A 144,179-nucleotide genomic window follows, 5' to 3' on the forward strand; every position below is an offset into this window, starting at 1 on the left:
GTCAAAATTTTCTATTTCGGTTATTTGCTTCTGCTTTTGCTAACAGATTTTCTGATTTTGGTTTTTTGCTGTTGCTTTTGCTTCGAGTGTTCATAGTTTTCGAAGCAGAAGCACCAGCACACAGCAAAACTGTCGACAGTTCTCGCAGTTTTAAAACGCTGTATATGGCTATATAATACATACCGTTGCAAAATTTATTTAGATTTTCTTTCTTACTGTTTGTTTTTTGTTCAAACATTCATTGTTTACATTTTGGCTGTGAATCGCACATGTTTTCCGGTGAATAAAAAATTTTTAGTGAAATTTTGGAAAATATTATACGCTAAAATAGATGGCTAAATTATCAGCTCCATCCCCCAGAGTAATGGTTTATGACGGATGTCTCCAGTGTGAATCGGGCATTAAAAATTTTACATTCTGTTTCAGCTGTTCTCCGTGAGTGTGTCATGGAAATATTCTCTAAACGGTTGAAAAAATATTGATATGAAGCATTAGTTATCGGTTACTATCGATTACACTTAAGAATTTTACAACATATCCTCACGAAGCTAGAATTAGCACTGCGCTAGCACAATTAATTTCGGGCTTCCTATCACGCCAACAAAACGTAATATATAAAAAAATTTTGCGGAGCTTTTATTATGGAAAATAGTGAACAGTGCGTGTACAAAATTCAGAAGCGGACTACAAGGTTTAATATTGATATCGACAATTTCCATGTCGCTTTGCCACAAAAGTTATTAAATATTTTTGATTTCGCTTTACTAACGAAATTATTCAAAGCGTGGAAACGGAATCATCATGTGAATGTAGAAAAATCTACTTTTAGACTTTCTAATAATCGTTCAATCAGTTGTTTTGTATTTATGATAACAATAATTTTTTTCACTAATTATGTGAATGTTGCATTTTGTATGGAATCGAACTCTGAAGCCTACGTCATGCCGTTTACGTTAACGGAGACAGAAGAAGATCTGCGATTACCTTCTCTCCCATATGTGTCGTCATCGCAAATTCAAACAAGGCAAGTTCCGACTATTGAGTACCAAATTGGAATCTCTGAACCTACATACATAAAAATATTGTATTTTTGATAAGCACATACAGGTTAAATATGTATGTATATATGTACATACATATGCCTTAATAAGCAACAATATTTTCCAACTTTACATATACAGTCCTTGTAAAATATATTCCACCATTTGCCAATGAATATGGTGTATTTATTTGTGTATTACCACACTTAGTTTGTGTCATGAAAATATGTAATGTTATGCAAATACAGTGGCGGCCACGAATTTATGACGTTTTTATACCCTTGCAGTGGGTGAGGCAGGGCTGCAGAGGAAAAATCAGGGCCCGCGGGTAACCTTGAGTGGTAACCGTGGTAACCTTGGTAACCGTGAGGTGTTTGTAACGTACAGAAGTAGACGTTTCCGACCTCGTAAATTATATGTACATATGTAAGTATGTACAGATATGTATGTCCGTCCATCTGTGCAAATCAACTTCACTCCGCCATCTTGAGAGCTATCGGGATGCATATCGTGTATATATGTATGTATGTATGTACGAATATATGTTTATGTATATGTTGAATGTATGTTGATTAGAACTTTAAATGATTGCACTTCACAAAACTGATTTACGTACGTATTGATGTAGATATGTACATACAGTGACGAACAATATTTTTGGCACAGCAAGCTTTTTGAACTTTATGGCCACAATGTGACGCTTGGAATGAAAATAAATCGCAAAAAAGTATATTATACAGGGAGATTAAAGTATTCATTATAAACAAAGAACTTATTTCAAAAACTTAAACATAGTATTACTAAAAAACAAAAAACTAAAAAATACGACATATTTGAATGAACAAAATGATTGGCACGCTAGGCTTTCTACATTAATTTATTTACATTTTTTTTTTTTTGAAATATGGTTATCCCGTTATTTAAAATTGGCCAAATTAGAATTTCGAAATATATAATTGTGTTTAAATTGGGATTGTTTTGTTGTTTGCTGCCATATGCCATCGAAACAAAAGGAAACCACCGTAGCATAGCAGAGGAAAATAATCCTGCATTTGAATAATCAGGGTAAATCGTATCCGGAAATAGGCGAAATCATGGAAAGAAGCCGCTTCACAATCAGGTGCATCGTACAGCTCTCTTTTTTTTATCCCTTGCAGAGGGTATTATAAAATTGGTCAGATGTTTGTAACGCACAGAAGGAGACGTTTCCGACCCCATAAAGTATATATATTCTTGATAAACATGAGAAGCTGAGTTGATATAGCCATGTCCGTCCGTCGGTGCGTATGCGTTTTACTCAGCCATCTTAGGACCTATCGCGATGAATTTTTTTTTTTTACCCGGGTGAGATAAAGGATAAAAATTGTCAGGATCGGACCACTATATCATCTAAAAGAAACATTTTTATAAAAAGGCACTTGCGATTTGGAAGGAATGAGATGACCAGGATGACTTCAATCCAGATGCTTTAATAATATTTTGTTTGTATATTGATGAATTAAGTTGCAGGGAAAGACATTTCAAAAAGTAAAAATGTTAGTGCCATGGACTGCAAGGGTATATAAACTTCGGCATAGCCGACAATAGCTTCTTTGATATTTCATTTCAAAATTAGGACACAAATTAACAATTTGTCCCAGTTACTTATTTTGTTTGATTTTTTTCTAATTTTGCCCTAAGCTTTTTTCCAAGTTAATGGTCTGAAATATATTTATAAATTTAATATCCTAATCGGTTTAGTTGGTATAGATAGTAAGGTAGTGTCCCACTTACTTATTTCGCGCACCTTATAAGCGACTGTAAAATTTTATAAAGATCGGGTGACTATGACATATAGCTCCTATAGGAACGATCGGTTAAAAACAGTGACTTTTGTCAATAACTTTGTTATATGCCATGCTAAGATTGTAGGCTGTGCAAAAGCAAACATTAGACTTTTTATAAAAAATAATTAAACATGCATGTAACAGTGGACTTTACTTAATAACTTCGTTATTTTCTGAGCTGTTGTCGCGAAATTTAATGTTGATAATTCTATTACACCTGTTAACGACTGTACCAATGATCAAGACCCGATAACTACACTTTTACACTACACTTTTATAAGACACCGAAAAAGAGGATTAGTTTACATTGTGCCAAAATTCAAGAGACCCAGGGATCAAGAGAACTTGTTTAGTATTTTTCAATTATAAAAGAAAAAAAAAAAAAACAAAATAAGAAAAAATTTGTATATCGAATTTTCAAAAATCTTTAATGTTTGTCCGTTTGACACGGTATGTGCGACATGCTGCCCTTGGTAAACTGAACTGCATCGTCAAAAAAAAAAAAAATTTTTTTTTTTTTATACCCTTGCAAAAAGGGTATATTAATTTTGGTCAGAAGTGTGCAACGCATAGAACGAAGCATCTCCGACCATACAAAGTATACATATTCTTGATCAGCATGACGAGACGAGTTCAAATAGCCATGTCCGTCCGTCCGTCCGTCTGGATCAGCGCAAACTCCTCCTAGACCGTAAGAGCTACAGAGCTGAAATTTCGCACATAGGCTTGTATATACTGCAGGGGTTGTATATCTCGGATTCAGCCGGATCGGAGCACTATATCATATAGCTCCCATACAAACCCCAAAGTCACGAACAGTGACTTTTCTCAATAACTTCGTTTTTTGCGCTATTATCGTGAAACTTAATATTAGAGAGATTATTACGCCTATAAACTACTACTCGGAAGACTATATCATATAGCTCCCTTAGGAACGATCGGTCGAAAACAGTGACAGTGACTAATAGGTAAGGAAAGAGTTACCAAAAAGTTGCAAGGGTATACAAACTTTGACGCGGTCGAAGTTAGCCCCGGCCTTCTGGTTATGTTTTAATTTAGATTTTTAGATAACTTTTCTCATAAAATCAAATTTATTCAGGATTTTTCAAATATAATCAGGATTTTTCATTACACTTAAATCTAAAAGTAGTTCCAAATTGCACAAATTACAATATTGTAACTGATAATTAATAACTAATAACTGATAACAAATTGCACAAGTTACAATATTGTAACTGCTTTTAGATTTAAGTGTAATGAAAAAGCATGAATATATTTGATTTTATGAAAAAAGTTATCTGTATTCTCTTCAGTATTAAATAAAGTTCAAGACAAGAGGCATGTAATAAAGTAAAAAATTATTTAACATAGCGTCGTGTTCTAACTTTTTTCACTTTGAATGTGTACGAACGTCTGTAGCTACACCGCTACCATGCTCATCAAGAATACGCTTTATAGGAAACGTTTGTTTCTGTGCGTTATTAACATCAGACCAATTTTATAATCTGCAGGGTATAAAAACGTCACATTTCCTGCCGTTTTAGTCTGGATGATTTTGTATTTTTTTGCCAATCATAGAGACCAAATGCATATCAATTATCAATAGCTAAGAATAACCATTAATTTTAAATACTTAAAGTCGCCAAAATGTATGTAACAGGCAGAACGAAGGTTTTCCGACCTCATGAAATATATTCTTGATCAGCATCAACTGCGAGCAACTGATTTCGACATGTCAGTCCGTCCGGCTGTATGAACACCTAAATGTTGGAAAGTATAACAAATATAGCAAATTTAGTTGTATGTAGTAGGGACAGCTATCAAGCTTGTTTTAAATTTCCGCCCATCAATCAGACAAAAAAAAAAAATTTTCTCAAATTTTTCTTTTTCACAGACAACAAATTTGTACTGTATACTTTATTATTACGCACGCAGATATTGGTATTATAAAATTTTGGCCATGCCCCCTTCCGCCTCCATAATTTAGAAAACCCCAATTGCCTCCTGCAATTGTTTGATAATGAGATAATAAAATTTTTATAATGAATTGGAACAAAATACATATACAGACATTTTTTTAGTGTAGACTACACTATACAAACGGAGAATAATTAATTTGAATAATAATTTATAAAAAAAAAAGTTGCGGCAGAAAATTAAGACAAACATTTTTTGACCATAAGTTCTGATTTCATTATAATTTTATATAATATTAGTAAAAAGGTACATACTTTTACCTGGTTGTCCCTTTTTGCACAAGCAGCGGTATTAGAAATTCGTTCGGCTATTTTGCTAAAACAAACAGGTTTGTTTTAGTAGGGCAAGGAAGTCTATTTAATTTTGTTTTCTACATCCAAAACAGTTTCACTTTTAACTCAATTGGTTTATTACACAAAAATGTAAAAATAAGGATACAAATATCCTTTTTTTATTTAGAGCATAGACAATAGTAATTAACATATATTAAATCATGATCTCTTAATTAAACCAAAGAGTATGTAAAGTATTTTCGTTAGAAAGCTTTTTCTATGGCTCTCTCTATACCTACTGTCAAGTTGAGAACCCAAAAATACAATTGTTGGTTATTGTATTCAGATAATGCACCGTAAGAATGGTCTTCATAGTTTAATCCGTTTAATTCACAGGTGCATTTAAACAAAGAGAAGTCCGTTTTTTGGGGGGCATTTATTTAAGACGTTTTTTCCAAAATCTTAAATATTAAAGATAGACGTTTGAAATCTTCGTAGAAGTTGTAGATCTAGCAAAACTAAGATAAACTGCATACAATTTTTGAATTTAGCCCCAACTTTCGATTTGGAGCCAATTGTAAATCTGTATTTTGTGTGAAAAAAAGAAAGTGAATTGAATTTCCTGTCAAATGACATATTTTTGATTCAAATCGGATAAAAATTAGATAGTTTTCATCGCCTATCATCGCCAAGGGACATTTTATGTATGTAGAGATATTTATAGTGTGTACAAAAGTATGTCTATCACAAAATTTAAATCACACAAAATCAATAAAAATTATATAATTATTTTGCTGACTCACTAAATAAACGAGCGAAGTCAACGAAAAATCAATACATGTATATATATACTTCTGCATGCATAGATATGTACATGTTTTTCTTATTTACGTTACATGTGTACAACTGTGATATCGCCAACGAAGACCTAAACATACAATCTAAAGTAAAAAAAGAAGAAAATTCTAGCGTTGTCCGACGAAATCCAGTTTTGTTCGGATCAAACACCGACACATCGATAAAAATGTATTGTTGTCAGCAGGCGCTCTTTTCTTTCTGTTTTTAAATATTTTTTTTGTCGACATATGTATGTACACTTATGATAAAAATAATAAGTACACCGCGTTAAAATTTAGCTTTATCGACTGTAATTAAACACAACTTTTTTCTATTAATTAAACATTAATCACCAAAATTTAATGTTTCTTAATTGAACATTAATTTATAAAAATACCTAAAGAAAGGTGCATTTAGGATTTTGTAATTAATGTAATAGAAAAAAATTGTGCTAATCTAAAGTCCATAAAGTTAAATAATAAGGGGTGTACCTTTTATTTTTATAATGAGTGTATGTACATAGAATGAACACAGTGAAATGAATAATAATATAGGGCGATGAAAAAAACTGCAGTGCAATATCACCTTCAATGTTTATTCTAATAGCTTGAAAAAAAAAAATAATCTGACCGGATTTAACTTGTCAAGAACAATTATTTGAAATGTGTACAACATATTCCACTCATTATATTTGCCCGTATGTACCTCTTCTTTGCAATATTTTTCTTAAGTTTAAATGCCGAATTAGCGAGCAAAATAATAGAGGTTGTGTTGCAAAAACACACATTTTTAAAACTACAAATTTAAATGACCGCTTTAAAATAATTTCATTGAAAAACTTAAATGTACTAAGAAACATTCAATTTACGTAGCAGAAATGTAGTTAACGCAGTTTCTGTAGCCTTGCCTCTGTATGTGGGATGCGTAGTCACTGTCGGCAGCGTTTAAGTTGAACCGATACTTATACTGTTTAAAACATGTTTTTTATTTATTCGATGCTATGAAATTTGGAAAAATCATGTTCTAAAAACTATTATCTCAGTAAATTTCATAACAACAATCGAACTCCATCACCTGTTCTTCGATTTAGCAGCATGCTCTTGATTTTCATGGTTAACTACTTAAATGTCAAGTGTCATTTCAATAGCCTTCAAATTTCCGACGTAACGTACATACGCAACTCAGCTGCTCATGCTGATCACGAATACATATGTATACTTTATGGTGTCGGGAAAGACTGCTAGGGTATACAAATAAAAAAAAGAATCAATTTAGTGATAATGTTTAGAGTGTATAATTGGTCATAAAGTATATATTTCCTTGATCAGCATGCAAATTTGAGTCGATATAGCCGCGTCCGTCTGTCGGTACACTTTACTATTTTATTACCTAAGTTAGATGAATCATGAAAAACATCCAAATCGGACGACTATATCATAAGTCAGCTTACGAACGATGATTGTTTGTAACAACGTCATAAGAAAATATTTGGTTATTAACCCTTGCAAAAAGGGTATTTTAATTTTGTTTGGAAGTGTGCAACGAAGGAAGCATCTCCGACCATATAAAGTATATATATTTTGTACTCTTTATTGAAAATTTTTTTTTTCTACCTCGTGCTACTAATATCCAGCAAAATACCAAATTTTACCCAAATCGGTCTAATATTTTAACAAAAGGCCAGAGTTGGCCGTTGACTGGTGGGGGCGCTAGGGTGCTCGTTTGCTGAAGTGAGCAAGATACTAAGATACAGTTTGTGATTTAATTCTTTGCAAAATGAAAAAAGAAACACAAATTTAAGTTAAACATGGAAAATTTAAGAAAACGCATATTTTGGGAGTTTTTTTTATACCCTTGCAGAGGGTATTGTAAAATTGGTCAGATTTTTGTAATGCACAGAAGGAGACGTTTCCGACCCCATAAAGTATATATGATCAACATGAGAAGCTGAGTTGATAAAGTCATGTCCGTCCGTTACTCAGCCATCTTAAGAGCTATCGCGATGAAACTTTTTTGGTCCTTTTATTACCCGGGTGAGATAAAGTATGAAAACTGAATCAGGATCGGACCACTATATAATATAGCTCTAGAAGAAACATTTTTATAAAAATTGGAGTATCGCCATGAAATTTACTACTATAGATATAAAAACTTAGATTCCAAAATTTCAATCCAATCGGATAAATAGAACACAGTCAATATAAATCGGTTCAATCGCTGCCGGTAGCGCTGCTTGCTGCCTACTACGTCATCATCAAATCAACAGAGCACATGCATACACACTATGTGTGTATGCGTGGGTTGCTTTGCTAAGGGAATGAGGGAAAAAGAAGAACAAATTGTAGTATGAAGAGTAAAATTCTTTTGTTTGTATATTGATGAATTAACTTGCAGAAAACAAATTTTCAACATGTAAAATTATTATTGTCAAGGACTGCAAGGGTATATAAACTTCCAAATTTAACTTCTTTAATATTTTTATTACCTATTATTAAAGAGTAATTCAGCTTTAAGTACGGAATACTACGACTTGAATGCCTTTATATTCTCTATGTCGCGACGTCTCAGAGGAGTAGTGGATGCTAAGGCATACAAAATATTAGCCAAATATTAGCTTGATCTTCGAGAAATTTTCTTTTATAATGTAATGTTTGCATTTTGCAAACAATTAATAGACATCTTATTTGCTGTTTTTTTTTTTTTTTGTTTCTATGAATTGTTTATGTTTTTGTTTCTTTTTTCACTTTTTTTGTTTACTATTTACTTTAGAATAGACTGAAAAAAAATATTATAAAGGACCAAACATGAAAATAAGTGCCTTTTATAATAAATAAACTTCAATTTGTGAGCCTTTTTTCACGACAATAGCTCAGAAAATAACGAAGTTATTGAGAAAAGTCACTGTTCGTGACTTTGGCGTTTGTATGGGAACTATATTATATAGTGGTCCGATCCGGCTGAATCCGAGATATACAACCCCTGCAGTATATACAAGCCTACATTAGAGATTAATATTAGAGAGTTTATTACGCCTATAAACGACTGTGCCAAATTTGATCAAGATCGGATGACTATATCATATAGCACCCATAGGAACGATCGGTCGAAAACAGTGACTTTTGTAAACAACTTCGTTACTTTTAACGCGATTGCTTTCAAATTAAATATTTGTTAGTTTAATATATCTGTTAATGACTGTGCCAAATTTGATCAAGATCGGGCGACTACATCATATAGCTCCCATAGGAACGATCGGTGGAAAACAGTGACTTTTGTAAATAACTTTCTTACTTTTAATGCGATTGCTTTCAAATTAAACATTTGTTAGTTTGATATATCTGTTAATGACTGTGCCAAATTTGATCAAGATCGGGCGACTACATCATATAGCTCCCATGGGAACGATCAGTAGAAAACAGTGACTATGATCAATATCTTCGTTATTTCCTATGCTAAGATTGTAGGCCATTCTTTCGCAAACATAAGCGTTTTTAGATGAAACGTTCTTCCATATTGATGGCTAATAGTTAAGGAAAGAGTTAGCAAAAAAGTTGCAAGGGTATACAAACTTTGACGCGGTCGAAGTTAGCCCCGGCCCTCTGGTTTCTTTCTTAATAGGACACGCTTGACCAATCTCTATTTGTCACATCAATTTTCCCTATAAAGTTATTAGGTTCTTTGGGGAGAGTTTTATGGATGAATTCTAAAGCTCATTCAGTGAGATTTTGTAGACCACTCAAAATCGAATTGCTTAACATATTTTAGGAGAAAACAATAGATTGAAGGACAAAATTGAAAACTTGAAACCGTACTTATTCAATAATAGCCATGTTCGTCTGTCCGTTCAAATCAACTTCCCACAGCCATCTTAATGGCTATCGGAATGAAACTTGATATTTGAGCTACTTATAGCCCGGAGCAGAAAAATCGTCAGGATCGGACCACTATATCATACAGTTCTAGAAGAAACATAGATGAAGAAATTGGAGTATCTATATAAAATTTACTCATATGATAGTTTTGGATATAAAACATCAGATCCCACACAAGTTACAGTCAATATAAATCGACAGCTGCAGCTAGCCTACTAGCTACTAGCTTCTTTGAATTTGATTTTGATTTTTGTTGGTTATTCTATCTAGATGATGACCCGTAATTATTGTCATGTCAGCTTTCGACGTTCTTTCTGGTCAAATGTGTAGCCCAGTCTTTTCAAATTCTTTAAGATTACAATTAGACATGTGTATTCTTTGGAGAAGTTGTAGGTAATCTAGGATAAACTGGATACCAAAAATGGTCATCTTAGCCCCAGCATTTGTTTTGGGGCCAGTCGAAATTTTTAAGTTTTTGTATGTAATTTTTGAGGTCTGTAGGTTCCTATCGTTCCTATGGGAGCTAAGTATATGATATTGTGGCCTGATCTTAAATAAATTTAGCAGTCAGTGATAGCAGTGTAAAACTAAAAAAGATATTATGACATTTGCTTGAAAAGTAAAAAAATATTGACTGAAGTCACTGTATTCGACCGATAATAGGGGCACTCCTTATAATTTAATTTTATTTACTTTAAATTAGCATAACTTTTTTTCTATTACCTTAATCACCAAAATTTAAATGCACCTTTCCTTATTGAACATTTGTTTATTGTTTACCTTAAATTGGGAAAGAAGAATAATTTTATTCAAAAGTAACAGCAAAAAAATGAAATTTCAGAATTTCGTGCTTGATGAAAATAAACATGACCGTCCGTCCGTCTGTCAGTATAAACACGTAGATCTCACAGATTATAAAAGCTTGAGTCACCAAATTTTGTACGTGGATTCGTGTAATAGCTCAGGTGGTAAAGTTTATTTCAAATTTTTGTCACACCCCCTCCGCTTACGAAATTCCAACAAATGCGATTTTCTTAAAGACTATAATAGATACATACATCAAATTTGGTTTGAATAATCCTTTAGTAAGCGCAGACATTTGTTGTTTAAAATTTCAAAGAAGTCAAATTCGGCTATGCCGAAGTTTATATAGCCCTGCAGTCCTTGACAATAATAATTTTTCATGTTCAAAATTTGTTTTCTGCAACTCAATTCATCAATATACAAACAAAAGAATTTTACTCTTCATACTACAATTTGTTCTTCTTCTTCTCTCATTCTGTGTGTGTATGCATGTGCTCTGTTGATTTGATGATGACGTAGTAGGCAGCAAGCAGCGCTGCCGGCAGCGATCGAACCGATTTATATTGACTGTAACTTGTGTTCTATTTATCCGATCGGATTGAAATTTTGGGATCTCTTGTTTTATATGCAATATTATCAAATTAGGAAATACTCCAATTATTATGAAATTTTTTTGAAAATGTTTCTTCTAGAGCCATATGATAAAGTGGTCCGATCCTGACAATTTTCGTACTTGATCTGCTCCAGATAATAAAAAGCACACAAAACCAGAGGGCCGGGGCTAACTTCGACCGCGTCAAAGTTTGTATACCCTTGCAACTTTTTTGGTAACTCTTTCCTTAACTATTAGCCATCAATATGGAAGAACGTTTTATCTAAAAACGCTTATGTTTGCGAAAGAATGGCCTACAATCTTAGCATAGGAGATAACTAAGATATTGATCAATGTCACTGTTTTCCACCGATCACTCCTATGGGAGCTAGTTCTGATTAGTTCTGATTTTCTCGGTTCCTAAATAACTTAATGGAATAATTCTTTGTGTAATTTGTTGGGTATTGTGTTCAGATTACGAACCGTAAGAATGGTCTTCATAGTTTAATCCGTTTTTTTTTTTTCACAGATGCATTTGAACAAAGAGAAGTCTGTTTTTTGGGGGGGCATTTATTTAAGACGTTTTTCCCAAAATCTTAAATATTAAAGATAGACGTTTGAAATCTTCGTAGAAGTTGTAGATCTAGCAAAACTAATATAAACTGCATACAAAAATTATTGAATTTAGCCCCAACTTTCGATTTGGAGCCAATTGAAAATCTGAATTTTGTATGGAAATTTTTGGTCCTTTGGGCGAGGCTATTTTACAACACAAGTTTGTACTAAAGTACTATTTTCCTTGAACTACGAAAGAAAGTGAATTGAATTTCCCGTCGAATGACATATTTTTTTATTAAAATCGGATAAAAATTAGATAGTTTTCATCGCCAATCTAACAAGGGGAACTTCAGGGATGCGAATCACCGATTTGGATGAATTTTGGATATGTTATAGAATACCCCGTCATTTGAAGCTGTGTTCCTGAAAAATCGCGTTTAAAGTTATAGCTTCGGTCACTTATAGATAAATCGCCGAGTGGTCTTCAAGCAGCACGGTGGTGTAAGGGGTAGAGTTCCTGGCTAAAAGTCAAGAAATGCTGGTTCAACCCCCTCCTGGAACTAGTTAGTTTGGTTTTTTCATTCTTTTTTTTACATTTTAATAATTATTTTTTCTAATAGCAGAATAGGATAATAATAATGATTTTTGAATGGATTCATTTATTATGCCTTTGCAAAAACAAAAATTTAGAAATATAGACAATTTCTGCCTCTACATTTTTTGTTGTGATATAAATCATAAAAACATGAAATATGTATGTACATACATTTATTCAAGACTATGAACATGTTAAAAAAATGATTTTGTGCAAAAATATACCAACTTTAGATTAATGTGAAAGAAACAACCAGAATAATAATTTTGGAAAAACACTCTCTTATCGGTCAACTTCAAAGCGAACCATGCATACTTGAGCATTTCCTTCTTATTAGGGATGACAAATGGAACTGTACCAGGAATTAGACTTTAATGCAGTCTTCTCTGGATAAAATTCCACGATTTTCTTTTTTACGCTTTGAGGAGTTTTTTATCCGCTTTATTGTATTTTTAAACGGCCTAAATAATTATTAAAAATGCAAAAAAGAATGAAAAACCAAAACTAACTATTTCCTTGAGGGGGTTGAACCAGCATTTCTTGACTTTTAGCCAGGAACTCTACCCCTTACACCACCGTGCTGCTTGAAGACCGCTCGGCGATTTATCTATAAGTGACCGAAGCTATAACTTTAAACGCGATTTTTCAGGAAAATATATAATAGTGCGCCGAAATATTTCACACAGCTTCAAATGACGGCGTATTCTATAACATATCCAAAATTCATCCAAATCTGTGATTCGCATACCTGAAGTTCCCCTTGTAAGCGGCGGCCTTCGGAAGTCGTATTCGCATGAAACGAAAGAGATGGAGAATAGAAGGGCATTTTTGCATAAAATGTGTCATATTGATAGGCAAAAAAAACTATCTAATTTTTATCCGATTTTAAATGTCATTCGACGGGAAATTCAATTCACTTTCTTTCGTAGTTTAAGGAAAAAAGGATTTTAGTATGCATTAGTGTCGTAAAATGGACTAGCCCAAAGGACCAAAAATTTCCATACAAAATTCAGATTTTCAATTGACTCCAAATCGAATGTTGGGGCTAAATCGAATTTGTGGTATGCAGTTTAATTAGTTTTGCTAGATCTAAAATTTTTGGAAAAAACGTCTTAAATATATGCCCCCCAAAAAACGGACTTTTCTTTGTTCAAATGCACCTGTGAAAAAAAAGGATTAAAATATGCAGACCATTCTTACGGTTCGTAATCTGAACACAATAACCAACAAATTATAAAGAAATTATTCCATTAAGTTTTTTAGGAGCCGAAAAAATCAAAAAAAAAAAAAAAAAAAAAAAAGGTTTAAATTCGTGTCCGCCACTGTATATGATATAGTCACCCATCTCCGACCATACAAAGTATATATATTCTTGATCAGCACGACGAGACGAGTTCAAATAGCCATGTCCGTCCGTCTGGATCAACGCAAACTCCTCCTAGACCGTAAAAACTACAGAGCTGAAATTTCGCACGAAGGCTTGTATATACTGCAAAGGTTGTATATCTCGGATATAGCCGGATCGGACCACTATATCATATACCTCCCAAACGCCAAAGTCACGAACAGTGACTTTTCTCAATAACTTCGTTATTTTCTGTGCTATTATCGTGAAACTTAATATTAAAGAGTTTATTATGCCTATAAACGACTGTGTCAAATTTTATCAAGATGGGGTGACTGTGTCATACAGCTCCCATAGGAGCGATCGGTGGAAAACAGTGACATTGATCAATATCTTAGTTATCTCCTATGCTAAGATTGTATTCCCATTCTTTCGCAAACATAAGCGTTTTTAGATAAAACGTTCTTCCACATTGATGGCTAATAGGTAAGAACAGAGTTACCAAAAAAGTTGCAAGGGTATACAAACTTTGACGCGGTCGAAGTTAGCCCCGGCCCTCTGGTTTTTATTTATTGATAACGATCGATTAAACGGCGGAAATAGCTCCGATTGGCGATGGTCTCCACAAATCGTTGTTATGGGCGTTTCAGCTTTCGAAACGATAGTGTTGTGTAGGAACACCGCAAAAGCTACAGGCCTGAAATGTTGCATGTAAACTTCTATATACTGCATAGGTCTCTATTTTCGTTGACGGTGATAAAAAATGGAAGATTAACAAAAAACAAACTTGCAAGGCCCTCATGTTTATAATTGAGCTGTCCACAACAACAATATGTAAATGTAAATAGAATTTAGTATCGTTAAAAATTACCACTAATTTCCCATATATTTCTACGCTAAAGTATTCCATATATGTAGGTATAAAGGCAATCTAAAAAGTTTTTGGATGTTTACTTTTTATATTTCCGTAATGTTGGAACTGTTCCTTAATAATAAAAAGATTAAACACCACTTGTATTCCTAATAGCTTTTATAGGGTGTTTTATTTATTACAAATACAATAGTAAACCCTTAAATATTTTGCAATTAATATTTAGATCTGAAACGGAAAGCAGTTTACGAATACTTGGTTTCCGTTTAGAGGACGACAGCTCTGAATCTAATGGCGGTATACCCACTGTCTTAAGTAATCAAGAGCAAACACTTCGAATTTTCGGCAGGGGAATTCTTGGAAATACGCTAATTACTTTTACTAATGAGGAAAACGATTATCGGGGGCCATGTCTCAAGCCAGCTACAGACCTCATCAAACCACGAGATGTCTCCAGTGATGGCTCTTCAGCTACATACGTTGTAAAGTTTCCCCCGTCTAGTAATGTTTACTACATATGTGCTAAAAGTGCCGACGAGGCCAAAGGTGTAAGTAAATATATTCAGTTAAGAGTCTGTCTTTTTTTATTATTAGGCATTTTTTTTATAGCACAGCGCAATAAGCACTAAACCCCTTGAGCATCAAGGAAAAAACAAATGGTTAAAAATAGAAACACGTGAACCTTTATTACCTGTATGGGTGGCAATTTTAATTATTGTAACATGTCTATGTTTCTCGGCGTTGTTCTCAGGTCTCAACTTAGGATTAATGGCAATGGACCGAACTGAATTAAAAGTATAACATGCTGTGTACCTTAAAATATTTTGAGTTAAAATTTTTTTTTTTACCAGATTTTACGAAACACTGGTACGGAAAAAGAAAAAAAGTATGCTTCAAAAATTGCACCCGTCCGGGATCAAGGTAATTATCTGTTGTGCAGTATTCTGTTGGGTAATGTGTTGGTTAATTCCACCTTTACCATTCTCCTGGATGGTTTGACTTCTGGACTTTTTGCTGTTGTTTTCTCTACATTGGCGATCGTGTTGTTTGGTGAAATCACGCCGCAGGTAGGTATCGAACGCAAAAAACGGTTTTGGTTTATCTAGGTTTTATTAAATATCCACTAGAGTAGGGGTTTTATTTGTAGTAATTTTTCAAACAAGCCCTTTCGGAAACAGTTTTACTATACTATACATATTTATCATAAATAAATTTAAAAAAAAAAGGATCTTTTTTTTCAATATTTTTGTTTTTATTTACAATCTGTCTTTGAAAAATAAGTAAATTTCGAGATACATTAAACATAACAGGAATAATCGTCACCACTGAGTCAACTATTAAATATATGTAATATACATACAGCTGTGAGCAAAAAAATAGTAGTGGCATCGCCCATTTTACTTATAGCATCGAAAGTAATGTTATCGGCGCTAGACCAATATTTTTTGCAAATTTATTATTTGAACTGTTATTAGTTATATTATAAACAAACAAAAAAAAAAAAACACTCCATTCTGATTTTTCGAAGATTTTTTGTCAATAGTGCCAAGTTGAGGCGAGCAAAATAATAGTAGCACATAATTTAAAGATCACAAAGTTTCAAAGTAAAGAATTTTATTTCAGGGAAATAGATTTAAAATAATGACCAATTCAATATCAGCCTATCAATAATTAGTGGCATGTCCACTGATCCTCAGTACGGCTGCGCAGAAACGCGGCATAAAGTTTACCAGTTTCTGGCACCTTTCTGGTGTTATGGCCTTCCATGTACGCTCTATAGCACTCCAAAGACCTCTTTTAGTGATTGGATTTGCAGCAGCTACTCCCTTCTTAGCTTCGCACCACGAATTTTTGATCTGGTTCAGACCGGGCGACTGCGGGCCACTTCATTAAATCTACTACTGCATTTTCGATACTAGCTTTTGCCACTTTGCTCGTGTGTTTCGGGTCATTGTCTTGTTGAAAGACCCAGGTTAATCAAAAGAAGTCTACTAAAATTCGAAGGCAAATTGACATTGCAATCTCAGCTTAAGCAACGAAGAGCAAAGAACTGCTTTTGAACGGATTCAAGTCTAGTCTGGTGCGAATCATATTGAGGTAACCAAATGCAAGATCCTTACTATAAGATAACACGGACAAGTAAAGTAAAAAGAACTTTAATTGTATAGGGGTCGTCAAATTCATTGGACCGACTAAATGAATCTGTATTTTTATAAGTAAGACAAAGCTTGACATCGTCAGCATACATAAGCACACGCGAATGAACAATGACTGATCGAAGATCGTTAATGAATAATGTGAAAAGCAGAGGGTCAAGATGACTACCTTGAGGTACACCAGAAGTCACAGGAATGGTATTGGAAAAAGAAGACTTAAAAAGTACCTTCTGTTTTCTATTTATTAAATATTCTCGAACCCAAAAAAAGAAAAGAGGTGGAAACCCAATGTCAACGCACTTGCTTGATATTCCGTTGAGGAATAAGTTGTTTTGAAAAAACTCTCAAACATATCGGCAATTGCCTGATCAGTGCTCGCTTTTTTATTTTGAGAAGACAAAAAAAATGGGTGCACAGAGGTCTTACGTTTAGAATTAACAAAATTATAAAATTGTTTAGGGTCAGGAGAAAACTGAAGATAATTCTTATAACATTGTGTATTAAGCATCATAAACTTTAAAGAAGCGACTGTATACAGAGCGTTATCTGATGAACGAAGTGTTTTTTGAAACTTTTTATAATATCGAGTCTTCACATTTTTCAAATTGGATAGCTCTCGAGAGAACCAGGGAGGTTTGTTAAGCCGCTCCTGCCTATCAAGAGGCACGCAAATATCAAAAAGTGAATTCAGAGTATCATAGAAAAAACAAACAGCTGAGTTTATATCTCTACAATTGTACAGATAAGACCAATCGGTAGTAGCAATGTTTCCATTAAGGCTGGCAAAGTCAGTCTTACGAAAGCACCTAGTTAGAGGTAACTCATTTAAACCAAGTAATGGTGAAAGCAAGGGCAAATCAATTTTTAAATTTAATGTAGGATGAAATTTGTCTTCTGGAAGAACAAACGGTTCGATCCTAGAAACATCGCAATAAGATGAATCCAATATAAAAATAAGATCTAACGATTTTCCATTAGAATTTAAGACACGATTGACTTGGGATAAAGATAAGCCTAGAAGGCCATCAATAAAGTCATGTGACATAGAGGGCAGCAACATGATAAATTCATCTGTTAGTGACCATGCTAAAGCGGGTAAATTAAAATCACCTACAACTATGAGCAAGTCATGACTGGAAACTAAGGAGGAGACAAACTGATTTGCCTCTAAATGATTTAAATATACCACCATGTCTGACAATGGTGGAATATAGGAACAAGGAATAAAAGGATTAAAAGATGTATAATTTACTTTAACACCGACAAGCTCAATCTCCTGGGTACTAGAAAATTTAATCGTTTCAGATGATAAAGCAGCATCAACAGCTATCAGAACGCCACCGCCTATGCGAAAAATCCGGTCACGTCTGAATATAGAAAAGTTTGTTAAAAAAACCGATGCATTAGCAATATCAGGTTTTAGCCACGTCTCTGTAAAAGCTAGAATGTTATGTTCAAAACAAAGACTATCTACATAGAGATTAGGAAGTTTAGATTTAGATTTTCAATCGGACACTACAATTGGCATCGTTTTTAAGAGATCATTCCCAGGTGATACCGGTAATTCCTGACTTATCGCATTCACAACCGGACTCGTTTAAGAGCTGTACATTGGGAGTGGACGGTGCATGTGTAACCTGCAGACTTAACGTGAACCGCGTTGTCACAAGAATATAATTATGGGAGTCAACCGCATTAGTGGCAACTATGCAATTATTTTTTGAGCAGACAACCATTTTATCAAAAACTTTAATTTAATTAAAATAAGGAATAAAAAAATAAAAAATTGTAAAGTTAAAAAAAAATATATGTACAAGAATATACTGACCGGTTCTGACACAAGAGTTAATGTGCAGAGTAAGCCTTCACAACTAAAGAATTAATAAGCAAGGTAGGCAAAACGCGAGAGCGCAAATCAAACAAAAATATTCCTAGAGCGGGAGAGCGCGTCAAATTGAACACATGCAACAACAATTTGTACGCAAGAGTGCGAAAGTTAGTTACAACGGTAAATACACAAGAGCAAAAGAGATAAGCAAAACAACAACACTGCCGATGCAAGTATTGTTGTAAGTTTCAATTTATTTATTTACTGCAAGGATTCGTGAAAAGAAAATCAAACGCTCTCGAGGAAGATGGACGTGTTTTTTTTAGCTCCCGCGTTTTTAACTGATTTTATAATTTTTTTTAATTTGATTTATCGGCATCGCGATCGTGACTTTAAGTTTTTTTTTTCTCTCGTTTTCGTTTCACTCGTCGCCGTTATTCGCGCTCATACTGCAGTCTGTTGTGTGTGTGTAATTTAGACTCGGTATCACTTATTCAGTGCTCTCTTTCCATTTTAACTCTTGTGCACCCTCAATATCTCGCTTTCTTATTATTTCTGGACCTCAGAGTGAGTTATATATTTTAATACCAAAACATTTCTCATTTTTATTTGTTTGGTTACTAATTCATCTTATTAACTTATAATGCCTGTCTGTTCAATTAAAAATTGTTTGCAGCCCGCCCCTCCCCTGAATAGTTTTAATTACTGTTGGTTGTGTAAAACTACAGTACATGTTAAGTGCGCCGGCGTTACATGCAGGGTAAAGGATCATTTAGATCAAAAAAAGGGTATCAAATGAGGATGTGAGTCATGCTGGATCGTGGAAGATGAAATGGAACTTTTCATGCGGCAAACAAAGGATAACCTGTTGAGTCTGTCCTCCAGTTTTCTTAAACTCTCGCAAGAGTTTAAAGCTGTCGAGTCTCAGTTTACTAGTTTAACGCCACTGACTGAGTCTCGAAAGCGTAAGAAGGCGGGAGAACAGACTTCTGATTTGTCCTTGTGTTTGCCGGTCTCCATATCTATATCGGTTCCGACCCCTTCTCAACCAATGCAAACTCCAATTTCGCAGACGATGTCTGAAGTGTCCGTTTTGTATGGGCAGAATCTACACCCATGGGTTATGCCCATATTATAGGGATTCTAGTGATAGTAGTGACGGAGTGCCACTTGTTGCAACTGATGCTACAATTAAGGCGGTAGCTGATGCAATACCTGCAATGCCGAAACCATTGGTGGGAGTGCCACCTAAAAAACACATTTTTGTTTCGAGACTTCTCCCTGATGCTACATCGGATGATGTCATGGCCCACATTCGGGCTAAACTGAACGTCTCCAAAATATCAATAGAAAAGTTCAAATTTTCATATTCCAGAAAAATTTCATCTTTTAAAATCAGTGTTCCTCATCTATTCCCACACCTTCCTTATCTATTTCTTCTTCTACTCTATCAAAAAACGAACAACTTCTTTCTCTGTCGGCTATCAGAATGTCAGAGGCCTTAATACTAAACTTACTCTTTGTAGATAGTCTGTCTTTTGATTTTGGCCTAATTGTCTTTACTGGGACTTGGTAAAAACCTGACATTTTTGACGCCTCAGTTTTACTCTCTAATTTTAATATTTTTAGACGTGATCGTACTGATCGTAGGGGTGGTGGAGTTCTTATTGCTGTAGATTCCGCCCTATCATCGGGTCTGATAACAATACCTGTCTCAAGTATAGAATTTATATGCGTTAAGGTATCTTTTACTCGTTTTTCCATTTTTGTTACCTGTTCTTACATTCCGCCCCGATCGGAATAGCCAACCTACTTGCTACACTTGGAATCTATTAAATTTATACTTGAACTACTTTCTGACAGAGATTCATTAAGTGTCCTTGGGGACTTTAACCACTATAACTTGGTCAACACTTAATGGTAGCAAAACGTTGCTGCCCTCTGGGTGTCACGATTTTATTAATGGGCTGCTTGAGCTTTCGTTGGCCCAGCTGAATTCGATTTCTAATATGTCTGGCAGATTTCTGGATCTGATTTTTACTTCTGATCCTAGTTTTTGTGAAGTATCTAGAACTAGTCCAATGGTGTTACCAGAGGATAGACTGACTTTGTCGCACTAAACAATGCCTTTCTTAATACCGATTGGACTAATTTATACACTTTTACGAATACGAATTCCGCCATTTCTTTTCTTTATAATACTGTTGACTCAATCTTTAATAACTGTGTACCCCTAGTGTCTCCTGTGCTGACGCATAAATCACCATGGTTTACGCGAGTGCTGTCAAAACTGAAGAATCTTAAGTCTAGGTATTACAAAAAGTATAAAGTCACGGGTCTATCATGGGATCTTTCTCGTTACTATTCTAAATGCTATAATAATTACTTACAACGTTGCAAGTTGCAATTCTCCGAAAATCCTAAAGAGTTCTATAGTTTCGTTAACTCAAAGCGAAATTCTATCTCCCATCGTTTGCAGTTTTTTATAATGATTCGGCCTCTTCTGATCAATCTATTTGTAATTTATTTGCTAACTTCTTCTCTACGTACATATCCACTAAGTACAACTCTAGTCAGATATATCCATATCCTGTAACGAAATCCAACTGCATTCTTAATCCTATTATAACGGAATGTTCGGTAGATAAGGAACTAATGACGATTAGGCCGGTATACTCACCGTGCCCAGACGGTTTTGCCGCTTGTGTCCTGAGGTTCTGTGCGGAATCATTGTGCTCGCCTTTAGTTAGGATTTTTAAGTTGTCCGTTACACTGTCCGAGTTTCTAACTATATGAAAGGATTCGTTTATTTTACCTCTTCACAAATGTGGCAATAAATCTGACGTCACTAATTACAGAGGAATTTCTAAATTGTCAGCGATACCTAAACTGTTTGAGACGTTTCAAATACAGCATTTATGTAAATCTATTTTTTCCCCATATCAGCATGGGTTTGTCAAGAATAGGTCTACCATAACTAACCTTTTACAGTTTGCATCTTTTGTAATCCAAGGTTTTAAGAAACAAAAGCAAACTGATGTTATATATACGGATTTCAGTAAGGCTTTCGATTCGGTAAACCATGCCTTACTATTACATAAGCTGAATTTAGTTGGCTTTCCGGATGCTCTGCTTGCTTGGATTTCGCAATATCTAAGCAATAGGAGGCAGAGGGTTCTTTTTAGGTCCTCTCTTTCTTAGATCATTTGTGTTGAATCGGGAGTCCCTCAGGGCAGTCACCTTGGCCCATTACTATTCACCATTTTTATTAATGGTCTCCCCACCGTTCCTTTAAATTCCAGAGTTCTTATGTATGCCGATGATGTAAAAATCGCTAATCGCATCGTAGACTCTCTTTCATGTCATACCTTGCAAGCTGACCTGAATGCTTTTCAGGGGTGGTGTAGGGCTAACTTGTTATCTCTAAAATATTATAAGTGCAAAGTTATGTCTTTTTATAGAGGTTCTCCCCAATTAACGAGTTACTTTTTATATAATTTCCCGTTATAAAGAATTAATAATACTTCCTTGGTTGTAAAAGATTTGGGGATCTTAATAGACCAAAAACTTAGTTTTAATCAGCATATATCGACTACTGTTAGTAGGGCAAAGAGTGTTTTTGGCTTTATAAAGCGCTGGTCAAAGGAGTTCAAGGATCCATATACTACCAAAATAGTCCGCCCCATATTATAGTATGGATCTTGTGTTTGGTCTCCTCAAACTAGAATCTGTACAAAAACAGTTTTTAATCTTTGCCTTTCGTGATTTGCGCTGGGATTCAACTGTACAACTTCCATCTTATTCTATTCGACTTCAGTTAATTAACCTTCCTTCTTTAACTAATCATAGAACAATTCTTGGTGAAACTTTTCTTTACAAACTTTTGAATGGTGAGATTGACTCTTCCGAGCTGTTGAGCCAAATTAACATTTCTGTTCCATCTAGAAGGACCCGCAATTTCACACCGCTTATACTTCCCACTTGCACAACTAACTTTTCTCTGCATGAACCTTTTCGTATACTATGTAGTGACTGCAACAGTCTTTGGCACGTTATCGGTTCCGAAACATCGCTTCCGGGTATAAAAACTGCGATTTTGTCCTTCCTCGCCCGTAATTAGTTGTAATCATCTTTATTTTAACCTATCCTGTTTTCTTTTTATATGTAACCTATTATCTTTTTACATTTAATATTTTATATTTCTTTAGTTTAATTTATGTTCATATATGTAATACGCATAGGCGTACAGAAATTAAACTAAAGAAATATAAAATATTAAATGTAAAAAGATAATAGGTTACATATAAAAAGAAAACATGGAAGAGAGTAAAAAAACCAACCTTTTAGGACTAGTTTAAGTTTCCTGCGTTGAAAGTTCCTTCACTACTATTACTTTGCTCGTTTTAAATTTGGCAATTAAGCTTAAAAATGAAATAGCGCAAAAGTTAAGTCCCCAAGTCAGGTTACAATGTAATAGACAGGTGTTAGACATTGCTAATAACAGTACTTAGAGGTGTTAAACAGATCAAAATATTATCTTGCAAGTTATAGTAATAAATATCAGCGTGTGTTTTGCGCTTTTATTTTTTTGCTCGCAATTGTAAGTAAGGTGCGCGCAAAAAGTAAATGGGACACTACCTGACTATCTATATTAACTAAACCGATTAGGATATTTAAATAAAGTAAATTTATCTTTAAACTTCTTAAATTTATAAATATATTTCAGCCCATTAAAATAGAAAAAAGCTTGGGGCAAAATTAGAAAAAAAAAAAACAAAATTTTTCAAACGAAATAAGTAACTGGTAACTAAATAAGTAACTTGTTCATTTGTGTCCTAATTTTAAAATGAAAAATAAAAACCAACTGAAACATTTTTAAACGATTGAATAGCCCTGTCCTCTGTTTTTTACCAATTCCAACTTACGAGCTGCCATTTAATAAAGCGTGTTTTGCGGCATTTCGATGTCCAATTTGTCCGATCCTGAAAAATGGCTTCTTATAAGCCCTGTAAATTTGCAAATTGCTTTACGTGGGCATAAAGACGTTGAATCAAGATGCCTAATAGATTTTTAATCGGATTTGGGTCTAGTCAAGATACTGTAAGTTTTGTTGTATGATGATTTAATGCATCCAGTTAACTAACCCGACATAACAAGCTCTGCAAACTGTATTTGGCGCCCACGACTCATTAAATATAAATCACAATTAAAGTTATGTCGAAATGCCGTAACAAAATTTTCACTAACTGATCCGTGCTTATCACTCGCCGGGGTAAAACGTCCACAAATTTTGACACCCCCCACTTCCACCCCCGAAAATAAAATAAAACAGATTTTTTCGAAAACTAACAAACCTTAAGTCACCAAATTTAAAATGTAGATTTTTTTAGTCTGCGCGCAGAATTTGTATACTTTAATATTTTGCCACGCCAATTTCCGTCTCCATAATTTAGAAAAAATCGATTGCCAACTAAAATTTTTTGACTATCGCAACCGAATTCTGCAGATCAATTAATCTTATATATTTTTACCAAACTACCAAATCGGAAATCGGACTAGAAACATGCAAAAAATGCATATGAACGTATATAATAAATCATAAATTAGATAGGTCTGGTCTCTCTTCTGCTGCCATTGAGCAAAATAAATTCACATATAATGATCAAGCTTCAAATGGAAAAATATAAATTTTAGCAAAATGCGAGAAAGAAAACATAAAAAATGAAGTAAGTAAGTCGCCTCGCCGACTTGGGTATACCATACACCAGGTGAAACAAATTTTTTTAAATTTCGAAAACCAAATGCATGTCAATTGTTTTTACATGCTTCATATAAGTTAACTTTCGCATTACCATGCGAAAGCTACCTTACGATTTCGTAAGGATTTATTACAAATGATATTTACCCAAATGATAATCCTGGACAATTATAGAACATTACAATTGGTTTTATTTTATATTTAATACAAGTAGTGAGCTGTTTGTATTTTAACTTAGAGCTAGTTAGTTCAAAGTTCTTGTCCCTTTGCTGGTTGCAACCAGAATGATTCTTAACTCTACCGCCCAGAAGTGCCAAAGCTCCCTAGCTGGCCTTAAGTTGCTGACGCAGCGCGAATGACCGTCCAACGGTCGCACGCGCATCCGGTGTCACCGCTGGCTCTTGCGCAAGCGGTTGGTATTTCTGCTTTTCCATCCTTTCTGCTGAGCCAGCAATCCACGCTGAGCCAGCAGTTTGTGTGAGGGGCAGGTTGTGTGAGGGGCAGGGTGGCCTGATGTTAGTGGGCAGAGTTCATGGTGTTAACTCCTCCCCCTCCAGAGATCTGCGTCCCGCAGATTAGGGTGAAGGCGACGGACTGGCCTTTTCTGGTATCGCCAGGCCTCTTGTGGACGTCATTTTTCTCCAGGCAATGTATAACATGATACCGACACACGCAGTTCCAATGGCTTCTGTTAGTAAAGATATTTTTAGCTTTCTTGATACATCGTATAGTTTTCTTAGATTTTGTGTAGAAAATTCGTGAACATATTGCAGCGTCGGGGTGTAACTTAAGGCTGTTATGTTGGAGAGAACCGCAGGCATTGCGGTAAGGGCAGAAGCAGATCGGCTCGAATAAGTCTTCCTTCCGATGGTTATTGTTTCATTTTGGAGTTTGATAATGAAGGAGCCCTGGAGTCTTCGTTGTCCCGAGGAGGTGGTCACTGTTCCATTAAAGCCAGTGAGGAACACCGTGCTTTCGTCCATCAGTGTAACCGATTCCTGTGCGTCCCTTAGGTAATGGCATTGTGCGTTGCCGCCCTTGATGAGCCGTGGGATGCAGCTTTCCTCGTTTAGCCTGCGCAGGTTTTCTTCTTGACAAACCGTTGTATTGCCAATGGAGAGGCAATTTCCAAGGACCTCATAGGTTTCGGTTGGGTCCACTGCTATCAGGTTGGCATCCAAGACGATTTTGCGACCCTCACGGACTGTGGGGAGTAGGTGAAGTAACTTGTACCTCCTGTCGGTCACCTTGGGAATGGCTAGGACGTAGAGCAGGAAGGTCCCATTGGACATGACCGTTGGGCGGGAGAATTCAATGGCCTCGACCGCGTTCTGGTACGGGAGTCCCATTACTTCGTTTAGGATATCATCTACTTCCTTTCCGTTTAGTAGGTCCGTGTTCACCGCTCCCGTTTTAGCTAATTGGCATGCTCTGGTCACTTCATGGACTTGCCTTGCCAAAATCATGGCCTTATGTAACGTCGCAGTGGCAGCGTGTATGTCTCCGTCTATCGAGTTGACTTTTCCGATGATCCCATTTAGTTCTTCCAGAGTCCGATATGTAGCCTCGAAAAGCTTTTCGTTGATGCGGACTTGCTGGTTATTGCCCGCAACAAGACCATCCTGGGTCTTCAGAGCCGCATTCCAGTCGGCCGCATCTGGGGAGCCAGCAATCCATTTCCATGCTGAACCGAGCCATTCCACGGCCCTAGGTCTCCGGGCCGGTGTGGAAAGCAATCTTCCAGTATCCTCTTCGGCCTGATCCAAGTAGTGGTCCGCTATCATCCTTGTACGCTGGTCGGATAGCAGTGTGGATTCCTCCCGCGTGGTTTGGATTGCCTGTTGGAACTCCAGCAGATTTATGACGTGAATCAGCCGAAACACGCCGCTAACCCGCCAGACGTATCCCTGCTGAAGGGGAATTACCGGAGAGTCGTAATTGAAGAAATGGGCAGCACTTGCCTGCTGCAACATCACCATTGCCATCCTTGAAGACGAAGAGAGTTAGTAATGCTTATAATATGAATTTTCTTAGGGCTAAGTATTGGTATTGGTTTCCACCTGGTTCGTGAAGAGTGCTTTCTTAATTCTTAAATATTTCTCAATTTTTGTTGGCTTTCTATATATTTTTGCCTGCTTCTTTTTTTTTTTTTTTTTTTTTTTTTTTTTACTTGTATTTTTTTGTTTTTTGTTTTTTATTAATTTTTTATGTTGTTGTCTTTATGGAAATGGGTTGATGAGGTGGGGCGATTCCCTATCTACTCATTCTTTTGCTTTAGATTTCAGATGGGCTTTGTGGAATACCTTGCCCGTCTTTGTTTTTACTGTGGCCCTTCTATCCTCCTGTACTTCCTCAATGTTGAATAGGTTTTTCTCTTTTCCCTTAATCTGTTTGTTTCTGACAAAGATTTCCTCCCCTTGTTTATATTCAACTTGTTTCTTTTTCCCTTTATTCCGCCTGCGGATAACCGCCTCCTGTTTCGCTTGTAAGAGGCCGGTTATATCCTCTAAAGTGTTGCGTCTAAAATCCGTCAAGCCTTGATAATTTATCCTAGCCGTTCTGTCTAGGAAAATATCAACTGGCTTTTTCCCGATGACGGAGTGGATTGAATTATTGTACCTATCGACAGCCATGGGTACGAGTTCGGATACTTTGAGAGTTGAGAACTCGGACTTGAGGCATCTATAGATTTCGAGGAATGTCGAGTGGAATCGTTCCACTTGCCCATTGACCTCGCTCCGTTGGGTGGGAGTATGATATACGACTATGTCCAGTAGTTTAAGGTAATTGAGGACTGTGGGGCAAAGGAGCCCTCGTTCATTGTCCGTTACCAAGATTTTGGGTGCCGTGAAATAGTGCAGCACCTCCGCCAATCTTTCACGCAGGTGGAGGGCTGACTTTGACTCTATGGGAAATAGTTTGGCAAATTTTGAAAATTTGTCAATGCAGCTGAGAAATTTTTGTTTTTCCAACGCGAAGATGTCTATGTGGAGGATTTCGCACGGGTATGTTGGAATTGGAGTAGGTTCCAATAATGGTTGATTGGGGTGGCGGTCGTATTTATGTAACTTGCATGTTTTGCAGGCTGCCACAATATTTCTGATTCTACTCGCCATTTTTGGGAAATAGACCCGCTCTAGTAGTTGAAGTCTTATTTCATTGGAATTTCTGTGAGCCCTCTGGTGTTCTTCAGTGATGATTCCGCAAATCGCATCGTCATCAGTCAAATCGGTCACCATCCTTTGCGTGATGCGAAGTTTGTAGCCCGTGAATGATTCGAGGTAACACGTTTGCAGAAGCTGCAGGTGTGTATCCGGGATTTTAATTCCGTTTATTAGGGACGGGCTAAGGTAAGCCTTCAGTATGGTGTCCAATTCTGCAGTAGTAAATGTTCTGATGGGCAGTAGGTGCCGAGTGAAGCCGGCATGCGGTGAGACGCATTCATAGTCTGAACGAGCGGGATCAAAGACAATCTGATTCCTGAATGCATTGATGGGGACCTCGACATGTGGAACAAGATCAGATGCGTCTTGAAGTGCGCTGTGCACCGTTGCCAATGAGTCAGTGTCATTGTCCAAGGTGCCGAGGATATTCAAATTTAGTTGGTTTGGTAATTTTTCAAGCGAGTCGTACGAGATTCTTGACAACGCATCCGCTACCACGTTCGCTTTCCCTGGTTTGTAGATTAGCTCGTGGTCGTATTCTTCTATCCTAGACTTCCAACGCTTAAGTTTGGCGTTGAAATTGCTATTCCCCATGGCATAAATCAGTGGTTGGTGGTCAGTGTATATTTTTAAAGATGCGGTTCCGTATAAATAGGTCCTGAGGCTGTCCAGTGCCCAGATGATTGCCAACATTTCTCTCTCAATTGTGGCGTAGTTTTCTTCTGTCCGACTAAGTGCCCTTGAGAGATAGGTAATGGGCCTATCATTGTTTGCGGTAATCTGTGATAAAACGGCCCCGAGGGCGACGTTTGACGCATCTGTGGTGAGATGGAAAGGTTTCGAAAAGTCAGGGAAGGCTAACACCTCCGATGAGGAGAGAAGCGTTTTCAAATCGCGGAAAGCTTGCATTGCCTCCTCGTCTAGTGTAATTAAAACTTTTTTTGATTGCGAGGATTTAACTTGGGCACCGCCCGCACGCGTCAGGTTGGTAAGCGGTTTCGCGATTCTAGCGTAATCCTTTATAAATTTCCTGTAGTAGGAGGTCATACCTAAGAAAGACTTGAGCTCCTTTAGATTTCTTGGGGGCTGTATTTTTAGGATTGCATTGACTTTTTTGTCATCGACTTTGATGCCATCCCCCGTTACGATGTAGCCTAGGAATTCGACTTGTTTCTGCAGGAAGTGCGTTTTTTCGAGGTTCACCTGCAGGCCTACATCACGAAGTCTGGTAAGTATTGTGGTTAAGTTCGACCAATGGTCTTCGTAGGATGAACTGAAAACAATTATGTCGTCAATGTACACGTAGCATATTTTCCCGATGTACTCCCTGAGTACATCGTCTATCATTCTTTGGAAGATGGCGGGGGCATTCTTAAGCCCGAAAGGTAATCTAAGAAATTCATATTTTCCGTTCAAGGTTGAAAAAGCGGTCTTTGGAATGTCCGCGGGATTCATGTGAATCTGGTGGAAACCCGAAGTTAGATCAATGGTAGTAAAAAGCTTCGCCTTGCCTAAGCTAGCTAACGTGGAAGTAATGTCTGGGATTGGGTATCTATCGGACACCGTCACCGCATTTAGTCTTTTGTAGTCAATCACCATGCGGTATTGTTTCTCCCCGTTGGGCTTTGGTTTCTTTTCCACCACCCATACTGGAGAGTTATACGGGCTTTCCGACGGCCGGATCATACCCTCGTGCAGGAGTTTCGTAACCTGGTTTTCAACTTCCTGTCTCATGTGGACTGGATATGGATAGAATCTGGTGTAAACGGCATCCTCCGTTCGGGTGCGGATGGATGCTTTAATTTGGGTTTCTACGGCTCCACCAGGGGCCACAGGGCCGAAGACGGATGAAAAGCTTTTGAGTAGGGCTTCCAGGGTGGGCCCGACTTCTTTCGGATGGTCCTCGTCTAAGAGGAAATTGAGTTGGGTTGATAAGCGGTTTAGGAGAGGTATCGCTACCCCGGGCTGAATGGTTAATGTGTCAAGTTCCCTGTCAATTTTAGCCTTCAGGTGTCTTAACGTATCATCGCCGATAATACCATCAAAGCTGTTCAGGTTCGGTAACGTGTAGAATGTTAGTTGAGTGTTGTTGCCCAAAGGGGCGAAAAAGGGGCCGGTTGTAGATTTGGATACTTTAATAGGGCCTCCGGCTGACTGCACTAGGAATGGGGTCTGCAAAGCCGAAGCCCCGTCAGATAGTTCCCGACTAATAAAGTTTCTGTTTGCGCCAGTATCAATGAGAAACTGTCGCACTACCCCATTCCTATCTTCGTACTCTATGTATGGTACGCTTGAGAGGCCATGCCCATAAAATTTATTTGATCTTGGATCACGAGGTCATCGGGGTGCGGTGGGGCCACATGGGCTGCACCCTCATCTCGCTCGTTAACCGCGATCGTCGGCATTTCTTCGTACAACTGTTCGTTACTCGGAGGAGCCTCAATAGGCCTTGGGGCGCAGTCTACTCCATTAGGATCGGACACGTTTGGTGCTTCCACATGGAATAGATACTGTGCTTTTTTGAAGGGGTTAGTTGACTCGCTGGGGCTTCTCTTGACGCCCCCTTCCACTCCCTGGTTTGGGAATCGAGTCCTGGACTGGCTTGAGGTTGCCGGTTCCATTTTGATGGCCGGCCTGGTAATTTGTTGGCTTCGGAAGCCACTAGACACCGACGGGGGCTGGTGTGGGGCCGCGGTCCTATGATTTGCATAGGTCACGGGGTTGTTGAATCTTGGGGAAAAATTATTGGGTGGATATTGCTGCCGGTAAACGGCCCGTTGTTGATACGGTGGCCTAACGGGAGCGGTCGAGGAAGCTAAGTTCTTCGTGTACATGACGTTATCTAACTCCTGAGCGATTGAAAATGCCTCTGGCAATGTTCTAGGGCGATTTACAGTGACCAACCCCGCCATTTCTTGGGGTAGCCCTCTTATGAAGACCCGTAAGGCTCTTTCGCGGTACGAGCCTATGAGAGCTTCAAGCACTCCCTTGGCGTGTCCTGCATTCCTGAGTTTTGCTACGATCAAAGAGAGATGCCTGTTGATATTGTTATAATATCCCTCCAAGTTCCCATCACCGCGGACTAGCATACTCATCTGATATTCTAAAGTCCCTATGTCCCTTTTGTCCTCATAATTTGAGGCAAGGACCTTCCTGATTTCTGGCCAATCGTCATCTGCTACGTCGCTAGAGATCAACATCTCGTCCGCCCTGCCTTCTATCTTCGACCTCAGGTGGAGGACGACGGCCCTATATATCAGCTTATCTCTTGCTACCTCATAATCCCGAACTATGGATTCAGCTTGCCTGATCCAGGTTGGATACTGGGCAGCTTCTCCCGTAAAGGGCCTTATTTCCTTGACGCAATCTGGTAAAGTTGCTATCTGCCTTAGGTCGAATTCGGTTAGGGCTTTGGATAGCGGTTTGTCCACTACGACTACGGGTTCTGAGTTCTTTCCTTCTAAAATTAACACCTTTTCTTTTTGCTGCCTTAGCTCCTCCGTAAGGGAGGCTACCTGAGCGAGTAGGGTGGAAATGGCCACTTTCATCTCGTCCATTTTTTGAGAGGGAAAAAAAAATTGGAATTCAATACGGAAGAATAGGATGGAATAGTGTGATATCTTTCAAATTAACTTTTTTTATTAATTTTTCTTTTTTTTTTTTTTTTTTTTTTTTAATTGGTTGGTTGATTGATAAAGTATTTACAAGTAAAACAATTACAAGCAAAAAAAAATGACACAAAATTCTCTTCTTTTTATTTTTTTTTTATTTTATTTTATATATTTTTTTTTTTAAAAAAGAAGGGATAGATTTTTTTGGCAAAATAATTGTACTGAATGATTTTAGGTTTTTACTAAATCTGAGCACTCTTCACTCACCTGGGTTATTGTTGTTAGTATGGTTTTATTGAAATGATGGTGTGGTTTGTGTGGTGGTCCCTCCTTACAGGGTCAGCGTTTTTCTGTTAACGAAATTTCAAAATAATTAGTACAATGTAGGGGTTTTGTTGTGTTTTTGTTTTTTTTCCTTTCTTTTTTTTCATAAGTCTAATATACTCGGGTCAGCATTAAAAAAATTCTTGAATTTGCTTTAGTTTGCATCTTTCATTACTGCATTGCTAGTTTTTGTTTGTTATTTGTTGGTATTTAATTTTCGAGTTCATTTTTTTCTTTATTGCTGAGCGAGTATTATTTCGTTTTTATTTTTTTGTTGTGCGCGTGAGCTGCCTGTTGCTGTGTCCCCCTTTGTCAGTAAGGGGAGGCTCCATTTTTCCCTTTTAGCCCATTTACGAGCCTACTTAGGTAGGAGTGGCTCCACGTCCCCGTTTGAAGGGGACACTTTCGGTGGAAGACACAGCCAGCGGCCAATACTCACTTATCGCGACAAAGCATTTTCTTAAAACTATTTTATTCACATTTCTTTATTTGTTTGATTGCTTAAATTCTAACATATTGCCACTCGCAACCAATAGTTGCCGCAGTGGTTTGAGTGCGTGGATAACAGCTCCACCTTTCACTCTTATTTGGTTTTTGGGAGAAAAAAAAAAAAAAGACCGCCTCATTCACCAATCACTCGCACAAACCGGGTGCCCCTCGGGCAAGCCGCACTGACAACCACTGGTAACTGAGTTGAGTTACTTAATGAATAGTTATCCCTCAACGGGGTTTTGAACCCCGGGCCCCCCGCTTATCAGGCGGTAGCCATCCACTTCATATTTTTGAGGCCATTCAGTTTTCACTCACTTTAACTTAAAAAAAAATTACACCACAGCTCCGTCTTGTCAGGCGGCTGCCAGAGGCTTTGTTTCATTCTTGCATAATCTTTTTTTCACTTTGTTTTGTATTATTCTTTTGATGTTTTCACCGGCACTCGCGATTGGTTTTTTTTTTGAGGCGGTCCCTGCTCGGGCGCCAGTTAACTTTCGCATTACCATGCGAAAGCTACCTTACGATTTCGTAAGGATTTATTACAAATGATATTTACCCAAATGATAATCCTGGACAATTATAGAACATTACAATTGGTTTTATTTTATATTTAATACAAGTAGTGAGCTGTTTGTATTTTAACTTAGAGCTAGTTAGTTCAAAGTTCTTGTCCCTTTGCTGGTTGCAACCAGAATGATTCTTAACTCTACCGCCCAGAAGTGCCAAAGCTCCCTAGCTGGCCTTAAGTTGCTGACGCAGCGCGAATGACCGTCCAACGGTCGCACGCGCATCCGGTGTCACCGCTGGCTCTTGCGCAAGCGGTTGGTATTTCTGCTTTTCCATCCTTTCTGCTGAGCCAGCAATCCACGCTGAGCCAGCAGTTTGTGTGAGGGGCAGGTTGTGTGAGGGGCAGGGTGGCCTGATGTTAGTGGGCAGAGTTCATGGTGTTAACTTATATATGCTATCTCGCTCACTCTACAAACACACGAGCACTCTGGCGCCGCACAGTTGGGCCTCTGCTCGGATAGCGTTGCAAAAATACGTTTTTTCATGATCGCGTTTGGCAAAAATGATATACGCCATCGATAAGAAATACTTCAGAGATTATGAATCCGAAAAATTTTTGAAATCGGTTGAGATTCATGGGTGCTAGAGGCGGCCAAAGTTGAGACATTTTTAGTGAAAAGGAAAAAATGATAATTTTAAAAAAAAATCGCAACTTTAAAACTGAATATTGGGCGATTTCAACAATCGATTGGATATTTTGGTTTTATCTGAAAAGTATGTTCTTTATTAATAGCATGTTTCATAAATTTTAATAATTACTTAAATAGTTATTGAACTAGAAGCGTTTAAAAAATGTACTAAATATTGGCATTTTTGAACTTTGATGGAATAAAACTAGCAAGACTGAACGAGTATCAATACCGGACTACATACACTAGGTAGGTGAAATATTTACCTATCAGATGTATATAGTCCCAATATGCGGAGACCTGCGACAGCGATGCGTAAGCCATAAAACTAAGGCAACCTCGCCTAAAAAATGCGCTGCAGGTATAAGGAAGAAGAAGAGCGCATGCGTATTGGCCTGTAGCTTCTTTGTATTTAAATGATAACATTGCGTAATGCTGTTTTGCAAATACTACCTGTTTACCTTTCTACAATGATAAATTGTTAATTAATTAATTCCTCGGTCAGGAGAAACAAAAACGGATAAAACATCTCGTGAGGATATTCAGAGCAGGAAGGAGATTATACAAGCTGAATTCTCTCGCAAGCTGGGACTGAAAGTTGACTGCCCAAAGTACGGATACGGAAATACGAATGTTGGAAATACTTCAAGAAGATTTTTTGAAAATGATGAAGTGACATCTTTTATAACAGGTGTTAGTCAAGGGATCATTAAAAGGTTGGCTGTTATCTTGAATATTATAAATTGCAAGGAAACGGTAAATGGTGAAAAATTTGCCGAATATACTTCAAAGACTGCTCATCTTTTGAGTAAATTGTATCCGCAAAAAAAGCTTACCCCAACGGTACATAGGATTTTGGCTCACGGAAAGGATTTAATAGAATATCAGTGTTCACCACTTGGAGAGCTATCCGAAGAAGCACAGGAATGTAAAAACAAGGACTACAAAAGGTTCAGATACACTAATACATTAAAAACTTATCGTGTTAGACAAAATGAAGACCTTTTTAACATGCTAGCAGCCTCTTCGGACCCACTTATAGCATCACTGAGACACGTGCGATCACGAAAGTATTTGGAAAATAGCAACTATAGTCCCGAAATGTTGAGTTTATTAGGTACTGATGTAAATATTGAAAATTATTTTGAAGAAAATCAGCCATCAATAGCAAATTTTCAAAATTAACCTAAAAAAAAAAAAAAAAATTTTTTTTTCTTATTGTAATTATGTTAAAAAATCAAATTGAAACATAAAAAAATGTTACATAGTCATTTTTAAAGGAAAAACATGCTTGGAAATATTTTCTGACTTTGACCTTGAATATTACAGCACCACGAACACCTAGCACTTTTGACAAACATTCATTTTGAAGCTTAAGGTATTCTTTATTATATTCTTTTTAAATTTTTGAAATCGCTTGATTGGTTTAGACGCTATGATTTTTGCAATGCTAAATGCCAGAAGGCCCCACTGTGCGCCGCCACTAGCCAACGGCCAATTTTACCCTTATGGACCGCGTAGTAAAATAACTAACAACAAACTAAAGGAGGAAATCGGTTTTTTAAAATTATGGAGGCGGAAAAGATGTATACTCTGCGCGCATACTAAGCCAGTGTACATACTAAATTTGGTGACTTTAGCTTTATTAGTTTTTGATAAAATCAGTCTTGTTTAATTTGCGGGGGCGGAAGTGGCCGTGGCAAAATTTTTAAATAGACAATATCTGCGCGTTTATTCTACATACCAAATTTGATGTCGGTAGCTGTCATAGTTTTTAAGAAAATCAGTTTTATGTAAATTCCGGGGGCGGAAGGGGGCGTGGCAAAAAGTTTAAACAATTAGTTTCTGCGCGCTAACTAAACGAGTATACAAACCCAATTTGATGTCTCTAGCTGTTATACTTTTTAAGAAAAACAGTTTTATATGATTCCTGGGGGCGTAAGGGGGCGTGGCCAAAAATCAAATTAACTGTATATTTACATACTACACTAGTATACATACCAAATTTGGTGGCTCTAGCTCTTATAGCCTCCGAGATCTGCGTGTTCGGCTGTTGATCCTGATCAGGAATATATATACTTTATAGGGTCGGAGAAGCTTCCTTCTGCCTGTTACATACATTTTAGCGACTTTAACCATTTCACCCTTTGGGTGTATGGTATAAAAATAGGGTCACGATTATATGTCAAGATGTCTTTCCAACATTTGTAGCCCTTTCAATTCTGAAAAACTTTGCTGAAGAAAGTTTAACAAAAAAAAAAAAGAATATTTTAGAAGTTAGAAGCAAATAAAAAAAGATCCTTTTCGAAAAAATGGCAACTTTGATAAAAAACTTCAGCAAAAAATTTTGTATGAAACCATCGTGATAAATTAAAAAACTAATATTACAGTTCGATTCGCAGGACCCGAAATAGGGTGAAACAATCGAATTTTGCCATGTCTTTCTTTTTCGACTATCACAGTGGTATTATTCAATAAATTGGCTGCTGGAAGCCCAAAGGTCTGACAAAAGCTTTGAAGAAATTAAGGGCTTTGGATGGATGAACTCCAAACCGTCAACCGCTCAACATCTGTAGAAAAATATTCGATTTATTTGAGTTGGATAATCGCGATTTGACATGATTTACAGAAGAATTGTTCGTACTAATTAATCTACCTAGATAGTTAACTTGATCAACGTCTCTGAGTGAGGTATTTCTTGATATTATATTGAGATTTTGTCGTCTTCGGTTGAAGTGCATAACTGAAGATTTCCTGGCGTTAAATGATAGGTTTATCGAATTGCATAGCTATATAAAATCTTAAAATTTTTTGTTCTAGTGCGTTTCTAGCCGTCAGCGTATTGAAATAAAATACTTCTATTGTCATTGATAGTGTGTAGGTTCGCTGTGTATAGATTGAATAATGTTGGACTAAGGCAGCTGCCTTGGCTAACACCTTACTTCACATTTACTGAAGTGTTTCCCATTTGAAAGAAAATTAGTAATAAAGTTAATATACATGTAAATGATTAAAACCGCAGTCCATAAGTACTAATGCCTTACTAATATCTAACAGGCCTGTAACTTGAAATCCTTGGGCCTTCAAGTTAGCAATGTTATTGATAAGGTCATTCATAGAGTTAGCTGTCGAGTGATTACGTCTAAATGCGTACGAACTCTTCGGTATCAAATTGAATTTATTTATATGCGCCTCCATTTTACCTTCGATAAGACCTTCTAGACATTTAAACACTACACTTAACAAGCATATTGGCCTATTATTTGTGATTAAAGAAGAGTCTACATTTTTCTTTGGTACTGGGGTGACTTTAATATTTCCCCAGGCATCCGGAATGATTCCATTGTTAAAAATCTCATTTAACAAAGCTGCTAGTTTTTCAAGTTACCCTGGTGGAAGGGTAAGCAACATATTGTAAGAGATTCTATCTGGTCCTTTGGCCGAGTGCAAGCTGCGTGTTTTTAAAACTTGTATATTGAGTGTGTTTATCGTTAATTGAATGCATTTATTGGTATCCGGTGTGGAAGCTATTTGCTAAAGAAAGTTAACATGATCTTGTTCGTTGAATTGGGTATTGGATGGTTTAATTTGTTTTTACTTCCTTAGTAATTTCATTGTTACCCATAATTCTTTGGGGGATGCCGAGTTTGATAAGTTTTCAATAAATATGAGCGCTGAGTTTTTTGTTGATGTCAAAATAGATTAGAGCATCTGACAATAATTTAGTTTTAAAATAATTCTGTCGACTAGCATTACGCAGAATAAACATTCTTTCGCAATTCATGTCCCAGAATTTTTCGGGTACATATTTATTATTTTCAGCTAATGTGAAGGTGTTTTTTTCTAAGATGATCTTGGCAGACTGAGCTAGATTATGGATTGAAGATATTTTTATTTTAGAAAAGTCCACTAAGACTTAAGTTTCTTTTATGAATTTCTGACGTGCTGTTACAGTGTTTTTAGTGATTCACATGATTATAGGGAGGTGATTGCCATTTGAAATTTTACTGTTTATAACAGACCAACTGATTTGAGACTTGTCTTTACTTATAAAAGATAGATCTAGTATTGAGTTGTACGAAGGGTTGGGCGCGTACGTAGGGGATCCATCATTAACGCATTTAAAGCCTGAGGAGCCAACAGCTGTAAAAAAATAAGACCTTTCGTGTCATGAGAAGGATTGCCCAAGTGGGAAGATCTGGCATTGAAGTCCCTTCCCACAACAGATTGTCCATTAAGAGCAGCGCACACTGGTTGCGCTTATATGGGGCTGGTGGCCAAAAATACTTCTAGTGGTGGTAGGATGTTAAAATTTTCACAAAGGCTTACAAAAAATATTTAAATTTAGTGGCAAAAAGATGAAGGTGATTTATTGGAGCGCACGCCAGCTAAGCCCCATATCCCACCCGTAACCAAATAAATAAATTAATCAAAAAAGATAAAAATTTAGTTCTGTGAAATTGAAGCAAAACTTATAATTATTTTTAAAAATATTTATAACGAATCCTCTAATAAGCTATATACAGAGTCAAATAACTGTGAGTTATCTTTTTTTGGAACATTTCTCTGACCGGTTATAAATGGGTCGGACCGTAAAAGGAGTGAATGTATTATATCTGTGTTTGTAATAACGCGTGACATTTTCCGGCTGTGATTAAGTCTACATTTTTATAATTCTTTATTATTTGATTCTGCAGCTTCCTCCGAAAGCTCTCCAATAGAAACAATTGCGTGTTCTATTATTGCAGATCCATGAATAAGAACTTTATGCACCGTAGCTGGCATATAGTACCACGGATACTCTTTGATGAGATCCTTGGCAGTATCGAGGGCATATGCGTTAAATTTGTCGGCATTAATTTTATACCCCGATGATAGAGCTTGAAGTATGGTGGCACACCGATAGATGAGATTCTCATTTATGTTATTTCGGAAGCCAACCTTGGATTGGAAAAAAATGTTCTTGCCGTATTTCCGTCGTTTGATGAGCCTCTACCTCCATCTCTGTGCTTGTCTACAATTAAACCAAGTTTTTCACGAAAATCCTTTTGAATTTTGATTTTTCTTTCCATGACTTTTTGTTTTTGTTCATTTCCTCTAGCTTGCCACATTTTAATGACGGACTTATAGGATATATGCAAAAAGTATTCAAAAAAACGTATTTTTGCATGAAGAGGCGAAAGACCAAATTCAAAATATTTCTTCAAAGCGATTTTTTTTAAGCAAACGGCCAAGTTATTCATCTGTGTTGGATTGGCACCACATATATAGCATTTGGCAGAAGACGACTCGCTTAAAGCATTGCAGACCTTTCCATCCACCATTGTCAGTTGTAAACTATGTTTAACGTTTTCTTTTGTTGATAGATAGTTCCGTCGGCTTTAAAAGTTTGATTTTATCCTTAAAATATTTTTCTTCTGCCAGTGACACTTCGCTCGTTTCTTTTTTAAACTGGAATCGAACTGGCCTGCAGTAACGTGTTGACGAAGGCCGGGGGTTTTTCCAAAAATTTTTTTGGTCAACTGTTGAAATGAGTTGCAAAGGTACATATGAGGTAACAAATAAGCTTTTGTCCTCCAAGCCGTCATTGGAATACTTTTGCTTATATTCGCTATGACCTGTACTTCCATCAAATCCCCACTTTCCAATTAATATAAAATTATCAACCGAACCCTCACAGACTGTTTTGACAACATCAGGTTGAAGTTCCAGTATGCTCGATGCTGTGTTGTCCAAAAGATTTTGCAACTCGACTTCGGCGTAAGATTCGTCCACAGAAATATTATCCGGATATCTCTTTTTTTTCGCAGTGACTATACTTTGATAGCTTGGAAAAAAATTAATGGATATTTTGTTATTAACGAAGTCCCTTATCACCAAATATTGGTTTTTTGACATGCCGGTCTCCATTAAAAGCGAAATAACTTCGATAGGATCTGCTGGCAATAAATTTTGCGTTTGATTATCATTGCCCAAAGCAGAAACAGCAGATTCATCGATCTCGTTCAGCTGAGCTATACGTCGTCGTTTTGTTCTCGCTGAAGATTCGGAAAAACCGAGTTTAGGACGGCCACGTTGAGCACTTTCCGATGTTGGCTTAGATGAATTTACTAAAATTGACACATTTTCATTCAACCAAGCGTATTTATATTGGAGAACGGATGATTTTTTGCGGTTGTAATATGTCCACAACGCTTCAAGCTTCTTGCATATGAAACCAATTGATTTCATTAATTGGCTTAAGTCAGCTTCGTAGCCCTCCTTCTCAATTTCAAGTTGCACAGAACTGATTAATTGTTGTTGTTTTTCGGTTTTAGTACCTATTTTTGTGCACCATAAATGAAATACATTCAGGCGTGTAATCACACAGTGTTTCGTATCGCCTTCCAAAATAAAAAATTAAGAACATACATATATTAAAAAATAATTGGAATTATTTAAAAACAACATAAATTAAATGACCATTGAAAATTGTAGACAAACACGATAGATGTAACAAAACACAGCAACACAATAACAAGACGACACAGAGGCTTCGCTGGGCAAATTTAACCTTGAAAAACAAGACGATGATGAGTTAGTATATTAAAGATTGCAAGCACATCGGCGAATTTCGGCAAGTAACTTAAACACTTTTATTATCTTAAAACACAGATAAATAATGTGAAATAGAAGACATTTTGGGGTAAATTGTGGAACACAACTAAAAGTTTAAGTAAACATAAAAAACATTCACAAAAACGGTACAAACATATAGGTTTCTTTAAACAATAATTATACTGGAGTTAAAAAAAAATAATTCAGATTTATTATTTTTTAGTAAAAAGTAAATACCTTTAACTTGAAACTCCATTTTAAATAATTAATTTAGGAGCACTCAATCGTTTACCACACAAATTGCAAGTTCACGTTGCTACAGATTAATGCCGTTAAGCGTGCAGCTGTGCGTAAAATATGAACACGTGTTCAAGCTTTTGGTTCTATTTTTAGAAAGAACCGTTAGAATTTCAGCAAAAACCAGTTTGCACTAATTGAGAATGGATATTTATGAGATAAATAGTGTGCATTTTTTTTTCAATATTTTGTGATGATGTTTTCGAATTTTGGCCTATGGGCGGAACCACTGTGCAGCGGCAGCGTTCAAAATGTCTGTACATCCCCTTTCAAAGCTGTTGGTATATAAATTTGGAGGCGAATAAACGCTAGAGACGTTGAGATTTTTTTTAGATTAATAGTTGAGATGCCTATTGACTCGAAATAGGAATTGCTATAGGAGACTTTGAATTTTATGTTTTTTCTAACATAAATTTCCACCCCACCATAGCCATCGTTGCGATGGTTGCAATCAAAGTTGTAATTCCTTAAGCTGCACATGAAATTGTCGAAAACCCAGATTCAAGAAATTATAGCAATGTCGATGTCATTATTAACTAAAAAAATTTCTAAAAGTAGCTTGTTGTTATTGGAGGTTAGGCTTTGAATATCATACTCGAGTATTTTCATGGTTGTTGTGAGTGGTTCTAATATACATATTAAATGTGAAGCACTGGACTTTTATAACTGATGTTTTACTTGGATTTAAATGAGATTTATTTGATGATGATATTTGATGATGATATTGTTAGATCTAATGTTTTCTAAATATTTTCTAATATCAGGTGTGAGAGTTATTTGAGATAAGGTACGGTATATTAAATAAAATTTCGTTTAGGCTAATTTTAGCTGTTTCTAAAGCTGATTTTTCTACTGTATGTTGGTGTTGACTTGCCTCTTGAGAGTTTCTAGAAGACGCATATTTTTGGTTCAGTTTGTATTCGTGTTCTTTAAGAACATTTTTCCATTTGTCCATGGTAAGCTGAGTTTTTTTTTTCTCTGATTTGATTGAAATTGTTGCGTACAACCTTGTTATAAGGATTTAATATATTGATATTTTCTGCCCCCCGTTTTGCAGTTGTTTTGAGCACCAGAGTTTCTTAAATTGGTTTGCCAAGGTGGCAGGGGAATGACGCTTTTCCTTTTTTTTTTTTTTTGTCAAATATATGTATCTGTAGGTTGTTTTCTACTGCAATACACTTTTTTATGGCAAAAGCTTTTCTACTAAATTTATCAGTATTTCCATCACCGCTACCACGTCAACATATGCTATGTACGGGCCCAAATGATTAGTAGGATATATAAATTTTCCAGTTACTTGTACTAGCTTATCCTTCTCTTTTTCCTTCTTTTTTCCATTCCTTGTTCTTTTTATTTGATCCGCTTCCAATTTATCTTCATCCTGGAATGTTGATTCCATGTCGTTTTCTCCGACTGATTGGTACATACATATATATGTACGTTTAATATTTGTATTGTCGTTCCTTGGTCTCACAAGGGGAACTAGCGAATCACCGATTTGGATGAGTTTTGGAATATGTTTTATGTTCTAGAATACCCTACCCCGTTATTTGAAGCTGTGTGAAATATTTCGCCGCACTATTCTATAGTTTCCTAATAAATCACGTTTAAAGATTTAGTTTCGGTGACTTAAAGGTAAAACGCGGAGTGGTCTTCAATCAGCACGGCGGTGTAAGAAGTAGAGTTCCTGCCTAAAAGTGAAGAAATCCTGGTTCAACCCCTGCCCGAAACTAGTTTGTTTTGGTTTTTATTTTTTTTTTTTTTTTTTTTTTTTTTTGCACTTTTAATAATTATTTTTTCCAATAGAAAATGAACTGTGAATTTCATCATGAACAGACTGCATTAAGGTCTCATTCCTTGTACATATCCATTTTTCATGCCTGATATGGAAATGCTCAAGTATGAATGGATCGCTTCGAAGTTGACCGATAAGTGTTTTTCCAAAATTTTTATTCGATTTATATATTATATATTTTTGCACAAAATCATTTTTTTTAACATGTCAGTCTTGAATGTATGTATTTCATGATTTTATGATTTATATCACAACAAAAAATGTAAAGGCAGAAAGTAATTTGTCTATTTTACGTATGTAATGGTATGTATTTCTACATTTACAGTGGCGAGCACGTGTTTCGATACTGTGACTTTTTTTATTATACCACCCTCCCCTCTTTAGCTCAAATAATCCTAAAAAAAACTTAAAAATGAGCAAGTATCCACTTTTGCTCGTATAACAAAATTTATAAATTATGGAATTTTTTTAATACTAGTCCAAAGGCCTTTGCCTTTAATCACGCTATTATTGCTCCTGGGCATACTCTCCACCAATTTTTCTATCAATCCGTGCGATAGAGTGCTTCATTCCGCTTGGACTCGACTCCAAAGTTCGCCGCGTGATCGGCCACTGCACGCTTGACACAATTCGCGGGTAAATAATGTGGGATTGGGTCTGGCAACTCTGATGAGCGGGGCGAATTAAACGAAAGACATGGCAGACGAACGGAAACAACGAGCGAGAGCGGTTGTAAAAAAAGAGGAAGGACGAAACGACGCAAAGCAGTAAAGACAACTAATTTCTAACTAAACTTAATTAAAATAATCAAATAAATAGTTTTACATTAAATTAACTAAAATACTACAAATATATACATATGTATATATGGGGGCTCAACGTACAAAGAAGGCGTGACTCAACCTACAAAGAAGGCACAACCTATAAAAATGATGTGGTTCAATGGAAAAAATTATGTGGAAAAAATTTCAACAAATAATGATTAATGATAGTGATTATTTGCAACGTTTTGGGTTTATCGCATGAAAAGTCAAATCTAACTTCCCATTTATTTCGCAATTTGCAAGCTGGTAATTTGCTAGCTGACCTTGAGACAGAGAATGATCAAAACCAAGATGAGGACAATATGCAAGACGAAGACGAAATGTTGTCAGTAGTGAGCGACGAAATGAATTTTAGAACAGCTGCAACAAATAGGGCAAACTCTACAGTCGTAGCCAACAATATTGAAACGCAAAGTGCAGTAAATGTCAACATGCCACCACCGAAGTTAGCTTTGAATTTTCGGGACGTTGAGGACCCTTTCCATGGCGATGAGACTATCAGTTGAAGTATGGATTGAGGATTTCGAAGACATGGCTGACTTGATGCAATGGGGTAGTTTACAAAAATTTATTTTTGCTAAAACAGCTATTAAAGGACTAAAATGTTTATTAACGATCCGAAACGTACCAGAAAGCTTGCGAAAGATTGGTTTGCATCCAAAAAGATCGATGTTATGCTATGGCCACCTCAGTCCCCAGATCTTAATTTAATCGAGGACTTATAGGGAGATGTTCAGCGGGTTGTGGCGACATCAAATCTATAAAAAAAGCTGAGCTTAGGCAAATAGTTTAGAAAGCAGGGTCGCAAATCCCCTTGAAGCGTTGTCAGGACCTCATCGAGTCGATGATCCGGCGATGCGATGCCGGAATTTGAAAAAAAGGCTATACAACAAAGTTTTATACATTATTAAGTAAGAATAAATAAAAAAAATCACTTTTGAATGAAATTAAACTCTTTTTTTTTTTTAGTCTTTTGTAGACACTACTATAATTTTGAACAGGCACTTTTTGGTGTATTTCGCAAAAGTCATTAAAATATTATAAAAACCAATGTAAAACAAACGGAATCTAGTCATATTCTCATCTTTATATCCTATTCTTTGAAAAATAAAAAAAACTATACTATATTTTTGAACACAACTGTATATCTGAGAAATGTGACAATATGAGTAAAGGAAGAAAGTGTTTCGGTTGTAATAATTTTGGACACATAGCAAAAGACTGTCCAAATAAAAAGCCTGAAAATAGCGCAGAGGTTCGTAATCCTAATAAAATAGCACCTGATCATATGTTTATGTGTAAAGAAGTATCAATCAACAATGAAAAGTGTATAGGCTTGCTTGTTACTGGTAGCAAATATAATATCGTAAGCGAAACAATTTATATTCGTTTGAAAAAAACCTAAGATCGCTAAAGTTGATAAAGTTCTATTCAGTTTCAGAGATAAAAAGAGAGTGGTACCTATCGGTTCATTTACGGGAAGGCTAAGCCAAGAACAGTTTGATTTGGTTTTTCTAGTAGTATCACCTAAATTTCTAGATGATGAAGTGATTTTAGGAGAAGACTTCTGTAAGCAAGCTGAAATAAAAATCAATCGTGATGGCGTACAAATCGGAAAATATAATGAAAAGGAAAATGTAATGAAATTTTTTTGAAAAGGATCTTTTTTCATTTGCTTTTAACTTCTAAAATATTCATTTTGCAAACTTTCTTCAGCGAAGTTTCTTAGAATTGAAAGGGCTACAAATGTTGGGAAGATATCTAGCCTCTAAATCCGTCCGCAGCAGAAGAGACACCAGACCTATCTAATTTGCGATTTATAATATAACCCGCCAATGCAGGCTTCGTTTCTTTTTTTATATCTCTCTCTAGGCATTCACTCGGAAGAACAAGCAGGGGTGGCAATTGCTCGCGGTTAGCGGTGTTCTTCACTGCACTTTTGATTTGTTGGTTTGTATTTATGTTTGTATGCATAGGCACGTCCATTTTTCTCAGAAGGTAGATCGCGACCCTCTAATATCTTAATTATTACGTGGATATCTATGAACTTACATATACATATGTATTCAAAATAAAAATTTCAACATGATTTTGAAAGTATCCAACTTTCATACATATTTACATATTTCAATTATAAATGAAGTCTCCGCTCACACAGTCAACTTAATCATAATTAATTCTAATTAATTTTTTTGATCAGCATGAGAAGCTGAGTCGATATGTCCGTCCAGGTCCGGTCATCCGTCCGTCTGTGCAAATCAACTTCACGCAGCCATCTTAAGAGCTATAGAGATTAAACTTAGTATTTGAGCTACTAATAGCCCGGAGCAGATAAAGTATGTCAGGATCGGACTACTATATCATATAGCTCTAGAACAGGGGTAGGCAAGCATACAATCAAAAATTAGGTTTTGCATTTGTGTGTGTGGCAACAAACACGAAGTCCGAAACTTTTTTATTCATTGTATTATAACGTACTTTAAAGAAACTTTAAAACAAATAACGCATTGCACATCGAATTCAAATTGTCAATCGAGAGAAATCAAAATTTTTCCATTTGTCAACAAACATTTTTTTAAGTGTAGTTTTGACATGTGGACCAATTTTTTTTTTTTTGAAAATCGTTCTTTTTTCTGACAAGCACGAGTCGAATTGTTTCCGAAGTGCCATTGCCGAACCTACACAAGCATTTACAGTGTATGCGAGACGACAGCGCTGCGGCAGAGCTAGGTCCTAGTCCGGAGAATGGGCCGTGTCGACCACAGCTCTAGAGAAACATTTTCATAAAAATTGGAATATCCCCATGAAATTTACCACTATATATGTATATAAAAACTCAGATTCCAAAATTTGAAACTGTTCGGATAAATAGAACACAAGTTACAGTCAATATAAATCGGTTCAACCGCTGCCGGCAGCGCTGCAAATGGAGTAATAGAGCTATAGGTTGTGCCGATGTCTTTAAAAACTAGAAGAAGGAAAAATAACACATACATACGTACATATGTAGGTGGAAAACTTGTTACGTATTCCGAAATCTGTCGGTTTCAGCATTGACAATAAATTAAAAAAAAAAAAAAATAAAACTCATAACATATAAATGACCTAATATTTTATACATGTTTGAGTATATTAGAAAAAAATAATTTACAGCCAGCCGATCTTGAGAAATCACGCGATTTTGGCAGCCCTTCGAATGCGTCGACATCACAGTTTGGAGTTTGGACGCTCTTCAGAAAACAAGTCCCTGCTCTCTTCTAAATAAATTTATTTAATCGATCTAGGTAGTCTTAGAAGATGATGATAGCAGTCGGAACCTTAAGGCAGCTTACTTGGAAATCGAAAGCTTTAATTTACACCCTTGCAAAAAAGGTATATTAATTTTGGTCAGAAGTGTGCAACGCATAGAACGAAGCATCTCCGACCATACAAAGTATATATATGTAAGTAAATATCTGTTTTTTCCAAAGAGGAAAAAAAAATTGTGAGTTATAAGCAACGTACTTTATTATTATTTCAAGTGTTCAATTGTTTATGTTAATTATGAGTTAGCGTTCACACGCTTTGATTTTGAAGGGGACAATTGTTATTGCAAGTGTCCAATTGTTTATAAAACGGATGTTTACTTTAACGTTATGAATTTTAGGGGACGAAAAATTTATATTTATATATACAGCGATTGCTGTTGAATTAAACATTTGTTAGTTTAATATTACTGTTAATGACTGTGCCAAATTTGATCAAGATCGTGCGACTGTTTCATATAGCTCCCATAGGAACGATCGGTGGAAAACAGTGACTTTGATCAATATCTTAGTTATTTCCTATGCTAATATTGTAGGCCATTCTTTCGCAAACATAAGCTTTTTTAGATAAAACGTTCTTCCACATTGATGGCTAATAGGTAAGAAAAGAGTTACCAAACAAGATGCAAGGTTATACAAACTTTGACGCGGTCGAAGTTAGCCCCGGCCCTCTGGTTTTGAAATTATTTTTCAATATTTTCTGAGGCTATCTTTGAAACTCAACACAGCCTAAATACGATTAGGCATCCTTTACTAAATATATCCAAACTTTTTTGCTAATAATTTGTAGTGCTGGTCCAGATATTTTTTTAAAAAACTTTCCCGGTTACTCTGTCTGTTTCAAATTTTAAATTTTAACTCTATTCGAAAGTGATCGATACGCGTAAATCCAGGATATGGTCGTGACCAATCTTAAAGTTAAATATTTGATTATTAAACCATCTTTTTGTCTCGTTTTAAAGAGTTTCATTGAGAAACTTAAGTGTACCAAGAAAGATTCAATTTACTTAGCAGAAATGTAGTAAACGCAGTTTCTGTAGACTTGCCTCTGTATGTGGGATGCGTAGTCACTGTCGGCAGCGTTTAGGTTAAACCGATACTTATACTGTTTAAAACATGTTTTTTATTTATCCGATGCTATGAAATTTGGAAATATCATGTTCTAAAAACTATTATCTTAGTAAATTTCATAAAGACAATCCAACTCCACCTGTTCTTCGATTTAGCAGCATGCTCTTGATTTTAATTTAAATGTCAAGTGTCATTTCAATAGCCTTCAAATTTCCGACGTAACGTACATACGCAACTCAGCTGCTCATGCTGATCACGAATACATATACTTTATGGTGTCGGGAACGACTGCTAGGGTATACAAAGAAAAAAAGGATCAATTTAGTGATAATATTTAGAATGTATAATTGTTTATTAACGTTTATTAACGATCCGAAACGTACCAGAAAGCTTGCGAAAGATTGGTTTGCATCCAAAAAGATCGATGTTATGCTATGGCCACCTCAGTCCCCAGATCTTAATTTAATCGAGGACTTATAGGGAGATGTTCAGCGGGTTGTGGCGACATCAAATCTATAAAAAAAAGCTGAGCTTAGGCAAATAGTTTAGAAAGCAGGGTCGCAAATCCCCTTGAAGCGTTGTCAGGACCTCATCGAGTCGATGATCCGGCGATGCGATGCCGGAATTTGAAAAAAAGGCTATACAACAAAGTTTTATACATTATTAAGTAAGAATAAATAAAAAAAATCACTTTTGAATGAAATTAAACTTTTTTTTTTTTTAGTCTTTTGTAGACACTACTATAATTTTGAACAGGCACTTTTTGGTGTATTTCGCAAAAGTCATTAAAATATTATAAAAACCAATGTAAAACAAACGGAATCTAGTCATATTCTCATCTTTATATCCTATTCTTTGAAAAATAAAAAAAACTATACTATATTTTTGAACACAACTGTATATCTGAGAAATGTGACAATATGAGTAAAGGAAGAAAGTGTTTCGGTTGTAATAATTTTGGACACATAGCAAAAGACTGTCCAAATAAAAAGCCTGAAAATAGCGCAGAGGTTCGTAATCCTAATAAAATAGCACCTGATCATATGTTTATGTGTAAAGAAGTATCAATCAACAATGAAAAGTGTATAGGCTTGCTTGTTACTGGTAGCAAATATAATATCGTAAGCGAAACAATTTATATTCGTTTGAAAAAACCTAAGATCGCTAAAGTTGATAAAGTTCTATTCAGTTTCAGAGATAAAAAGAGAGTGGTACCTATCGGTTCATTTACGGGAAGGCTAAGCCAAGAACAGTTTGATTTGGTTTTTCTAGTAGTATCACCTAAATTTCTAGATGATGAAGTGATTTTAGGAGAAGACTTCTGTAAGCAAGCTGAAATAAAAATCAATCGTGATGGCGTACAAATCGGAAAATATAATGAAAAGGAAAATGTAATGAAATTTTTTTGAAAAGGATCTTTTTTCATTTGCTTTTAACTTCTAAAATATTCATTTTGCAAACTTTCTTCAGCGAAGTTTCTTAGAATTGAAAGGGCTACAAATGTTGGGAAGATATCTAGCCTCTAAATCCGTCCGCAGCAGAAGAGACACCAGACCTATCTAATTTGCGATTTATAATATAACCCGCCAATGCAGGCTTCGTTTCTTTTTTTATATCTCTCTCTAGGCATTCACTCGGAAGAACAAGCAGGGGTGGCAATTGCTCGCGGTTAGCGGTGTTCTTCACTGCACTTTTGATTTGTTGGTTTGTATTTATGTTTGTATGCATAGGCACGTCCATTTTTCTCAGAAGGTAGATCGCGACCCTCTAATATCTTAATTATTACGTGGATATCTATGAACTTACATATACATATGTATTCAAAATAAAAATTTCAACATGATTTTGAAAGTATCCAACTTAAATACATATTTCAATTATAAATGAAGTCTCCGCTCACACAGTCAACTTAATCATAATTAATTCTAATTAATTTTTTTGATCAGCATGAGAAGCTGAGTCGATATGTCCGTCCAGGTCCGGTCATCCGTCCGTCTGTGCAAATCAACTTCACGCAGCCATCTTAAGAGCTATAGAGATTAAACTTAGTATTTGAGCTACTAATAGCCCGGAGCAGATAAAGTATGTCAGGATCGGACTACTATATCATATAGCTCTAGAACAGGGGTAGGCAAGCATACAATCAAAAATTAGGTTTTGCATTTGTGTGTGTGGCAACAAACACGAAGTCCGAAACTTTTTTATTCATTGTATTATAACGTACTTTAAAGAAACTTTAAAACAAATAACGCATTGCACATCGAATTCAAATTGTCAATCGAGAGAAATCAAAATTTTTCCATTTGTCAACAAACATTTTTTTAAGTGTAGTTTTGACATGTGGACCAATTTTTTTTTTTTGAAAATCGTTCTTTTTTCTGACAAGCACGAGTCGAATTGTTTCCGAAGTGCCATTGCCGAACCTACACAAGCATTTACAGTGTATGCGAGACGACAGCGCTGCGGCAGAGCTAGGTCCTAGTCCGGAGAATGGGCCGTGTCGACCACAGCTCTAGAGAAACATTTTCATAAAAATTGGAATATCCCCATGAAATTTACCACTATATATGTATATAAAAACTCAGATTCCAAAATTTGAAACTGTTCGGATAAATAGAACACAAGTTACAGTCAATATAAATCGGTTCAACCGCTGCCGGCAGCGCTGCAAATGGAGTAATAGAGCTATAGGTTGTGCCGATGTCTTTAAAAACTAGAAGAAGGAAAAATAACACATACATACGTACATATGTAGGTGGAAAACTTGTTACGTATTCCGAAATCTGTCGGTTTCAGCATTGACAATAAATTAAAAAAAAAAAAAAATAAAACTCATAACATATAAATGACCTAATATTTTATACATGTTTGAGTATATTAGAAAAAAATAATTTACAGCCAGCCGATCTTGAGAAATCACGCGATTTTGGCAGCCCTTCGAATGCGTCGACATCACAGTTTGGAGTTTGGACGCTCTTCAGAAAACAAGTCCCTGCTCTCTTCTAAATAAATTTATTTAATCGATCTAGGTAGTCTTAGAAGATGATGATAGCAGTCGGAACCTTAAGGCAGCTTACTTGGAAATCGAAAGCTTTAATTTACACCCTTGCAAAAAAGGTATATTAATTTTGGTCAGAAGTGTGCAACGCATAGAACGAAGCATCTCCGACCATACAAAGTATATATATGTAAGTAAATATCTGTTTTTTCCAAAGAGGAAAAAAAAATTGTGAGTTATAAGCAACGTACTTTATTATTTCAATGAAAACTTAAAACTGTGTTACAAAAATGTCTTATGGTTATATTTATAGGCTAAATTTGTGAGCCCTTTAGTGGCGTGATTGATATTGATGCGATTTGATTGGCCCGAATTTAAATCCTGAATTAGCGTTCTCACGCTTTTGGTTTTGGGGGGACAATTATTATTTCAAGTGTTCAATTGTTTATGTTAATTATGAGTTAGCGTTCACACGCTTTGATTTTGAAGGGGACAATTGTTATTGCAAGTGTCCAATTGTTTATAAAACGGATGTTTACTTTAACGTTATGAATTTTAGGGGACGAAAAATTTATATTTATATATACAGCGATTGCTGTTGAATTAAACATTTGTTAGTTTAATATTACTGTTAATGACTGTGCCAAATTTGATCAAGATCGTGCGACTGTTTCATATAGCTCCCATAGGAACGATCGGTGGAAAACAGTGACTTTGATCAATATCTTAGTTATTTCCTATGCTAATATTGTAGGCCATTCTTTCGCAAACATAAGCTTTTTTAGATAAAACGTTCTTCCACATTGATGGCTAATAGGTAAGAAAAGAGTTACCAAACAAGATGCAAGGTTATACAAACTTTGACGCGGTCGAAGTTAGCCCCGGCCCTCTGGTTTTGAAATTATTTTTCAATATTTTCTGAGGCTATCTTTGAAACTCAACACAGCCTAAATACGATTAGGCATCCTTTACTAAATATATCCAAACTTTTTTGCTAATAATTTGTAGTGCTGGTCCAGATATTTTTTTTAAAAAACTTTCCCGGTTACTCTGTCTGTTTCAAATTTTAAATTTTAACTCTATTCAAAAGTGATCGATACGCGTAAATCCAGGATATGGTCGTGACCAATCTTAAAGTTAAATATTTGATTATTAAACCATCTTTTTGTCTCGTTTTAAAGAGTTTCATTGAGAAACTTAAGTGTACCAAGAAAGATTCAATTTACTTAGCAGAAATGTAGTAAACGCAGTTTCTGTAGACTTGCCTCTGTATGTGGGATGCGTAGTCACTGTCGGCAGCGTTTAGGTTAAACCGATACTTATACTGTTTAAAACATGTTTTTTATTTATCCGATGCTATGAAATTTGGAAATATCATGTTCTAAAAACTATTATCTTAGTAAATTTCATAAAGACAATCCAACTCCACCTGTTCTTCGATTTAGCAGCATGCTCTTGATTTTAATTTAAATGTCAAGTGTCATTTCAATAGCCTTCAAATTTCCGACGTAACGTACATACGCAACTCAGCTGCTCATGCTGATCACGAATACATATACTTTATGGTGTCGGGAACGACTGCTAGGGTATACAAAGAAAAAAAAGGATCAATTTAGTGATAATATTTAGAATGTATAATTGGTCATAAAGTATATATTTCCTTGATCAGCATGCAAGTTTGAGTCGATATAGCCGCGTCCGTCTACGGTACGTATACACTTTACTACTTTATAACCTGAGTAAGATGAATCATGAAAATCATCCAAATCGGACGACTATATATTTTTTTTTTTTCTACCTCGTGCTACTAATATCCAGCAAAATACGAAATTTGATCCAAATTGGTCTAAAAATAGCCAAGTTATGCATATAAATATTTTAACAAAAGGCCGGAGTTGGCCGTTGGCTGGTGGGGGCGGAATTTTTTTGTTCTTTTTATTATCTGGAGCAGATCAAGTATGAAAATGATCAGGATCGGACCACTATATCATATATCTAGAAGAAACATTTTCATAAAAATTGGAGTATCCCCATAAAATTTACTAATGTAATACTATTGGATATAAAACATCAGATCCCAAAATTTCAATCCTATCGGATAAATAGAATACAAGTTACAGTCAATATACTACGTCATCATCAAATCAACAGAGCACATGCATACACACACAGACGCAACGCTACACGAGCTGTATGTGTATGCGTGCCGTGTATTGCTTAGGCAATAATGGAAGAAGAAAAAATTGAAGTAAAAAGTGATATGATGTTTTGTTTGTGTATTGATGAATTGAGTTGCAGGGAAAGAAATTTCAAAAAGTAAAAATGTTGTTGCCAAGGACTGCAAGGGTTATTTAGCTTTGATATTTTACCTAAACAGCGATCTCTTGAAAGAACGGGAAATAGTTGGGTTGTTTTACATTTTGATGAGTATTATCTCATTAGTCGGGGAATTGAATTAACTATCTTTCTTAGTTCAATAAAAATAAAAATAGTTTGGTAAAACTTCGTTTCAACCAAAACAAAATTAAAATTTTTAATTGGCCCGGGGATAAATTAAAAATTTATCTAAGTACAATTTGTACACCCTTGCAGAGGGTATTATTAATTTGGTCGGATGTTTGTAATGCACAGAATGAGATATATATGTATTTAGTGCGCATATATACATATGTGTGAAAATCTCGCAAGTGGGCGAATATATCATATAGCTCCCATGGGAACGATCGGTCGAAAACAGTGACTATGATCAATATCTTCGTTATTTCCTCTGATTGTAGGCCATTCTTTCGCAAACATTAGCCATTGATGGCTAATAGGTAAGGAAAGAGTTACCAAAAAAGTTGCAAGGGTATACAAACTTTGACGCGGTCAAAGCCCCGGCCCTCTGTTTTTTTTTTTTTGTCTTCCTGAACTTAAAAAAAATAAAATTTTCATGCTACTTGTTATGGCCAAATATGACCCCCACAGGGAAATCCATTTATAAGAGTGCCGAATCGAGCACGACTGTAAGGATTATCCAGTTTTTGTCACCAAAGATGGAAAAGTTTATTACCATACAGAACCGACCGCCAAAGAACCGATTTATAGAAATCCATCAATTCAATCTAATAGGTAAATAGGCACAAATAAGTTGCAAAAACCGGATTTCCCTTTTGTTATGCAAGCCGTCAAAAATTTTTTTTATTTTTCTCTCTCCTCATTGCAGTTGCTCCCCTCATCGCCCCCTCGGCTTATAACTGTTCTTGCACTCTCTGTTGTGCTGTGCACTCTAGCTGTCTCTTTGTTTTATTTGTAATTCATTGATTTTTTATCGATAATTATCTTTGTGCTGTGTATTTAAATTTTACTATATATTCTTATATATCTTTTTGCCTTGTGTTTCTCTTGGCTTTTCAATGGCTTGTTGTCTACATACTTGCAAGCATTCCGATGATGATCAGTATAGAGCAATATCTTGTTGTCTCTGTGATAATCTTATTCACTTATAATGTGCTGGCCTCAACGGCCGCAACTACGACAAATTTTCTGGTTTGTCTGTGTCTAAGCCTGAGCTTGGCTTAATGCGCTGGACTTGCCCATCTTGTGCCAGCCAGCAGCTTGATTTTAGCCGTATGTATAGGGATCTTCGTTTAAAGTTTCTTTCTTTAAACAAACTGGCCAAACAGCTGTCTAACGAGTGTGACTCTAGCGTTCAATTATTGCCGCAATTCAAGTTTGTTCCACCTTCTGAGAAATTGCACAAGAAATGTACCCTTGAGTTGCCTCGTAAGCAGTCGCCAGCTCTCTCTATTACTTCGTCTCACATTTTACTTTCGCCTACACCATCTTCTTGTCCCTCTTTATGCTGTTCTTTTCAGATTGAAGTACCCATTACAAACCCTGGTGTACCTCAATCTATCCCTCACGGGAACTCTGATCAATCACAGGATCATACTGGCTCTCAATCACTTGCGGATCCCAATGCTCCTCCGCCTCCACTAACTGTAGTGCCTCATCGCAAACAATTATTTATCTCTAGGCTTGCTCCAGATACTTCTGAGTCGTCTGTGGCAGCTTACATTGGTAATATTTGCCCTGCTAAGGTTTAATTTCAAAAGTTTAAGTTTTCTAGGCCTCGCCAAATCTCCTCTTTTAAAATTACAGTACCAAATGAGTACTTCTCAGCTATGGTTGACCCTAATTTTTGGCCAGAGGGCCTAGTTGTACACGAGTTTGCGCCCAATAAGCGCTCTCGTCCGTTGCCTCTCCACCTTCCTTATTCATCTTTTGCTTCAAAGAACCAATAGTCTTTGCATTCATTATCAAAATATAAGAGGACTTCTTACCAAGCTCTCTAACCTGTTCTGTGATAGCCAAACCTTTTCGGCTGACATATTAGCTTTCTCTGAAACTTGGCTTAACTCCTCTGTTTTGGATAATGAAATTCTTTCTAATAACTTTATTTCTTATCATTTTGGTCGTTGTGGCGGTGGAGTACTCATTGCTGTCAACTCGAATCTGTCTTCAAGTGTGGTGCCGATTGATCTCCCCTTAGGTGTTGAGTTTATTTGCGTCGAAGTTACATGTTCTAACTATTTTTTGTCGTCTTAAAGTTCGTGATTTTCTTTTAGTTTTAGGTGATTTAACCTTGCGTAATATTTCTTGGCTTGTTGATGATAATCTATCTTTCTTAATTCCTTTATCTCAATATGTTTTTCTTGATAGCCTACTTGAATGTCCGCTATATCAGTTGAATTCTTTTCTTAACTCTTCTCAAGGAATCCTTGATCTTGTTTTTGTCTCGGATCCCACTGTTAGTGATGTATCACAAAAACAGCCCCTAGTGAAGCCTGAAGATCCTTATCACATAACCATTAAAGTTACTATTTCTTACAATTCCGTTACTAATTCATTTAATAACATCTCAAATTGTCGTCGTAGATGTTTTCGTAAAACAAATTTCAATCTTCTTAACAGCCTTATTTTCTCTTTTGATTGGTCATTTCTATTTGAGTGCTGTGATATAGATTGTGCAGTGAATTTTTTCTACTCTGCTCTTAATTCTCTAATTGATAAATACGTTCCTTATGTGAATGTCTCTACCGTCTCCACTGCGTCAGTCTGGTTCACACGTAGGCTCTCTAATCTCCTCTAACATTAAATCGAGATATTTTAAGAGATTTAAAAAAACTGGTTCGCGACTTGACTATGCAAATTATTGTGTAGCCAAATGCTACAATAATTATATCATTCGCTGTAAGGTTGAATTTTATAAGAACCCCAAAAGATTTTGCAACTTTGTTAATTCCAAAAAATGCTCTACCTTTCACCTTCAGACTTAATGACCAGACTGCTAATAATGATTCGGATATTGCAGATCTGTTTGCTAAATTCTTTCAGTCGACTTATTTTACTGCTGTTTCGGATCCCACACCCTCTCCCTTCTCGATCCCACATTTAAATTGTATGTTTTTTCCTAGTATTACTGAAGACTGTATTATCTCTTGCTTGTCATTTATGACGTCTTTATTGGTTCCCGGGCCTGATAGTATACCTAGTGGCATCCTTAAAATGTGTTCGATTTCCCTATTTAAGCCTTTAGCTCGGTTATTCTTTATATCGAGTGAGACTTGTAGATTTCCTGATATTTGGAAGGAGTCTTTTATTATTCCGCTTTTTAAAAAGGGTAGCAAATCGGATGTTTCCAACTACCGTTGCATTGCCAAACTTTCGGCAATACCTAAACTGTTTGAGAAAATTATTACGTCTTCCCTTCAACATCTATCCAGATCCACTATTTCTGCTTGTCAGCATGGTTTCATGAAAGGTCGTTCGTCGCTTACCAACCTTTTAGAATTGACTACCCTTGTACACCATGGCTTCCGTAAAAAGTGTCAAACTGATGTTATTTATACTGACTTCAGTAAGGCTTTTGATACGGTTGATTATTCTTTGCTTCTCGCGAAACTTAACATCATGGGTTTTTCACCAAAATTATTGGGTTGGTTAAAGTCGTATCTTATTGGCAGAACCCAAAAGGTGTCTTTTCGTTCCTCGATATCTAAAACTGTTCGAGTTACGTCAGATGTACCCCAAGGCAGTCATCTGGGCCCACTATTATTTACATTGTTTATAAATGATTTGCCTTTGGCCTAGGCTCATTCCCGCGTGCTCATGTTTGCGGATGACGTCAAGATTTGTTATTCCTATAATGATCCTTCTTTCCAACAGTACTTGCAATCAGATCTCGATGCGTTCTGTGATTGGTGCCACGTTAATAAATTACACCTTAATGCCTCTAAGTGTTCTTTTATGACTTTCAGTCGTTTGTCTCCGCTCCTAGCCCATTACTCTATTAAGTCTGTTCTGTTAGATTGTGTTCCATCATTCAAAGACTTAGGCGTTATGTTTGACCCTACACTTTCATTTAATGTTCATATTTCTTCAATTGTCAACAGAGCAAGCAGCCTTCTCAGCTTCATTAAACGTTGGGCCAAAGAATTTGATGATCCCTATGTAACAAAGGTTTTATACACTTCGTTAGTTCGCCCTACTCTAGAATATTGCTCGCCAGTGTGGAACCCGCAATATGATGTTCACCAGCGTAGTATTGAATCGGTACAGAAGCAATTCCTTAAGTTTGCGCTACGCGGTCTAAATTGGGACCCGGGTCTTCGCCTACCTTCTTATTCTGACAGACTTCTTATTAATCTTCCTTCACTTTATAACCGTAGGCTTGTTTTTGGCATTCTCTTTCTCCATAAACTAGTCAACGGCGAAGTCATTTCTACCAATTTACTAGATACGCTGTATTTTTGTGTTCCCTCACGTCGGACCAGAAAGTTTTTCCTATTCATCTTAGTAGATGTCTGCTAACTACTCTCTTCACGAACCTCTTCGTGTTCTTTGCCAATCTTTTAACAACCTTTCTCACCTTATCTCTCCTCATCTTTCTGTTACTTCTCTTCGCGCTATACTTTTTAATCATCTACAGCGAAACCAATGAAAATATTCTGGACTTGGATTGGCTGCAACTCATCCCTGACCACATTGGCTGCGAATCGAAGCATAGCTGGCACCTTGTGCAAATAAAACACCTCCACCTGGTCGGGAATGTTTAGTTGTGTATAAAGCTAAGCTACCTTCTTCAATTTAATTATTATTTGTCTTTTAGCTTAAACTTTTTCATCGACTGCTGTGCTAGTTGACGAAAATAAATAAATAAACTATCATCCAAAAACGATCAGCAAAACTGCCTCTTTTAACCCTACTTCCTTGTTTGAAAACCCCCCTTAGTTCCTTGTTAGGGTCATAAATGATACTTTTTAATTTAATTAACAAAAATTGGTATTTAATCAGTTTTAATTTGTGTTTTTATTAATTTTTAATTATTGTCTATGCAATCAGTACACAAATTGTAGCGTTTGTGATGGTTGGGACAATAAGCCTTCTGGCATCAACAGCAGAAGTTTGCATACTTTTTTCCATCTGCGTTGTAGGGACATAATTCGTATCAAGCACTTATTTTCGTGTTGGTCATAATAGGCTCAATTGCTGATCGATTTTGGCTTAATTATGGCAGTTGATTTTGAATATTCTTGACGGGAGCAATGGCATTTTCTTCGTGGGGCCTCTTTTCTCGTCGAAGAAAAAGCTATTTGACCAGCTTACTCCAAATACTCTTGTCGACACATTACAACTGCAGATGCAGACTTTATGTTGATATATGTACATAAATGATAAATGCGCATTGGCGGATATGCCTAGCAAACCTATGAAAATAGGTTATTCGGCCCGCTTGCAGGAGAATATAAAAATGATTTGGTCACAGGTGTCAAAACCTTCTTGTTTTATGGTTGTTTCATAATTATGATAGGTTTTTTATTATCTTGAAGACTGACGTCCTTCATGTGGGGCTGTGTGGGATTTTGGATTTTCAACTTATATAACTCAGTTGTTTGGAGGTCGGTTCTGTATGCCTATAAACTTTCCCATCTTTGGAGACCAGGTCTGGATTATCCTTACATTCGTGCTCGATTTGTGACTTTCCCAAGTCTAAATTGAAGACAACAATAAGCTTCCAATTAGAACCTATTTCTTCATTTTTATCAGAATCATAAGGTCCAAGTTAATTCATTTATTCAGACTTTATTGTCTTGACTTTATGGGAACATTTATGTTAGGACATGTACCTTTCGCAACGTATCCGATTGAATTTCCATGTGGGGTCAAATTTCACCCTAACAAGGAACGTGTAACTGTCCATTTTTTTACGTTAAAAATAAATGGATATAAAAAATAGGCTTACCTCGAGATCAAAAAACACAATATCTCGAACTAAAAAAAAATGTATTTAATTAAAGCCACTAATAAAAAAAATTAAAAAAAAAAAAAACAAAAAAAACAAGGGTCAAAAATGATACTGTAAGGAAGTAGGGTTAAACAACCCGGAAATACGTGTCCGATATGAATTATGCCTTTACAACGCAGACGGGAATAATTATGGGAACTTATGCTGTTCTTGCAAGAAGGCTTGTTGTTGTCCTAATCATCACAAGCGCTACATTTTGTGCACTGATTGTAAGGACAATATCTAAACATTATATATAAACGCAAATAACAACTGAATAGATACCAATTTTTGTTAATTAAATTAAAAAGTATAATTTATGACCCTAACAAAAACCAAAAAGGGGTTTTTAAACAAGGATGAAATAATCAAATAAAATGAAATTTAAGAGCCTAAAAACAGTATTTCTCACTTTAAATATAATTTGGTATTTCACTACAATATTTTTAACATTCTTCGTGTTTTTACAGGCTGTTTGCTCAAGACATGGCTTGGCAATCGGAGCAAAAACAATTTTGATAACAAAAACTGTAATGGCCATAACAGCGCCACTTTCATATCCAGTCTCCCGTTTACTTGACAAACTTTTGGGTGAAGAAATTGGTAACGTCTACAATCGTGAACGGCTAAAGGAACTTGTTCGCGTAAGTAGTTAAGTTAAAGATTATTTCTTAAAGATTATGACTATTTATTCAGCTTATATTACCTCTCCCATTAGGTAACTAACGATATAAATGATTTGGATAAAAATGAAGTTAATATTATATCGGGCGCATTGGAGTTACGTAAAAAAACAGTTGCAGATGTAATGACACATATTAACGATGCATTTATGCTTTCCTTGGACGCTGTGCTTGATTTTGAAACCGTCTCTCAAATAATGAATTCGGGATATTCCCGAATTCCTGTATATGATGGCGACAGAAAAAACATTGTCACATTACTTTACATAAAGGACTTAGCTTTTGTTGACACCGACGACAACACACCGCTAAAAACTTTGTGCGAATTTTATCAAAACCCAGTCCATTTCGTTTTTGAAGACTATACTTTGGATATTATGTTCAATCAATTCAAGGAAGGGACGATCGGTCATATAGCATTTGTGCATCGCGTTAATAATGAAGGCGATGGTGATCCATTCTACGAAACTGTTGGTCTTGTTACTTTGGAAGATGTTATTGAAGAACTTATTCAAGCAGAAATTGTTGATGAAACCGACGTTTTCGTCGATAACCGTACAAAAATTCGCAGAAGTAGGTACAAAAAGGCAGACTTTTCTGCATTTGCTGAACGTCGGGAAACGCAAGCTGTCAGGATTTCCCCTCAGTTAACATTGGCCACGTTTCAGTACTTAAGCACAGGTAAATACAGCATTGCTGATTTCAATATTGTCATTTATAACCTCTGCTTCAGCTGTTGATGCGTTTAAAAAAGATGTCGTTTCGGAACCCATATTAAGGCGCTTACTGAATCAAGACGTTTTTCACAACATCAAAGTAAAGGGGAAAAATAAGGATGACCCCAATCTATTTATATTTATGCAAGGAAAAGCTGTGGACTTTTTTGTACTTATTTTGGAAGGCCGAGTAGAAGTAACAATTGGAAATGAAGGCCTCCTGTTTGAAAGTGGCCCGTTTACTTATTTTGGAACTCAAGCATTGGTTCAAAATGTAGTCATTGGTAAACATAAATATAAAAGAAGAAATATTTTAAAAATTGTTGACCAAAGTGTTGACTTTCAGATTCACCTACACAAATGGGGTCACTGCAGTCGTTAAGTATGGATTCAAAAATTCGACAAACTTTTGTGCCTGATTACTCTGTACGTGCTACATCTGATGTTATTTATATAGCAATTAAACGTAGTTTATACTTAACCGCTAAAAAAGCTACATTGTTGGAAAAGAGCCGTAAATCAGGGACATTCTCAAATGAGACATTTGACGATGAAGTGGAACGTTTACTCCATTCAATAACTGAAGATGAAAAACCACGATTCTTAACAGCCAGTCAAAGTGCAAGACGTCTTTCTAAGCCGAATCGAAGTATAACATCGTCGCCGACCAACAATGATATATCGTTTGAAGAAAAAAACAATCGCAGTCAAATTCATGGCGAACCGATAATTGTTAATACAGAGCACACAGAAAATGCCTCCATAAGTAGTTTGTTTACTTCTGATATTGGAGGTGATTTTCAAAGTGAAGAGCCCGACGACAAGAACAACCCAGCATCTGTGCCACTTTTATCACAACCAAATCATAAGAATGATACCAGGCAAAATTAACAGCAAAAAGGATATTGCACTTATGTTAAGAATTTTGTGCAGAAACTTAAATTCTTCGTTTCTATTGCATTACTGTATTGCCATGTTTAAACCAGCTTATTTCCTTGTTACTTAAATACTATTCGTTTGATTTGTGCTATTTGCATTTTTAAGAGTAATTTGTTGTTTCTTGATATTTGTTAGTAATATTGGAATGAAAAGTGAATTATTGATAAAGAGCTTTGACACACCGTTAATCCTATATATTCAAAAGTGTGGATTTTATTGTTCATTATGTTATGAAATTACATACTTACATGTGCTTATAAATACATTACCTCATTAAATACGTACTTAAGACGAAAATGTAGCAGCAGCTCTAAATATATTTCTCTAACATACTTTATTGTGTGTGCTAACACAATAAAACAATTCTACGAGTAAAATTTTATTTTACAACGCGTCACAATTTAAAATAAATGTTGGAATGTTGTTTGGTTTTTTTATACCGAAGAAAGCTATATTTACAATACCAGACTTTAATGGTGATAAGTTGAAAAGCTAACTTCCATTATTATTGACTGCTTGGCAAGGGATAAACATTTTCAAACTTTATACAAAAATTTATTAAGTTTTCTTCTTTTCTGACTTTTTCCGCAGTATTTTATAGTTTTGCTTACTGCGCAACATTTTTGGGGGTTAAAATAAAAGAAAAACAGAGAGAGTTTTTTGTTACTGTTTCCTTAACAATGGTCTTCAAAGTGGGAAAACATTTTAAAGGGTTTTTTTTTAAGTGTAAAGATTGCGGAACGGCTTACATACGAAAAAACGAAGTTATTAATCAGAGTCACTGTTTTCCGCCTATTGTTTCTGTTTAGAAATGTGTGGACTGTATTAATCTTTATTCGGTTATAGTGTAATTAACGATAGTTAACAATGAACGCGACTGGTCTGTACCAATGTCAAAATGTAAGTGTTTTTCGTACGCATGAATTTGATGCTAAGCAGCGTGGTTTGTGCAAATTGAGAATAACGGATGTACCAACGTTGCGTTCACAAACAAATGCTAACGTAAAGAACAATAGAAAATATACAGTGGTTCGTGTACATGAATATTGACTTAAACTATTTAATGTCGTTTAATTCCCAAACATACCGCCCGCCCTGAACGATCGTTTAGAATAACGGTAGAACGGCCACCTTTACAATTGGGCGCTTGATTATTCCTCGAGCTGTCTAAACGCTGACAACTCTAACTTTCTCATCTTGTCCAGGATGAACTTCGGTTATGCGGCCCAGCAACCATTTGGAGGGTGGCAAATGCGGCTCTTTAATGACTACTAGCGTCCCGGGTTGCAGATTTAGGTTTTCGCGTTGCCATTTATTCCTAAGTTGCAGGGTAGATAAATATTCGTTGTGCCATCTTTTCGAAAATCCTTGGACCATAGCTTGCAACTGTTTATATCGTTGCAACCGATTGAGGTTAACATCTAGCAGATTAGGTTGTGGTATAGATGTATACGATTCACCCGTCAGAAAGTGTGAAGGCGTGAGGGGATCCAAACTTGTTTCACCAGCTGAACACAATGGTCTAGAATTGAGTATGACCTCAATGAAAACATCTTAGTGGTTGGAACCTAGGTACCGGTAGATTAGCCATAATCTGCGAACTGGTAGCTCGTCTTTGCATGAAACAAATCTTGCACCGAAAAACCACTTTACGAACTATGTTGCGTGCTCCAATAATCCAATACTGTTGTCGAACACTGTTAAAGGTACCATCTATTCCAGCATGAAGACATTTCTTGTGATAATGTCGAACAAATAAAACAGCTATAGGCGTAGATTTTGGTATTAAGATGGGATGTTTAGCGTTGTAGCTCAATGATGAATGATCGATGCGTCCTCCAACTCCATCTTCATCCAAGAATGGGGTTAACCGAATAAGCTTTTATTTAAGCGAAAGTTGACATCCTTGCTAAAAGTTTCATATTCCTTGTCAAAGAATGTACGTTGAACATATTGAACAATATGATTATGGGCATGTTGAATTTCTATTGCTGTGATGTGTCTAGAGTTTGAATAGTCTTGAAGTATGGCATCCGGAGTACGACGCAAATGATTAACAAATCGATAGCAATAGCAGATAATTTTAAAACTCGACTCCAATCCGAAATTTTGCTAGCAAGCTTTTGAAACCAATCGTGCTCCTCTACCGAATGTAGTGTGACTTGTGGGATTGCCCGTTTCTCCAGTGTAACGTTGTTGTCCGTTGATTGCCAACATTGTGGGTTGACTGCCAACCATGTTGATTTGGGATTGGACAGCCAACTCGGTCCTATCCACCACAACTGATGTGCCACAAGTTTTGATGGTAGCATTTCTCTAGAGATGCAATCAGCAGGATTTTCTTCTGACCGTACATGTTGCCAACAGCTGCGTGGATACTCTTCTAAAATTTCAGCTGTTCTATTGCAAAGAAATGTGTTCCAGGTGCGCGGTGAGGCAGATAGCCAATGCAGAACTATCTCCGAATCTGTCCAACAAGAACTGCTAGAAATAGAAATTGTTAGCGATTGTTTTATGATTGTCATCAATCTACTCAGCAAATGCGCGGCGTTTAGTTCTCGACTGAACACTACAGCTCCATAAGCTTGTGCCTCCTGTTTGAAAGTGGCCCGTTTACTTATTTTGGAACTCAAGCATTGGTTCAAAATGTAGTCATTGGTAAACATAAATATAAAAGAAGAAATATTTTAAAAATTGTTGACCAAAGTGTTGACTTTCAGATTCACCTACACAAATGGGGTCACTGCAGTCGTTAAGTATGGATTCAAAAATTCGACAAACTTTTGTGCCTGATTACTCTGTACGTGCTACATCTGATGTTATTTATATAGCAATTAAACGTAGTTTATACTTAACCGCTAAAAAAGCTACATTGTTGGAAAAGAGCCGTAAATCAGGGACATTCTCAAATGAGACATTTGACGATGAAGTGGAACGTTTACTCCATTCAATAACTGAAGATGAAAAACCACGATTCTTAACAGCCAGTCAAAGTGCAAGACGTCTTTCTAAGCCGAATCGAAGTATAACATCGTCGCCGACCAACAATGATATATCGTTTGAAGAAAAAAACAATCGCAGTCAAATTCATGGCGAACCGATAATTGTTAATACAGAGCACACAGAAAATGCCTCCATAAGTAGTTTGTTTACTTCTGATATTGGAGGTGATTTTCAAAGTGAAGAGCCCGACGACAAGAACAACCCAGCATCTGTGCCACTTTTATCACAACCAAATCATAAGAATGATACCAGGCAAAATTAACAGCAAAAAGGATATTGCACTTATGTTAAGAATTTTGTGCAGAAACTTAAATTCTTCGTTTCTATTGCATTACTGTATTGCCATGTTTAAACCAGCTTATTTCCTTGTTACTTAAATACTATTCGTTTGATTTGTGCTATTTGCATTTTTAAGAGTAATTTGTTGTTTCTTGATATTTGTTAGTAATATTGGAATGAAAAGTGAATTATTGATAAAGAGCTTTGACACACCGTTAATCCTATATATTCAAAAGTGTGGATTTTATTGTTCATTATGTTATGAAATTACATACTTACATGTGCTTATAAATACATTACCTCATTAAATACGTACTTAAGACGAAAATGTAGCAGCAGCTCTAAATATATTTCTCTAACATACTTTATTGTGTGTGCTAACACAATAAAACAATTCTACGAGTAAAATTTTATTTTACAACGCGTCACAATTTAAAATAAATGTTGGAATGTTGTTTGGTTTTTTTATACCGAAGAAAGCTATATTTACAATACCAGACTTTAATGGTGATAAGTTGAAAAGCTAACTTCCATTATTATTGACTGCTTGGCAAGGGATAAACATTTTCAAACTTTATACAAAAATTTATTAAGTTTTCTTCTTTTCTGACTTTTTCCGCAGTATTTTATAGTTTTGCTTACTGCGCAACATTTTTGGGGGTTAAAATAAAAGAAAAACAGAGAGAGTTTTTTGTTACTGTTTCCTTAACAATGGTCTTCAAAGTGGGAAAACATTTTAAAGGGTTTTTTTTTTAAGTGTAAAGATTGCGGAACGGCTTACATACGAAAAAACGAAGTTATTAATCAGAGTCACTGTTTTCCGCCTATTGTTTCTGTTTAGAAATGTGTGGACTGTATTAATCTTTATTCGGTTATAGTGTAATTAACGATAGTTAACAATGAACGCGACTGGTCTGTACCAATGTCAAAATGTAAGTGTTTTTCGTACGCATGAATTTGATGCTAAGCAGCGTGGTTTGTGCAAATTGAGAATAACGGATGTACCAACGTTGCGTTCACAAACAAATGCTAACGTAAAGAACAATAGAAAATATACAGTGGTTCGTGTACATGAATATTGACTTAAACTATTTAATGTCGTTTAATTCCCAAACATACCGCCCGCCCTGAACGATCGTTCAGAATAACGGTAGAACGGCCACCTTTACAATTGGGCGCTTGATTATTCCTCGAGCTGTCTAAACGCTGACAACTCTAACTTTCTCATCTTGTCCAGGATGAACTTCGGTTATGCGGCCCAGCAACCATTTGGAGGGTGGCAAATGCGGCTCTTTAATGACTACTAGCGTCCCGGGTTGCAGATTTAGGTTTTCGCGTTGCCATTTATTCCTAAGTTGCAGGGTAGATAAATATTCGTTGTGCCATCTTTTCGAAAATCCTTGGACCATAGCTTGCAACTGTTTATATCGTTGCAACCGATTGAGGTTAACATCTAGCAGATTAGGTTGTGGTATAGATGTATTCACCCGTCAGAAAGTGTGAAGGCGTGAGGGGATCCAAACTTGTTTCACCAGCTGAACACAATGGTCTAGAATTGAGTATGACCTCAATGAAAACATCTTAGTGGTTGGAACCTAGGTACCGGTAGATTAGCCATAATCTGCGAACTGGTAGCTCGTCTTTGCATGAAACAAATCTTGCACCGAAAAACCACTTTACGAACTATGTTGCGTGCTCCAATAATCCAATACTGTTGTCGAACACTGTTAAAGGTACCATCTATTCCAGCATGAAGACATTTCTTGTGATGATGTCGAACAAATAAAACAGCTATAGGCGTAGATTTTGGTATTAAGATGGGATGTTTAGCGTTGTAGCTCAATGATGAATGATCGATGCGTCCTCCAACTCCATCTTCATCCAAGAATGGGGTTAATCGAATAAGCTTTTATTTAAGCGAAAGTTGACATCCTTGCTAAAAGTTTCATATTCCTTGTCAAAGAATGTACGTTGAACATATTGAACAATATGATTATGGGCATGTTGAATTTCTATTGCTGTGATGTGTCTAGAGTTTGAATAGTCTTGAAGTATGGCATCCGGAGTACGACGCAAATGATTAACAAATCGATAGCAATAGCAGATAATTCTTAAAACTCGACTCCATCTTCATCCAAGAATGGGGTTAATCGAATAAGCTTTTATTTAAGCGAAAGTTGACATCCTTTGCTAAGAGTTTCATATTCCTTGTCAAAGAATGTACGTTGAACATATTGAACAATATGATTATGGGCATGTTGAATTTCTATTGCTGTGATGTGTCTAGAGTTTGAATAGTCTTGAAGTATGGCATCCGGAGTACGACGCAAATGATTAACAAATCGATAGCAATAGCAGATAATTTTAAAACTCGACTCCAATCCGAAATTTTGCTAGCAAGCTTTTGAAACCAATCGTCCTCCTCTACCGAATGTAGTGTGACGTGTGGGATTGCCCGTTTCTCCAGTGTAACGTTGTTGTCCGTTGATTGCCAACATTGTGGGTTGACTGCCAACCATGTTGATTTGGGATTGGACAGCCAACTCGGTCCTATCCACCACAACTGATGTGCCACAAGTTTTGATGGTAGCATTTCTCTAGAGATGCAATCAGCAGGATTTTCTTCTGACCGTACATGTTGCCAACAGCTGCGTGGATACTCTTCTAAAATTTCAGCTGTTCTATTGCAAAGAAATGTGTTCCAGGTGCGCGGTGAGGCAGATAGCCAATGCAGAACTATCTCCGAATCTGTCCAACAAGAACTGCTAGAAATAGAAATTGTTAGCGATTGTTTTATGATTGTCATCAATCTACTCAGCAAATGCGCGGCGTTTAGTTCTCGACTGAACACTACAGCTCCATAAGCTTGTGCCGACGCATCTGCAAACCCATGCAATTCGATGCCCGTATTTGGCATTGCAATATAACGAGAAATCCGACAGGTCTGAAGTAGGCAAAGCTCCTCTCGTACTACGTGCTAGCGCGCACATAGTTTCTCTGGTAAAGGTTCATCCCACGGCAACGAAGTTATCCAACTTTCTTGAAATAGGATTTTGAGCATAACTGTAATGGGTCCATAAATGCCAAGTGGATCATAAAGCTTCGCAATGTCAGATAACAAAGTCCGTTTGCTTGAAACTTGCGCCTCCCTTTGTTTACTGAAATTGGCTGATAAATCATCTTTGCAGGGGTTCCAGTGTAGACCTAGAATTTTTACAATTGTTAATGTTTCGTTCGAAGGGTGATGTTCACAGATTTCTTTTGGGATTGTTTGTAGAAGTGCGTCACAATTTGAACTCCATTTGTGAAGTTTGAAATTCGCTTCATTCAGTAACGAAATAAGGTCATCTTTAAGTGCGATCAACTCGTTCACTGAATCGCGTCCGGTGGGAATATCATCAACATATGCGTCTCTTGCCAACGCGATTGATGCTAAAGGGTACTTTTCTTGATATTCATCGGCGAGTTGCTTTAGAACTCGTACAGCTAGAAATGGCGATGGACCTAATCCATAAGTAACTGTTAACAAACGATAATGCTGAAATGGTTCGTCTTCTTCCTTGCGCCATATAATTCTTTGATAATTAGTGTGCTTGGATGACACTAAAGTCATCTGTGATAGAAGTTCCATGTGTCCTTGTTTTTCGTAGTCGTTTATAAACTTCACATATTGCTGCTTAAGTTGAGAATCCTTACGAAATTGTCGTTCCAATGAACTAAATCGTTGCTTAGCCTGAGACAATGTTGGGTAGATGGGTGGGGCTTCATCCTTAAATGGGTAGTTGACGATGTACGTTCCATCTTGTGTGCGGGTATGTGTACTTCGAAAGTGTTGCTCTACTGGATCGGTGGCTTCAATTGTGGCTTTTGATGCTTGAACGTTGTCTATCTCCAAAAAAGTCCGAACCAGTGTGTCGAGGTCTTCATGAGCATGATAGGAAAATACTGGCATTACGGTGTCACTTGCAGCGCTATATGAACCTGCAATGACCCAACCGAATTTTGTATTAAAAGCAATAGGATTGTTTTTAACAAATGTTTCGATCTCTCCTAAGTAGAGATTCCATAGTTGATCCGAACCCAGGATCACGTCGATAGAATTAGGTATGTGGAATGAGGGATCAGCCAGCTTCAACTGACGAATCTGTCTCCAATGGGATGAGCTCGTATTGATCGCTTGCTCGATGACGTTAGTACACTCATGATTAGCGTAGTGACTTCAATAGAGTTTGAATTGGTCCGCGAATATAGTTGAATTGTTGAGCGCCCTCTAGTGACCCCAGCACTATTGGCGGCGAGACTTGAAACTGATATCCGGGCATGTGTTCGTGTAACACCAATACGTTGAACAAATGCTTCAGTCGCCAACGTGATTGACGACCCTGTATCGAGTAGGATACTACAAATAGTTTTGTTACCCCATGCGTCGATTACAGTAGCCAAAAGAGTAGGTAGAATTGCTTGCTCAGCTTCCGCAGGAATAGTTTCCCAAGTTTGATGAGCAACAGCCGGACCGGAATGCGCCAATCCAGAGTTATGTGACTCTGCGTTACGATTTGCCCGCTGTGTTGACTCTGCTTGTACATTAGAGGCGTCTGATTGCTCTACATGTATCAATGTGTGGTGCCTTAATTTACATAGGCGACAATTAAAGGTCGATTTTGAGCACTGGGTGAAATGGTAGGCTGACACGTCTCCAACGCGTCACAGCGACTTGTAAGAAATTCCAAAAAATCATCAATGGTCACCTTGTCACGATTTGAGTTGCTATGTTCCGCCCAGACTTGACGTGTGTCGACATCTAACTTTATCAGCAAAATATGTATAAGCCATGGGTCACGAGAATCACAACCAAGAGCGCTTAGCCCCCGTACAACTTCATCAGCACCATCCACAAGGTTTCGCAAATTGTTTACAGCAAGTTCAGTAGTAGCCGGCAAATTTAAGAATTTCGTTATAAAGGAACGAACGATTAGCGGTTTCTTGTTGTACCTTTGTTCTAACTTCTCCCATGCTTTGTCATAGTTATCATTGGTAACCGTTATGTGTTTCACAAGTTTCAATGCATCACCTTCCAAGTATGATTTTAGGTAATGGAATTTTTGGCACTTATTGAGACTTTGTTTTCGATTTATTGAGCCTTTAAATAAATCACTGAATTGCGGCCAATCCTCATAGTTTCCCGAAAACGTTGGAATCTTGATTCTTTCACACTGTAATTCCGATTTGATGCCACTTTCGTTAAGTGTATGAAGTAATTGAGAAGTAAGCTCAGCAGTTGAGTTGTCTGGTTTCCGTAGCACGCTGGTAGCTTCTGAGAGTACATGATATGCCTTGTAGTAGTTCTCTTCGCACTCTTCAAGCTCTTCATTAGGGTCGACGTAGTTTTCTACCCCTTGAAATTGGCAATAATCCTCGCTAAGATCCATCAAATGATCGAACGTGTTTTTGAGTCTTAGTAAGCGATGGTACAATGCGTCGACTGATTCCCTTGAATCTACTGCCTGATATGCGTTGTTGCACGCACGTGTGAGTTGCGTAATAGTAAACGCACGTTGATTAGAAATGCGATTCATCGTTTGACAGTGATGGTTTCACAACTATTTAATTACACTCTAATTAGGCTGATCGAAATATTGAATTCAGAAATCCGTTATCTTTAATCCCGATCCGATCCCTATCCGGCTCGAAGGACCAGAAAATTTGTATGTTTAGAAATGTGTGGACTGTATTAATCGTTATTCGGTTATAGTGTAAACAATGAACGCGACTGGTCTGTACCAATGTCAAAATGTAAGTGTTTTTCGTACGCATGCATTTGATGCTAAGCAGCGTGGTTTGTGCAAATTGAGAATAACGGATGTACCAACGTTGCGTTAACAAACAAATGCTAACGTAAAGAGCAATAGAAAATATACAGTGGTTCGTGTACATGAATATTGACTTAAACTATTTAATGTCGTTTAATTCCCAAACAGTTCCTATGGGAGCTATAAAATATAGTCGCCCAATCTTGATCAAATTTGGCATAGTCGTTTATAAGTGCAATAAGTTTATATATTGTCTGGACGTTGACGCGTACAATGCGAAGTACGTTCAAGTGGCCCATACGACACCAGGACAGAGCCTGTTTCGCGCGAGCCCAAGCAGAGCGCTGTCCACCTCCCGCCCGACCGACCGTGGGGCGCAGCCGCATATCGGACGGCACGATCGCGTGGACAAATACAAATAAAACGAACAAAAAATTAAAAATATGATTAACTACAGCTAATTACGAGCTAAATGTGCTAAAATAGAAGTTTTCACAAGGGAAAGAGAGGCTTCTGATCTGATTACGGGATACAGAAGATTGTAATCAGAACATAGGACTCGAAAAGGTTCATGCAAAGAATAGTTAGAACTACAGTGTTTTAAGGATAGAGGAATAAAATTTCTAGTAGGTCTACGGGGTACAGATAGGTTTAACTGGTTCAATAGCTCAGGAGAGTCTATTTCACCTATTAAAAGTTTATGAATAAAGATAGCACCAAGCATTACTCTACGATTAATTAAAGAAGGAGGATTTATTAAAAGAAGCCTACTGGAGTATGATGGGAAATTGACATTGCGATCCCAATTTAGACCGCGAAGAGCAAAAAGCAGAAATTGCTTTTGAACAGATTCAATTTTACTTTGGTGCGTCTCATATTGAGGTGATCATCCTCAGATCCGTACTCTAAGATAGGACGGATTAAAGAAGTATACAGAATTTTGGTTGTGTACGGATCGTCAAACTCTTTTGACCATCGTTTCACAAACCCAAAAACATTCATATCTTTACTAACTGTAGCAGAAATATGAGGATTAAAAGTTAATTTATGGTCCATAAGAACACCTAAGTCATTGATAATATCTAACCGCTCTAAGGCAGTGTCGTTAAGATAATAAGTTGCTAAGTATGGAGTGCATCTATAAAAAGACATAACTTTACATTTAGAGCCGTTAAGGTTTAATAGGTTTGTTTCACACCAACTCTGAAGATAATTAAGATCCTATTGAAGTAGGCAAGAAGACGATATGTCTTTAAACTGAGGTAAAGCTTGACATCATCCGCGTACATAAGCACCCGAGAATGTGACACTACCAATGGAAGATCATTTATAAAAAGAGTAAATAGCAAATGACCCAAATGACTACCCTGAGGTACTCCAGAGGTCACTTGGATGGTCTTAGAAAATGAAGACTTAAAGAGGACCTTTTGTGTACGCTTAGAAAGATATTGAAGAATCCAATCTAGCAAAAGGCTGGGGATGCCAAATGCGTTTAATTTATATAAAAGCAGAGTATGATTAACAGAGTCAAAGGCCTTGCTGAAGTCAGTATAAATGACATCAGTTGGCACGGCAGTCTTGAACCCTTTGATTGAGTGAGAAGTAAATTCTAATAGGTTAGTAGTTGTCGATCTACGTTTTTTAACCCATGTTGGGATGACGAAATGATTGAGCTACAAAAATGCTGCAATTGAGATGTTATTACTTTCTCAAATGCTTTGGGTATGGCAGACAATTTAGAAATACCCCTATAATTGGAGGCTTCGTTCTTCTTCCCCTTTTTATGAAGAGGAATAATATATGATTCCTTGCAGATAGGCGGGAAGGCGGAAGATGTGACGGACAGTGTAAACAACTTAAGTATTGGCTTACATAGGGCCTCCGCGCAAAACCTTAATACGCAGCCTGGTATTCCATCAGGGCCAGGTGCATATATTGGTTTAACGGAACTGAGCACTCTAAGAACCGAACTTTCATCAAACACAGGGTCTAAAATGCAATTAGACGATTGCAAGTGATGAGGATAAATTGATAAATCGAAGAGCAATAACTTGTTTTGAAAAAATCAGCAAACATGTCGGCAATTGCCTGATCATTGTCAGCTTTATTGTTTTCAAAAGACAAGGAAGACGGGTGCACCGATGTCTTACGTTTTACATTTACAAATTTATAAAATTGCTTAGGATCGCGAGAAAACTTGAGTTTACATCGCTGAAGATAATCCTTATAGCAATGTGAATTCAGCACCATAAAATTTGATCGAGCAACTACATATAGGGAAAAATCCGATGCTTTACCGGATTTTTTAAATCTTTTTTAACATCTCAATTTTACGTTCTTCAAGTTACATAACTCACGTGAGAACCAAGGAGGTCTATCAGACCATCCTAGAGTCACACGCGGGACACAAACATCAAAGAACGACTCCAATAGAAGACAGAAATGGCAGAGTCCAAATCCGTGCAAGTATACAGATATGTCCAATCATTAGTTAACAAGAGTTTTTTTGAGTTTAGTAAAGTTTGTCTTGCGAAAACATCGGGTTGGAGGCACTGAGTTATTATGTCGAGACATAACACCAAAAGGAAGGTCAATGGTTATATCCAGAGTTGGATGAAAGTTGTCTTCGGGGATAACTAAGGGATCAGTCCTGGAAATATCGCAGTTGAAAGAATCCAACACAAACACCAGATCTAGTGATCTGTTACGACTATTCCGGACAGGATTTATTTGAGTTAGGGACAACTCAAGCAGACCATCTATGAAACAATGTGACAAGGAGGGCAACAGTAATAAAGAATCAAATGAGAGGGTCCAGGCAATCTCAGGTAAATTAAAATCTACCAGAACAACGAGCAAGTCTTCGTCAGAGAGATATGAGGATATAAGTTGAATAGCTTACAAATGGTGAGTGTATACTGCCAAGTCGGACTGTGGTGGAATATACGAACAAGTAATATAGGCAGAAAAAGAATTAAACGAAATTTTAACACAAACAAATTCAATCTCCTGATTGGAGGACTGGACAATTTGAGACGAGAACGCCGAGTCAAAAGCGATCAAAACGCCACCACCATTACGGATAGTCCGATCATGTCTATGTATTAAATATTTTGAGGGGAAAATTGAAGCATCGGCAATATCAGGCTTCAGCCAAGTCTCAGTAAAGGCAAGAATATGAAAGTCAAAAGCTATACTATCTACATAGAGTCTAGACAGTTTAGTCTTTAGGCCAGAGTTAGGGACGAAATTAGTTTTTTGACTCGCCAACAGGTGCAGACGAGCCGGAAGGAACGTTATTCACAGAGGCAGGTAGCAAGCTAATCGGAGGCCGATTCTTTTTTTTTTTATTGTGTACTCTTTTACAACAAGGTGTTCCGGCCAAAAATCTTTATGACATATTTGGCCAAAAAGATCTGGGGAGACACCTATTTTAAAGGACGAAATGTCCCGAGTATATGAAAAACTGAACTTTTCCACAGCAATGTTTGGTGCTTGAACTTTGCCCTGGATGTAGGCTATGACTTCTTCAGAAGTATTATTGGGATCAAGCCTCGAAATAAAAATTTGCTTTTTGGGTGGAACTACAACAAGGGAACTAGGAATACTAGGCACAGCTGTAGCGGATACAGCCGACGCAGCAGCAGCTGAAGCAGCCAGCACTTTACTAGCTCCCCTTGTAACTACTTTATTGGCAATATGAATTGGCCTATAAAAAGCTTTCTGCTCTCTGACGTGACGGTCGTGTTTTTGCATAGCTCCTGAGTTTTTATTAATATTTATTGTTTTTTCTCAATTTTTAATTGTGCTTAGTTTGTTTACACTTCCGCTGGTGTTGTTCGCTTGACTCCCTTGTGTTTTATTTCCATAATTCGCCAAATTAATCAGTTAAAACAGTTTTTTTCTTTTTCGTGATTAGTGTTTGGTGCATTTACATATTTTTTTTTTCTTTTTCTTTCGTCATTGCTTCTGCAGTTGCTCCCCTCATTGCCCCCATCATACCATCAGTGCTAGTGGCTTTGTTGTTCTCTCTGCTTTGTGCTTGTGCTTAGCTTCTCTCCCGCGTAATCACTTTTGTAAGGCCGCCTCTCAAAGCTCGGCTTATAACTGTTCTTGCACTCTCTGTTGTGCTGTGCACTCTAGCTGTCTCTTTGTTTTATTTGTAATTCATTGATTATTTTATCAATAATTATCTTTGTGCTGTGAATTTAATTTTTCTATATATTCTTATATATATATTTTTTTTGCCTTTCTTTCGGCTTTTCAATGGCTTGTTGTCTACCTAATTGCAAACATTCTGATCGTTTTGATGATCAGTACAGAGCAATATCTTGTTGGCTCTGCGATAATCTTATTCACTTAAAATGTGCTGGCCTCAATGGCCGCGACTACGACAAATTTTCTGGTTTGTCTGTTTCTAAGCCTGAGCTTGGCTTAATGCGCTGGACTTGCCCATCTTGTGCTAGCCAGCAGCTTGATTTTAGCCGTATGTATAGGGATCTTCGTTTAAGGTTTCTTTCTTTAAACAAACTGGCCAAACAGCTGTCAAACGAGTGTGACTCTAGCGTTCAATTATTGTCGCAATTCAAATTTGTTCCACCTTCTGAGAAATTGCACAAGAAATGTACCCTTGAGTTGCCTCGTAAGCAGTCGCCAGCTCTCTCTATTACTTCCTCTCCGATTTTACTTTCGCCTACACCATCTTCTTGTCCCTCTTTATGCTGTTCTTTTCAGATTGAAGTACCCATTACAAGCCCTGGTGTACCTCAATCTATCCCTCACGGGAACTCTGATCAATCACAGGATCATGCCGGCTCTCAATCACTTGCGGATCCCAATGCTCCTCCGCCTCCACTAACTGTAGTGCCTTATCGCAAACAATTATTTATTTCTAGGCTTGCTCCAGATACTTCTGAGTCGTCTGTGGCAGCTTACATTGGTAATATTTGCCCTGCTAAGGTTTTAATTCAAAAGTTTAAGTTTTCTAGGCCTCGCGAAATCTCCTCTTTTAAAATTACAGTACCAAATGAGTACTTCTCAGCTATGGTTGACCCTAATTTTTGGCCAGAGGGCCTAGTTGTACACGAGTTTGCGCCCAATAAGCGCTCTCGTCCGTTGCCTGTCCACCTTCCTACTTTATCTTCTGCTTCAAAAAACTAATAACGTCTAGTCTTTGCATTCATTATCAAAATGTAAGAGGACTTCTTACCAAGCTGTCGAACCTTTTCTGTGATAGCCAAACCTTTTCGGCTGACATATTAGCTTTCTCTGAAACTTGGCTTAACTCCTCTGTTTTAGATAATGAAATTCTTTCTAATAATTTTATTTCTTATAGGCTTGATCGTGTTGGTCGTCGTGGCGGTGGAGTACTCATTGCTGTAAACTCGAATCTGTCTTCAAGTGTGGTGCCAATTGATCTCCCCTTAGGTGTTGAGTTTATTTGCGTCGAAGTTACATGTTCTAACTTTAGCCTATATATCTCTTGTTCATATATTCCTCCAGCTTCTGATATCATGATCTACGTGCACCATGCTGATGCTTTACGAACTATTTTTGGTCGTCTTAAAGATCGTGATGTTCTTATAGTTTTAGGTGATTTTAACTTGCCTAATATTTCTTGGCTTGTTGATGATAATCTATCTTTCTTAATTCCTTCATCTCAACATGTTTTTCTTGATAGCCTACTTGAATGTCCACTATATCAGTTGAATTCTTTCCTTAACTGTTCTAAAAGAATCCTTGATCTTGTTTTTGTCTCTGATCCCACTGTTAGTGCTGTATCGCAAACACAGCCACTAGTGAAACCTGAAGATCCTTATCATCCTACCATTGAAGTTACTATTTCTTACAATTCCTTTACTAATTTATTTAAAAACATTTCAAATTCTCGTCGTAGATGTTTTCGTAAAACAAATTTCAATCTTCTTAACAGCCTTATTTTCTCTTTTGATTGGTCGTTTCTATTTGAGTGCTGCGATATAGATTGTGCAGTGAAGTTTTTCTATTCTGCTCTTAATTCTCTAATTGATAAATGCGTTCCTTATGTGAATGTCTCTACCGTCTCCAGCTCGCCAGTCTGGTTCACACGTAGGCTCTCTAATCTTCGCAACATTAAATCGAGATATTTTAAAAGATTTAAAAAACTGGTTCGCGACTTGACTATGCAAATTATTGTATAGCTAAATCTCAATTTTGTCTTTTAAATACTCAATGCTACAACAATTATCTCGTTCGCTGTAAGGCTGAATTTTATAATAACCCCAAAAGATTTTACAACTTTGTCAATTCCAAAAGACGCTCTAATGTCCTACCTTCCACCTTCAGACTTAACGATCAGTCTGCTAATAATGATTTAGATATTGCAGATCTGTTTGCTAAATTTTTTCAGTCGACATATTCTACTACTGCTTCGGATCCCACACCCTATCCCTTTTCAATCCCACATTTAAATTGTATGTTTTTTCCCAGTATTACTGAAGACTGTATTCTCTCTAGCTTGTCATCTATGAAGTCTTCCTTCGTTCCCGGGCCTGATGATATACCTAGTTGCATCCTTAAAATGTGTTCGATTTCCCTATCTAAGCCTTTAGCTCGGTTATTCTTTATATCGAGTGAGACTTGTAGATTTCCTGATATTTGGAAGGAGTCATTTATTATTCCGCTTTTTAAAAAGGGTTGCAAATCGGATGTTTCCAACTACCGTGGCATTGCCAAACTTTCGGCAATACCTAAACTGTTTGAGAAAATTATTACGTCTTCCCTTCAACATCTATCCAGATCCACTATTTCTCCTTGCCAGCATGGTTTCATGAAAGGTCGATCGTCGCTTACCAACCTTTTAGAATTGACTACCCTAGTACACCATGGCTTCCGTAAAAGTGTCAAACTGATGTTATTTATACTGACTTCAGTAAGGCTTTTGATACGGTTGATCATTCTTTGCTTCTCGCGAAACTTAACATCATGGGTTTTTCACCAAAATTATTGGGTTGGTTAAAGTCGTATCTTATTGGCAGAACCCAAAAGGTGTCTTTTCGTTCCTCGATATCTAAAACTGTTCGAGTTACGTCAGGTGTACCCCAAGGCAGTCATCTGGGCCCACTATTATTTACATTGTTTATAAATGATTTGCCTTTGGCCTTGGCTCATTCACGCGTGCTCATGTTTGCGGATGACGTCAAGATTTGTTATTCCTATAATGATCCTTCTTTCCAACAGTACTTGCAATCAGATCTCGATGCGTTCTGTGATTGGTGCCACGTTAATAAATTACACCTTAATGCCTCTAAATGTTCTTTTATGACTTTCAGTCGTTTGTCTCCGCTCCTAGCTCATTACTCTATTAAGTCTGTTCTGTTAGATTGTGTTCCATCATTCAAAGACTTAGGCGTTATGTTTGACCCTAAACTTTCATTTAATGTTCATATTTCTTCAATTGTCAACAGAGCTAGCAGCCTTCTCGGCTTCATTAAACGTTGGGCCAAAGAATTTGATGATCCCTATGTAACAAAGGTTTTATACACTTCGTTAGTTCGCCCTACTCTAGAATATTGCTCGCCAGTGTGGAACCCGCAATATGATGTTCACCAGCGTAGTATTGAATCGGTACAGAAGCAATTCCTTAAGTTTGCGCTACGCGGTCTAAATTGGGACCCGGGTCTTCGCCTACCTTCTTATTCTGACAGACTTCTTCTTATTAATCTTCCTTCACTTTATAACCGTAGGCTTGTTTTTGGCATTCTCTTTCTCCATAAACTAGTCAACGGCGAAGTCATTTCTACGAATTTACTAGATACGCTGTATTTTTGTGTTCCCTCACGTCGGACCAGAAACTTTTTTCCTATTCACCTTAGTAGATGTCTGACTAACTACTCTCTTCACGAACCTCTTCGTGTTCTTTGCCAATCTTTTAACAACCTTTCTCACCTTATCTCTCCTCATCTTTCTGTCACTTCTCTTCGCGCTTTACTTTTTAATCATCTACAGCGAAACCAATGAAAATATTCTGGACTTGGATTGGCTGCAACTCATCCCTGGCCACATTGGCTGTGAATCGGGGCATAGCTGGCACCTTGTGCAAATAAAACACCTCCACCGGGCTGGGGATGTTTAGTTGTATATAAAGCTAAGCTACCTTCTTCATTTAATTACTATCTGTCTTTAGCTTAAGCTTTTTCGTCGACTGCTGTGTTAGTTGACGTAAATAAATAAATAAATAAATAAATAAATAAATATTCCTGGAAACGGATGTTTGCCCGGACGGTTCGGAAACTACAACCGATATCGTGTTAGTAGGTGGGATACTGTCTCCAGGGGAAATGGGAAGAGACTCCACACCTGCCAAAGCCGGACTCCTAAACGATATCAGCTGCTGTACATTTGGTGACATAGGGTCAATGTCGAAAGCCGAAACTGGTAGAGACGGATGTGCCGACGGACTAAGGGACGCGCCCTGAAACCTGGCCCTCTTTCGCGTCGGAGATTCAATCAAAAGTTTAGAACTTCTGAATTGAACCTCCATCGCCAAAAGCTCCTCTTGGAGCTTATGAACGCCAGCTGACAGGGTTTTAAATTCTTCCCCAGTCCGTTTCACTTCGCATCTCGAGCTCCAAACCACGACACGAATCACAGCCCCATTTAAGGCCGCCACCCTGTGCAATACTATCCCGCACCTTGACTGTGTAACCAGCACATTTAAAGTGCATTACATTGTCACACAGCCAACAGTAAAGAAAGTCTTCACTGGTCTTGCTGGGATTATTGCAATTATATTTGCAACAGACAGACATTATTAAATAATTGATTATACAAAAACAAATTATAAATCAATATGTAAATAAAAAGAAAAATGTATATGTATATATGTTAAGAGAGACGTATACAAACCAAGGCAAAAGCTAACTGCAATATGCAAATTAGAAAGAGAAAACAAAAAGAGAGAATATTTGTACTTATCTGTATTAAAACACACAACAACAAAAACTTGTCACCAGCGCGAATTTAACGGCCGCGAGCGCGATCAAAAGAGAAAACAAAAGAATAGAGAGCACCAACACCACACAAACAAAAAAAAACTATGAACTGTAAATTGAGAGCGCGGGTGGGAGCAAAAAATAGAACAAAATCAAAAACTAAGCAGCGCAACAACAAAATTATATTTGCGTTTGTTAAAGTTTTGATTATAAATTTATATAAATGTTTGTAAATTTAACGCAAACTTCGCGATGAGTATAGCGATTTATTAAGAATTAGTAAGGCAATGAATTTAAATTGAATATTATAAATTAGCTTCACGAAAGAATGAAAGACAAAAATTAAGCGAGAGCGCAAAAAAAACACGACCGACTTCGATGAGTGACAATATGTTTTTTACTAATATTAAATTTCACGACAATAGCTCTGAAAATAACGAAGTTATGAAGAAAAGTCACTGTTCGTGCAGTGTATGGGAGCTATATGATATAGTGATCCGATCCGGCTGAATCCGAGATATACAACCCCTGCAGTATATACAAGCCTACATGCAGCTCTGTAGCTCTAACGGTCTAGGAGGAGTTAATCCAGACGGACGGACATGGCCATATGAACTAGTCTCGACGTGCTGATCAAGAATATATATACTTTATATGGTCGGAATTGCTTCCTTCTATGAGTTGCATAGAAGGGTATCAGTCCAGTAAAAGAAAGACGTGTTAGTTACAACACATAACTCGAGATCTGCTGAACCAACTTTCCTGGTTTTTGATTTGTTGTATTTGTCTCCACCCCGAATAGGAGAATACATCTTAAAAAGAATAATAAAAAGAATAAAAAATTGCCGGAAAACCCCTTAAAACAGCCAATTTTTTTTCCCCTATACAAACGTTTTCTAACAGTCAATTAAAATAAAGTCAACTGTTGTTTTAATGTCATTGTAGTGCTCTGTAATATACAACGTGGAAACTGAAGGAAAAATTCGAATATTGTTTTTTGTGCAGTGTTTTGTAACCCATATTATCAAACGAAACCCATTAGCAATATAATCATTATGCCACGTCCTAGAAGATCTAATCTTTCCCGGCGGAGCCGTAATGCAATTAGGCAACAGAACATCGCGAGACAATTATCCGATGAACAAGGAGAAATTACACGAGAAGAGCGCCGCGTTAGTATTCAACGAAGAAGAGCATTCATTCGTGCTTCTCAATCACGAGAGGTAAGTGAAGCAGCCCGTGAAGAAGCTCGGTTGGTAATGCAGAATCGTCGAGCGAACAACAGAAGGCAATAAATAGACAATTTCCAACGCAGAACAAGATATTTAGCTGATTTGAATAGAGCAGCGTTTCGATACGATTGCAGCAATGATTACAGCTTGCATCCTAGCGCTTGCATTGGGCAAATGGACGTTGTTTGCGAGTATTGTGGTGTTTTCCGGAGAAACGCCTGTATTATGCTGCCTATTGACTCGCAGTCTGTCGACGTGGGCCAGTTCCAAAAAAGTTCGCGTGATCGAACATATATCCCGAGCCCTCTAATCAAACAATTAAAGCCGTTGTTTTATCTATTGCGCTATGTATATTTAGTTGCACAATTTGTGGGCAAATCGATCGGTAAGATCGGTTGGCTGAAATCTTTATTTCAATGTTAATTCAAATTTCTCACATGTTTTATATTATCTTACATTTGTGTTTTTTCTCTCTTTTTCACGTCTTTCCTGCTTGCCAAATTTGCGACTGCCGCGTCGTCGTATCGAGCCGCTGCTCTGTCATTAGTGCAAGCAAAGCCAAAGTAAATTCTAACTGTTCTTCTTCGAATAAAGAGAATTAAAACACAGGGGCGCATTGGGCAAGCCTTTCTACTGTCGCGGGGCGGCAATTAAGCCCGCACCGCAACACTGCCTTAATGGTAAAGTGAAATTGCCAGTGTTGACTCCGCCACATGAGCCACAATTACCCGATGAACAAGGAGAAATTACACGAGAAGAGCGCCGCGTTAGAATTCAACGAAGAAGAGCATTCATTCGTGCTTCTCAATCACGAGAGCAAAGTGAAGCAGCCCGTGAAAGAGCTCGGTTGGTAATGCAGAATCGTCGAGCGAACAACAGAAGGCAACAAATAGATAATTTGCGACGCAGAACAATTGTATTGTGGTGCATTAAAGTTTTCCGGAGAAACGCCTGGATTATGCTGCCTTAATGGTAAAGTGAAATTGCCAGTGTTGACTCCGCCACATGAGCCATTGTATTCATTGCTTTGTGGCGAAACACAAGAATCACGTCACTTTCCTAGAAATACTCGAAAATACAATAGTTGTTTCCAAATGACATCATTTGGGGCAGACATAATCGAAGACGGAGGATTTAATCCGACATTTAAGGTATTAATTTTTTTACTTACATAGAATGTAGTTAAAGAATAACTTACTTTATCTATTGGTATGTATTATATTTGCTAATACTGAACTCTACTCTCCCACAGAAAAAGTATTTATAACCCAGTTAATACTGTCTGGTTTTTATTTTGTAGATACAAGGACAGATTCACCATCGAATTGGATCATTACTACCTGTTCGTAGAGGGGCGGAAGGATCCAAATAAAATACAAGTAGTTGGCGGGTGCCAATTTCTTCTGGGTATGGTGAGCGAGTGGTGAATTAATAACGCGCGATAACTTCGGTTAAAAAACATATGCTTTATTATATATTCACAGGGAGCCCGACACACACGAAATGTTTCGGGTTAAAATATACAAAGTTCGAGATAGAAAAAAATTCTGAAGAAAAAGATCGGGTTTTCGGGTGAAAAACTCGTACTGGAATAATATGGCGATGCCCATCAGAAAATCAAGTCACTCCTCCTGGTGTGACCGTAGACGCCGAGGATCAAAAACCCTCCTCACTCCTCTTTGCCGCTCACTGCTGTTCACCCGGTGGCGTGAACACTACCTTTCGAAGATACACAGAATAAATTTTTACAAATATATTTCATGGGCAACATGGAAGAACAATTTGATCGACGCCTAGGGATCAATGGAGGAATGAAGCGAGCAATTATTCAAGACTTGCAGTGTCTGCTTCATGAACATCGTGCGTTGGTCGGGTTGTTTAAGAGTGCTTTAGAGCGCATGCCAAATGATGACTATAAAGTTGTCATCAAAGCAGATAAACGACCATCTGGAACACACGAACGCATATTCAATGCTCCAACAGTAGACGAAGTTGCCATTCTGATTGTTGGTTAACAATTGGAAAAACGCGATATTGTGCTTACACGTCGCGATACTGGGCAACTGCAACAAATATCTGAAACTCATCGATCATATGACGCATTGCAATACCCACTGATGTTTTGGGAAGGAGAAGATGGATATTATCTTAATATTAAAATGATAAATCCATTGAATGGTAAAGTATCAGTTTCTTAATAATGGTTAATGTCTGTATTATTTGTCTTTGAAATGGTTAATTATCAAATTTTTAATTTCAGGTGAAGAAACTACAAAGGAAGTTGGCTCAATGAATTATTATGCATATCGTTTGATGATTCGTCAAAATGCTGACAACTATTTGCTGCGGTTTCGTCGACTGTTTCAGCAGTATTGCGTTGACTTGTATGTAAAAATTTAATCGGTACAGAAGCAATTCCTTAAGTTTGCGCTACGCGGTCTAAATTGGGACCCGGGTCTTCGCCTACCTTCTTATTCTGACAGACTTCTTCTTATTAATCTTCCATCACTTTATAACCGTAGGCTTGTTTTTGGCATTCTCTTTCTCCATAAACTAGTCAACGGCGATGTCATTTCTACCAATTTACTAGATACGCTGTATTTTTGTGTTCCCTCACGTCGGACCAGAAGCTTTTTTCCTATTCATCTTAGTAGATGTCTGACTAACTACTCTCTTCACGAACCTCTTCGTGTTCTTTGCCAATCTTTTAACAACCTTTCTCACCTTATCTCTCCTCATCTTTCTGTCACTTCTCTTCGCGCTATACTTTTTAATCATCTACAGCGAAACCAATGAAAATATTCTGGACTTGGATTGGCTGCAACTCATCCCTGGCCACATTGGCTGTGAATCGGGGCATAGCTGGCACCTTGTGCAAATAAAACACCTCCACCGGGCCGGGGATGTTTAGTTGTGTATAAAGCTAAGCTACCTTCATTTAATTACTATCTGTCTTTAGCTTAAGCTTTTTCGTCGACTGCTGTGTTAGTTGACGTAAATAAATAAATAAATAAATAATTTCTTTTATGTTACCCCTATTGAGAGGGGTTACAACAAAGTTATTTGTTGTACTACTAGCTTCGAAATCAGGGCGCTGCAGTTGGCTCCACGGATGTATAAAGGGGTGGTCTAGCCGATTTAACTTTATCTACGGCGCCAGCTTGATCGTCTTCCTGATCGGCAAGAATTTTAAAACGTTTAGGAGTGCTACTCGTTCATTTGGTTTGGTTATTTTCGGCCTATTGCCACTTTTTTTTCTTTTGCGGACCTAACTTCCGCTTAATTATTTTAATAAATCTATCCATTCCAGTTTGGAGAGAAGGCGTTGGGCTTATTATTGTGGCTGACTCTGCGCGACTTGTCGTTGACGGCTTGGGGCATGCCAATACTTCGGCAAACGTTGCAGTAGTTGCTGTCAACGAGCTGATGGTGCTGGTCTGTGCAATCGGTGACCAAGTTATCAATATTGATGGAGAAGCACCCTGCTCTCTCCACTTTCGATGTTATTGCTTACGGTAGCATTCAGTGGGGTCGGCGACACTACCGAAAAGTATGCGTTGTTGCGTTGGACCGAGAGTCGACGCTCACGTTGTTGTTGTACAATTAGTTCTTGTAGCTGTTGCTGGCGGGGATCGAGAGAGCTTGGGCCCGAATCGGTGGACATGGCTTTTGTAAAAAATAGGCACTTTGTTGTTGCAACTTAGTATTTATTGCTATTAGAACAAACTAATAGTAATATGATTGTAAATAGGCGTCTCTGAGGCGACGGAGAGCCCTACACAATTTTTGCAAACGCGATCTTTTTTTATTTTTACACTAAATGATGCGGAGTGCATTAAAAAGCACGTCTGCTCACGGCGGCGGTTGAATTGGGTGGGAAAAAATTTTATTAAGGATTTTAAACAAATTTTAGCTTCTGCTTTCCCTTGTTTTTTCCTTTTTAAATTTTAACTTTTGTTTTGGTTCACAATTTTTTCTCCCACTGTGCCTACACAAATTCTTTTTTTCTTATTTTGATTTTCTTTCACTTAAATTTTTTTTGCTTAACTTACATTATTTCTAACATCTTCGGTGCTTTTACTGATCGGCTTGTAGGAGGGCTCGCTTTTCCAACGTTGAAGGTACTAACGCTGGGCAAACACTTTTGGGTTATCAGTTTTCCTCTGAACGGATCTTGGAGGAAATTACAGCGATAAATTTGACCCTGTCTGATTCTTGGTGTAGTTCGATATAGCGTTTTTTTTCGTTGACACTTTAACGCGTTTTATCGGGAACGACCACTGGCTGAGTCCAATAGTCCACTAAGTGCGTGGGACCATTCTTTGTTTACACAAGTGTTCAGGACCATTCTTTGTTTATTTCCAAAATTTGTGGAGTGATTCTGGGTTTGCACCGAACCCGACAGCATTCTTCGAGGGCCTGGGAAAGTGGGGTGCAGGCTTGTTCTTTATCCTAGCGATCGGACTGTTACTTGGGATAGGCGATCATGCGACAAATGGGTATGTGACGATTGAGTGGGGTTGACCCACGAGTATTGCATGTGATGATGAAACGTGGTCTGCCAATGGGCATGCGGTTAATGGGCATCGTTGCCGAAATTCGGGCCTGCGAATAAACTTTGTGCCACTGTATCACAAAACGGAACTCTGTCCGAACAAACAGAATGACGCTCTTTAAAAACTTTAAAACTCTCTCTCTCATCTTACTCTTGCGGTACTTTATTATACATAATTAGACACATAAGCGCGAAAAATACGCAGCTGCATTGATCTAAGTAAATACACAAGAACCGCGTGTTCAGTTGTTTTTTCGTAGCCAAGAGGCCAAGACTAGAGTAAGGGAAATGAGATTGTACAATTATTAATTATAAGAAATTTGTAAAATAACCTGAAATTACTTGCAGAATTAAAAAGCTTACGCTGACCTAACTCAAGGATTAAATGGATTAAATTTATTTCAAAGGCACTGGTGGAGCTAGATTAACTAGTCGAACGAGTAACAGGCATGTGTTGACGGACTTGGGTTTATGTCTTCCATATTATGGTATATGTACTTAACTCCTTGTTATGTAGAATTGGTTAACTTATACATATATATATATTTACAAATATAAAAATGTTGTGTGAGGAACAGAGATCTACAAAATTCACTTTTTTTCTCACTCAACTCCACTCACTGAAAGAAAGTCTGCGTTGAATGAAAATCAGCTCATGCTGATGAGCATACGAATTGCGTATATGCACAGCCTTCGGTACACATTTCGGCTTGGCCGAATAATCGTGCCACTCGGCTCAACCGATGAAACATTCGTATATACACGAACTCACTGTTGAGTTTATTCATGGTCAATGGTCCGATCTTTTGGAGAAATCAAAATACGTAATTTCAGAACAGATTATATATTTTCATATTCAGGGACAACGGCTATAAGAAAAAAATATTTCACTCATTTAAGAATATATATGTAATTATGGCTTCGGCAGCATAACCTGATTCATTCAACGCTTATTTTCACTCAACGCTGATTTTTGTTCAGTGTCGAAAATTGAGTATGAATTTGGGCGTACAACTAAATTAAAGAAAACCAGAGGGCCGGGGCTAACTTCGACCGCGTCAAAGTTTGTATACCCTTGCAACTTTTTTGGTAACTCTTTCCTTACCTATTAGCCATCAATGTGGAAGAACGTTTTATATAAAAAGGCTTATGTTTGCGAAAGAATGGCCTACAATCATAGGAAATAACGAAGATATTGATCATAGTCACTGTTTTCGACCGATCGTTCCTATGGGAGCTATATTATATAGTCACCCGATCTTTATCAAATTCGACACAGTCATTAACAGATATATTAAATTAAGAAATGTTTAATTTGAAAACAATCACGTTAAAAGTAACTAAGTTATTTACAAAAGTCACTGTTTTCGCCCGATCGTTTCTATGGGAGCTACATGATATAGTCACCAGATCTTGATCAAACTTGGCACAGTCATTAACAGATATATTAAACTACCAAATGTTTAATTTGAAGGCAATCGCGGTAAAAGTAACGAAGTTATTTTCAAAAGTCACTGTTTTCGACCGATCGTTCCTATGGGACCTATATGATATAGTCACCCGATCTTGATCAAATTTGGCACAGTCATTAACAGATATATTAAACTAACAAATGTTTAAGTTGAAAGCAATCGCGTTAAAAGAAACGAAGTTATTTACAAAAGTCACTGTTTTCGACCGATCGTTCATATGGGAGCTATATGATATAGTCACCCGATCTTGATCAAATTTGGCACAGTAGTTTATAAGCATAAAAAAGCGTAGGTTTCACAACAATAGCGCAGAAAATAACGAAGTTATTGAGAAAAGTCACTGTTCGTGACTTTGGGGTTTGTATGGGGGGCTATATGATATAGTGGTCCGATCCGGCTGAATCCGAGATATACAACGCATATACAACTGCAGTATATACAAGCCTAGGTGCAAAATATCAGCTCTGTAGCTCTTACGGTCCAGGAGGAGTTTGCGTTGATCCAGACGGACGGACGGACATGAACTCGTCTTGTCGTGCTGATCAAGAATATATATACTTTGTATGGTCGGAGATGATTCGTTCTATGCGTTGCACACTTCTGACCAAAATTAATATTAGCTTTTTGCAAGGGTATAAAAATCAACTGAACCGATTGAGTTTAAAGACACACTGTAGAGTCAGGTCCAAGCTTCGTTTTCGTCTCCTCTTTTTGTCGATATAGTGCCTCCTAAAAAAGCGAAGTTGGGTCGTCGTACTCGCAGCGCAGAAGGAATCAGAGGAAATGTTTCGAATAGGACTGAAGAACGGAAATTGGTGAGAGCGGCTAAGGCAAAGGCAGAGGATTATTATGGAACCAGCCGAAAGCAGTGCAGCCAGGCTTTAATATGAGCGTTTGCGAGACCGAGAGTCGCGGTCTGCAGCATGATGAAATAAGTACAAGGTGGTTCCGTCGGCAGTAGCGCTGCTCACGACGAGGTCTTATTTCAGTTGTCGTTCGACTTTGAGCAAGTGAAGTTGTGAGGGGACAAATTTTATTCTTATTTTTTTAATTAACCCTACGATGGCCACAAAATTATCGTATTGTGCTATTTGCGGCAGTCATGGGCCACAAGTAAAATTTTTTCGCGTGGGAAAAAATGAAAAAAAAAGTTGTGGGAAGAAAGCCTCCAGTGCAGCCTCAATGACTATTCAAAGGTCTGTGAAAAACATTTTAAAGATTCTGAGGTGAAGTCTGAAACTTCTAACGGGGGTCCGTTGAAAAGGCAAAGGTTAGAAAGTGGTGCAGTTCCGTATCGAGGCCCGACTAATGTTAAAGAAGGCTACGCTAATTCGGGCACGCAAACAGAGTAAGTAAATTTATTGCTATATGTGGAAAAAAACAAATTGATAAGCGCAACGTACATTTTTCTTAAAGAAATAATGGCATGTTAATAGAAATTGAGCAGAAGATTTGTGCTATGCAGGAGGAAATATACGACTATAGGCAGCAGCTTGAGGAGTGTCGCCACTTAAAAGAGAGCTTGTCAAAAACCAAAACAACCAAGTCGTTCAACGCTGTTGGTTAGCAGACGTGGAAATAAATACCCTAGATATTTGCATTGACCTCATGAAAAATGAAGAAATGGATGAGGCCGATAAAGTTTGTGTCTTGGCGTTCGACGATATGAAGGTTGCAGCTGCTTTTGAATATGACAGCTCATCGGACATGGTGTATGAGCCAAGTGACCAAGTCCAAATGGCTTTTGCTTATGGCTTAAAAAATCTTGGAAGCAACCAGTTTGTTTTGATTTCAACTTTTGTATAGACGCGGATACTTTATATACAATAATTATAAAGCTCCACACACAAGGATATCCTGTTGTAGCAATGGTGTGTGATTTGGGTCCTGGAAACCAGAGACTCTGGAGAGAGCTTGGTATATCTGAAAGTAAGTGTGCTACAAGAGGTTAATGAAACATATGTCATATTTTTATTCTTTCTAGCAAAAACCTAGTTTAGTCATCCAGCGGATGACCAACTTAAAACTTTCGTTTTTGCGGATACACGGCATTTAATAAAGTTGTTTCGCAACCACTACATCAGTTCCGGATTAATTATCAACGGCAAAAATTAACTAGCAAACCACCATTGTTCGAAATCACATGTGTCAATAACGTTTAAAATTAACGAAAAGCAGAAAGTGTCTTTGGCAACGCAATTGTTCTCTACCACAACTGCCAGCTTTATAAGACGCTGCTATTCGCTGGGCTATGACGTTGAGAATGCACGTGAAATTTCTGATCTTTTCAATACTTATAATTTAATTAATATTTAATTCAAAATTAACAACATCGAACATTTTGACAAAAATGTCAGACATTATGAGTACTAATTTGTTTGACAAACCACACAGATTGCGCTTTTAAAAAGGTATTATCGTTAATAATGCCTCCATGGAAGAACTACACGTTTATTAAAGTGACAAATATAAAATGCAATATATTTTAACAAGTCGGCTCAATCAAGACATTGTTGAACATTTTTTGGCAACATGCGGTCAAGGGGTGGGCAGTATGACCATTCAACACCACTCCAATTTAAATATGGGGTAAGAAAATATATTGCAGGTAGGATAAAATTTCAGAAATCACATTAAGAACTCAAATTAATAATAATAATTGTCTCATGTGTTTATGTTTTAGCAATGTTTTGGTCGTGATTGTTGGTAGCTATGTCCTGTGTTTTATGTTTTTCTTTAACTTTTATAAATTATAACCAAACCTTAATTTGATTCAGCTAAAAATACAGATCTGTTAAACGACATTGGAAATGTGAGACACGAAAATGCTCAAATTGGTCATTGGTTGAATTAAGACTACTCTTCGGTGGCTAATAAAGAAAATAAAGAGCCTGAAGACATAGCATTTGTTGTCGCCAGTAATATTCCAGAATTTCCAGGAGACAATGATGTCGATGAGCTGACGGAGGATGCCATTGAATATGTCCCATGAGTTTCGCAACGAGTCTTCGTCATTTACATACAAGTTAACAGCCAAGTCAACGAACGGCCCTCGCAATGAATTCGAGCAACCCGCGAGATACAAATGCAACGTAACCAAAATAATATTGGCCGAAGCAACGGTCAGCCGTTTTAGTTGTGTCGCAAGCGTTGAGTTCTTGTCGGGAATATGCTGAGTCGGCTTTGCTGACCACAAGCCCGTGGCATGATCTTCTATGTACTTCCTATGTATTTTGTGTAGATTCGTATTTCCATTTTATGTACTTAGCTTTAGTCTTTATTTTATTCCATTCTTATAATCAGTTTGTGTCAGACGATTGACTAATAAAGATATTAATCAATTAACATTTACTCCGGCGCACTGACGTTAAATATTTGCCTTATTAATACACCGTTGAGCCACAAGGCCAACCGTTCAGCAAGAGGACGAAGTCAAGTCCTCCACCATAAACATTTGATTTACAACTCAACCCGCCGCTACACCGGTGACGTCACAACTGCCGTCAGAGGGAAAGGTGGAATATATTAACTGGCGCCCAACAGGCTTTATACTGGAATTCGATAATCTTACGATACTAAGACAGGATTACCATGGCCCTAAACAAAAACATGTAAGTGAATGTTTGGTAAAACTTGGAAAAAAAATTTATAAAAATTTAAAAATATAAAAATAAAAAGTAAAGAATTTGTGAGTGAGTTGGCAGCGCGAAATTGTGCATTCCGGTACAGGTTAATTGTCATATTGTTGACGTGCAAGTGCGTTTTTTTTTTTTTTTTTTTTAAAAAGAAAAAAAACAGGAAAATAAATAAATATTTTACGCTTCATTGGTTGCTCATGACTTGGGCTTATAGAGATATAAAGGAAGAGTACGACAGTGAAGTAAACAATCAATTAGAAATGGACCCATCTCTGCTAAAAGCATTAGTGGAAGGTGCACTCTTAAAACAAGAGAGGAGACTGAAAGACGAGTTCCGAGCGGAACTTGAAACCATTAGAGGGCAAGTTACTGCTTTAAGGATAGAGACTCCACAGGTTGAGACATATCAGAGAGTGACAATTGACCCTAGTGTGAAGTTAAGTTAGACATTGTAAAGTCAGTGCCTAGCTTTGATGGAAATCATGAGGAGTACGTGTCTTGGCGACAAGCGGCTACAGACGCATATGATATTTTCAGAAGATACGTAGGCAGTGAGGCGCATTACGAGGCTGTGGCCATTTTTAAAAATAAAATCACTGGGCCGGCTCGAGCAATCCTTACGTCGCACAACACAGTGCTTAATTTCGACGCCATTATTGCTAGACTGGACTGCACGTACGCAGACAAGACATCCTTGCGCGTACTAAGACAGCAACTCGAACTGGTAAGGCAGGGTGACCTAATGGATTACTACGATGAGGTAGAAAAGAAGCTTACTCTTGTGACAAACAAGATAGTAATGACACATGACGAACAAGCTGCGTCCAGTCTTTGTGCAGAAATTAGAGACGACGCACTACATGCCTTCATGGCAGGACTCAAGAGGTCCCTAAAATCCTTGGTGATTCCAGCGAAGCCCAAAGATTTGCCAACCGCACTAGCAGTGGCCCGGGAGGCTAAAAATAGCATTAAAAGGAGTGCACTTGCTGCATCTTATGCCAAAGTAGTAGAAGAGAGAAACCATAACAGCGACAATACTAGTTTTGGCAGTCGTAACCAGGCTAAGCAAGGTAGGAGCCAGAAAATAAACCCACATTTTGTTGGGAATCAAGGCCAAAACCGGCTTGGGTTGTTGATAAGAATGGGATAGACACCAGAGGTAATAAGAATAAGCGGCTTGTCATTGATTTTAGGAAGTTAAATGAGAAAAGCATCGCCGACCGTTATCCGATGCCAAGTATCCAACTAATTTTAGCTAATCTCGGAAAAGCTAAGTTTTTCACAACATTGGATCTTAAATCAGGGTACCAACAGATTTACCTGGCGGAGGGCGATCGCGAAAAGACGTCCTTCTCAGTAAATGGCGGAAAATACGAGTTCTTTCGACTGCCTTTTGGTTTAAAAAATGCGGGTAGCATTTTTCAAAGAGCAATCGACGATGTCTTGCGAGAGCAAATTGGCAAGATATGTTACGTCTATGTTGATGACGTAATCATCTTCTCTGAAAATGCCGCGGATCACGTCCGCCATATTGACATAGTACTTCAGCAACTTTGTGATGCTAACATGAGAGTCTCTAAAGAAAAGACAAGGTTTTCAAAGAAAGTGTCGAGTACTTGGGCTTTATTGTTACTAGCGAGGGAGCAAAGACAGATCCAGAAAAGGTCAAAGCGATCCAAGAGTACCCTGAGCCAAAAAATTTGTATTCTCTGAGATCTTTTCTAGGCCTATCCAGCTACTATAAGGTGTTTATCAAAGATTTTGCATCCATAGCAAGACCTTTGACCAATATACTAAAAGGCGAAAATGGCACTGTAAGCAAATGTCTAGAAAAGTAGCAGTCGAGCTCGACGAATCTCAGCGTGACGCTTTTAACCGATTGAGAAACATACTAGCATCGGAAGACGTTATGCTTATGTACCCTGACTTCAAAAAACCTTTTGACTTGACTACGATGTTGCGATGATGCGTCTGCGGATGGCATTGGAGCAGTGTTGTCCAATCACCATGATCTCCCGAGCACTAAAAACGTGCGAAGCTCATTATGCTACCAACGAAAGAGAGTTGTTAGCGATTGTGTGGGCTCTCGGCAAACTGCAGAATTACCTTTACGGTACAAGAGAGTTGCATATATTTACAGATCATCAACCGCTCACATTCGCAGTGTCTGAGAAAAACACGAATGCGAAAATCAAGAGGTGGAAGGCGTTTATCGAACAACATAACGCCCAGTTGCACTATAAGCCAGGGAAGGAAAATTTTGTCGCAGATGCCTTATCTAGGCAAGAGCCTTATCCAATGGGCAAGTGGAGAGTTTCCATAGTACATTAATAGAAATTGCCAGGTGTTTAAAATTGGACAAAAAAATTAGCGATACAGTTCAAGCTATCATGAGAGCAACAATAGAATATAATAAAACTATACACTCAGTAACAGGACAAAAGCCACTCGATGTAATCCACTCTATACCAGACGAATTTAAGCAAGAAATTAAAAGTCGTTTAATAAAAGCCCAACAAGACCAATTAGCCAGATGCAACCCAAACAGACAAAACAGGGTGTTTGATGTAGGTGAGAAAATTTACCTCAAAAATAACAGAAGACTAGGTAACAAACTATCCCCCTTGTGCACGGAGGGCGCCATACAAGCAGACCTGGGAACGTCTGTACTTGTTAAGTCTAATCGTTTCATTCAGGTTCGTCGGAGTAACCCTCATACTCGCGCACTTCTCACCGATTCCTCGCACGCAAGCTATATTCCTGTGTTGGACGGCAACGTTTTCGTATGGGAGCAACATAGTTACGTATGACACTCATATGTATATGCGAAAATTGTTAGATTAGATATCGATCATATCCAGAGTATTTTTTCTAGCCTAACGGTACACCATAGAATGGCCAGAAGTTTAGACTTCCTAGGAACAGCGTTAAACCCAGCAAGTCTCGGTGACGAAGATTTGAAATCCATTTTTACCAAACAGCTCACAGAAGTCCCAATAGTTAGTTTAATGGCAGTGTTAAAAATAAAAATATTTCAATAAGAAAGTTATGATATTTCCTGTTGCCCACAATAACACTATTCTGCAAGTACATGATAACGTAGTAGCTGAATGCAACGATGGAGTTCTAGCAGTAACAGAGTGCGCTACAACCAACTATGCGACGTACTGCAACAAGTCGGCTCATGACACCTGCGCCAGCAAATTACACTCTGGAGGTTTAGCGTCATGCCACACACAGCCAAGCCACCTGGAACCGATTACCATAGTCGACGAAGGGATAATCATCGTCAATGAGATATCAGCAGGAATAAGAATAGATGATGGCCCACTGATGACAGTTAAAGGCACACATCTTGTCACATTCGAACGCGTCGCGACCATAAACGATACCACATACATTAACAACGGTGTTGTGAACAAAAGTCCAGGTATCGCGGCATCACCATGGCTGAATTTTACAGGACACGACCAAGTTCTTAGCCTACCATTGCTACAAAGAATGAATGAGCATAATTTGCACGTAATTCGACAACTAAGAGACGACATGGTTTTCGGAGGGGTCCCGCGAGTTTGGTTCATGGTCGGTATAACCTTCAGCCTGGTACCGGAGAAGATACTCCCTCAAACTGCAGGCTGTGGTAAATGAACTAAGTGTCACCGAGGACGGCAACAATCTTAAGGGGGGACTAGTTAACAGCCAAGTCAACGAACGGCCCTCGCAATGAATTCGAGCAACCCGCGAGGACCGTGGACTGATCTTTTATGTACTTCCTATGTATTTTGTGTAGATTCGTATTTCCGTTTTATGTACTTAGCTTTAGTCTTTATTTTATTCCATTCTTATAATCAGTTTGTGTCAGACGATTGACTAATAAAGATATTAATCAATTAACATTTACTCCGGCGCACTGACGTTAAATATTTGCCTTATTAATACACCGTTGAGCCACAAAGCCAACCGTTCAGCAAGAGGACGAAGTCAAGTCCTCCACCATAAACATTTGATATACAACTCAACCCGCCGCTACACCGGTGACGTCACAACTGCCGTCAGAGGGAAAGGTGGAATATATTAACTTACATATGTACATATGTCAATGAAGTCTCGCATGGCGGACTGATAAAACCGTCCCTAGCATTTCGAGACACTTTAAAAAAAATGAAACAAATATTTCGAAGTTTCACTAAAAAGAATTTTGAGATCAAATAAATTGTTGAGGAAAACCTGTTAAAGTCTGCCATATAAAATGAAACGAAGGAAATGTGTTGTGCTGGCGGCATGTGTCTTTTTTAACTCAAAACAATTGCAGAAATTAAAGGTTATATTTTCCATCGCTGCACTTTGCAACAAGTCAATGCACATAGGGACGCCGAGCCGTTTTTTGAGCACTTAAGTCAATTTTTAAAAGTTAATGAAATCGAAATGTTTTGATGCCACTTTATAGGTAGAACATCAATGCATATTTCTGCATACTTGCTTTTTCAAATTTTTTCAACACTTTCGAGAAAAACATTGTTGAAAACCAGTGTTGGGAACAGAATGAATTCCCTTCCGTTTATTGCAAATTGTTGCTTCACTTTGAGTGTATATAACTTTTGAAAGAAGAACGTTATTGATAAAACAACAAGTTTAGGTGTGTGCCTTAAAATTTGTGTCATTCTGAGCAACTCGCAAAAACAAAACTTATAACGAAATCTTAACTTTAGGTAAAGTTTAAAAAAAATGTTTACCAGTGTGCAGTTTAAAACTTTTACTATTGGATAGAATAATCAATTCTTTGTAAAATATAAAAGTCTCAATGTCCACAAATAACCACTTTTTTTGCAATTTAACTTTTTAGCGAATAACCTCAAATTTCTGCTATGGACGAGATTTTAATATAGCAGGAAAAAACGATTAAGGAATAAAGCATATCGAGTTAATGTTCATAGTGTACAGTGCTCCAGGTGTGTTAGATGCGAAATTATAATTGAATACAAGGCGTTTTTTTTTTTTATTGCACCAAAACATATAGGACCAATTTGGATATTTTTAAGTTCAATCTTTTAGATGGCAGATGCATACGACCTTTCGAATAATAGGGAATACCTCCAATAACAGCACAAAAATCGTTTCCGCGACTTTAATGTCTCATTTATGCACACACAAAGAGTAGTACGAATCAGAAAATAAGGTTTACTACTAAAAGCGGAAAGGTATTTTACAAGGTTGCTGGTTGCTATACATATAAGCCAAACCTTCACGCCAAGAAAAACAATAGAATTGCAGATTTTAAAAACACTTTCCGCATAAAAATGGACATTCCGAACCCTTGATTTTCTCTTTAAGCTTACAAAAAAGCTTCCAAATGCATTTAACCAATTCCGCGGCCGACAGAAGCAGTTGCTTGCTTCAAGTGTCTGTATTACTTATGCTGATAATGATATTGATCAACTTTAGGAACATTTTCTAGATTTTTCTATGAATCTTGGCGCTAAATTTAAAGAAATTATTAAAATCATAACGGTTGCAACCGGTTGTATGAAAAGTATTGTGTTTGATAAAATACTATGCATACTTTTTTGGGCAAAATACGGTTTTTTCGCCGTGGAAGCGAGATGCCACGCCCATTTTCTCTAAAAATAATTGCAAAATATATTTATTACCTCACGCAATGTAATGAGACTGAAAATTATTATAAATCATATATCTGAAGCTGATAGCTGTTAAGAGATAATAGGTGGTGCCAATGGGAATCTCTGTTTCAAATCCACAGTTAACCCCAAGCAAATTCCTGAGATGGATCAAGTGGGAATCGGGCCTAACTGTAATAAATTGCGAAATATTGGCATTAAAGGAGAGCCGTTACACGACATCGGCAAATGTATCGACTTATCGTAATACAGCAGTTACGTTTATATTATCGATGAAGTTTCAACGAAATTCTCAGCTCTAAAAGCAAGCTTGTGAACTTATTAAGTAAAAGAGAAAACAAAATTTTAGAAAACAGCCATGGATGAGCTTCTAAACGAAGTAGTTCCTCAGGAAGATTTGGAAGTCTGTTGTTTAGTTAACGGATGTAAAAATGTTTACACAAAGTTTTTTTTTCTTTGCAGAGATTTGAAAAAAAATATCACCATGAACTTGAATTGGATGGCCAGATAACAACAGAGACAAAGTTTGAGTAAGGGAGTTCAATATAAAACAAATGCACATACATACATGCATATGAATGTACATTTGTATGTGTATTAACTACAATTAAAATTGACAAAATGTGTTAACATTTTTTCTTAAATTGTAGATATGCATTTTGTCTTGTGCGCAGTAGATATACAAATGATATACTTAAGGCAAGAAACAAAAACACATTCAAATAAAATTCAAAGAAATAAGTTACTTTATTTAGGGTATTATGATATTGGAGGAATTGGCCCGTTCCCATCCAGAGGGTAGGCGTGACTACATTTACTACTTGGCCTTTGGAAATGCACGAATTAAAAATTATACTGAAGGGTTAAAATACTGCAGAGCGTTTTTGGATATAGAATCTAATGACCAAGTTCGATCTCTTGAGGTATGTTTATATCTACTTATACATATGTATATATTTGCATGTACATATGTACATACATACAGTTTGGCAAGAAAGTGTTTACACAGGGAAAACGATTAAATTTTTTGCTTTATATCATAGCTCGCAAATAACTGTTGACACTTTTTCGTTGTTACATGCATACATATATGCACACGAAGGCAAAGATAATTTCTATTGAGTTTTTAGTCAAACTGTTTTTTGCTGAGAGGCTTTGTGTGAGACAAAAACGAATTACATACTTTTTGCGCGCCACTCATTTGAGAGTATCACACTAATGAGTGAATGCAAAGCGCTTGACCAAAACCAATTTAAAACAAAGAGAGCGGTTTCTTTTCGGTTACGAAGCAGAGCATTTAAGAAAAAACGATCAACTGTCATTTGCGATCTATGATATACATATGTATGTATGTATAAATGTACATGTAACAGAACAGATAAAGGAATGACTAAATAAATTTTGATAAAATTCGTAGGAATATATTAAAAAACAAAGTGACAAGGAAATCGCAAAGGGAATGGCCGTGGCTGGGGGAGCTGCTCTCGTACTTGGCGGAATCTTAGGACTGGGAATCGCTATGGCTAGAAAGTAATAACTGCATGATAAACTTAATTAGTTTCGATCTGTTATTGTTTGTACATAGTATTAATTAGTTTATATCAAATTTTGCTTGTATGATTTTTTTTAAACAAATGAAAGTGGTAAAAATAATTAAAAAATTTTTAAATTTTATTTCTTGTAGTAAACAAAAGCGTGAAAAATAGTGACTTCGGGTCTTTGTATGTACATAGCTTCAATATTTCCGAAACTAGCTTTCTTCCCAGGAAAATCACAAAGAAGTTGATAGAATGACGCGGAGGAGCTGGCTTTTAAACACATTTGGACGTTCTTTGAAAATATAAGTAAATGTCAGATTTATCTTTTAATAATGATTGTTATATGTACTTACCGTATTGCATGCGACAGATGCAAAATTAATATAATAAATTGTACAATCGTTATCACTCACCGAGTGCGTAACAGATATCTCTAGCGACTTTGAGGACAGTTTGTTTTTAATTAATTAAATTTTTTTATTTCTTTTAATCTAAACCAAGGGTGGCCACGGAAATTTAACTTGGGAGCCAGAGCATCAGCAGCAGAGGCTGAGCAGAGAAAAATGTCACTTTTGCGAGTCGACGCACACAAAAATTTGTGTGTCTCGAGTTTTATGACGGGTCATAAACGACCTTTTTTGGGTCGAGCGAGCGATCGTCGTCGGTGCGTATGCGTTTTACATATTTATGACTGAATTAAGTATGAAAACCTCTAGGATCGGACCACTAGATATAGTGGAATGATAATATAGTTTTAAACAAGATGATATTTGCATATGGTTGCATGTTGCATACACACAGACGCAACCCTAAATAAACTGTATGTGTATGCGGGCCAATCGCGACATGCATGTAAAAGGGGATGGGGAAAAAGAAATTAAAGTGAAGTAAGTAAGACGACTCGCCGACTTGGGTATGAAATAAAATAAAAATATTTTAAAATTGGAAAACCAAATGTATGACTTCTAAATTGTTTTTACATGCTTCATACTATGTACTATCTCGCTCACTCTACAAACACACGATCACTCTACCGCCGCCACTAGCCAATGGCCAATTTTGGTCTTATGGACTGCGTGGTAAAATACGTTCATACGCATATGTATTTTGCAAGTTTCTAGTCCGATTTCAATAAAATTTGGTAGTCTGGTTTTTTCTAAATTATGGAGGTGGAAGTGGGCGCGGCAAAATATGAAAATATATATACTCTGCGCGCATACTAACTGTACATACTAAATTTGGTGACTTTAGCTTTGTTAGTTTTTGATAAAATCAGTTTTGATTAATTTGAGGGGGCTGAAGTGGGCGTGGGAAAATTTTCGAATAGCCAATATCTGCGCGTCTACTAAGCTAGTCTACATATGATGTCGGTAGCTGTCATAGTTTTTAATAAAATCAGTTTTATGCATTTTATTAAATTCCGGGGCCGGAAGGGGGCGTGGCAAAAAGTTTGAACAATTAGTTTTGCGCGCTTACTAAACGAGTTTTATGTGAATCCTGGGGGCGTAAGGGACGTGGCCAAAATTCCAATTAACTATGTATACATTTGCATACTACACGAGTATAGATACCAAATTTGCGTGTTCATAAAGACGGACGGACATGGCAAGATCGATTCGGCTGTTGATCCTGATCAAGAATATATATATATATACTTTATGGGGTCGGAGAAGCTTCCTTCTGCCTGTTACATACATTTTGGCTACTTTAATATTCCATTTCACCCTATGGGTGTATGAACAAAATGAGTTACAGAAAAAGAGTTTAAAACATGTAAAAACATTATGGATACGGACTGCAAGGGTATAAGGACTTTGTATATTTGTACATCGTATGTATGTATTAAAAACATCTAAGCATGTTCATATATGTATGTGCATTCATATATTATACATGATGGATAGTGTATAGTGGTGAGACAGGATAGACTTACACCGCGGTACTGTCTGTATATTTTTTTGCTTCGTCTTAACTATTATCATCTGGTGTCCGGAACGCCTGTAAAAATTGTTAAACGAGTCAGATTGATTTCTATGGAGCCCGCGTACATACCTAGTCGTTGGAGCCCCGGTGCATTGCTTATCCGAAGAAACGACTTTTGGCAAACGACTTCTGCTTATGCGATCGCCACCGTCAGTGACAACAGCTGCAAGTAGCGTACATCCAATGCACAATGGGCGCAAATGCCGATTTACCGGTTAAACTCCAAAAGTAAAGATATGGACTTGAAATTTCGCAATTATGTCAAGATTTTTTTTTATAATTTTTGATTTTCTTGTTTTGGAATTTTGACCACGCCCACATGCACATTGTAAAACAAATGGGATATACTGATAAATTTTTATTTACTATTCAAGATCCAATTCAAAATCAAATATTTCTTTAAATTCAAAATCGGATTCAACAACATCTGTTTTCTCTGTTGAGGGCAACATCAAGAGTGCAATAACCTCAGTTGGTAGAAATTGGGCCTTGTTTCTTTGCGAAGAGATACCTGATAATAAAGGGTCAAATGAATTCAAAGCTCTGTGCAACACATCCGTTAGATTATTTTTGCGGCTGTTTTTTCTAGGGTGAAATAGTCTATCACGCTTCTAATATTTATTACGTGCCTCAGAAGCGTTTTCTCCCGAGCAAGCAGCGGACAAGAAACACAGAAGATTGTATAATATCTGCACCGTGCACTAAAATCTTGTGAACAGTAGCGCTCGTTGGATAACACGGATATTTCGTTAAGAACAATTGAAGAGTTTCATCACAACGTTTCTTAAATTTCATTACATCAATTTCAAACTCGCCTGAAAGAACAATTAATATTGTTGGAAAATTCTCCAATAGTTTTACATCTACATCTAATATTGCGTCAAATAATGAAAGATTTGCAAATGCTCTTCGCGCCGTGTTGCCATCATTGGAATTTCCAGAACCGCTCGGACTTGGTTTGTTCACATGTAATCCCAAATCTGTCCAGAGCTTCTCCTTTATTTGCTTTTTCCGTATGAGCATTGCGTTTTTGTCTGTTCTTAACACCAATTCTGTATTAAATGTTCAATACGAACTCTAATAAGCGAATCCATGCTTGTAGAGGACTAACTCCGGTTAATATATTCAAAAATTTGCCATCTATATGAGTCATGTGTAAGTCGTAAGCAATTTCTACTGTAACTTGTCCTTCCTCGTATAAAAATGATTTCAAGTTTTTTATTTGCATATTTATGAAACTTTTCGAATATAAAATATGCTCCCGACTTTCCTTAATGAATTCGATCTTTAATGGCTTGCAATACTTAATGGACTGTGGCTTAGGGTTTCTCCAGATAATTCGTCCAATTTGATCAATCATTTGAAGAGGAATTATTGTCGTGACAAACACGGACTGGTCGAGGCTTTTATGTTCCTGTTCATTAAATCGTTGCTTATATACACTTTGTCCGGTTGAACCATCAAAGCCATAGCTTACGAATAGCCTTATTTTAGATACATTAGTAAATTTCTCAAAGACTGGCTTCTGATGTAAAATTATTCTTGAAGCAGTATGATTTAAAAAGTTCTGCAGCTGCACTTCAGCAACAGTTTCCGATACATTTACTTCAAGAGGCCTGCTCTTTTTTATTAGCTTCTTTTACGTTTTCATAGCTTGAATAAATGTTGCAATTCTTTTTCATTCCCATTGATCTAATGTTAATATATTGTTACTTAGAGAAGGAATTCTCAACAATAAAAGATAATGCTGAGAGCAATACTGGGGAAAGATCTTCAGATGTAAAACCTTTTGGTTTTAATTTTGCTCTTAATATTTTTGATGTTTCCTAATCTCCCGTCTTCTCTGCTGACATAGCGGCAGCATGCATAAGGCTTTCTTTTGAATTTTTTTTAGAAAGCTTTGAAGCCAATTTTCTTTTCAATCTAGATCCTCCTGCTTATGAAAGCTGCAATAGGACGTCCAGTCTTTTTTGTGCAATTACTTTCTTTTGTGAAAAATTGTATTTCAGTTCCTTTTTAAAGCGTTCAACATGTCTGTTACTTTTGGCTAGCAGCTTTTTGACATGGGAAGCGAAATTTTGTATTTTCTTTTTAATTTTAACTTCCGAGCTTTTAGACAAACTCTGTTTATTTATTTTTTTTCCGCACAGCCAATCAAAAGTGGCGCTATCACTTCGTCTTTATCCCAGCCACACTTCCAGCAAATCGCCTCGACGGATATCGAGTTGTTCTAGATCTATTGAAATATTATGAATTTGCGTAAGTATGCGCTCAAGTTGTTAAATTAATTGAAATTAAAATACAATAATACATACTACCACATTAACACTTTACGCAATCCGCCATAATCTTATTAGTTCTGCTCTGCGAAACACAACTATTTTCAGGTTAGGTTCGATTATAAACATGATTTATTAAATCTGCTAAATACAACACAATACAATAACGAACACAGTTTTGGCACTTTAATCTACATTCTACATACCTTGATTAGTATTTTGCATAATTAAAACCACAGTTATTCCAAAAATTTCGTGAACGAAAATATATCAAACTTTGCACAGCTGACTTTACAGAGCTGCCAGAAAGCCAGCCATTTCTCTAATGGAACTAAAAACCAGGGGGCCGGGGCTAACTTCGATTGCGCCAAAGTTTGTATACCCTTGCATCTTTTTTGGTAACTCCTTCCTTACCTATTAGCCATCAATGTGGAAGAACGTTTTATATAAAAAGGCTTATGTTTGCAAAAGAATGGCCTACAATCATAGGAAATAACGAAGATATTAATCAAAGTCACTGTTTTCCACCGACCGTTCCTATGGGAGCTATATGATATAGTCACCCGATCTTTATCAAATTCATTAACAGATATATTAAATTAAGAAATGTTTAATTTAAAAGCAATCGCGTTAAAAGTAACGAAGTTATTTACAAAAGTCACTGTTTGCGACCGATCGTTCCTATGGGAGCTATATGATATAGTCATCTGATCTTGATCAAATTTGGCACAGTAGTTTATAGGCGTAATAAACTCTCTAATATTAAGTTTCAGTTAATAGCACAAAAAATAACGAAGTTATTGAGAAAAGTCACTGTTCGTGACTTTGGGGTTTGTATGGGAGCTATATGATATAGTGGTCCGATCCGGTTGAATCCGAGATATACAATCCCTGCAGTATATACAAGCATATGGACATATGGAAGATGCAAAAGTTTGTTCGGCTGCCAAAACCAGGCAAAAGTCTAGATGAGCCATCAGCATCCAGGCTAATATGCCTGATAGACACTATAGGTCTTGGAGTCAATGATGTGTGCAAAGCTAGAATCAGCCATCAGTTTAGTTGGCGGTTTATCACCGAATCAACGGCTTTAGGAAAAGTAAATCTACAACTGATCCCTTATTAAGAGTGGTCAGTATTGCTTCGGAAGCAATTAAAGGTGAGAGATGGAAAGGTGGACCAAAAAATATTGCCTGATTGTCAGCCCCGATATGAAGAATGCGGCCGATTGGGGAACTATCCATGACGCACTGCTGAACTTCGGAGTCCCTGCCCACATCCATGCCATTACTACATCCGATACTGAAAGAGGGCTGTATACCATGTTCTTTACGCGGCTCAGATCTTGAAATCGGCCATGGTAGTAGATAGCTACAGCAGCGGCATACGGTGAACCCACAGACTATATGCATTGAGAGTCTGCTGCGCATTTACAAAGGTATCTATCGCAGTACTAGTGTTAGCTGATATGCTGCAAAGTGACATTCAAGCAAATGAAGACACAGCCATCGCTGCTGCAGCCAGAGACAAGCCAAAGTAAAAACTGGCCCGCTCACATGCTAGATGATGGGATGCCGATCCCAAATATAGAGAAGTGGATAGGCAAAAAGTAAACTTATATCTAATCCAGATGTATACCGGCGGGATCGTGGACAACCCGAACGAATGAGAGCTGAAGCGTCGTAGAGAGAGCCACCGAGGATGTCTCCTTGGATCATGCTCCATTCTTCTGTGTAGATATATCTATTTAGTATAACAAAGGAATAAATCCTGTGAACGCTGACCTAGCACTTTGATGCAAGGGCACCAAATTATATGTATGTATGTACTGATACACTCCCTCTCTTTAGTGGCTGTCGTGGAGGACTGCATAGAAACATAGGTTAAGCAAAACAATAATTTTGAAAATTAAAATCAATCTGAAAACTAGAAGGAAGCGGCACTGACATGTCTGTGTAAAGGAAAACATGGATAACTGTTTCCAAAAAGTTTCCATTAGAAATCCGAGCAGTCAATGATCTAATTGAGGTCTTCCGAAGTGAGTCAAATCACTCCCCTATTTAGTTATAACTGGTGATGAATTTCCAGTAAAAGGCAGTTCAAGAGTACAAATGTGCTTCATATCAACAGTACCAAACGTATGCTGCTCTACAAATGCAATGGGTACACTCCATTTTTACCTAAAGCTGAAGCTAATTTTAACCTAAAGCACTCAAATTTGTATGACAAAGAAATCAGTTTCGTCCAACACGTCGAAGATAAAACCAGTTCTATTTTCGCCAAACGCACTTCAAACACGAAAATTACTGCAAACAACACTATCCACGTTCAAAATTTGTTTCAAACGCAACACGTTTGTCATACAAATTTAAGTGTGGATACACAGCTTAATGAATTAAATTGAAAAAAAAAAAATCAAAGAAGCTAACATCGGCTATACCGAAGTTTATATACCCTTGCAGTCCTTGGTAACAATAATTTTACATGTTCAAAATTTGTTTTCTGCAACTCAATTCATCAATATACAAACAAAACAATTTTACTCTCTATTTTAGAATTTGTTCTTCTTCTTCCCTCATTCCCAAAGCAAAGCAACGCACGCATACACATACACATACACTTTATGTAGCGTTGCGTCTGTGTGTGTATGCATGTACTCTGTTGATGACGAAAGACGTAGTAGACAGCAAGCAACGCTGCCGGCAGAGCTGGGAGCAGAGCCGATTATTATATTGACTGTAACTTGTGTTATATTTATCCGATCACATTCAAATTTTGGGATATGGTGTTTTATATCCAATATTATCACATATGTAAATTTCATAGCATACTCGATTTTTATGAAAATGTTTCTTCTAGTTCTTCTAGACCTATATGATATAGTGCTTTAGTACTTTAGCTCTTAAGACGGCTGAGTAAAACGCGTACGCACAGACGGACGGACATGGCTATATCGACTCAGCTTCTCACGCTGATCAAGAATATATATACTTTATGGGGTCGAAAACGTCTCCTTCTGTGCGTTACAAACATCTGATCAATTTTATAATACCCTCTGCAAGGGTATAAAAACTCCAACCACATTGTTACTAAAAAGCCTATCAAATAGTTAATAACTTGCAAGTTGCTAGAAGCTTATATTTATATTTATTAAATAAAGGCAAGTTACGGCTTGCGCATTTCGTCGGCCCCTTTAAACCCTCGTAAGCCACTTTGTGTGGTGCTGTCGGTTCGCTGATCCCTGGTCTGGCGATGTGCGCCAGACGGTGCCGTCTGATGGGGCAGCACAGGTTTACAAGGAGGAGAGCTTTATCGCAATCGTTTGGGCATGTCTTCGTTGTATGATGATATTTTTATACCCTTGCAGAGGGTATTATAAAATTGATCAGATGTTTGTTACGCACAGAAGAAGACGTTTCCGACCCCATAAAGTATATATATTCTTGATCAGCGTGACAAGCTGAGTTGATATAGCCATGTCCGTCTGACCGTCTGTCCGTCCGTCTGTGCGTACGCGTTTTACTCAGCCGTCTTAAGAGCTATCGGGCTGAAATTTTTTTTCGTGGGTTTTTATTACCCGGGAAAAAAAAAGTATGAAAACCAACAGGATCGGACCACTATATCATATAGCTCTAAAAGAACTAGAAGAAACATTTTCATAAAAATCGAGTATGCTATGAAATTTACATATGTGATAATATTGGATATAAAAGCAGATCCCAAAATTTGAATGTGATCGGATAAATATAACACAAGTGACAGTCAATATAATAATCGGCTTTGCTCCCAGCTCTGCCGGCAGCGCTGCTTGCTGTCTACTACGCCTTTCGTCATCAATAGTACATGCATACACACACAGACACAACGCTACATAAAGTGTATGTGTATGCGTGCGTTGCTTTGCTTTGGGAATGAGGGAAGAAGAACAAAATTCTAAAATAGAGAGTAAAATTGTTTTGTTTGTATATTGATGAATTGAGTTGCAGAAAACACATTTTGAACATGTAAAATTATTATTACCAAGGACTGCAAGGGTATTTAAACTTCGGCATAGCCGATGTTAGCTTCTTTTTTGCTTCTCTAATTAAAAAAAAAAATCTTTAATTTGCGCATAAACTAAATAAAAAAAAATCTAAAATAGATCACCCTACTGCTAATGTCGTAAAAAGCGTAAATATTATAGATCATAGGGAAAGCCATTCTAATGAAATTGTATGCAGTGCATAACAAAAATAATCAAGAAGATATATCAATTGGTCGAGTAGAACAAAAATATTTGAACAAATAGGATCCCTTTTAAAACTTCCTTATTATCAGAGAAGAAACCAATCCAAAATATAAGGACACCAAATATTGGATTGTACACAATAGAAAATTTGAATCAAGAATATAAAGTTTCCCTTTTAAAACTTTCTTATTATCACAGGAGAAACCAATCCAAAATATAAGGACATCAAATTTTGGATTGTACACAATAAAAAGGTTGAAGCAAGAAAAGTATACCTAATGGTAGAGGTATACAACCTGGATACATAAACTATTTGACAAACCGATGGACAAAATGGATTTTTCTGAGGATAAGGTAACGAAAAGATTTTTTTTAAATAACAAACTAGGTTACTTGGCATGAAGAGATTTATGGACGCATTGAATTTAGTGAATTTACTAAAAGGCGACCATGAAGAAACAGCAGTGTGTCTTATAAAAACAAAAGTTAAAGGCTACACTAGAATATACTACTAAGAAGCCTTATTCCCAATGATGTCGAAACACAATCGGTAGCGTCACTAACTGCTAAATTGAAAAAAAAAATAAAAGAAACAAAACAGCGAAACAGTACGCCCAAGAGGTTGGAAAGCTCACTGAATCTCTGGAAGGAGCCTTTATACACGATGGTACACCTGTCGAAGTAGCTAAGAAGTATACACTTTCAATCGCTACAGAGGCGCTAACAAAGAACTGCATAAACAATCAGTTTAAAGCATAAAAGCAAGTATATTCAGTGACTTAAACGAACTAACCACAAAGATCGAAGACAGTTGCACGTCGGAAACAGGACAGACGAACTCAGTCCTGCACTACCGTCAATACAATAGAAATGGACAAAATAATTACCGAGGTAGAGGTAATCATCAAAATAACGGTTTTAGGAGTAACAATAACACAGGTGGATATCGTGTTAACTTACGATACAATAACCGAGGAAGAAATAAATCCAACCGAAATAACTCCAACCGAGGTAATTCCAAAAGTGGAAATGGTAGTGTACGAGTTACCCAAAGTAATTCGGAAAACCAATAAATCCCTACAGATATTCAGAAGAAACTGTGAATGTGCACTCATTCAACCATAGCCATAGTATTTTCATCCAAATCAAAAATAAAAATACCGACATCATATACACATTCTTGTTAGATACAGGTGCAGACATATCAATAAGAAAAGAAACAAGGGTATAAAAACAGATACATTTGAACAAATAGATACTTCAAACATAATTGAAATATCAGGAATTGGTGAAGGTTCAATTATTTCCAAAGGTCTAATCCCTATAGAACACCAACAAAATGAAATCTTAATTCCACACAACTTCAACATAGTAAATGAAAATTTTACGATTCCATTTAATGGAATTTTAGGACTAGATTTTTTCAAAACTGTCAATTGCCAACTAGATTTCAGTGAACCAAACGATTTACTAATACTAACTTATTTAGATTTTGCAATAAATATCCCAATATTACACACTTGTGACAGCAATACCACAATTCTCCCAGCAAGATCTGAAGTAATCCGACAAACAAAGATTCTAAACGAAAATAAAAATATCTTCATCTTAGATCAAGAAGTCGAGAAAAGAATATTTATTGGAAATTCGATATCAAGTCCGAATTTTAAACACAACAAAAAAAGGTATGAAGTAAGTAAGTCGACTCGTGGACTTGGGTATACCATCATACACCAAGTGAAACAAATATTTTAAAATTGGAAAACCAAATGTATGACTATTAAATTGTTTTTACATGCTTCATACTATGTGCTATCTCGCTCTCTCTACAAACACACGAGCACTCTAGCGCCGCCACTAGCCAACGGCCAATTCTGGCCTTGTGGACCGCTTAGTAAAAATACGTTCATACGCATATTTTGCATGTTTCTAGTCCGATTTCAATCAAATTTGGTAGAAATACTTAAGATTAATTAGTCTGCTGGATATGATTGCGATAGTCAAAAAACAACAGGAGAAAATCGTTTTTTTTTTAAATTATTGAGGCGGAAGTGGGCGTGGTAAAATATGAAAATATATATACTTTGCGCTCATACTAAGCCAGTGTACGTACCAAATTTGGTGACTTTAGCTTTGTTAGTTTTTGATAAAATCAGTTCTGTTTAATTTGCGGGGCGGAAGTGGACGTGACAAAAATTTTTAAAAAGCCATTATCTGCGCGTCTATTAAGCTAGTCTACACACCAAATTTAATGTCGATAGCTGTCATAGTTTTAAAGAAAAAAAGTTTTATGTAAATTCCGGGGGCGGAAGGGGGTGTGGCAAAATGTTTGAACAATTAGTTTCTGCGCGCTAAGTAAATAAGAAAGTTTATAATCCAAATTTAATGTCTCTAGCTGTTATACTTTTTAAAAAAAATAGTTTTATTTAATTCTGGGGGCGTAAAGGGGCGTGTCCAAAATTCCAATCGACTCTATGCATTTACATATAACACGAGTATACATACCAAGTTTGGTGGCTCTAGCTAGCGGACGGACGGACATGGCTAAATCGACTCGGCTGTTGATCCTGATCAAGAATATATATAGGGTCAAAGAAGCTTCCTTCTGCCTGTTACATACATTTTGGCGACTTTAATTTACTATTTCACCCTATGGGTGTATGGTAAAAAAAATTTTAATTTTAAAAACATAAAGCATGAATTATGAAATAGTACAGAAAACTGATGATCAAAGAAGTCAATCAGTAATGCAAAAACTGAAGACAAACTTCCCACCTATGTTCAAAAACGTACAAGGAGAGCTCTGCACCAAGTATACAGATATATTTGGTTTAGAAAACGAACCAATTACAACCAATAACTTTTATAAACAAGAATAAGATTGAATGACAAACAACCAGTATACACAAAAAACTACAGAATACCACACACTCATAAAGAAGAAATAACGAGACAAGTCGATAAGCTCATTAAAGATAAAATGGTTGAACCATCAGTGTCCGAGTATAATATTCCGTTACTACTGGTGCCGAAAAAGGGTTTAACAGGATCAGAAAAGAAACGATGGCGATTGGGAATAGACTATCGTCAAATAAACAAAAAATTGTTGTCCGATAAATTCCCATTACCAAGAATAGATGATATTCTTGATCAACTAGGCAGAGGCAAATATGTTTCATGTCTAGATTTAATGTCGGGTTTTAACCAAATAGAATTAGAAGACAAATCGCGAAGCATTACGTCATTTTCCTCTAGCAATGGATCTTATCAATTTACAAGACTACCATATGTAGAAGCAAGGTTTAAACGAACAACAACAACAGCAACAGAGCCAGATACAGCGACCAGCAACAGCAGCAGATGCAGAAACAACAAAAAAAAATTAACAAAAAAAAACAAAAAGTGTGCTAGTATACATACATATGTATGTAGGCACCTTTGTGGCAAGAGGCGATTTTTGCGCTGCCATTATAAATAATTAATTAATTAAATAATTTTAATATAAAAATTACTAACAAAATAGAAAAAAAACAAATAAAATAAAAAAAAACTAATATAAACTAATTAAAACTAATATACTATATATATATTGTCCGAAAAATTTTTTTGAATAAGTCTATCATTGCCAAAAATACCCTCGAAAAAAAAGAGAAAATACATATATACACATATATACATATACATATGCATATACACATTAAAATGAAAAATACACAAAAAGAAAAAAACATATATTTATACAATTAAATATTGAATTCCAACCAGCCGTATATACCCCAACATACCCTAACGAAGAGCACATGTCAACCATGTGCACTCAAAATTGCACAAACAACATAAGCACAGTTGTAAAGCTTGCCGCGATCAAAGCGAGCTTCTAAAAAAAAAAAGTTTAAAAAGCTGATCGCAGCAAGCTCCACAAGATCAAAATTGCCAATAACGAAGTCTAAATACCCTATAAGAAAAATTACAAAAATTTTTTTTTGAAAACAATTAAATATTAGAAAATTGAATTTTAAGCAAATTGAAAAAAAAAAAAAATAAAAAAAAAAAAAATAAAAGAATCAAAATTTTTTTTTATACAGAAGCAAAAAAATGAAATATTAAGAGAACAAAATTATTTTAAGGGAATTAAATAAAGATAAAACCAAAAGTAACAAAATTTCAATGGGCCAGAACATAGATATATTGAAAGAAAAATTTCAGAAAGCATACAAGTGCCTAAATAAAACAATTTATATACACCCTCAAACCATTAATAAGCACCTTGAAAGTATCTTCGAGAGTTACAATAGAATAAAGAGTAGCAGTACTTCACTGAGCTAATATACAGTTTAAATAAACAACTAATAACTATATTTATTTTATTTATTTTATTTTATTTATTTTATTAACGTCAACTAACAGAGCAGTCGACGAAAAAGCTTAAGCTAAAGACAGATAGTAATTAAATGAAGAAGGTAGCTTAGCTTTATACACAACTAAACATCCCCGACCCGGTGGAGGTGTTTTATTTGCACAAGGTGCCAGCTATGCCCCGATTCACAGCCAATGTGGTCAGGGGATGAGTTGCAGCCAATCCAAGTCCAGAATATTTTCATTGGTTTCGCTGTAGATGATTAAAAAGTATAGCGCGATGAGAAGTAACAGAAAGATGAGGAGAGATAAGGTGAGAAAGGTTGTTAAAAGATTGGCAAAGAACACGAAGAGGTTCGTGAAGAGAGTAGTTAGCAGACATCTACTAAGATGAATAGGAAAAAAGTTTCTGGTCCGACGTGAGGGAACACAAAAATACAGCGTATCTAGTAAATTGGTAGAAATGACTTCGCCGTTGACTAGTTTATGGAGAAAGAGAATGCCAAAAACAAGCCTACGGTTATAAAGTGAAGGAAGATTAATAAGAAGTCTGTCAGAATAAGAAGGTAGGCGAAGACCCGGGTCCCAATTTAGACCGCGTAGCGCAAACTTAAGGAATTGCTTCTGTACCGATTCAATACTACGCTGGTGAACATCATATTGCGGGTTCCACACTGGCGAGCAATATTCTAGAGTAGGGCGAACTAACGAAGTGTATAAAACCTTTGTTACATAGGGATCATCAAATTCTTTGGCCCAACGTTTAATGAAGCTGAGAAGGCTGCTTGCTCTGTTGACAATTGAAGAAATATGAACATTAAATGAAAGTGTAGGGTCAAACATAACGCCTAAGTCTTTGAATGATGGAACACAATCTAACAGAACAGACTTAATAGAGTAATGAGCTAGGAGCGGAGACAAACGACTGAAAGTCATAAAAGAACACTTAGAGGCATTAAGGTGTAATTTATTAACGTGGCACCAATCACAGAACGCATCGAGATCTGATTGCAAGTACTGTTGGAAAGAAGGATCATTATAGGAATAACAAATCTTGACGTCATCCGCAAACATGAGCACGCGGGAATGAGCCTAGGCCAAAGGCAAATCATTTATAAACAATGTAAATAATAGTGGGCCCAGATGACTGCCTTGGGGTACATCTGACGTAACTCGAACAGTTTTAGATATCGAGGAACGAAAAGACACCTTTTGGGTTCTGCCAATAAGATACGACTTTAACCAACCCAATAATTTTGGTGAAAAACCCATGATGTTAAGTTTCGCGAGAAGCAAAGAATAATCAACCGTATCAAAAGCCTTACTGAAGTCAGTATAAATAACATCAGTTTGACACTTTTTACGGAAGCCATGGTGTACAAGGGTAGTCAATTCTAAAAGGTTGGTAAGCGACGAACGACCTTTCATGAAACCATGCTGACAAGCAGAAATAGTGGATCTGGATAGATGTTGAAGGGAAGACGTAATAATTTTCTCAAACAGTTTAGGTATTGCCGAAAGTTTGGCAATGCAACGGTAGTTGGAAACATCCGATTTGCTACCCTTTTTAAAAAGCGGAATAATAAAAGACTCCTTCCAAATATCAGGAAATCTACAAGTCTCACTCGATATAAAGAATAACCGAGCTAAAGGCTTAAATAGGGAAATCGAACACATTTTAAGGATGCCACTAGGTATACTATCAGGCCCGGGAACGAATAAAGACGTCATAGATGACAAGCAAGAGACAATACAGTCTTCAGTAATACTAGGAAAAAACATACAATTTAAATGTGGGATTGAAAAGGGATAGGGTGTGGGATCCGAAACAGTAGTAGAATATGTCGACTGAAAAAATTTAGCAAACAGATCTGCAATATCTAAATCATTATTAGCAGACTGGTCGTTAAGTCTGAAGGTGGAAGGTAGTACATTAGAGCGTCTTTTGGAATTGACAAAATTGTAAAATCTTTTGGGGTTCTTATAAAATTCAGCCTTACAGCAAACGAGATAATTGTTGTAGCATTGAGTATTTAAAAGACCAAATTGAGATTTGGCTATACAATAATTTGCATAGTCAAGTCGCGAACCAGTTTTTTTAAATCTTTTAAAATATCTCGATTTAATGTTACGAAGATTAGAGAGCCTACGTGTGAACCAGACTGACGAGCTGGAGACGGTAGAGACATTCACATAAGGAACGCATTTATCAATTAGAGAATTAAGAGCAGAATAGAAAAACTTCACTGCACAATCTATATCGCAGCACTCAAATAGAAACGACCAATCAAAAGAGAAAATAAGGCTGCTAAGAAGATTGAAATTTGTTTTACGAAAACATCTACGACGAGAATTTGAGATGTTTTTAAATAAATTAGTAACGGAATTGTAAGAAATAGTAACTTCAATGGTAGGATGATAAGGATCTTCAGGTTTCACTAGTGGCTGTGTTTGCGATACAGCACTAACAGTGGGATCAGAGACAAAAACAAGATCAAGGATTCTTTTAGAACAGTTAAGGAAAGAATTCAACTGATATAGTGGACATTCAAGTAGGCTATCAAGAAAAACATGTTGAGATGAAGGAATTAAGAAAGATAGATTATCATCAACAAGCCAAGAGATATTAGGCAAGTTAAAATCACCTAAAACTATAAGAACATCACGATCTTTAAGACGACCAAAAATAGTTCGTAAAGCATCAGCATGGTGCACGTAGATCTTGATATCAGAAGCTGGAGGAATATATGAACAAGAGATATATAGGCTAAAGTTAGAACATGTAACTTCGACGCAAATAAACTCAACACCTAAGGGGAGATCAATCGGCACCACACTTGAAGACAGATTCGAGTTGACAGCAATGAGTACTCCACCGCCACGACGACCAACACGATCAAGCCTATAAGAAATAAAGTTATTAGAAAGAATTTCATTGTCTAAAACAGAGGAGTTAAGCCAAGTTTCAGAGAAAGCTAATATGTCAGCCGAAAAGGTTTGGCTATCACAGAACAGGTTCGACAGCTTTTAGCGTTGAAGACATGGTATGGCTATTGCAATTCTGGAGTTCTTTAGCAAAGTCTGCTGATGATAGAACTTGGTAGTTCTTGAAATAGCTATACAGACAACCTGCTCACCTTTTTGTGTGTTACCTTTAAAATAATCTTCTTTTGTAAGATTGACCTCAAGCCGGTTTAAATTCATTTTTTTTTTTTTTTTTTTTTTATGTATAGCAACAAAACATAATATAAAATTCACAATACCGGTAGATTCGAATCTAGAAGCAACTTTTGAACCTCTAGTAGCAAAAGACACAGAAGAACCAGCTGTAAAAGATAACCCAGAAGACATTCAAGATATATCAGGTGTAAAAGATAACCCAGAAAATATTCAAGATAATACAAAACCAAAGATGGTGCAAACAAAGATTGAATTTCTTAATACAGCTTCTAAGCTGATTCAGGAGTATGATGGTGGAGTAGAAACAATTCAAAGTTTCATAGATTCACTGGAATTAATCAATGAAATAAAAGCAGAACATGAAGAAACAGCTATTAAAGTCATTGAAGAGGATTTCGGAGGAGAAGAATAACCCAATCTTCACTTGTTGAATTCAAAATATGAACTGATTTTATTAACAAACGTCTTGTGTACATCAAAGAATTCTTAGACTCTAAGAGGCGACAATTGTTCTTAAAAATGCTTACTCTAATGTTTATATTAATGCTTGTTTATATCATGCACAGCATTGGCGACTTGATATTGCGCCGTTGTTAAATCTTAAGTGCTTTTCCACAGAGTGTGGACGCATGTTTGGTTTGGTTTTTTGAGCCATGAATCTGTATCAGCTATTTTTGTTTATTTCTTTGTTCAATCTGATTTGGTGAAGCCATTTCAGATGAACGCGATGTTTATTCTTAAACATTCTGCCAAAGAGCCGCCAAATGTGACGTTTTTGATTTAAATAGTTAGTTGTCTTATACAAATTAATTTTAATATTGTCATTAGTTATATAACTCTTGTTAAAGAAGCATGACGAGCTACATGAGAGAAGTTAACCCTAGCAAATCAATGTTATCCTTCTTATAAACTGACTTCTTATTATTTTGTATGATTTACCAAATTTGTTTACTAATATCGCCCGATGCTTAACAATTTTTGTTTCGGGATATCTACCCACTCCTGATCTGTATTACTGTGTTGACTTCTAGCCTTTTTATACGGTGGAGACGTTGAAGACCAACAACTTCTACCTCTCGGCTTTTGCTCCACCGTTTTGACATTTCGCTGATAGCTGACCTTTGAGCGTTTATTCTGTTTAAATGTTGCCCCTTTATGAACATTTTGCAATATCTGCCTTTTTTGTACTATAGACTCGGACAATTTGTTACCTGAATTTATTATGACACTATTTTTTAAATGATCATTATTTAATTTACCGTTTGCCATCTGAAGATTTTCATTTTGTACTGGCTCTGGGATATATACTTTTTCTTCCCCACATTTTACTTTACCTCCAAAGTGAGGTCCTGCCGGGGGACATAAACTTATTTCTTTTTTACTTTCAAAAATTATTTCTTTTACCTCAGCTTTTATCTTACCTCTAAAGTGAGGTCCTGCCGGGGGAGTCAAATGCGGACTTGTTTCTTGAGTTTTGTGGTTGAGTTTGTTTTGAATTGTCTTGTATTTATCCTCACTATTACCATTCTTCTTCTTTTCCCAACGCTTTTTTAAACCTGTGACATCTATTGTTGTTGCGACTACAGATTTATTACTTTTTGATTTGTTGCATCCCGAGACGATCCAACCAAATTGAGTATTTTGAACTAGTAGGCCATCAATCTTTGTAACTCCTTCTTTTATGATTTGGGTGTATACGTTTACCCCCATTATTATATCAACCTTACCAGGTTTATTAAAGGTAGGATCAGCAAGTACGTAGGATTGCCATTTTGACATATCCACGCTTACCCTTTTTAATGGAAGAGCTTTCATTAACTTTGGCAATACAATTGCCTCAACTTTAAGAGGTTTATCCCGTGGATTCCGCGTCTTTACATCTATTTTTACTTTATATTTTGATTTTGTGGATTTTATTGATGACACGCCACTTATTTCTGTATATTGTTTAATTTTATGTAAATTTAGTATTTGAGCCGCCTTTTCAGACAAAATGGTACTCTGTGAGCCACTATCAATAAGGGCTCTTAGAGTCTTATATCCTCCATTTACATTTTTTACTTGTATTAGAGCTGTAGCCAACAGTGTTGATTGTGCCGTTACACAAGTATTAACTTTCTCCTGTTTTTCTTCAAAATGGAGTAAGGTATGGTGTCCCTTACTACACAATGAACAGACCATTTCATTTGTGCATACTTTATTGCTTGAATGGTTCAAGCATCTTGTGCAAATCTGTACTTTTTTGGCCATTTCATACCTTTCCATAGGCGTCAAACCTTTAAATTTATAGCACTTATACGCCTTATGCCCTGCAACTTTGCAAATCGGACAATTATCTTCGAACACCGAATTCGACGTTTTCTGTAACGGTTTTTTCTCTTCTTTGCTCATGACAATATCTTTGCTCCAAGTATTCCATGACATCAGATAGCAATTGTATCTGCCTAGATTTTCTAATTTGACTCTCATATAATTGTAGAGTATCTCTGTCAAATTTTCGAAGTATATGTTGAGCGAGTATTACGTCAACTTCATCGGACAAATTTGCTTTAATTTTAATTAAGTGTATTGACTCATTAATTATGTCAATCACTCCTTTTACACTTTTTGCGGATTCATTGTTGATCATCGGTAAATCAACGATCCGATTTAACTGCTCGGAAAATACCCTGCGATTATTTTCATACCGCTTGGTTAACAGTTCCCAAGCGGCACCATAATTGTCAGCTGAACCTGACAATAGATGAGCTACCATGCTCTTAGCTTCCCCTTTTAACGCGGATTTTAAATAATTAAACTTAAGCGCAAGACTTAAATCTTCTCTTTTTTCAATTAATTCTGTTTGTAATTCTACAAACAGGTCCCATTCTCTAGCCTCTCCAGAAAATGTGGGTACCTGAATCTTTGGCAACACCGGCAGTTCGCCTCTCACGGTAACATTCTCACTCTTACAATTTTCATTATTGTTCAATTTCATTTCTAGCATTGACAATGAATTTCGGACATCAAATTGTAAATCATCCATAATATTTTTTAATTTTGCATCACTTGTTATTACTTGACATGCCTGTACTTTCTCCCACAAATAGTTAATTTTATTAATATATAATGTCCATGTCCCATTGCCTGTTGACTTCAACTCTACTACCTCCAAATATTCCTGGAGCTGTCGGACTCTATCCATAATTATCTCCTGGTTAACCTTAGAGTTTTCATTACTGGAGGTCGCATTCCCGGGCGACTCTCCTATGCTATTATCAACTATCTCTGACATGTTTGCCTCCGCTTCAACGCACACCGACTTAGTAGTGCCTGGTTTTTCTGACTCTCCTATGGCTATAATTTTGGCAACTATCGTTAAAGCTTCTTCATGTATTTTATTTCTGAAATAATCATGCTCGAAATTTGGAGCAGACTGGATCAATTTTTTGTTATTAGGTATCCATTGATTCCTTATCTCTTTTACTTCCTCTACAACTTTGCCAGTTATGCTTCTAGGATCTAGTGCTTCTAACTGCCTTAACCTGGTATGTAACTCTGCCTGCTTCTCCAACACTTTTGCAGCCTTATTAGTGAACATTTTTGTCTTATAGGATAAATGAATGTATATTACTTTTTTTTTTTTACATATATCCCTGCCTAGTTTTGCGTGTGGTTTTCAGGCCACACTCTAATTGAACAGCTTTAATGCCGCACAATTTTACATAGTTTGTTTTATAATTTATATAAAAAAAATATGCATCGCAGTGCATTAAAAAAATTATGCGACGCAGCGCACAGTTTTATTATTAATTTTTGTTGGGCGCTCTTTGTAGCGCTATCGGTTCACTTCAATCTCGGTTGCTGCAACTGCTTTTTTTTGTTTTTCCCGCATCAGCTGGTCGTCGCCGTTTGGCACGCTGATGCTCCCTCGAAGGCGTAAAAGACGGCCTGCCTTTCACGCTCGTTGTCAGCTGCTGATGTCCAGGGCCTATGGGCTCAGGCGGTACCGGTGCCGGTCAGTGCACCAGATTTCCTTGTTCTTCAGTAGCCTCTTCTTTGCAACTATCCTGTTGCCTTGCAAATGCGTCGTTCATCTGCTTCTTGTTGCCGACTTGCAACTGCCTCGTTAATCTGCTTCTTGTTGCCAGTCGACTTGTAACCGCCTATAGTGTATATATAGGCGAGGATGTTTTTTTTTCGATATTAGGGCTTCGAATACGCCACACACGAACTTTATATTGTTTTTTTTTTTTTTTAACGCCGCCGAAATTATTGCAGTTGCTCGACTAACCAAAACTGCCTTTATATATTCGGTCGCACGCACTTTTTTTTTTTATTGGGCTTCGATTACGCCACACACAAAAAAACACTCCGCCGTCGAAATTACTACAGTTGCTCCGCTAGCCAAACTGCCTTTAAATTCGAACGCACGCACTTTTAATTTATTAAGCAATAATATTTTGCTTTTATTTTATACTCTGTCTCTTACCACTGGTGGGGGAAAACAAGAGTTTTTTATTTTGCTACCTTTAGCTGGTCTTAGCATTTACACTTGCATAAGATCTCAAACTCTTAAGGAGCTGATTCACTCTCTGAGTCTCTTACCACTGGTGGGGGAAAACTACAGAGTTCCTTTTTTCTCGAAGGACCAAAATGAAATGGATTTCGGAGGAGAAGGTAAGTGACATCCACGGCTTGAGGAACTGGTACGTTGTTTAGCATTAGAGCTGAACAGTTTCTTCTGTTAAGAGTAAATGTAACATGTTTGCATTTCTGCTCGTTGACCCGGATACGCCAGGTTGCTAGCCATTCCTCTACCACCTTGAGGTGTTCCTCTAATTTTGCAGAGGCTTGTATTGGGCATTTGGATCTGCTGAGGATTGCCGTGTCATCGGCAAAAGTGGACGTTGTAAGTCCTAAACTCGTTGGTAAGTCTGCAGTGTACAGTAGGTAGAGCAATGGGCCGAGTACACTGCCTTGCGGTACACCAGCTTTGATTTCAAAATCAGCCGAGACGGAGCCATTACATCTTACAGCGAATTGCCTATTGTAAAGGTAAGATTCCATGAGTTTGTGGGTGTACTGTGGCAGTTTTTGCCCGATTTTGAACATCAGACCCTCCAGCCAAACTCTATCGAAAGCCTGGGCAACGTCGAGAAAGACAGCCGCACAGTATTCTTTTAGTTCGAATGCTGTTCGTAATTCGGATGTTATGCGATTGACTTGTTCAATTGTACCATGTTTTTCGCGGAAGCCGAACTGGTGTGAAGGGATTGTGTTCTCCGATGCCAGAAATGAGTTTAGTCGGATCTGCAGGACCTTTTCAAAAAGCTTCGAAAGACATGGCAGCAAACTAATTGGCCTATAGGATGATGGCTGGGTTTTGTCCTTTCCCACTTTAGGAATCATGATGATAGTGGACCTTTTCCATGTTCTTGGGAAGTAGCCAACTCTTATTATAGCGTTGAACAGTTTGCAAATGTATTGTATGGCAATGATAGGGAGTTCCAGGATCATTTTCGGTGTGATTAGGTCATGGCCAGGGGCTTTTTTTGGCTTTATGTGGTTTTTAATAACTGCAGTGATCTCGTCCGATTGGAGTTCCGAGTACTCACTATCCGTTAGTGTGCTCGAAGGGGGAAGTACAGATGAGTTTGATGTTGGATTTGGCTGGAAAACCATTTTAAGATGTGTGGCAATTACGGATGCCCTCTCTTCGTCACTGCGGGCCCATCCACCAGTTGGACTCCTTATCGGTGAAATTGTCTCTGTAGGAGCGCTTAAAGTTGGGTGGGCTTTCCACAGAGGATGTTTAGTGCTGGTTGGGCTGAGCTTTTCTATGTATTTTCTTTGAGCCCAGCTTTCCTCTTGTCTTAACGCCTTGGAGAGGTTGCGATTAGCATGCCTTAGGCGAAGTTTTGCTGCTGGTGAGCGAGTAATCTGCCATTCTCTTCTTAGACGTCGTTTTTCCGTTACTAATTGTTCTATCCGCCGGTTCGTAGGCCTGTCAACAGGTTTAGTGTAAGAAGAGGCAGGTGGAGTAGATACTTTTGCTGCAGCTGCCATCATAGACTCAAGTGCAGAGACGCACATATCAATGTCCTCTGCAGCATCCAGTTTCGGCGAACAGTCAATGTGGGCACTCATGTACATTTTAAATTTAAGCCAATTTGTTTTGTTGTTTGTAAGCCTATATGGGCGATCAAGTACTTGAGGTCTTGTTAATAGTGTGAATAGTACTGGAGAGTGATCGGAATTTAAATCTAGCAGTGTATCCGCAGTGATCCGATTACGTGGAATCCTCTTGGTTACTGCGAAATCAATCAAGTCAGGCACTTTCTGTGGATCTGTGGATCTGTGGGCCAATAAGTAGGCCTACCCGGTGAGACGCAATCCATCTTATTGAGAGGGTTGACTATTGTGTTGTACAACTGCTTGCCTTTAGGATTTACCAGGCGAGATCCCCAGTGCGTATGTTTGGCGTTATAGTCCCCTGCTGCAATGAAGCGATCTCCGAGTGTGTTAAAGAAATCGGTAAGTTCCTTTTCAGAGATTGAGAAGCGTGGTGGGCAGTACAGGGCAACCAATGTAGTGTTGCCGCAGCTGGTTTGAACGGTTATAGCAGTTGCTTGTAGGTGCTGTGTTTCAAATCTGTTGAGGAACGAGTGTTTTATACGGTTTTTGATTAGGATACCAGTCCCGCCATGAGCTTTTCCGTCTGGATGGTTTGTTGCATAGAAGGTATATTTTGGTATTTGAAAATTATTTTTTGATGTTAAATGTGTTTCCGAAATCAGCAAAACGTCGATTTCACTTGAGTCTAGGAATAGTTGCAGTTCATTTTTGTGCTTGGAGATGCCGTTAGCATTCCAAAGACATAGACGTAGGGAAGCCATTATTTATTCTCGATAAGCTTCTGGATAAGCAGGTTTTGATTCCGCATCAGTTCTTGCATACAGTTTTGCATGAACGTCATAAAAGTGGTCATGTTTTGATTGAGTGAGATCAATAGGGCTTCTAAGCCACTTGGAGTTTGCTGGCCAAGCTCTGGTGCGCTAGGTTGCGGATTCTGTAGATGGTGAAGTGACGGGGTCTCTTTTGCGGGCTCCGTCTGTCCAGTTCGGAGCACACTAGCGAAGGATACACTAGGACTGTATGTAGCAGGCATGTTAGATGATCTAACAGCCTTGGCGAAGAATACCTCGGGTGTAGTTTTAGAGGCGTTGACGGTGATTTTTGGTCCAGCTGGGGGTTTGCGCCCGTTTAGGTGAGATTTAAGATCCTTGAAGACAGGACATCCTATGTAGTTGGCCGTGTGGTTCCCTCCACAGTTACTGCATAATCTTAAAGCGACATTGTTTCTGTCCTTGGTGCAAATGCCATCATTATGATGTTCGCCACAGCCAACACACACTGACCTGAGATTGCAGTTGTTAGAGGTGTGGTTGTATTCCTGGCAGTTTTTACACTGCGGTGGTTGGTGTCTCTTATGGGGCTCCTCTACGGTGATTCTTCTGTGCAATAGGAGCTGTAGGTTGTAGATTGGGTGCACTTCATTTGGCTTCGACCGCTTTGCATCTGGTTGGAGCTCGATTTTAAAGAGCGGCTGTGCGACTTTGTTCCTGTTGATGATGTTGACAACAGATTTGACCGCAAACCCTTTTTCGACCAACGCGTCTGCTATTTCTTGAGTAGGGACCGATGGCTCAATCCCCTTCAACACAACCTGGACTGCTTTTTAGTTGGTAGGTATAGAAGTTGATGTTAGCATTACGGAGGTACTTTTCAATGATGCGGAAATTGTCCTCAGTTTGGGTTTGACATTTAATTTCTTTAATGTTACCCCTATTGAGAGGGGTTACAACAAAGTTATTTGCCCCTACTGTTTCTACTAGCTTCGAAATCAGGGCGCTGCAGTTGGCTCCACGGATGTATAAGGGGGGTGGTCTAGCCGATTTAACTTTATCTACAGCGCCGGCTTGATCATCTTGCTGATCGGCAAGAATTTTAAAACGATTCCCGCTAAGGGGTGCTACTCGTTCATTTGGTTTGGTTATTTTCGGCGTGTTGCCACTTTTTTTCTTTTTGCGGGCTTAGCTTCCGCTTAGTTATTTTAATATATCTATCCATTCCAGTTTGGACAGAAGTCGTTGGGTTTACTATTGTGGTTGACTCAGGGCGACTTGTCGTTGACGGCTTGAGGCAGGTCAATAATTCGGCAGACGCTGCAGTAGTTGCTGTCAACGAGCTGACGGTGCTGGTCGGTGCAATCGGTGACACAGTTATCGTTATTGATGGAGAAGCACACTGCTCTCTCCACGGTAAGTTGCTTTTGATTGCTGAGTGGCTGGCACTTTCGGTGTTATTGCTTACGTTAGCATTCAGTGGGGTCGGCGACACCACCGAAAAGTACGCGTTGTTGCGTTGGACCGAGGGTCGACGCTCACGATGTTGTTGTACAATTAGTTCTTGTAGCTGTTGCTGTTGGGGATCAAGAGAGCTTGGGCCCGAATTGGTGGACATGGCTTTTGTAAAAATTACGCACTTTGTTGTTGCAACTTAGTATTTATTGCTATTAGAGCAATCTAATAGCAATATGATTGTAAATAGGCGTCTCTGGGGCGACTGAGAGCCCTACACAAATTTTTGCAAACGCGGTCTTTTTTTTACACTCAATTTTTGCGGAGTGCATTAAAAAACACGTCTGTACACGGCGGCAGTTAAATTGCTATTGATTCAAAATATGAACTGATTTTATTAACAAACGTCTTGTGTACATCAAAGAATTCTTAGACTCTAAGAGGCGACAATTGTTCTTAAAAATGCTTACTCTAATGTTTATATTAATGCTTGTTTATATCATGCACAGCATTGGCGACTTGATATTGCGCCGTTGTTAAATCTTAAGTGCTTTTCCACAGAGTGTGGACGCATGTTTGGTTTGGTTTTTGAGCCATGAATCTGTATCAGCTATTTTTGTTTATTTCTTTGTTCAATCTGATTTGGTGAAGCCATTTCAGATGAACGCGATGTTTATTCTTAAACAGTCATAAAAACAAAACTAAAAGGGGACGTTAGACTACTAGTAACAAATGAAAACACTATAAATAGTATAATCCAAACATTAAAGGAAGAAATTAAGGGTGAAACAGTTCAGGTAGCAGAGGCAAGATTAATGAATTTAAAACAAAATGGCAAGAACGCAAATTCATTTATGTCAGAAATAGAAAATCTTACTAAATCATTGAAACGCGCATTCATAACAGACAACGTAAACCCTGAAACAGCAAAGAAATATGCCACTCAAACAGCAGTGAAATCAATCATTAAGAACTGCGATAACGAAAAGGTCAGAACAATAATAGAAGCAGGCAATTTTACTGAAATGAATGATGTTATAGCTAAATTTGTAAATACATCTACAAATATAGAACAAGATCACAGCGTGTTTTATACTAAAAGAAACAATTACACAAATAGGAACTCGTACAATAATAATAAAAATTATAATAATAATTACCAAAATAGAAACCCAAATGATAATACTAACTATAACAATACTAGGAATTACAATAACTATAGTAATAATTATAATCGAAGAAATTATAACAATAGATATACCAAAACTAATTATCCTCCTAAAACACAACAAAATAATAATGTCAGATTTACAAATGTAGAAGAAAATTCGGAAAACTCCGAAAGTCCTCTGGTGTAAAAAATCGAACAAATAAAATATATAGTTTAAATTACAACCTTAATAGCTACATAACTTTAAACTTTGACGATGTAGGGACGATAAAATTACTATTAGACACAGGAGCTGATGTATCACTAATAAAACAAGAAATATTAAGAAAAGACAATATAGTTGACATACAAAGACGGACAAAACTTAGTGGAATAGGCAAAGACGTCCTATTTACAATAGGTGAAACCTAATTAAAAATCAGCAACCTCTCAACGGTACACACCTTCCAAGTAATAGAAAATGATTTTCCCATCCCATGTGACGGAATCCTGGGGCTCGACTTTATAAAAAATTCAATTGCACACTCAATTATTCCACCAACAAATTGATAATAAATCCATATAAATCAAGATATAATTCTAATCAATATAGGGATCAGTCAAAACACACATGTATTCCATATCCCACCTAGAACAGAAAAAAATTGTACGCATTGCAATATCCTCAAACAATAATAACATCTTTATCCCTAATCAAGAATTACACCCGGGGGTATTCGTCGCAAATACTATGGCTTCTAAGACTAACCCATATGTCCGCATATTAAATACTAACAACACAGACGTGCAAATTACAAATATAAACCTATTAAATGAAAAACTGTCTTAAAAATAGACAAACAACATGATTCAAAACATAAATCCACAATAATGAACAAACTGGCACCCCATTTTCCCGACTTCGTGAAAGAACCTCTACATAAATTGTGCTCAGAAATTGATGATGTATTAGCGGACGTTGACGATACTATGCGCACGACACCAGGACATAGCCTGTTACGCGCGAGCCCAAGCAGATAACTGCCCACCTCCCACCCGACCGACCGAGGGGTGCAGCCGTATAACGCACGGCACGAATCGCGTGGACAAATACACAATAGAAAAAACAGACAAACAAATAATACTATAGCTATCTATTAACTAAATGGGATAGGATAGATGTTTTAAGCATATTAATAGAAAACTCTGAGCTGATTACAGGGAATAGAAGGTTGTAATCAGAGCAGAGGACCCTAAAAGGTTCATGCATAGCATAGTTAGAAGAACAACGACTAAGGGATAAAGGTATCAAAGGATGTCTACTCCGTCTACATGGTACCGACAGATTCACCTGAGCTAATAACTCAGGCGAGTCGATATCACCAATTAGGAGCTTGTGCATAAAAATGACACCAAGCATAATTCTACGGTTAGTTAGGGACGGAAGGTTAATCAAGAGAAGTCTACTAGAATTCGAAGGCAAATTGACATTGCGATCCCAGCTTAAGCCACGAAGAGCAAATAACAAGAACTGCTTTTGAACGGATTCAAGTCTAATCTGGTGCGACTCATATTGAGGTGACCAAATGCAAGATCCATACTCTAAAATAGGACGGACAAGCGAAGTAAAAAGAACTTTAGTTGTATAGGGGTCATCAAATTCTTTTGACCATCTTTTAATGAAACCCAGGACACTCATGGCCTTTGCGACCGTGGTGGAAATATTCGCAATAGAATCTGAACAAATATCCTCTAACAATTTTTATAAACAAAAATTAAGACTCAAAGACACAACACCAGTCTACACCAAAAATTACAGGATAGCACACAGTCAAAAAAAAAAATAAATAAACAAGTGGACAAATTGATCAATGATGATATTATTGAACCATCAATGTCTGAGTTCAATAGTCCGATTTTATTGGTTCCTAAAAAGTCGCTACCTGGCAGCAAAGAAAAACGGTGGAGATTGGTAGTTGATTATAGAAAAATTAACAAACAACTAGTAGCGGATACATTCCCACTACCCAGAATGGACGATATCCTTGACCAGCTAGGACGCGCTAAATACTTCTCTTGTTTAGACTTAATGTCAGGATTTCATCAAGTAGAATTAGAAGAAAAATCTCGGGACATAACATCATTTTCCACAGATAAGGGCTCATTCAGATTCAAGCGATTACCATACGGATTAAAAATTGCACCAAACTCGTTTCAAAGAATAATGTCCCTTGCATTCACGGGTCTATCACCATCCCAAACATTCCTTTATATGGATGATCTACTTGTAGTTGGGTGCTCTGAAAGTCACTTAGAAACTTAAGGGATGTTTTTGAAACCTGCCGAAAATATAACTTAAAATTGCAGTTACCTTTCTAGGACACAAATGCACAAATAAAGGAATTTTACCAGACGAAAGCAAGTTCAAAACGATTCAAGATTACCCGACTCCCAAGAATGGCGACGAAGCCAAAAGATTTGTAGCATTCTGTAATTACTACCGTAGATTCATTCCAAACTTTGCATACCATGCACAATTTATCAATAGATTATCTACGAAAAATGTAGAATTTAACTGGGGCAAACTGTCAAGCAGCTTTTGAATACTTAAAAAACAAATTATTAAGCCCACAAATACTCCAATATCCAGATTTTAATAAAAAATTCTGTATCACAACTGATGCAAGCAAGATCGCATGTGGAGCCGTCCTCAGCAAAGAATTTGATGGACTCCAATTACCCATTTCATACGCATCTAAGGCATTTAAAAAAGGCGAAAGTAATAAGTCAACAATCGAGCAAGAATTAACAGCAATACATTGGGAAAATCAATATTTCAAACCATACATATACGGAAAAAAATTTGTTATTAGAACTGACCATCAGCCATTAACATACCTATTTTCTCTAAAAAACCCATCGTCAAAGCTTACTAGAATAAAGCTAGATTTAGAAGAGTTCGATTTTACTATAGAATACATCAGGGGACAAGAAAATTTCGCAGCGGATGCTCTCTCCAGAATTGAATTTGAAAATATAAAAATCATAGAAACTAATAATATACTTAAAGTAGCAACAAGATCAGAAACAAAAAAATTACCACATAAGGAAAACAAAATTAACAATAACAAAATAGAAACACCAAGAATATATGAAATAATAAATCTTAACGAAGCCAAAAAATACGCGCAAATTAAATTCAAACAATGCAAATGTTTTATTACCAAAAATAAAGAAAAATTACTCTCCTTCAACATAGGCGATTTGATCATTAGTGAAAAAATAGATCTAGATCTTCCAAAGCTTGAAAAAGAAACCGGTGCTCAAAGAATCTATAAACTGAAGATAGACATGTCAGAAAAACTATTTAGGTCACTTACACCTAATGAACTAAAACAAAAAGGAAAAGACACATTAAAACATTTAGAAATAGCAGTTCTACCTCAAGTAAAAGTAATAACAAATAAAGAGGAAATAAGAAATACATTAAATAAATATCATAATAACCCAATAGAGGGAGGTCACTGCAGGGTAAACAGAACACTAGGAAAAATAAAAAGAGATTTCTTTTGAAAAAATATGTCTCGGGATGTTGCAACATACATCAAAAATTGCGAAAAGTTCAAACTACCCAAAGTAACCAAACACAACCACTCCCCATTGGTCATAACACCAACTCCTGCAACCACTTTTGACACAATAATAATAGATACAATTGGACCATTACCAAAAACAATGAACGGTAATGAATACGCAGTTACTATAATCTGCGATCTGTCCAAATATCTCATATCAATACCAATACCAAACAAAAGTGCAAAAGCGGTTGCAAAGGCAACATTTGAAAAATTCATTTTAATTTACGGCTCAGTGAAAACAATTCTAACAGACATGGGAACCGAATATATGAATTCAATACTAACAGAACTTTGCAAAAATTTTAACATAACTAAAATTAACTTCACGGCGCACCATCATCAAACTCTTGGAATAGTAGAAAGAAGCCATAAAACTTTCAATGAGTACATTAGGTCATATATTTCCATTAAAAAAGACGATTGGGATGAATATCTAGCATACTTCACATATTGCTTTAACACCACTCCATCCACCGTACATGGTTATGCACCTTTTGAACTAGTCTTTGCAAAACATCTTAAAACTGTCCCGTTCTCATCTGAAACTGTAGAACCCATTTACAACATTGATGACTTCAATATAGAAATAAAATTTAAACTACAAATAGCACAAAATAGAGCGAAACTGCTTATCGAAAAATTTAAAGCATTATAAAAAGAAACATATGATAAAAACACCAAAAAAGTATCGCTAACTGAAGGACAAGAAATACTTTTAAAAAATGATACAGATCATAAATTAGAAAATAAATACACAGGCAAATATAAAATATAGAGCATAGGTCCTAACAATAATATAGTAATAACTGATGATAAAAACAAAAAGCAAACAGTACATTTAGATAGAATAAAAATAATATAAAAAGGATACGAGAAAAATATAAATTTTTCTTTTTTAAAAAAGGTGGTGTAGTATACTTTTAGGGATAGGATTAGGCCACAAACTTTTAGGGATAGATTATAAGTAATTAGAACTTAAGCATAATGTCTAGCTTTAAGTACCGTTAAGGACCCTAGCCATAAGACTAATGTAAATGTTCCCCTATAAATACCGGGCTTGCGGCCCCAATAAATCACTTCAAATTTAACCTTGCCTACTTCAATGGCCCAACGAGCTACTCTCAAGGGAACTTCCTGTTTTCTCATGGTCATAGTAAACGCATTACAGTCGGTAACTATAGTGAACTGCAATCCAAGAATGTAAACCCGCCACTTCTTTAGAGCCTCAATTATAGCTAAAACTTCTTCTTCTAGCTTTTAGCTCATATAAATGATAATTCTGCTCACATGCCTTTGTTTTTCGACTCATGTACTGAATTGGATGGAACAAATTATCCTCAGTATCTTTCTGCATTAGAATTACCCCGTAACCATATTTCGATGCATCAGCATATACCTCTGTTTGCGCCTTTGGATCATATAACCTCAATACCGACTCACTTGTTAATGATGCTTTCAATCGTTGGAATGCTACCTCTTCGATCTCGCTGAACACAAATTTACTATCCTTCCTTAACATATCGGAAATTGGCTTTGCCATTAAAGCATATCCCTCAATGAATTTTCAAAAATACGATGTTAAATCGAGAAACCTTTGCCCTGCTTTCTTATCACACGGTCTTGGAAAATTGTGTACTGCTGAAATTTTCTCCTCACTCGGTTTTATCATCCCTTCACTAATCACGTATCCCAGAAAATTGACTTGATTTTGTCGAATCTGACACTTTTTCCAGTTTCATTGTAATCCGTTCTTCTCGGCAACCTTTAAAACTAATTTCATTCTTGACATTCCCTCTTCTAAGTCCTTGCTTGAGATGATGATGTCATCCATATACACGATCGCTATGCCTTTCTGAATCAACTCCTGCATTGCTGCCATCATGAATCTTGTGAAAACCGCTGGAGAGTTTAAGATACCAAACGGTACATATAAGAATTCGTACTGGCCTTTCTGCGTAACAAATGCAGTGAACTTTTGCAAACTTGCTTCTACTGGTACATGGAAATATCCATTTTTCAAGTCCAATGTAGTAAAATCTTTTCCGCCTTGCAGTTGATCAATTACACTGTCCATCAATACTAACGGAAAATTATCTCGAATTATCTTCTCATTCAATTTTCTATAATCGCAGCACAACCTTTTAGCTCCGTTTGACTTTGCCACCAATACTATGGGTGATGCATACACCGATGTACTATCACGAATAACTCCTTCCTTCCAAGCCATTCCTGTATCTGATTATCTACAATCTCCTGATCACAGTAGGCCAACCGTCTTGGATGTTGGTACACGGGAATGTCATCTTTCAAAATAATTCTCATTTCGATCTTCGCATCAGGATTACGTTTTGGCTCATATCCCTGAACTATCTTTTCGACCTCTTTAGCCTGTTCTTGACTTAAATGAGACAACTCTAAACCGACTTCGTCCTTCCCTTCAAAAACTGTGCAGACATCTTCGAATTGCTTCATCCAATCCTAAACTAATTCAGTTTTTTCTTCTACTAATTTTTGCTCTTGACTAATCAGAAACTGAGTGCCATTTTTGGTTACCTTCATGTCACCTCCATGTCCTCAGCGGGAACTACATGAAATTCAACTACTACCTTAATTTTGTCGATGATCACTATTATAGAGAAACTACTAAACGTCAAAATCTTTGCATCTCCTATTCCCACCAAACACTTCCCAGGACCTGTTAGTTGTTTAACTCCTAGCTTCCAAAAAACAATTCGACGAATCAAGCACATATCTGTTCTTGTATCTACAAGCCCTTTAAATTCAATGTTCCCATAGCTAACCTTTTTTAGCTCTAACCCAGACAAAGTGAACGTACTCGAACTAACTTCAACTTTCTCATTTTGAACAACATTTGCTTGCCTCTCTCGCTTAATCTGTGCTTCGATATTACACTGAGCTGCACGATGACCTGGCTGACCGCACTTGAAACACTTTTGATCGAATTTAGGACAATCTTTTCTTAAATGAGTCGCATCTCCGCAACCGAAACATTTTCTCCCTCGAGCCTGCACTGCCTGTGCTTCACCTGACCTTGCCGTACTTTCAAATCTGCTTGACGCCTTGTACGAATCACGTCCTTTCTTATAAACTTCGATTTGAAACTTTAACTGTGAAATATTGCGAGCTTGGAATAACATCATCTTGTTGGATTTTGTATCCGGAATACCTTTACCGAAGTACTCAGACTTTCCTCATCTACGTTTACCAGCTTCGCAATTTCCATCAATGCGTATAAATATTCATTTAGAGTTTCACCTTTCTTCTGTTGGCGCTGATTTAACTTTTTATGAACTGCAGCTGAAGATATTTTTATACTAAACTCAGCACGAAGAGCTGCTTTCAAAGAACTCCAGTTTTTTTATATTTCTCTGACTCCTTATGAACGATTTTGCCGCCCCACACAATAACTGTTTTCCATATACAAACAACTGTAATTCATTCCACTGTACTGTAGTGCTTCAATCCATTGAGCAATGTTAGGAATATCTGAACCTGAAAATTGTGAAACACTGTCTTTGACATCTTTCAAAGTAAACCAAGATCTCTCGGGTCTAGCTACGTTTTCTCCTGCAATCTCTACTTCCCCGTTCGCTGTTACCACTGACTGATCACCTGATTCCTCATTTTCCTGCTGCAAACCATAATGTTACCTATTCTGGAAATCTCGTTTCCTGCCAGTTGTAGGCAGCGCTAGTTCGGATAATTTCGATCGCAAAGCAACCACGCTTAGAGCCAGAATCTCTGCAAGCTCCATCTCAATTACAAGGACTTAAAATTACGTACAAATCTTCTTATACTATGATAGTACTGTTTTCTAGCTTTGAAATTCGTTATCAGTTTTCGCTAGATCCTAAAACATACGCTTTTCTTGTGTCTCGTTCGTCCCACGTAGCTCTGCTTTGTAGTCCTTTTCAATGTTTAATAGCCTTATAGTCAAATTCCTTCGGAAAACCTCCTCCTGCACTATCCAATATCGAAACTTATCGCCAACCTTAAAGTTGTTGCCACTGAAAATCGTTGATCACACCGCCACCGCTAACGCAGTTCACTCCTAGAACTCAACGCTAGTTTCTGTTTTTTCTCCGCCACCACTAACGCAGTTCACTCCTAGAACTCAACGGTAGTCTCTGTTGTTCGTCGCCACCGCTAACGCAGTTCACTCCTAGAACTCAACGCTAGTCTCTGGAAAATTCCAAAATCCGTTTTCTCCAGCCCTGGCTAACCGCTGTACACTTCTCCAGCAGTTCACACAGCCTCGAAATGTTTTTGCCACCAACACTGGTAAATTACTGCACACTTCTCCAGAAATTTACACAGCCTCCGTTGTAGCCGCCTTGTATCGATTTCGCAACCTTGAATCAATCTTGCAACCGGAATCGTCACAATCTCTCTAGCGCCGTACACTTCTCTAAAGCTGTCTATTGTGCACTTCGATTGGTTCCTGCCTTGCCTTTTGATTGCTGGTTTATGGTACCTTCTTCGGCCAAACTTCTCACGAATGTTCTGTCATGTCAAGCGAAAATTCCAGAACCACCTTCCTGATCAGCTTTCTCACTCCTTCTGCAGTTGCCTTATCTCAGCGTTACTTGCTGTCTCGCTCATCGGTCGAATTTTCAAGTTTATTGTCGCTCGCCGATACCGCGCTTTTACTGCAGCTATCTCGCTTCCACTCACTGAAACGACGGTTTTCTCGAGGCAGCGTCACTTGCTGTCTCCTTCCTTCTCAGAATTTCACAAGTTTTAACGAATTTGTGAAATTCACTAGCCAAAATTAATTGTTTCACTTTTAATCTGCCATCCCGGGTGAGCCCCCAATTTGTGGTATTTTATTTATATTCCGGTTTTGGTTATTGGCAATGATATTAGTGTTACAATTAATTTCTTATGGCTTAAGCAAAAAATCAAACTGACTGCAGGTCTGTCCCGAAACGTGTGTTCGCTGTCGTTGCAAACTTCCAAGTCTTGTGTGTGACCGTCCTTCATTATTTTATGAGGCTTAGCACTACAAACTGGCTTTAGAAACGATGACCGCTTCTGGTTCTTTTATTCTGTATCGGTGCCTCATCACCGGCTCCTACATAAGTATCGAATTTTTTCCCTGATTACAATTTTGAAATTGAACATGACTGTTTAAATTATTCTTCTTCCTGATGACGTGGCAGTCTTAAAAATTTAGGTAATGTGAAAATTTAGATAATATAATAAGACTTTCATATTGACATCCCCCATTGAAAGTCCAATTTAGGGTTGGGTACAGAGCGCGCGGGTCAAATTCCATCTTCGGCTTCGCAGAATTCGCCTCCGTTTTAATATGAAGCTTTGTTTTTGTTTTTTCGTATGGTTACCGAATATTCAGATCCAAATTTTTTTGTATATTTTTATACCCTTGCAGAGGGTATTATCAAAATGGTCAGATGTTTGTAACGCACGGAAGAAGACGCTTCCAACCTCATAAACTATATATATTATTGATCAGCATGAGTAGCTGAGTCGACATAGCCATGTCCGTCTGTCCGTATGTCCGTCTGTGCGTATGCGTTTTATTCAGCCATCTTAAGAGCTATCGGGATGAAATTTTTTTCTGTTCTTTTTATACCCTTGCAAAAAGGGTATATTAATTTTGGTCAGAAGTGTGCAACGCATAGAACGAAGCATCTCCGATTATTATAAGTATATATATTCTTGATCAGCACGACGAGACGAGTTCAAATAGCCATGGCCGTCCGTCTGGATCAACGCAGACTTCTCCTAGACCGTAAGAGCTACAGAGCTGAAATTTTGCACGTAGGCTTGTATATACTGTATATCTCAGAATCAGCCGGATCGGACCACTATATCATATAGCTCCCTTACAAACGCCACAGTCACAAACAGTGACTTTTCTCGATAACTTCGTTATCTTCTGTGCTATTGTCGTGAAATTTACGCTTTTTTATTCTTATAAACTACTGAACCAAATTTGATCAAGATCGGGTGACTATATCATAGACGATCGGTCGAAAACAGTGACTTTTGTAAATAACTTCTTTACTTTTAACGCGATTGTTTTCAAATTAAACATTTGTTAGTTTAATATATCCGTTAATGACTATGCCAAATTTGATCAAGATAGGGCGAATCTATCATATAGCTCCCATAGGAACGATCGGTCGAAAACAGTGACTTTTGTAAATAATTTAAACATAAACATTTCTTAATTTACTATATCTGTTAAAGACTGTGCTGAATTCGATGAAGATCGGGTGACTATATCATATCCAAAGGAAAGATCGGTGGAAAACAGTGACTATGATCAATATGTTCGTTATTTCCTATGATTGTAGGTAAGGAAAGAGTTACCAATAAAGTTGCAAGGGTATACAAACTTTGACGCAGTCGAAGTTAGCCCCGGCCCTCTGGTTATTATCTGAAGCAGATCAAGTGTTATTATAAAATTATCAGGATCGGACTACTATATCATATAGCTCTAGAAGAAACATTTTCATAAAAATTAGAGTATCGCCATGAATTTTACATATGTGATAATATCGGATATAAACCCACAGATCCCAATTTGAATCTGATCGGATAAATATAACACAAGTTTCAGTCAATATAATAATCTCTGCTCTGCTTCCAGCTCTACCGGCAGCGCTGCTTGCTGTCTACTACATCATACGTCATCAACAGAGCACATGCATACCACACACACGCAACGCTACATAAACTATATGTGTATGTGTATGCGTGCGTTGCTTTGCTTAGGGAATGAGGGAAGAAGAAGAAAAAATTGTAGTATAAAGAGTAAAATTGTTTTGTTTGTATATTGATGAATTGAATTGCAGAAAACAAATTTTGAACATGTAAAATTATTATTGCAAAGGACTGCAAGGGTATATAAACTTCGGCATAGCCGATGTATGCTTCTTTGATATTTTTTTTACCATTTGGGGCTTTTCGCCCATCAACGTAATTTCTGTAGGGATCCATAATTAAAATTGGGTGGAGGGAGAGTCATTGGAATAGCAATCCTACCCCCATCCGAAAGAGCTACGGAATCGTAGGATCCCCTTCGCTACGCTTATTCGACTCCCACATAGACATTGTGAAAATTTAAGTTAATTTAGTCTAGTTTATTACGCACGCTACATAAATTTCTTGCTCCCAAATGTGCCCAAATCCGGAAATTATATGGAAAAACTTAACATAGAGTGGATTCGGCCCTGCTGATCAATTTGAAAAATAAACCTATCCTTAGTAGCCACAGCTATATGTGCTAAGAGCAACGTGAATACTGGAAAGAAAAAATGAAGTAAAATATTCAAGCAAAATTGAAAAAAATATTCAAGCATTGATAAACCCCTTATCAGGTTGTCTTTAGCATCATTAGCTCTTTGTTTTTAATGCTTGGTTTTCTGGATTTTATATGGCTTAGCTTCAGAAGCATCGGTTAAACTCTAGTTGACTATATGGATATTTGGCTGAGACTGAATATCATATCCTAGAGTTACTATCCGATGTTGCTAAAATTGTCACGTGAACTCATAAATTAATATCTTTTCATTATATTTTTCGGAGAAAGGCGAATTTCTTGAATTACCTAAATTTATTTCAGACAATAAGACATCAAAAATCAGAAAATTTTGTATTTATAATAAAGCCAGTTGCATATAGCAGCTCTCAATCAGGTCCATTGCGCCCTTATGCGACATATGCTCGCAGTTAATGACCAGCCTTGTAGTATGACCTCCTGTGGCCATGTCCTGCATAAATATTGTTTACAGAGTTGCCGAATGTCCAGTCTGTGCTCAGCAATTACACAAGCAAAACTGGGACATAATAAATGACATTGACAGATGAAACTTTAGACGGTGATTTTTCGGCTATGTGTAGACACTTGCATGTTTTATTTATAAGAAAAGCCCAAGATTGCTACTGGCGGTACCACAAACAAGTCAAGCAAGCCACTTATAACAATATTATGTGGTCAGAAATGCACACTTCACTGCGCCATATAAAGATTATAGATCCGATCATGAGCAAGGAGAAAATACGCTCGCGTAAGGAAAAGCAGGGAGTGACGCTCGCTTTCTTCCAAGACTCGGTAGCCAGTCTAATAGATAAAACATCGGTTAAGTTAGAAGAAGAGGAACTTTTCGAAATGTTGAAAAACAATTTATTGTCTTTCGGACAATAAATATAATTATTAATTATACCAGCCCACACACTCAGTAGGTCATTTACGACGTTTAGTTCAGTTCCATGAGAATTTAGACTATGAAATCAAGACTCTTGAGGAAGTGCCCCAAAAAGCAAAGCCTCTACCGTGTCGACGTCAAGTACATGCTATCGAAAAGACTCTGTCCGAAGTTAACAGCTATGAAGATTTGTCATTTCCTGTTGTCCTGCCCTGTTTGACATTCCCTTTCCGTAACACTATAATTACGTTGAGCTCTACTTAATTTTTTGGACATATAAGCAATAAAGCAGCTCCTATTCCAAAATCACTAGCGTCACAACGGAGATAATATTTATTTTCGAAATTTGTATTTGCTATTATAGGAGCTGAAGTCAATTGTTGCTTTAATATATTCATAGCTTTTTCTGCCTATTTTAGTCCTTGGAGTTCGCCCTTGAGATTGGTTATTAAACCAAATAAAATTCGATTGTGCTTAGATGCGCGTCGTCTTAATGATGTTATCAAAAAGTATACTTTCCCTAGTGTAGATGGTATGTTTTCAAGTCTGCCAAAAGCCAATTTGATTTCAAAATTGAACTTAAAAGATGCATATTGGTAGATTCCACTCACTGAGGAGTCAAAAGCGTTATCGGCATTCACAGTACCGGTCCGACCTCTATATCAATTTACGGTTATGTGTATTTTGCTGTGTAATGCATCATCAACCATGTGTCGCCGAATAGATAAAGTCATTCCACCAGATCTTCGATACTGTCTATTCGGATATTTTCAATCCCACCCTCCCTCGCCGTTCTGGTTAGAATTGCCGAGCAATTCAAAAAGGCCAACATTACATTAAACATTAAGAAAATTAATTTTTGCGTGACTAGAATTAATTATTTGGGTTATGTTATCCAACAAAAATATAATGCATTCTAAACTGGCCGACCCCTAAAAATTTAAAGCAAGTCCGCGGGTTTCTTGGTATTTGCGGATGGTACCGTAGGTTTATACCCAATTTCTTTGATCTTACATGCCCTAAAACAGATGTTTTGTCTATAAAAAAGAAGTTTACATGGACACCAAAAGCAGAAAAAGCTATATATTCATAAAGCAACGATTGACTTCAGCTCCCATACTAGCAAATGCAAATTTCGAAAATAAATTGTTTCTCCATTATGACGCTGATTATGGAATAGGAGCTGCTTTAACTAAATTAAGTGAGGACAATGATGAGAAACCAACTTTGCTTATATTTCCAAAAAGTTAAGTAGAGCTTAACGTAATTATAGTGTTACGGAACGAGAATGTTTAGCGGTTGTTTTGGCCATTGTACCTGATCAATCCAGTTTATTATGGCTCATGCGTTAACAGAATGTGTCGGGTAGATTAGCAAGGTGGATATTTAGGCTTCAACAGCTTAAATTTTCGATTTCAGTGCAGGATGTACTGTCACGCTTATTTGCGGAAGAAATAGCCGAATTAGGAATTGGTCCGAATGTGGAATTAGTGTCTGACGCATTTCAAGACGAATCGTATATAAAGCTGATCGAGAACTTTGCTAAAAATCGCTGTAAATTAAATAAAGAAAACTGTTTTAATAATATGTAGAGAGAAAAAATGGGGACAAAAATGCATGTGTAAATGAACAAAAAAAAAAAATATATATATATATATATATATATATATAAAACAAACACAAAACCAAAACAAAATTTCAAACACCAATCGTCATCGGTGATACATCGTTGGAAGGCCTTCCACCGTTGGATATAACGTGAGTAAGTTACAATATCACAGTTTCTTTACGTCATGTAAAGTCGTGCTAACACCATGGAAAGAGTATCGAACAGAGACTACTGATCCTGTTTCGTTTCTTCACGCTCACAGTTCTCTTATACATTCACGCCTTCACCTTCCGTGCTTTCTGACCTTAATATTTTATTCCGTCATACATGCGCTTAAACTGTTAAAATTGCGATCAGCTGATTGCACAAATATAGGTCAATGCCCTTGAGTTTGATTTGTCATTTGCCAATATTAAAAAAAAAAAAAGAAAAAATAATTCTAAAACTCAAAATATTGATTTTTATCGAAAGCAAATAAATACACACAAACCTCAATCACTGCAAAGGAACGGTATATACCCCCTACCTCAACCACGTTACAAACGAAGAAATAGTCCAAGAACTAAAATCACAAGGAGTTGTAGACGTGTATAAATAATCAAAACAAATAGACGGCAAACCAACCCCAACTGGTGTGGTTCAACTCACCTTCAACTTGTACACCCTACCACAAAAATACAAATTTCTTGGAACACTGCACGTGTTAAAGAGTATATCCCCAATCCCATGCGATGCAAAAAATGCCAAATTATTGGACACACAACCAAACGTTGCCACGGCAATACAACTTGCGACCCATGTGGTCTCCCCATACACACACCAACCAACTGCACTCGCACATACTGTGTAAATTGCAGCGGAGAGCATGCTGCCAGCAACCGAGAATGTCCAAAATATAAAGAAGCCCAAGAAATAATAAAAATAAAAACAATAGAAAAATGTACGATGTATGAAGCCAAAAACAAATATTACAAACATAATGCACAAAGACCAACCACTTCCAATAAAACATACGCAGAAACAACCGCTACACAAGTAGCACCCAAAGAAGTTGAGACGAACGTCTCATCACTTCCTTTAATGACAGAAAACAAATCAATACACAAAACAAAAACCAATAACACAGCAAACGAACCACTCAATTTTACAGAATTAAAATTCGCGCAAGCAGCGCTCAAAAACAGCACTAGCAAAACGACAACGCAACACACACCAAAAACAACAAATGTAACAACCGAAGACATCACAACAACAAGCGACTCAGAATTAGACACAGAAAACATTAGAAAAATATACAAGCCAAACGGAAAAAAAACCTCAACGCTCTCTGACACAGACAGTATCAGAATAGACGTTGAGACCTAACAAACCCAAATCTATTAAACTCTACTTTCCGCTCCTCTTGCTCCCCGCGGTGGCCTATAATGATTCTAAGCATTAAAGTGTACGCCCCCCAGCAGAGGAGAGTTAAGAGAGAATTAGAAAAAGCAATAGAGAGATTTAACTAAACAAAAACAACACAAGTACTCTATACCCCCCTACACTATGTCTCTCAACACAATACAATGGAACATAAATGGGTACAAAGATAAATACCATGATCTCTCTCTCTTAATAAAAAACTACAACCCACATATTGTAGCTTTGCAAGAAACCCACCTCCACACATCTGACAAAAATATTCAAACACCCAAAAAATATGCATTATATCACCATAACGATATAGATGTTCTAGCCCCAAGAGCAAACAGAGGATTAGCTCTTCTAATATCTAAAAACATTGAACACAAAATCATTAATTGTCAGTCTAACATTTTAGCCATTGCCGCAGAAATACAACAAAAATTCCGTTTATAATTATTAATATATATCTTTCACCTACAGACAAATTTATTGAGCAAGATTTTCATAACCTGATAAATAACTTCAATAAACCAGTGATGTTAGTAGGAGATTTTAATGCCTGGCACTCAACCTGGGGATCACCCACAAACAATCAAAGAGGAAATGTTATAGCTCGCTTTATTCAAAATAGTAACCTCATTCCTTTAAATAATGGGGACCCCACTCACTACTCCACACATAACACCTTCACCCATGTAGACTTAACATTCTGCTCTCCACCCCTTAATCTCAACGCATCCTGGTTTACAGACGAAGATCTTTATGGAAGCGACCACTACCCCATACGAATTCAACTATTTCCGTCAGCCCACACTCACACAATACACAAAACACACAGATATAAACTTCATTTAGCAAACTGGAAATTATTTCAGGAAAACTTAAATAAAAATGCACAAGAACTAACTATAACAAATAATACAAATCAGTCAGCAGCCAGACTGCTAAAAATAGTCAAAACATCTGCTAACAAGTCAATACCCACCTCCAACCCCAATAAAATAAAGAAACACAGCGTTTACTGGTGGACCACAGAGCTAAACGAACTAAAAAAGGAAAAAACTAGGTGTCTTAACAAGCTTAGAAAACACTTAAACACCGAAAATATGTTAAATTACAAAAAAGCGAACGCCAAGTTTAAATATGTAGCAAAAAATACACAAAGAACAGCCTTTACAAAATTTACGGAAGACATAAACCCTAACACAACAACAAAAGCTCTCTGGGACAAAGTACACTTCATCACAGGGATTAGGAAAAACACATACGTACATGCCATAGAAACGGAGACAGGAAACACCTGCGACCCAACAGAGATAGCGAATGCATTTTGTATACATGGTCCGATTACTCACAAGACTCAAACTCAAACATCTATTGAACTCCAATCTTGCGTCAGTTCTCTAAAAGGATCTACTCCCGGACACGACAATATAAACTATGAGATGATTAAAAAATTTACTCCATCAGCATACAACAAGCTCCTAGAACTCTACAACAGAATACTAGATACCAGCATAATCCCCCACCAATGGAAAATTGCAACAATAATACCAATTAACAAACCTAACAAACCAAAACATCTGCTAAACAGTTATCGCCCCATATTCTTGCTTCCCTGTCTATCCAAGATCCTAGAAAAAATAATATCAAAGCGGATTATTTGGATGCTTAACCAAGAAAACCTCCTCTCTACTAACCAATATGCATACAAACAAAACCGTTCCTCCATTGATCCTCTACTAATAATGGACAATTACATCTGCAACAATTTGTCCACCAGAAATCACATATCGGTCCTATCAATCGATATGGAAAAAGCTTTTGACAGAATAGGCGCATACTGTATCTTACAACAACTACTTGAATGGAAGCTCGGCCCAAAAATAATAAACTTTGTACGCAACTATCTAAATAATCGAAGGATCAGAGTCAAAATTAACAATACTCTCTCAAAAGCTTTTGATTTAAAAAATGGAATCCCTCAAGGTTCCCCGCTGTCTGTTACCCTTTTTCTTGTCGCTTTCAATAAATTAAATCAACTGATCAATGAAAACAAGTTTTTCTCTCACACCATGTACGCGGATGACCTCTGTCTCTTTTTTAAACCAAACGAAGGCTACAACACTCAAATAAACAATCTCTTTGCCAAAATCCACAATTGGTGTGACATTAGTGGCACAAAGTTGTCCGCCGAAAAATCTACCCATCTACACATATGTAAAAAACACAAATGCAAAAACATAGAAATAACAATTAATAATTTAAACATACCAAAAACAAAACACCTTAAAATTCTAGGTCTATCATTTGACAATAAGTATACCTGGAATGAACATGTAATAAGATTAACCAATACTTTAAATAATAGACTAAATGTAATTAAATGCTTAAGTAATTATAAGCTTAAATGTAACACCTCATCCCTCATTAACATAGCAAAATCCATTATCCTCGCTAAAATTGATTACGGCTTTGCCATTTATAGAAAAACTTCTAAAACAAATTTAAAAAAATTATCCACTCCCTATCACTCCTCTATACGACTTTCACTTGGCGCCTTCCGCACTACTCCCATCAAAAACATGATCGCAGAAAGTGGACTCCCTGACCTAAACAGTAGGCTGCAATGGAGCTTCAGCAGACACATTAAAAACATTATAAATGCAAAGGAATCTTCGCTACAAGACCCACTAACCAAACTACTGAGACGTAAGAGACGCATGAAAAAACCATCCAGTCTGGAAATTATAAGCAACAAAGCTGCAGATCTTAATATAATATGTCCAACGGAAAGAAAATACAAGGAAAGCCTCCCACCATGGACAATAGCCAACAGCTCCATTCTGTTCGACCTTGCGCAACACAAAAAAGACACAACACCAAACGAAGTCTACAAAAAACGATACAACAAAATCAGAGACGAACACAACCTATGGACTTTTCTCTTCATTGACGCATCCAAATCAAAAAACACAACAGTCTTTAGTGTAGTCACTGAGGACAACAGAATTATAAAAGAGGCAGTAACCCCACAATACACGTCAATATTCACAGCAGAAGCAGAAGCCATCCTCAGCGCGGTAGAGTTTGCAGTTAACGCAAGAAGAACAAAGTTTGTGATTTGCACTGACTCTCTCTCCACACTCTTGGCCGTTAGCAACCCAAACAAAAGCGATCCTACAATAACAAAAATTCGGGATAAAATCAACTCAAACCCCAAAAGGCTAAAACTACTATGGACACCTGGTCATATTGGTATCAAAGGGAACACACAAGCGGACACAGCAGCAAAATGCGCCACAAAATCTCCTCTACATCTGCATAACACTTACAACAAAAAGGACATCAACAAATTAATCAATTCAAACACCACAGCAGAGCTGAAGTCAACGTGGAATCACTACACACATTTCTACAAAACCATTAATCCAGAAATGCAACCAACTAACCTGCCAATAAAAATTCAAAGGAAACATGCAGTAATATATACACGATTCCGGCTTGGTTACACAAAACTTACTCACGAACACATACTAAACAAAACACCTCCACCCATCTGCCCGTACTGCAATAGAAATAACCTCACAATCCAACACCTTACCTACCAATGCCAACACATTATCAATATTAGCAAATCCCTAAATTGCCCACCCCCTAACATTCTCATCTCAGAGGCTAACCTCTCTAATATAAAAAACTTTATAAAAATAATTAATACATTAAATATCTTAGAATAATTGTAAAAAATAGTATAAAAACTCCAGCCTGAAGGCCTTTGTCGCTCTGGCTCAAAACTCATTGTAACCTAGAATTAATTCTTTTTTACAATTAAATAATAATAATAATAATAATAATAATAACTTTGCTAAAAATCGCTGTAAATTAAATAAAGACTGTTTTAATAATATGTGTTCACGCCACCGGGTGAACAGCAGTGAGCGGCGAAGAGCAGTGAGGAGTGTTTTTTGTTCCTCGGCGTCTACGGTCACACCAGGAGGAGTGACTTGATTTTTCTGATGGGCATCGCCATTTAATCCAGTACGAGCATCTAACCCGAACACCCGTTTTTTCATTGCGTTTTTTCGATATTGTACTTTTTCCAACCCGAACCATTCTCGTGTGTGTCGGGACAGCTTGTAATATACAGAAAATAAACCACAATTAATTTTAAACGAAGTTTTCGCGCGTTTCAATTTCATTACGCACTCACCAGACCCCTGAAGAAACCACTTGTGTCTTATTTGGATCCTTCCGCCCCTCCACGAAAATTGGTCCTTCGAGCCGGATATCCTTCCGCTCCTCCAGCTTGCATCGGCGGAATTCCTGATAAGTAAAAAATTTCATTATTCATTTCATTTGCCCCTACATAATAATAAAAGTGTGAGGTTTTCCCGCTCTTCCATAGCGACCTACACACTTTTATATATCGTATGTACATACCTGACCTGTTCCAAGGTTACATGGTAGTTCCCAATCCTTAGCGTGTTTGTCCAACGTTTTTGTTTTCCATTCCACGACTACATAGTTTTATTTTTTTTTTCGCACTTGTCCAATTCCACTTTTTTACATTTGTAAAACTCGTAACACTCACATACACAGCTGTTTGCCAAGTCCGCGTAAAAGTTTAAAAGACAAAAAAAATTATTAAAGTGTTATACTAAAGAAAAAAAGGAGGAAAAAATAGTAATCAAAGTGTTCACCGCGATTTCTTATGTGTTCGAATTATTTCCATTGCCTAATTAATTTCCTCACGCGCGTATCCGCTCACCGGCGTATCTACTTACATACATACATTGTCATCTGTTGATGTACGCGCATATGTACATATCCATATACATATAATATATATATTTATTCGCACATTTACCACAAACAAAAAAATTTAAATAGCAATTAACGTATGCACCGAGATTTCTTGTGTGTTCGAATTGGTTCAATTGCAAAATTAATTTTCTCACGCGCGTATCCGCAAACCGGCGCACTTGCTTACATACATACATACATACATCGTCATATATTGATGTAGAATTGGAATATTCTAGTTATTTATTTCAATATTATTTAAGGATTTGATTTCCTTGTTTAAACTTATTTTATTAACCCTGTTTCTTTGTGTTAAGAATACATATATTTATTTATTACTATAATGGCCTTAGCGACAATTTTGGGTGTGCGATGTGATCGAGGCGAGAGTACGATTGTGAGTGCTTTCCGATCGACGCTTCTGCTTTATTTTTCAATGAGTGAGTCGACCAGATAGGTATGGCCGCTGCGTGTCTTTCTGTCTCGCTCACTCGGTACCAAGCGATTGCAATGATTATGCCTGCCTGACACTTCATTTCCTACAATCGGCTGTCCTGACAAGTCATTCGACCCGAGTGATCCTAGCCAAGGCTTCATGAACTCAGCCACTGTTGAGGTCTTACAAGGTCCTTCACCCCCGCCAACCTTCTCAACGTCGTATCGACCGTACCTATTCACCTTCGTGATTTTATATGGTTATATGGTAAGTATTTACCTCTCAACATTAGACCTGTCCCATATTGCGTACGTTTAATCGCCACTAACTCGTTTAAATTGTATTTTCTTTCACATTTCCTGTTTTTGTCGAACGTTCTTTTCATTTCCTGCTGTATTTTATCGATATTCTTTCGAGCCTCCGCTCTAATCTTATCACGACCACAGTCTAATTCTTCTATTAACGAATCGGTTATCAACTTTCTTATTTCGGGATCAGGACTACGCATCTCTATTCCTGTCAAAATCTTAAAAGGTGTAACTCTTGTACTTCTTGGAGCAGTATTATTAACAAGTTGTTGCACACGACCTACATACTTGTATCAGTTTCCCTCATTTTCTTGGCTTAACTTTGAAATCATTGGAACTGTCGCAGAAAATACCATTTTATTTATATTTAAGCTATATTACCGAAAAATACCATTTCTGTTTATGAATCTAGTATATAAGTCAATTATCATTTTTGTTGTACAAAGAGATGGTTACATTCTGTATAAAAACGATGGCGAAGAAAAACTTGCCTAAAAGAATAAAACAATAAAGCTCTATAAAAAATATATAATAATAAAAAACCACGGCCAATTCCACAACATAAAATTGGTCCTTCGAGCCGGATCATTAACGCGCATAATACAAAATAATAAAAAGCCATATGTTTGCGAAAGAATGGCCTACAATCATAGGAAATAACGAAGATATTGATGATAGTCACTGTTTTCCACCGATCGTTCCTAAGGGAGCTATATGATATAGTCACCCGATCTTTATCAAATTCGGCACAGTCATTAACAGATATATTAAATTAAGAAATGTTTAATTTGAAAGCAATCGCGTTAAAAGTAACGGAGTTTTTAAAAAAGTCAATGTTTTCGACCGATCATTCCTATGGGAGCTATATGATATAGTCGCCCGATCTTGATCAAATTTGGCACAGTCATTAACAGATATATAAAACTAACAAATGTGTAATTCGAAAGCAATCGCGTTAAACGAAGTTATTTACAAAAGTCACTGTTTTCGACCGATCGTTCCTATGGGAGCTATAAGATATAGTCATCCGATCTTGATCAAATTTGGCACAGTAGTTTATAGGCGTAATAATCTCTCTAATATTAAGTTTCACGATAATATCGCAGAAAATAACGAAGTTATTGAGAAAAGTCACTGTTCGTGACTTTGGGGTTTGTATGGGAGCTGGGTCCGATCCGGCTGAATCCGAGATATACAATCCCTGCAGTATATACAAGCCTACGTGCAGCTCTGTAGCTCTTACGGTATAAGAGGAGCTTGCATTGATCCAGACGGACGGACGGACGGACGGACATGACTATTTGAACTCGTCTCGTCGTGCTGATCAAGAATATATATACTTTGTATGGTCGGAGATGCTTCGTTCTATGCGTTGCACACTTCTGACCAAAATTAATATACCCTTTTTGCAAGGGTATAAAAATGTGGAGTTGGCCACAAGTGGTAGAAAAGAAA

The 144,179-nt window shown here is 37.1% G+C and overlaps 2 protein-coding genes and 1 long non-coding RNA gene across 6 annotated transcripts; all 3 read left to right on the plus strand.

Annotated features, from left to right (window-relative positions):
* Window positions 1–519: 519 nt before the first annotated feature.
* On the plus strand, window positions 520–61,035 carry uex (metal transporter uex). Of its 2 annotated transcripts, none has more exons than XM_068287477.1 (8): window positions 520–1,024; window positions 14,816–15,137; window positions 15,199–15,384; window positions 15,441–15,656; window positions 58,805–58,978; window positions 59,053–59,698; window positions 59,751–60,017; window positions 60,067–60,242. In XM_068287477.1, exons 1-8 carry the CDS (start codon window positions 642–644, stop codon window positions 60,150–60,152), a joined length of 2,280 nt encoding a protein of 759 aa, XP_068143578.1. In that variant the 5' UTR covers window positions 520–641; the 3' UTR covers window positions 60,153–60,242. The 2 variants fall into 2 exon arrangements, with proteins under 2 accessions (XP_068143578.1, XP_068143571.1); XM_068287470.1 differs by having other exon boundaries at window positions 525–1,024; window positions 60,080–61,035.
* Window positions 61,036–62,575: 1,540 nt separating this feature from the next.
* LOC137575083 (uncharacterized) lies at window positions 62,576–64,348 on the plus strand. The gene is made up of 2 exons (XR_011032115.1): window positions 62,576–63,330; window positions 63,393–64,348. It is a non-coding gene; the product is annotated as an uncharacterized lncRNA (long non-coding RNA).
* A 31,185-nt stretch (window positions 64,349–95,533) lies between these two features.
* Window positions 95,534–97,247, plus strand: Fis1 (fission 1 protein). Of its 3 annotated transcripts, none has more exons than XM_068287443.1 (6): window positions 95,534–95,672; window positions 95,732–95,799; window positions 95,920–95,968; window positions 96,025–96,192; window positions 96,687–96,799; window positions 96,954–97,247. In XM_068287443.1, the coding sequence occupies exons 1-6, from the start codon at window positions 95,628–95,630 to the stop codon at window positions 96,973–96,975; spliced, it is 465 nt and encodes a 154-aa protein (XP_068143544.1). In that variant the 5' UTR covers window positions 95,534–95,627; the 3' UTR covers window positions 96,976–97,247. The 3 variants fall into 3 exon arrangements, with proteins under 3 accessions (XP_068143544.1, XP_068143548.1, XP_068143557.1); XM_068287447.1 differs by having other exon boundaries at window positions 95,577–95,594; XM_068287456.1 differs by lacking the exons at window positions 95,534–95,672; window positions 95,920–95,968.
* Window positions 97,248–144,179: the final 46,932 nt, after the last annotated feature.

This window comes from Drosophila tropicalis, unplaced genomic scaffold (assembly GCF_018151085.1).
Source record: "Drosophila tropicalis isolate 14030-0801.00 unplaced genomic scaffold, ASM1815108v1 contig_1175, whole genome shotgun sequence".
Lineage (NCBI taxonomy): Eukaryota > Metazoa > Arthropoda > Insecta > Diptera > Drosophilidae > Drosophila > Drosophila tropicalis.

Coding starts and splice junctions, on each gene's coding strand:
- Fis1 (XM_068287443.1), top strand. CDS start 95,628: ATGGATGAGCTTCTAAACGAAGTAGTTCCTCAGGAAGATTTGGAA. Junction 95,673..95,731: donor TTCCTCAGGAAGATTTGGAA/GTCTGTTGTTTA, acceptor TTTTCTTTGCAG/AGATTTGAAAAAAAATATCA. Junction 96,800..96,953: donor GGAATCGCTATGGCTAGAAA/GTAATAACTGCA, acceptor TATTTCTTGTAG/TAAACAAAAGCGTGAAAAAT.
- uex (XM_068287470.1), top strand. CDS start 642: ATGGAAAATAGTGAACAGTGCGTGTACAAAATTCAGAAGCGGACTACA. Junction 59,699..59,750: donor GTTTCAGTACTTAAGCACAG/GTAAATACAGCA, acceptor CCTCTGCTTCAG/CTGTTGATGCGTTTAAAAAA. Junction 60,018..60,079: donor GGTTCAAAATGTAGTCATTG/GTAAACATAAAT, acceptor GTTGACTTTCAG/ATTCACCTACACAAATGGGG.